Below are 113,081 nucleotides of genomic sequence, written 5' to 3' on the forward strand. Positions count from 1 at the left end.
TCATACATCCTTGCCCCTTTGCCTCCAGCTTCTCAAAGAGAGTGGGCATGCCATTCTAATAGTACAGATGACAGACTGTATGGAAGGGGTTATGCCTTCCTCGCTGCTCATCCATTTCAACATTCAACTGATCAGATATAAAAACTGGGCGCCTGCTAATAAACTAATAAATATTAAAATAATAATATAATAAACTAATAAAATAATGAACTAGATTTGAAAGGGGAAAGGGGTAAAACCAGGCTCTCTAGAGATAAGCCTGGGGGCAGCACGCCAATGGTTGAAGGACAGTGTGCTAGTGAGGTCCTTTGGTCTCCTCCACCACGTGCTGAGTACACTGGAGCACGTTTGAAATGTCCCCGTACTAATGTGCTCAGCACCTTAGCCACCTCAGTGGAGGTAAGGGATGGAGATCCATGTGGCAGCAAAGACGTAAGAGTTGTCAATGCGTTAGAAACCATGGAAGCACCTGAGAACAGTCACACAGGAATTAGGGCTTCTTCCCCCCAAAAAGGTGATGGAATCAATAGCCCAGCTGAAGTGCATCTATACCAATGCACGGAGCATCGGCAACAAACAGGAGGAGGTGGAAGCCACTGCGCAGCTGGAAAACTATGATATATTTGCAATCACAGAAACGTGGTGGGATGACTCGCACAACTGGAGTGCAGCACTGGATGGCTATAAAATCTGCAGAAGGGATAGGCAAGGAAGGAGAGGCAGTTTCTTATTATACAGTCAGTCTTTCTAGAATTTCCACATGGTGTTCAATAGACCTAAAGCAGAAGTAGTCAAATAATGGAAAAATGCACTGATAAGTTTTGTTCATGGTTGTGGGATGCCTGATATCCTTTGTCTCATTGTGTTATTTGATCTTGAGGCCTTAGACAATTACTTGTGAGAATATTAGCGAGACTACTTGTTTTCAAAGGCTCCCACTGCATGACTGAACAAATACCATGTGAATGGGTGGTGCCCAGTCAGATAATCCTGGTTAAAGAATTATTGAAGAAACTATTGCAAGTGATACAGAGGCTATATGTGAATAGTTGTTAAATGCATAATTGAAATGCTATGAATATCTTTGGTTTGTAACATTGAAAAGGGAAGCAGAAATTTCACTAAGATGGAGAAAACTCAGAGTCTAGGTCTATCTGATACTAATAAGTCACCCAAGTTCTTTACTTATTAGACTGGTTTTCTGTTGAGAAATCAATCAAATTCAAAACCTTTGAGTCTGACATTTGAAATCTTGGCATGGGACATGACCTTCTTGCAGTCACCCAAAGTTACAGCTAAACTCAGTATGTTCTGTGGAACATTCAACAATAGCTGAGACAACTAGCAAAAGACATTTTTGTGTTTCTTTGTGATTCTTGCATTAGAAATAAGAACTGCTTGCAACCAGAGTGTGAACTTCTTCTGACTGTCATGGATATTCAATAACACAGTTGCAAAATAACTCCATGTACATAGTAATGCAGAACAGATAGAAACAAAGACTGTTCTGTCTTCACTTTGATTTTGTAAGGCTCTCTGATACTAGCCTGGTATTAGGGGGAAATTATGTGCTGGCATAATTCCACTGATGTCAGTTAAATTCTTCCACCAGAAATTTTAGCCAATAAAGCAATAGACAATTTTTAATATAATTTTGATTCCTGTGATAGCGAAGTTGAAGAGTCACAGGAAATCATTCCACAGTTTCCAACAGCAACAACGATTCACGTTAAACACAAGTAGAATGTAGCAGAGATTGAAATGCAGAATGGCAAGCCAGAAAAAAAAAAAAAAAAAGAAAAAAACCTGTAGACCAATCTAAATTACATTTTATTGATTAATGATATGTTATGAATAAAATGGGTTATTGTGTACCATAGCAGCTGATTATAAATACATAAGGATTAGGAGAGGGCAAGTATAAGGTGATATAATAAATCTTTTAATCCTGTGCTACACCTTTGGGCTCTAGGCTTGTAAAACATACTCAGTAGGTTATAAAGAAATCATAGGCATGTATCCTGTATTCTATTTACAGAATACAATGCATACACCTGCAAACATCGATTACACTTATGTTTTAATTATCTTGCATTTACCTGGTGTTAACGGTGGGTCTTATAAGGCTGACTCCCATGGGAAGGATATAAGATGATATGGAAGGCGAGTGGGAAATTTAATCATGCTGTGCTCACTGAAACATTTACTTGGTAATTGGTCTGACTGAGCTTGAAGATTATTTTGTAAAGATATACCAGTAGTCACCCCTGGCAAAGTCCCAGATCCATTTACCTGTCTGCCTACCTAATTATTTTTTTAAGTAGTCAGTTGGTCTTCAGTAAAAGAGTACAATTATCCCCTCTTACTGTATAAGACAGACTGATTTGTCCATGAGAAAGGAGAGATGTTCAAACTAAGAATTTAATGGAGTACTTGGTTGTGCCAGGTCAGGACACAGTGCATATACTGCATGCAACTCTCACAGAATCCAGCCTGCTCTGCTGCCATGAGCAGTCACACAGATAGAAGTTGCCTCCGTTGGTCTGCACTTCTTCAAATTCGTTGTTTCTCATCACATTTAAAAGATTTTTCTCAGTGTGTGTTTCCAGTGTACAGGGTGATGTGGATATATTTGAGCTTTTTCATGCACTGGAAACAGGAGAGGTGTGATGGCGAGGTGTTCCCCCAGAGCTTGTCTCACCAAGCTGATGCAGCATGGACTTTCCCAGGGCCCCATGACCCCAGATTTCCAGCAACACAGTTGCCCATGTTGCCTGCCTGCTCTTGAAATGGCAGGCAAGTAGCAGGATGAACTGCCAGGTCTGAGGCTTTGGGGTCTGAAACTTAGCCTGAGGGAAATTTTCAGTGTAAGGGTGTGTGGCAGGGACCCAGAAAGCCCCAGTTTTCCAACAGCACTCTGGGCAAGTTTCCATGGGAGCCCTCCCTCTGATTGACCAGCACTGCCCCCTTTGCACGTCATCATTCAAAAGGAAGGATGTTTCACGGAGTGTGCTGCTATTCTTCATCAGATAAATTGCCCTTATTTCAGTTTATTCATAATCTTTAATAATGCAGATGTTTCTCAGCTAGCATTTTTCAGTCTAACATATTAACCCTGACAATCAGACCAATGGATGAATTTGTCTTGCTTAGTACAGAGACATAAAGGAAATGTTCTTACATGTCCTGCAAACTAATGATGCCCATGTCAAAGGATTAATGTTACTGCAAGAAAAATGTGAACAGGAAGAGACTGATAAGAAAAATTAAGAAGAAAACTACATTTAGAACTGGTTGTGACTAGGGTTTATAGCAACATAAATAAATCATCACAAATTTGTGTGCTTATTAAAATCTCTCTGAGGAAATCAGAACTACTTGTGCAGAATTTTCTATTTCTTAAATTTCAGAATTAAATAAAAATCTAAAAAAAGGGCAGCAATGAGCAGGGCAGTGGTGGATAACTTTAAAAATACTCCACAGGTAAACAGTACAATAAGTGAGAAAAACCCCATCAAATTTGGTAAATTGAATAAATCATTTAAAAACAGTTTGGGAGAATAAGCCACAGCTGTTGGTGTCATCCTGAGTCATATAACGGTGTATTACACAAGTTGCTAGGGCATAGCAGAATGGAGCAGATGTACTGGTAAGCCTTGATGTGCAGTGCAAGAAGACCGGAAGAAAGCGCTGGCAAGAGCGAGCTGCAGAGAAGCATTTCCACACGTAGGAGGAAGACTGAAAGCACTTGTGAAGGGAACATACATACCTTGATACTTAGATCTGCTTTTCCCACAGACCCTGCACTTAACTCTCCCTGCCCATGGTAGGTGCAGCTAGAGCAGGCAACTCTTTGCTGATAGCTACTAGGTCCATGATCATGTCCTGCAAACAGGAGGTCTGGAGGGAATAATAGTTAAGTCAGGAGTGCATCACCTTGGTTAAAGCACTGTTAGTGCTCATTAAGGAATGAGTAAGTTTCACCTACATGAGTTCAGAGATGCACTGCCCACTCTCAGTTCAACCTTCCTCACCCACTCCCGATGATGAGGGTCTTGTGCTTGGAAAGCTGTTTGAGTCCAAGAGATATTTGTGCACAGCCACATGCCTGACAGATTTGTGGAAGCTCACTCAGCCAGGCAGACAAGTCATCAAAAATCCTAAGAATGGTTATTTAAAAGATTTTTTAAAAAAATAAATAAATAACATTGCAGTAGAACCATGTTTCATTTTCTCATGAGCTCTTCTCCAACATCACTTTGCAGTAACAAATAAAAGAAGCCAAATCAGCTGTCAAAAGGCTATTTACTCCTACCTGCAAGTACGTCTTTCCATCTAATAAAATTATCACATAAGCCTCTGACCTTGTAAGCCTTGTCCTAGGCAGGAACACAGGGAATTTGTACTTAAATCATAAACTTCTATCTCTGAAACCTCTTTCCCATTCTGAAAGACCATTATTAAGGTCAGAAAGCTAGCATGGAAATATCATATGATTTAGGTTTGGAGAAGTTATAGATGAGTATAAATGGTGGCTTCTGTTATGAAGGCTCAGGTGTTGGTAAGGTTCAGTAATAACAAAAGGCACACCAGTTCTGCCTATGCTCCACTGCCAGCTGATTGCATTTCTAAGTACAGCTTCCCTTTCCTTAGGCAATGTAAGTGCTCCAGGCAAAAGCTCCATTTCTTGTCTCAATGAAACCATAAGCAATAAAAAGCAAAAATAATAAATAACAAAACTCTACTCTCTATCTTCCTGAAGGTATGCTTCTGGAAAGGAAACAAGTGTTAGTAATTCTATGATCAGCTTCATTGTATTTTTATTGTAAACCTTCCGCTAAAGGCTATGCTAAATTCTCTTGCAGTCTACATACAGGATGCACATAACCTTACAATCAGGACTTTCTGTTCCTGAAGTTATATGAGACTTGTCTACATAACACTTTTCTCATTACCACAGAGTAAATTAGAATGCAACTTACACCATATTAATAACTCAGCACCAAGTCCCTACGTGGATTGTTACCTAATGGTGTATGTATTATATATTAGCCTACAGTAAGAATTCTATCTCTTTTCCTACCATCAAGTGAGAACCAGATTCCCCTAATGCTGAAGCAATGATGTTGTAAGCTGCTGCTGAACCTTAGGAACATTAAGACTGCAGTGAGTAATAATTATAGAGCAGCTAGGAATTAGTTTGTTAAAATGTTTCTATAAGATATGCTTGTTGTGAAGATCTCATACCTCTGACAGCCAAGGACACTGATTGTATTCTTTGGGTTGGGTATTTAACATTTAGCAAGAATGGTAGAAAATGTATGTCAAGTATAAATGATACAGTCTTCAGTATATCTACTTGTCTTCACTAAGACTATTGCAGCTCCACAGCTCACCAAAAACTGTTTCTTGTCTTTAATTATGGTCTTAGTTATAATGAACAAACCGACCTTGGCAAATTTGGTCTTTCAAACTTCTATTTCTGTCAGAGATAATAGCCAATCGACACTCTGAGCACCGACCTTTTCAAGGTCTTTTACAAGGTATCCTAATAATGATGTCTTATAAGCTATATTGCTCCCTTAGAGACAGGATAATGCTTCCCTGCACTTGATGAGCACTTATGGTCCACACAATGAATCAGCACAAAGCAGCTATGGATCTGTAAGTTAACACCACAGCTTGTGCACTAAATTCTCCACAGTGACAAGCCCCACGATCCCAGGTGAGGTACACAGAACAACTGCAGCACAGCTGTAAAATGCAGAGGGATCCCTTTAAGCTACCCAACCTCAATGTCGTGATATGAAAGACATCTGTATATAGTGAAGAAGTGAAAACTTACCTTGTTTATGTGTCATATAAGCCTGGTTTGACTTCAGATGAATCATTCAGGGAGAGGAATATCCAAGAGATAGGCCAACACTTACAAGGGTAAGAATTGCTTAATGAAAGTGCATACTCAAAGTATATACTGCTAAAAGTCTACATATTATTTCTTTTACTGCCTTCCAGAGTGCTTTATCTTATAAAGTTCAATTATCTTTTCAGAACAAACCCATTCAGAAAGTGGAAATAAGCTAGCTATGCAACAGTTTATTTTGCCTCGTGTAGCTGACAGCACAAAAGGGTCCTTTGATGCTTAGACTGATTCTGTTTTAAAAAGAAAAGTCATGTTTACCACCCTCACACTTATTGGAGTTAAGGGAGGGGGGACATGACATATAATAAAGATAAGATGAAAGGGATTTACTGTAGAAGGTACCATATGCAGGGAAGTCTTTGCAGTGGAGAATGTTTGAGTACTCACAATGCCAGAGAAGTATTTAAATTAGTTCTGAACAAATTCAGCATTTCCATTGCAGAAACACAGGTTTCTAAAATATTAGCCGTTTACTAACCTCTTCTATCAAAATACAAATCCATTTTATGGCTTTGTTATATAGGGTTGCTTCTTCAACTCTTGATGTTAGAAGGGACATCATTCATTGAATATAAGGAAAAGCACAGTAAACAATAAGATCATGCTGAAGAATCTTACACAATACAGCTATCAGTAAGGTCAGCTCAATGTCAACAACTCAGAATGAAAAAATTGGTTGGATGAGGAGTTACAAGAAAATAATAGCAGAATAAATATTGTGCCATTGTCACGAAAATTATGTATTGTCTCTTCAGAGATGATGGGATATGATATTACATTTATTCCAAAGCCACTGTTGTACAACATGTACTTCCATCCTTCATTTTTGAAGGGGAATGAGCAACCAATTGCAAAGGCCCTCAGCATACCTGAAGTTGCCATGTGTTATGAGTAGAAGTTCAGCAAAGGAAAGTGAAATACAACTTTTGTATTTTAAGTATCTGCAGCAAGGAGATGTCTAATATCTGGGCTGCCAGAGTCAATGAAAGGATGATGAACTGAAACATCTTAATAAATGAGTCTAGGAGTTGCTTAGTCAAAACTGCACAGCCTGGCTTCATGCTGATGCTGCTGATGTCTGGCCTCTTTCTTCACAGAAAAGAAGGAAGGATCTCCTCCTTATTGTGTCTGTTGAACTCTTTCTGCTCTCTTCTTCCTCCTGGGGCAGACAGAAAGATCAGAGGTGTTGGTGAGCAGCACGCAGTGCCTTGCACGTCGGACCTCCAGCCAAGCAGGCAGCTTCCTGCATCAGCTCACCACCAGACCTCAACAGTGAGGCATCATCCCTAAGTCATATAAACAGAGGTGAAGGGATGCCTGTTTTCCCTGCTTCTCCAGGAAGATGAATACATGGGTACACTACCATGTACCTGGGAAGGGGCAATGCGAAAACGCATTTAAAAGGAAGGACAGAAACTAGGAACACCACTGCAGCCAGCAAGCCTTCTGGGGTGGGTGAGAGCAAACAATGGCAGGGTTATGTGGAAATCATTGTGCAAATGTAGGGTTCACCTGGTGTGGATAGGCAGTATTCCTGTCTGTACCTGTACTGTTGTACCCTGGACCCAGAGGCAGCCAGTTTTCCCAGAGATTCAAAGCCATGTTGTTGCAATGATGCCATTTACAGCTGGCAGGACAGGAAAACATCCAGCTGGTCTCCCCACTGCTTTCTTTACCTCCCAGGTGGTAGCTATGTTCTGTGTACAAGCTCAAAAGGACATTTCTATATTAAAAAGATTTTGTGAGTGAGCTAAGAGAGTTCAAGTAGCTCTGAGACATTTTCTGTGGATGGGAAAGCAGAGCTTTATGCAGTTATAGCATGGACGGGGAAGTTGCTTAGCGGTGCTGCTCCTTTATCGAGCAATAGCGTACGTCTCAAGAGGCCATGCTAATGAAGAGAGAGTATTCCCCTTAATCACAGAAATCTATTAGGTCTTTATAGCTTGACAAAGTCAGGAAAAAATGTATCTCATTCTGGGAGTGGGGAGAATTTATGATAATGCATCAAAATATCAGTGGTGATATTTGGATTATTTGGGGCTTTTGGAGTGAGTTTCTTCGATCATAAAACTACGGAGGGTGGTGAGGAACCTGGCTGAGATTTGACGGCAGGCATCAATGCTAAATGCTGATATGTGCTGTGGCAATGCAGATATCATTTGTTTTGTTCTCAAGTCTGCAACAGAAATAATACTGTACATAATTTCAAATGCTCTGGAGAGCTTACTAAATATTTATGGACAGTTTCACATATCAGTTTGGTTTAAATTTTCTGGAAAAGGTTGAATTGCTTGACAAAAACTTTTGATTTTTTTGTACCCAATAACTTTAAAAAGTCCTGGAAATTATTTTGGAGCTGGTGATACATTTCAAAAACTTACATATATGTATGTATAAAAGACTCCAGCATTAAATCTGTAAACAGCCCATAAAAGGAGGAAAATATTTAGACATTACTCACAATAGACTATTCTTGCCAAACATTTACTCTTAATAACTCCATAGACAGTTGCTTCTGACTGAACCTTCAAAGAATATTGGATATTCCACAAAAGAAAAGTAAAAAGACCTTGTTCGGCAAATGCAAAAAGAAGTATGATGCATAAAAGACACATTTTTGTGAAAATATGCAGCATTCCATTCCATATTTTTTCATCATGAAGGTATGTAAAATAAGACCAAAAATAGTGTGAAATATGCAACTACATGCCTAAACTGTTTTATATTTGCATTGCCTAAATAATGCTAAAACAAACTATTATGAAGTGGAGGAGTTTGTAGGAAAATGCTGTATGCTATAGAAAGGATGAGAAGAAGCTTGCTTTTCCTTTGAAATGGAAAATCTGTTTATTCAAATTTAATTCATCATCAGAGGCCAGCAGCAGAAACGAAACTCAACACTTGCACAATACAATTACGGTAAGAAGCAAGCACAGCTCAAAACCACCTCTCATTTCTAGCGAAGACCAGGTGGATTACAGCATTTCCTTGCTACCAGGTATATTCCTTCAACACCTAACCATCCCTGCTGTCAAGACACGTTGGCATTTGATCAATCTCTTGGTTAAAACCAGTGTTATTAGGAACCGTAGATAACACATTAGCTGCAGCTCACATGGATGACCCTCCTGGCTTTGTACCCTTTGGCTTTCTAACCTACATTTTGGCTGTTGGACCTCTTTGCCTAACTACAACGTGTTAATTATGCTTTATTTCTCAGCTCAGTGTTTCTGTTCTGGCAGAGGCTGACTTGCTGTGGGAACCGCCTTCCATGTTGCTGTTCCCTCAGAGGGGCAGGGGGCTCTGAGGCTGTGCCCACTCTGCTGGGGGGCGCGGGCTGGGGACGCCCTGAGACCAGCCCCGTGCACCCGCGTTGCCAGTTTGCAGCCCACCTCCCGCCCCAGGGAGCCCTGAAGGCACCTGCGCTGGGAAGGGCCCTGCTAGCTCAGCCCAGCGAGGGCTCGAGGACGAGCAGGGGGTAGTACGGAAAAGCCTCAACTGGTCACCTCCACAGCGGTGGAGAAGGGCTCTGGTGTATGCTTATGGCGTAACAGGGGCGACGACTTTTCCCATGTTGTGCTACAGTGCGGATTCAAGACTGAGGCCTCTTTCAAGCGTTTAATTTAGATGAGGTGTGTACTTGGGATAACATTGACAAATAGATCCTTCAGACGATCCTTGGACCGGTATGACCAGTTTCCTGCCAGCTGTAACATCTAGCTTATATAATTTCTTTCAGAAATACATCAGTTTCACTCTAACACTGCTTAGTTACCTTCCGAAGACTGCTCCAGGAACTTAACCCTCTGGTACGTGGAAACTCTCTTGTCATATCCGCGTTGGTTGTTTTTCTTTCCCGTGACTTAACTGTGCTGCATTATATTTATGTCAACTTTTTCCTTTGGCTTAAATAGGTCTCCATCCTCTGTGATGTACCATATTCACTTCCCTGGTCAGAGGAATACATGTCCCCACTGATACCAGCACTCTGTCTCTGCTGTCTCTCCTCCTGTCTTCATCCATTGCTATATCCCTTTCTACAAGATTTTCTTCTTCCTGTACTCCCATTCTCCAAGAATTCAAGTGGAGGTCATTTATGAGAAGAAGTTCTCTTCCCCTGGAACCTTTCCCTTGGAGAAACACACCCCAACCCCCACGCCATGAGTCTTTGAAACAGGGGGAAAATTTGAGGCCAGGGACGTGGGTGACGTGAGTGTGGGTCCGTCCATGGAAAGGCAGGCTACCCCTCCACAGACTGCAGCAGTGCAACAGGCTGGAGTCCAGCTGTGGGACAAGAGAATAAGGGTCACTCAACCTGCAGAATGAAGCCCCACAGAGGGAGGGGATGGTGGCAAGTGCGGGACAGCATCAGGTGCACAGGTAGCAGAGCACAGGCTTTCCATCATCGGGTCATTTTGGTGCCCTTAGCCATCTGCTTCTATGGTGACCATCTACTCTGCCTGAAACATCTCCTGACTACAGGCAGAAACTTCAGGAAAACAACTCTGACCCACAAAGAGCAAGGACTGACTGTCTTCTCATCAAGGACAAATTGTTTAGGACTTTCCTATTCTCTGCTCTCTGTTTACTGACCCTTCTGGTCACTATATCTTCTTTTTAATACCCACAATGACTACATTATTCATCATAACCCTGGATCCTTTCACGATGTCTAGCGCTACTTACATATCCCACAAAAGAGCTATCCCACAGATTTAACGTCAAGTGTTCTTTTAACTACCGCCATGTATAAGTCATACCTGATACTGGCAACATAGTTTTCCTTTCTCCTTGTAGCAGTACAATATTTTTATTAGGGAATGTAAATCTAGATGACACAGGGCCTTGATCTCCCATCCTACTAGTGTTCTTATACCATTAACGCTCTTACTTTTATTGGATATGCCAGAGTTCTCTTTTAGTATTTTTTATTGAGGCTGATTCAGTATTCACTGGGCAAGAGACAGCCTGATTTTACAACATATTCCCAGGGCAGCCAGACCTTTTGAACCTGTGCCATGTACTCAAGTCCTCACCTAGCAGACAACTATACAGTCATCTTCTGTTCTGCTTTCCTGCATCTTCCCAAATGAGGATACCAATTGTTCTGCTCTCAGCTTTTGATTATTCACCACCTCCTCAAAATCCTGGGATTTCCCATTTCCAAATTTTCAACTGCACCTTTACAGGGAAGCATAGATGCTGCTGACAAGTGAGTTCTTGTAGCTAACCATGCAGCCAAGCTGTCCTACACAGATTTGCCACATTTCAACTGGCACACGGTAGCTCACTTCCACCTGAGACAGCATGTTCCAGCTCCTCATGTGTGCCCACTTATTTCCATACATGTGGATTCAGAAGCCATGGCGATCTTCATTTTGAGGCATTAACACTGAAATCTGTGCACTCCAGAGAAAATACACACTGTTGATAAGAGGACAATACTAAATCATTTCTTTGCTAAAAAAAACCCTGCAAACAAAAAAACCCAAAGAAAAAAACCCAAAAGCCCAACCCTTCTCACATTTGTTTAACTTCTATTTAGTGGGATGCATAGCTATGCTGCGATACCACTGTTGTGACTGTGAAAATATCAACCTGTCACCCAGCTCCACTTTTAGCAAAGAGATCTTACAGCATTCCCACAACATAAGCAGCAACTTAGCACCTGCCAAGTCACAGCATCAGCCTCACTGTGACTGGCATCACCTGTTTTAAATAGTCAATAGGAGGGCCCCATGCAATTTCGCGAGCAATTTTCTGCTGAGTTACTCTTAAGCAAAGCTCCAAGGAATGGTGTGAGTACTTGTGAAAATGTGTTTCCATTTGTTTTGGGGTGGCAGAGATCCTTCTCCCAAACTTCTCTTTTGAAATCTGTGTTTAATTCAAACTTCTTGGTGAGCGATGTGTAATTTTGTTGCACACAGTGGCAACCAAGAGACCTCAGCAGATGACAAAGGTCATTCTGGAGGGCACTGTGACAGTCCAAGCATCAGGGCTATTCAAAGGACAGCACCCAAGTTCTGTTGGATATGTCGCTATTTCTTGCTATTCTCTGCATAGAGTCTTTCCTTCACTGCCACAAAAGGAAGACATATTTTCCAACACATTGATTAGCAGTCAGTTCATTGAACAGAGGATCTTCCTAGGCCAAAGAACAGTTTCATCTCCTCTGCAGAGACTTGAGTTCCCCTTGACACACAGAAAGAGAAGGGGTTTTTTAAGATAGAGGAGACCACACACTACTTCTTGGGGCTGTCCTTTCACTGCAGGGTTTTGGTGACAGGCTGAGGGCATCGTGTAGGGAAGGAATAGAGAAGTCAGGTCTACTACACCTGGTCTGGCAGTCCATAACCCGGGAGATTAAACTAGTGTTTTGCCTGCCCAGAATTAAAAATGTTTGGCAGAAATATGTAGAATTGCTGAAATCTAAAACCAATTCCTAGACCTTGATATTTGCATTGTTGCAAGGAAATTCTGATTTTGTAAGCCTCCACTGTCCAATAAAGTTCTCAATATACAGTATTTTTTAATTAATGTTAAAGGCAGGAGTGTAGGATAAGGTGAATATTCAGAGTAAACAGCAAGCTAGAAATGGTATTCATTTCAACTATGCTTATTTTATCCCCAAAGGAAAAAATTAGCGCCTGCCATATATTTACGTCACTTGCTAACTATGCGGTTGCTGGGATTGCGTTAACCCTGGCTCTGTTTCTGTTTCCAAGGGGAAATGGATGTCTAAATCTTAGGCATTTGTCTCGCCTTCTGCATTCTGAATGTTTCATAAAATGCACAGCTCTATCTCTATCTAACAAAATCCTCACTGCTTCTGATTTATCATGATTTGTCTTTTAGTTGGAAGAAGTTGCCAAAATTAATTATTATTTGTAGGATATTTGAAATAATTGATCCAGGTTTGTAACAAGCAGGAAAATGTCACCTGAATGTAAATCAAGATGTATTGCCTGAATTGCTGAATTTCTTTTCAGAACTGTTCAACGCTTTGATGATGACTGAATGTAATGGGCATTCTTGTCTAATTTTCCAAATGGAAAAGGGAAATATTTTTATATTTGTTAAGATATAAAAATTGTGATTTAAATGTAATAGTTTTTTAATAAGAAAGCAATCTAAAAAAAAAAAAACTGAGCCCAGATTTATACAAACTAGAACTAACATAGCTTGTTCCCATCAAAACAATTCTTTTTTTGCAGGTAAACTGACTGCATTTGGATTTGCAGAATGAATATGGAATTCTGTATCAGTCATCAATGTATGGTCTGGACCAGGCCTTTTTTGAGGAATAAATCTGATGTGGTTGGGTTAAAACAGGTAAAATGCTTTTTTCTTGATCATGGTCATGATTTTGCAAGTATATTCACATTGATTAAACAGCTGTGTTTAAAAGTCCAATGCTGCTTATTTGCATTTCTTTCAGGCATACAAATAGAAAAATTAAAGTTTCCTTCAGGTCAAGATGTGAAATGGCTTTCTGTGTGCCACCTTCATTGCCACCGTATAATGTAAAGACCAGGAACTCTATCAAAAAAACCTATAAATAAGTCATCAAGAAAGATAGGGCTTGCTTTGTCTATTTCCTTATAATATTGATTACAAGACAGTTGCTTTGTAAGCTTTATGGAAGGTTTTGTTTGTTTGGGGTTTTTTTTTTGCGTCTTGGCCAATGGTGATTCTTCATTACACAGGTTGGTGGGATTTCAGAAATTGCTCAGGAAGTGAAAGTACTCTTTTTAAAATGAAAATTCAGAACCTTTGCCTTCTCACTTCTAACCTGTATGCAGGAAGTGTATTTCACTGCTCCATTAGGATTTCGTTCCCTGGGTGCTGGGGTTGGTGCTTATCGGTGGGGAAAATGCCACCAAGGCACTTTGGGAAGCAGCAGACTCTGCCTTCTGCAACGTGCAGAATTCACTAAGAGCAGGAAGGCAGGAGTCTGCTGGTGAGCAATGGGCTTACTTGATATTTAAGCTTTAATGAAGTAAAGACAGATACAAGCGTTAAAAATCCCAGTGGTCTCCTCTTTTTGGAAAAAACATAATTTTCAGTTTTTTTCTTCTCACTGTTCCTTCAGCATCAAAAGAAATTGTCATGCATTATTTTGATAGCCCTTCTTTACTGCTTGAAGATTCTTCCTCTCTTCTTGGCAAGATGCTGGTTTTCAAATTCTTCCTGGTTTGGATATAAAAATCTTTCAATCTAGATATTTTTCAATTTTTATGAGTTAATACCCTATATATTTTTTAAATCTTCTTAAAATCTCTGTCATTGGATATTTTCTCAAAGCTTGTCTTTTCCTGATGTTTAATATGACTATGATTTTCTCCCCATGACAACTGCCAAGTCTCTGTGCCTAGCCATCTTAGATGCATAAGAGGTGACTGACAGCTTTGCTTCCTTAAATTTTTGTAAAGGATTCAAGGCAGGAGGTAATATGATAATTAAATTCCCTAATTTCAAGTTTCCCATTACTCTTTGTGGAATAATATATCTCGAATGATGGGCAAAGCTCGAAGGATGCAGCTGTTAATGACTTAGGCTTTTCAGTAGTGGGGAAGGGAGTTTTAATACCTCACTGCTGACAGATCTCCTGTGGTTCCCGAAAGTCAGTTCTCCTGAGGACTTAAAAAAAAAATCGGGGTGGATAAGCCATCTTTAGCCAGCCCTTCTGGAAAAAAAGAAATGGAAAACAGAAACCAGAAAATTAATATATTATTCATAATTTAAAATGTTTTTGTGGTGTAAATTCATAGAATCATAGAATGGTTTGGGTTGGAAAGGACCTTGAAGATCATCTAGTACCAACCCCCCTGCCATGGGCAGGGACACCTTCTGCTAGACCAGGTTGCTCAAAGCCCCATTGTACTATCACAGAGCTGTTGAGGTATCTCTGAGCAGAGGAGAGAGGAGTTTCCCAATACAGGACAGAAGGTTTCTTCTGCTACCACTTCAAGGATGAAATCTCAATTCTTTTGCAGTGAACACAAAGCAAAACCTGCATTGACTTCAGCAGAAGAAGGAATTCACATCCAGCTCAGCAGGTGTTCTAAAAACAATAATTAAGACTCATCCCTGTGAAATAAATGAGTGCTATCACTCTCATTTTACAGACGGGAAAACTAAGCCCCAGAGAAGCTGTAGGATTTGCTTAGTGTTGCATGCAAAGTTGAGTACAAACCAGGCACTTGGCTCATAATCTCTCCTTAATAACTGGACCACACATCCTTCCTAAATAGAGTGGAATGAAAAATGCTGTCCGGACTCTTTACAGAGATATATTTGCCCAGTAAGTCATATGCTGGTGAAAATTCTTCTATGGCATACATACCTTGAAACACTTCTGAAGTCATAGCAGAATTTATAATACAGATTTTTTTATCCACAGATTTTTAGTTTTTCAGGAAATAATTTTTTTTTTAAGAAGTAAAAAGTCAGATGTGAACGATGGAGGTGACTGGGAGAAAGGTGTTTGCCATTGGGAGCTCAGAGAAGATACATATAAACACACTTACAGTGTTTGAGGAAAAAATCCCTGCTTTTCATCGCCGCACAAAACAACATCGAGCGTAACATTGCTGTTTGTCAGACGCTGCTTCCCTGTTTGCTTTACACACCAAAAGTTACCATTTGCAGCCCATAGCCAGTAGTGACCACTCTAGAATTCAGCATCTATAAAACTGGCTATGAACTGACTGGCTCAAATGTCTCATCCCATGCAATTGTCTTCCAGCAAATATTCCTATTAGAGATTTGCTTTGAACCATGGTGCAGTCTGGCCTGTTGAACACAGATCCCTCTGCTGACTCTAACTTCTTAAGCAATTTCCAGGCCTATAATTTTCACTTCCTGAGCATGGCTACTGGGGTGGGATCAACCTGGCCACACTGTCAGCTGGTAATTCCTGATCCTCCTTGTTTGGATGCAGAGCATTTTCTGCAAATTTATAACCAACAGAGGAAAGTACGAACTTCTAGGTTGCAACCAATCTTACCCTAAAGACAATTAAAGACAATGATACTAAGTCAATTAATTAGGTCAAGTGAATCACACAATAGGATGCTTTTACTTCTCTCTCTTCACAGTTCAGGAAGCTGAGTGTGCATGGCTCACTTTTGTCAGGTGAGAGGGAACCCAGCCCTGGCAGCTTTGAAGAATTATGGCCATCCTTCTTTATGGGAATTAGGTTTCCAACATGGTTTTTATTCCTCACAAATGTCATAAAGTCCTGAGAAGCAGCTGCTCCTTTCCCTCTCCCATGTGGAGTACTGCCAGACTAGCTTTTGGAAATCTGTAACTCCCTCCTATGCCAACCACTAATGGCAGTCGCTACCCCAGTGACACGTTCCTGAATGCATCTTCTTTTTAAGCTCTCCCAGCAGGACAATTTCTTTGCACTTTCATCTGAAGAAAAGAGAGATAAGTAGTGAGTCAGAAAGATGAGGACAGGAGCATATAGAAAAAAGGAGTGATAGATAGATGAGAATCATCGTGCAAGCACTGAACTTCAGCAAGGCTGGTACAACTTTAGCGGGATGCATTTTGAGGAACTTAACCAGCAGTCGTGTCACTGTGTAGCACTCAACATCCAGGCAACGACAACCCCCGAGTGTGCCTTCCTCCTTCATCATACGGCAAGGAGACTCATCTCTGCTGATGACCTGGCTAAAGAAGCTGACGTATCTTTCATTTCCAAGATGGTGTCATCTCATTCATTCTGGTGACTCTTATCAAAGGTCGCTTGTCAGAGTACCACATCTGATTTTTCTAAGTTTTCTAAGTTTAGAACAAGTATTGCTTCCCACTTGACCAATTTCAGGTGTCTTTCTGATTAGAGCTGGCAGGAAAGCAAAGTTGCCAATCTGCAGGGAATGCCATTTAAAAAAGAACATAAAGAGAATATAAAGGTTTTTGAGCTCAATCAAGCCAAAGTCCTTATCTTTTTCTACTGTTTCTTACAAAAGCAGCAATTCTGAGAAAGCGTGATTTGAGAATCACTGAAACCGTGATCTTACCTAAGAGAGAGCTGCTCCCTGGACACCTGCACCCTGTAGCACTGGAGCCCCCGCGGCAGCTCTGCCTGGCAGCCTGCTGCAGGACCACTGACCTCAGGAGCCTGTTGCAGCACCTCTGGTCTCTCTCTTTGTGCTCTGCAATAGGCCATAGGAAGATCTGACAGCTGGACTGTTTAGATTGTTCAGCAGAGACCAAAGTTGTTGCTGAATGACCCTTAACTGTGCTTAATTAGCAGCTTAACAGGCTGCTGCTAGGGAAGTTGTTTTAATGATATATCTGTTTTGCCCACAAAAGTCTGCAGCACCTCTGGTACATGGTACAATAGCAGGATAACTGAAGAAATCAGAAAGAAATAAAAGTGCTTTGTACTTTTGGTCCAGTTTCCCTCTCCGCAATCAACAGGAGGTTTGTCATGACTTCAAAGGGAGCAGAAACAGGCCCTCTGTTTGAAGTTTAGTTTGCAAGCTTCTGAAGCATGCTACAATGGCTCAAATGCAAGATGAAAATTGAAGGGTTGAAACCTTTAATTAAAAAGAAAATCAACAACCAAAAAACCCCAACTTTAAAGCCATAAAGAAAAGCTTCAGCTCTAAAGAATATGATCTGAAAACCCTTCAGGGATAAATTATTGTAATTGTTAGCCTTGCACCGACAAGCAGTCACTTCCACTGGAGAGAAAAACAGAAAGCAAAACAAAAGGAAGGAATTTTCAGCTTGATTGTGTTGATTCATCATCATTTAACAATGAAAATAGAGAGGAAGGAAAGGAAAAAAAGAAACTTGCTAGCTACTATAACACAGATCTACTGCTGACTTCATCTTTAGATCAGTGCAAAGAAAGAAGAGACTTGTTTGAAGTGCGCTGGTGAGGCTTCCTCTGAAATAAGCAAGTGTCCCTGCAGGGAGAGAGGGAGAGAGAGAGAGAGAGAATTTCTTCTTGCTTTTTGTTATCACAATTCGATCAAAGAGGAAAAGAAAGGAAGGGAGCCGCTGCTCTGGCATGCTGTCCGGTGCTCCTCTAGCCGTCAGCCACATTTTCACACCAGCTTGCCCTGTCAGTACCGGCTCTCCGGCTCTCTGCCTGGGTTGGGCTGATGGCTAAGGGAGCACTAACTGGCTCCTTCAAGGTTTTCCTTCTCAGCTGTACCCAGCAGGAAAAGGATTCAGCAGAAAAGTGTGGCCTGAGCAAGGGATCTGACAACTGAAAAGTGTTGAAAAGATTTTAATACATTTTCACTGTCATTGTCTTCTTAGAGGTTACTGTATGGATTTTACACAGGGAAGACAGAAAAATTTGACTGGGATAAATGGCTTATTTTACCGAGGTACTTGCAGGCATTGGCTTTGACATCTCATAGAAGGTGTCTCTTCTGAAGGGTAAATCTGTTCATAATAACTAAGAGACAGCTGATAAATAGCAACCAAGGTGATAAAACAATTATTATAATAATTTCCATATCCTTTGTGTTTATTTAAAGGCACATTTAATCATTTTGTAAACTATTGGTGTGTCTGAGATAATAAATACTATATGGAGACAGATAAAGGGACAATGATGATACATATGTCAGCCTACAAAACATACAGCAGTCAGTGTATATGTTAATCAAAGAAAACACTGCTATGATGAATCTGAAAATACGCTCTTACAAATCATTTTTCACCATTCTTGAGAAATGTGTCACAGCTTCCAACATTCCAGCTTGTTAAGACATGACAGATGAAGTGTCACTGTATGATTAGTAATAGGGGAGGGCAATGGTTAAGTTAAATAAAGCCTGAACCACCATTCCTGACGCAAGCCCAATTACTGAGTATCTGAGAAAGACCAAGGACATACGAGACACCCATCTCCTGTCATTCCCTGTCACATCATCCTTCAGTGAACCAGTCTCCACCTACTCCCCACACTTTCATCATCTGCTTTTAGAGCTGATCCCCCTGCACTTACCTTTCCTTTTGGTGGGGGGCACGATGACCCTCAGGAAAAACCTCTGCTGGGTCCTGGCCCCCATCAGTTTGGAGTCAGGGTCGTGCAGGAGGCTCAAACAATATTATCCTAAAACTGCAGGACCCAGCTGCCCTGGGAATAGGCTTGTGCTGACAGCAGACAAGGTAGAGTGGCTGTGCCTGCGTGCCCTGGAGCGCACGTACTGTCTGCAACCACAGCTTTCCAAGCCTGTACATCTGCGTTTGCCCCCACGATGTGCTAAACAGCCCAGTATGGAGGTTTTCAGAGGTATTTGCTCAGAAGCTGTGGAGAAGCAAAAGGGAATTTGCTGCAGAAGATCAACAAGCACACCTGCTGAATGACCAGCTTACCAGCTGATACATACATAGATACATTGAGCAAACGCGAGACAAGGGAAGACTTGAGATTAACCTCTAATGACAACAAGTAAGGGTAGGGGCATATCTGCTTGCATTTATTTCTCCCTGGTGCAGTACATAGCATGGCCGAGAAAACAGTTCAACCAATGCTGCCATCCTTAGCAGATAACTATTATCTTAAGTTAATAAAAAATTAAAATTTATGTCCTTTTTACTCCTTTTCTTCAGAAAATATCTTTCTCTTCCTTTCCCATCATTATGAAAAAAAATCCAGCTCTCAAAGAATTCATTACCAGACTAATTTTTAATGCATTATTTCCATTTCTTATTCACTACCATCTTGTGGATTATGCCTGAGATTTTACCAGCTTCCTTTCAGAAATTAGTTCAGCTTCCCTTTGAGAATATCAGAGCGGAAGTGGAAGGTATGATTATCTTAGAAAATTTTTAGTTTATAAAGAGGGGACAGCTGGGCAAGGAATGTTTTAATAGGGAATAGAAGTATTATGCTATGAAGAAAAGAGAAATATGATGAGTTTCCGGGGGGGGGGGGGGGGGGGAGGAAAATGTGGAAAAACTTGTAAAATTGCACAAGTCTCATGCTTCTCTCCCCTTCAAATTTGATGAACACTTTCAAATGCTGTGGAGGTATACCTGGTTCTGGAAGTAGCTCCCAGCACACAAACACATTTTAAATGGTGTAACTGGGTAAGAGAGATCATACCTCACGTTATTAAAGGCATCTGCATCTTGCCCTAAGGATTTATAGTAATGGGAGTGGGTTTAAAGTGGAGTCTTGTCTCATCAATGCTAGTATTTGGAGCTATGTAAATAAGCAAACCTCAGTGCTTCAGGTGGAGGACAGCCATTTGAAGTGATGGGAGAATGCTGTATTGACTTAACTGTTTTCTTCAAACCCACTTTTTTAAATTTTGGGTCAGTAAATCTAATCCTATCTTTTTCTAGAGCACTTTATCTCTCTCTGGGTCAGACTAATAAATTTGTAACTGCTTCTACCCTGTAGTCACACTGGTAAATTTAAAATTGCTTTTATGGTGCTCCACTACAGCCATCTCCTGAGAGCATCCTGGTTTCTGCTGGTTTTGTGAGCTTCTTTAGTGCCATAAAACGTATGGCTTTTCTGGCAATCAATACCTAGGTTTCTCTTTTCAGAATAACTTAACCACAGAATTAAAGTTATCATCACAGTATAATTAGTGTTATGTGACCTTTTTTTTTCATCTGTGAAAAAGACAAACAGTTCTTGGCAGAAATATGCAGTGTTTTCAGGTATCTGGATGTCTATCTGGCAAAACAAGCACTTAACCACATTTTGATGCATCAAAATTATCCATATTAATAATGACTGTCACAAATGGTGACCTGAGTAGGGCAATGACTGGAAAGAATTTCTCCCAAATTATAACCTTTGTTTTATTTATTGTTGGCATTAGAGTGGTTTTTTATATAGCTGAGTTCCTATTCCAGTAAGATTACCACAAATAACATTTTCCCCTATGGAATATAAATATCTTTTTTTTGTCTGCCAGGGCTGAATGCTTTCTACACATAATTCTTACCTCCTCTAATCTTAGGACTTTGCTTCTGACAGATTGATAATGTCTGGTTTTGATGTCAACCTATCTTTTTTCCATTTCCATAAGCATTCAAGCTACTGTCTCCAAATACTACTGTCCTCCACCTGTGCTTGCAAAAGGCAGTAGGACCTGATAGGTCTGGTCAGAAATAGCTCATATGAAGGGATTGTGCCTTCGTACCCTACACAGTAACACAAAAGTCAGACTGCCTGTTTTTTATCCATTGAGTTTATCCTCTTTCATCCCTTTCAGATTTTTGTTTTGTGAGTGCTTGTTCCATTTCTGCACAGTCTTACAATGTATTCTTTACTCTCTCCACCATGCATAGGCCATCAGCCAATTTTGTCTTTCCTAGATTTAGGATAATTTCTAAATTATATTACACCTCAATTTATTATAACAAATCAATTATATACAGCATCATGTCAAAGAATCCCTTCTGTTGTTTCAGAGTTGTAGGCGGTTCATTCCTACTTGACTTTAATTGGTTCTACCCTTTCATCAGCTAAAATTAATGAAGCACACACCCTTTCTGCCCCCCTATAAAGCATTTTATTTTATTTTATTTTATTTCTCCTTGTTTTAACATAATAAGCTTTGTATTTTGCCCTTCAAGGCAATAGATCTCACAATATCTTGGGTGTCATTTGAAAGCAAAATGGCACTCACGATCTTCTCTAGCACAGCACTCCGACAGGAACAGAGATATTCAGCCTTTGTTTCTTACAACCCATTTAAATGAGTAATTTCATGCAATGGCATGCAACCTCACTGGAAAGCAAAGTCAGCACAGACCAGCATCCTGTTTTTACTAGCTAGCTCTTTACTGTTTCTGAAGGTGGTTGAATTTCTTCCAATAAACATTCATTTAAGAGGGGCTTATATTAAAGTAAAACTTTGTTTTTTAATGTCACATTTTTCCATGAAAATGAAAACATGAATATTGAATTTGTCATCTCACTCTCTTGCATCATATTTTTTCAGTAAAGTACTAGAGAAACAGGCAAACAAGGAGAAGGGCAGAAATGGGTGTGGAAAACAAAACAGTTTCTGTAAAATCACAGCTGAAAACTTTTGGCTGTATAAGCAGCCATTTTGCAGACCTGTGGAATGAGAGAGCTGAATATTCACAACCATTTTCCTCTATTTTTTTGCTAGATCTAAGAGCTTTCTCTGGACCTTAGGCAATAAAGACGCATGCTTTGTAATCCACTATATTAGTTAATTCTTGTTTGCGTATAAACAGTATCATTTATAATAAGGTGTATCCCTCAGCCTTTCTGAATGCAAATCATATTTGTTATATAAGAAAAACTCATGCTGCAGTCAAAATGGTCTGAAAGACAGGCCAGGTATAATTATAAAGTTACTCCATTTTCACTGGAAATGGTTATGCCTGGAGAGTCAAGAATAGATTTTGTCAAGAAAATCAGGCCATTCCTAGGTCTGTGACAAAGATATATATTTCCCTTTTTAAAAAACTTTTCTACTAAGTGGCATGTGACGTTGGTAAGAGATTTAGAAGAAAAACATCGTAAAGTCAAACCAAACTGTCAATTGCAGCACACTTGTGTGCCCTGAAAAGTGGAGAAGGGCACTGAGTTCCCCAAGTCAGCTGCTGGCCTGGAAGGAAGATAATGCTGTCAGTGAGACGTGCTGCCTAAACCAATAAGCTGTCCTGAGAAGTAGGGTGAATTAGCCCATGGTCAGCACTGTGCTAACTCTTCTACCCTTGGGACTGGTGCTGGCACCTGCAGAGCATTGTCCTGCAGAGTGTAGATGCACTACTTATCTTGCAGCTGGCTTGGAAATGCTAACACGATGCTTTTCTGGACTGAATAGGTATGTGCCAACCTACCTCTAGAGCTGTCCACCTTTTGAAATACATATATTCAGCCATCTCGTTTGAATCCCAGAACCTTGATGTGATACCACAGCTCTAGTCCTAGTTCACTTGAAATTATAGGAACATTTCTGATTCTTAACATACCTTTCAGCAAATGTATCACTTGAAAAATGGATGTTTAACCAGAAAGACACAGGCCAAAAAGTACAGATTTTATAGCTCAATGGAAATATTTCATCCAACTCTGTGTTCGTCCTGACAAATATGCACGTCTCAGCAATATTCATACCTTTTCTTAAATTTTATGTTTTGCTTAAGAAGGGGAATGTTACAGCATTTGTGTTTGGAAATCTGAGAATACATTTGACACAGGGAGCAGCAGCTCCAGCCCACCCAAGTGCTCCTTACACTTCTTAAGGATCCAGTCTCCCTTCCTTAACACAACCATGACAGGACCAAACAAGCAAAATAAATTTATATAAAGACATATTAACAGTAATGTCTACCAACTACTGCATCTGCAGCTTCTAGAAATAACTCATTCTCAATAGTGTTGTGAAACTCTGCAACTACAAAAATGTGAAAGCAGTTGTAATACATGTAATAAATGGAGGTACTCTGCCAGGTTCCTTGCGAGGTTTCACATGGGCCAGGCTGTTCTGCAACTGTCCTTAGCCAGGAGGACATTGTCCACTGTTGCACATAGGTTGTCAATAGGTGTCAAGTTTGTGATCGTCCCCTCGGCTTATTTACAGACTGTTATAGTGAGGGACTGCGGATGCACAAGCAATTTCTCTTCTGCAGCCGGTCTTCTTCACAAGCCAGAAGGACTGTAAGGAGTTTCTGGGGTAACTTGAGTGCCTCTGCAGTTACCTTTCATTTTTCTTTCAGTGAATCTGTATACCCACTCTTACATACTAATTGTTTTCCAGGCTCTGTGTAAAGTCCCTTCCAAAGAAGGAATGAGTCTAGGGTGGTTTTACCATCTACTTTTTCTACTTGCTAAGTTGTAGCAGCTCCTTATCCTGCAGGTTGACATAATTGTGCGTGATTCTGGTCTCATCCCTTGATACTCACAAATCCAGTTTTTCTTTTGTCCTGCTGTTTTCCTCAAGGCATCAAGACTCTCACTCACTGACCTTATTCATGTCTGAATTGGTTCTACATTCCAAAGGAAAAAAAGTCTGTAAATCAAGACAGTGTTTCTTGGGAAGAAGAGAAGTGGACAAGAGAGTGACAGCTGTCTAGAATAGTACATGCAAAAAGGTCTGATATAATGGCATGAAGAGAAAACACTGTGTTTTTTCTTTTCTCCCAAGCTGCCTGCACATTTCCCATACAACTAAAGTGCTTTGTGCCCCCTCCCACTAGCATGGCATAAAATCGAGTACAGGTCTGAGAGGTGGAGTTATTTAAAACCTCTGAGCCTGAAAGCTCAGTTTGTTCTTGTCTGTTTTGAAAACCATATTTTTCAGGAAAGACGGAGAATGTTCCATTCTTATGATAAAGACAGGAGTCAAGAGGAATATCTGTTTCAACCCTCTGAGCTTTGTTTGCCTGATGAAGAAGCACAAGCCACAGAGTGTATGAACAAATTCAGAAAGATAAACTATTCTTCACTCTTTTATAATAGACTATCCTCTGGCTTTAGCATATGGCCAGGATATCACACAGAACAACAGTTTCTTATTATAGACTAGGAACAGCACTGAGCCAACTGCAGTTTCAAATCCATCTGCCCATACAAAAATAGTTTCTCACTGGGATCTTCCTTCTAATGCTGAATTATTTCTGTCCACAAACCCTTCTTCCCAAATGACTTAGGAAACAATGCACTTTTTTCAAATCATATTTAAAAGGAACAGAGAGCTCCCCCTACCCAGTGTCCCTACAGTGGCCTGGCATTAAGCACGAGGCCCACAGTCCTCCCAGATCCTGTTGGGATAACTTTATAATGCGTATCGCCATTGTGTTGATTCAGTATTCTGTGAATATCTATATGCAGTCTTTTTCCTGCAATCGGATTTGTCAGAGCAGACTGTAGTATCTATGCAGAGCCCCTCTGTAGTCTGTGCGTTTGGCATCATTGCAAAGATCTGTGGCCTTCCCTGGATCTGCATCCACTGGGCCATTTCCTAGTTTTCCATTGTTCCCCATCCAAGACTTCTGTTTTTAAGGAAAAAAAAACACTTTGTATTACGTTTTTTTTAGTGCTGGGTTTTTCCCCCAATATGACTGCTTTTTGCTCCTGTGTATTTTACTGCCTATTATTTTTCCCAGCTTCCCAGTTATTCTTCCCAGCCAGCTGATTTTCCTACTCAAAATTCTTTTTTGCATAATAATAAAAATATAAATCCACCATCTTTTCAATCTTGTTTAATCCTTATCAGCTCACAACTAACTACATTTGCTTCCAACAGAAACAGGACTTCTGCAATTTGTCCTCAGTTGAAATGTTCCTTCCCCAAATTGCTTGATGAAAATATTACCCTTAGTGGAAAAGATGATGAGGGTGTGGGATTAGGCAGTTTAACAGGAGTGCTTTCTCTGTTGTATTTTGAATTCAACACTGCAGATCAGGCACTGTGCTGCAGCATGCTTCCCAAAACTCACAGGAGCGAGCTCTCATCTCCCTCGTCTTAGCTGTGTATTGGTTTATCTCCACGCAAGTCTATGAGATTACACCAACAAAAAATTGGGATGACAGATTGGAGAATCAGGTCTATATCAATTTTATTTTTGCAATGCCAAATCTTTTTCTAACTCAGTTCAAAGCATTCAGAATTGTTTCTAGCTATTCTCCTGAATTATTCTCTTCAATTTAGAGCCTGCCACTGAAGTACCAGAAACAGGATACCTTGTATACAGCTCAGCCACTTCTGTGTTCCTGCAGCATTTTTGTGAAATGCCTATGGTACATCACTCCCAGAATGGAGAAAAGCCTTTCGAACAGGCAGAAATGGAGCTGTATAAGATGAAGTGGCTGTGTGAAGTTTCTTACTCATAGGTAAGGAACTAGTGGGAAATTGAGATGGAAATCAAATACTACATTAACAGGTTAACAGCCTATGTAAATCACAGCTGATCATCACCCATTCACTCAAGAGTATCTATTAAAAAATCTTCAGACTTTCAAAAAAAGTTAGAAATTAATCAGAGGCTCAGAGTGGTTTTTGGTAATTAAATCATTGTCTAGATTCACATCACAGATACATCAAAAAGAAGGGTGTGATTTATGTTCTCCATTAGCTGTTGAAGTGGTTCTTGGTCACTGACAGGAAATCTTGTGAGTAAATAAAGGTAAATTGCTGCAAACTGTATCTCACTGTAACAGTGACTTACTTAAGGTTAAATTCTGCTGCTGTGCCAGGAACGATAAGTAAGTCTCAAAGCTGATCATGCTGACATTCCTTCAGGTAGAAGGCGGCTTCTGGACACCAAAGTGGTAGTGCACGTGCCCTATGTTGCTCCTCTCAAGAAAGATGCAAGCAATACATGGCTTCAGGAAGAAACCTGGAAGATGGAGAATTTGATCTATGTTCCTCCCTACTGAATACACTCAGGCCTTTCTGACTGCAGCCACATTCAACAAGGTCTACAGTCTTTTTCAGCTGTGGATAGTTTCACTAATCCAAAGGCAGCCAACTTCAGTATAGCCACTATAACTCCATTAAAACCTTCAGGTTTTTCTTTCTAGTTCGTTTTTTGTTTGGGTTTTTTTGTTGGTTTTTTTGGTTTGTTTTGTTTTTGGTTTTTTTTTTTAATCTAGGGCTCTTAACTAGTAACATTTTGCTGAAAAATTGTCAACTAAAAGAATTATTAAATTTTCTCCATGTTGGGAACACATCCTGAGACATTTGACAAAGTATCATGCAAAGTGCAAGACAGTGAATGCTGTAGAGGAGTTTCTATCTTCTCTGGGATAGTTCTTCTCCACTCAGATTTAATGTGTTGGTCTCAGCCTTTGTTGCATTGGCCTAAGTAATTAGCACACATCTTACAAAGACATGGCTCCTCTGAGATTGGAAGACATTTTCCTCTGGCTCCCACCCCTCTCTGTAAGAACTGAAATGTAGAGCGTTCATGGTGATTACCCAGATCTAAACTACTCTCCAAAAAAGGTAACAAACAAAAATGTCCCAGGCTTCCCAATTTCCCATCAAAACAGCTGAAAACATCATAATTTTAGCCTTACTTCCCAAAGAAATGAGGATAAACAATCATGTGGCCTGTGTGCTGCATGTCAGACCATCCTTTCCCCTAGTAACTACTGACTGCAGTTACCTATGTTAAAGAAAAGTGATTTAGGGGAAAAGGCCACAGAGATCTTTTATGCCTACAAATGTGAGAAAATACGTAGTCCTTAGATTGGCGCGAGTGATGTTCAGTGCATCACTATTGAGACATACGTTACTTAATTTATTCACTGTGAGGATTTATATAACATAACGAGTGGATTGGAGAAATTTGCCATTGAGAACCTTCCACAGTAAAACCAGTTGAAAATGTACTTAGACATGTACATGCATGGCAAATACCAGATTTAACTCAAGAACAAAGGTAGGTTCTGAGTTTGATGGACACAGCAAGGAAGAGATCTGGATCCCCTGCATGTAGGTGGTTAGCTGTATTGCCACTGGATTCAGCTGGGAGCAGCTTTCGGGAGGGTTCAGTCCCATGACTGATGGAGTGCTGTTGTCTCCCAGGCTGCACCTAGTGAGTTATAAAAGAGAGGTCAGGGGAGCCATATACTTAGGAAAAACAGGGTAAACCAAAGAGACAATAGGTAAATGTTCTCACCTCCAAACTTGTTAACATGGACCTTCCTATATTTCGCAGAATCACAGAACAGTTCAGGTCGGAAGGGACCTCTGGAGCTCACCTAGTCCAACCCCTCTGCTCAAGCAGAGCCACCTAGAGCAGGCTGCCCAGGACCATGTCCAGGCAGGTTTTGAATATCTGCAGGGATGAGGACTCCACAACCTCTCTGGGCAACCTGTTCAAGTGTGTGAACTAGAGGAGTTACTTTTTAGGTTATATATAGATTTTGAAAAGCATATCCAAGTTTTCTCCACAAGGATGATATAAGGAGGTTTGTGGTTTGTGTAGCAATAATTCAGAGCACACAGAACAATAATCTACAAACCCAGTTTACCCTGGCTGGCAATATTACAACCATTTTGACCAGCTTTTCAGTGTTTTCTATCAAATTCACTCAATTATACACCTTTTGGCACATATCTAGGCAACTAGTAATTTTTTAGACACTCATCTTTCTCCTTTGTGATTAAATCCAGCCATTAATGAAAGATTTACCAGAATAAGAAGTGAACAATTACTGGTCTGGACAAAAGCAAACAAGAACATTTCTTAAACAGCTAGAACAAAGTACAGGGGAACTGTAAATGTCAGTCTTCTGCAAAATGAAGATAATTCACATCCAGCAAGATATGTACTCTTGCCCATTTCTTTTAATGGGAGGTCTGAAAGAGCAATACAAAGCATATGTTTTTCGTCTAGGTTCTTACATCCCCTGTATGCTTTCTTTCCTGCATTTTCCTTCTTTTGGTGGACCTCCTCAGCACAAGGCAGCTGCCCCTCTGTCTCACCGGCTGCTGTGTTGGGGCTGTGTGAGGGGAGCCCTCCACTCCAGCATCTTCCCGGCCTGACTCCAGCTCTGTTTCATCTTTCTCTTCCTCTTTGTGTCTCCAAGCATTCAGAATACCTCTTATTCCTGGGGCTATCTACATGTTCTGGTTGCCTGGAAACCATTTTTGAATGGCTACATAGGATTTAGGAAAACTTCTCTTCGATAATTCTCCCACCTCCTTTCTCATAGTGGAGTACTGTTTTAAGTACTGCAAGTAATTCTTTTTTATTTTCATTGTCTTTATCTTTAATATGGTTCTTATGTTGTTCTCTGTTCTTACAAACACCACTCTTTTACATACTTTTTTTTTTGCTTTCATTTTCTTTCATCTTTATCCTCCAATGTAACTTTTAGTGCCACAATTCTGTAATGTCCTTCTAATGCAATGCAACTAAAAAGTCATCACAGCCAGAGCCCTGGAAGCAGGCTTTGTCTGGAGGTACAATGCAAAATCACAAAGAGGCTCTACTCCTGAAAATGTCACAAGAGCATAAATAAGACCTGCTCCCTTCATCTATGCTAGCTTGATACTGCTGTTGAATGAGAAGGAACTGCAGGGCCCTGCCCGGCTCTCCTGTGGCTGGGAAACAAGAAGCATGATGAGGTCTTACCTGATTAACACCTGTCTGTAGAAAGATCAAAGGTTAAAATAGGTAGCAGACCAATTGTGAGATCCAAAATGAGGGCAGAAAAAAGGCTCTTTGTCCTCCCAATAACCTAACTAACTGGCCAAAGTATAATTCACCAATAACTTCCTAGCTACACTTTGCTTTTTACGAACACCAGACGTTTTCTGTGTATTGATTATCAATATACTGATACGGAATAACCACACGTCCACTGTGGGATCTTGTAATATACCTTCTTAAATCCATGGACAGAATTAATATTTTCAAAAACACAACATACTTATTTCACTCTTTGGGACTCTTGAATCTGTACCCACATTTCCTATAATTCTCTGGGTCAAATATAAAATTCTTAATATTCTTTTACTCTACTAGTAGGTTTCTGAGTCTTAGGAATATTCTAGTTGATTGTCTAAAAAAAATTTTTGAAAAGAATTAAAGAATTCACTGCAGGTGATTGGATATTTCCATTGAAGTAACATGTCTTAGGTAACTTGGATCACAAATAAACTGATTGATAGCTGAGCACATAACTGCCCATTTAAAATGGATGTGAAAATGTTTCTGGGTAAGAAAGACCAAGATTAGTGACTATCACTGACTCTGTTGAAGGAGTCCCATATTCATTTGTCACTTGTGCTCCTTCCTTATCATCCTAGTCTGGATTCTGACCTTATCCTGCATCCTGGCACAGGTCATTCCCTGACACTCCATAATTACAACTGCTGAAGGGTCTGCAGAACAACAGACCTGCATGAAGGGGCATGAAAACATCTGGTTGTACTCTGTGTTAGTACAAGTCAGGGTTAGAACTCTGTCTCTTTAGTGAACACCAAATTAGAGCAACATGGTTAATATTATTCTTCTTACAGGTATTTTATAGTACTCCAGAAAAAAAACTGCTGCATCAGCTGAAGCTTCAAGATGCTCAGCAGTCAGCTTTAGATCGCTTAAAAAATTTAGTTTGAAAAATGAAGCTGCTTGTTAGTGCTAAAACCAGAAGTGTGTTTGAAGCCGCTCAGTATGACTATAGAGACCATATCCCTGCCTGGAGGTAGCTTTGGCTTCAAGTGAAGACACAGCACAAGGAACAGTCACAAAGGGTCTCCCAGACATCACTTACGCCACAACGTTTTCCATCCTGCAAGCTCTACTTCCACAACCCACAAGAAAATCAGAGAGGATGTGACTCTTCTGTCTTTTCCCTGGGAAGTCATATATGTCTTGCACTGCAGCTGAAGAACAGGGAACAGACTAGCCCTTGATACAGGAGGAAAGTCCTTCACCCTGCTATCTGAACTTTCAAATCTCAGAAGCTCTGAAGAGTCCTTATTTCTACCACTCTTCAAGTGATTTTATTGTCGCATCATACTCCTATCTTGAAAGTGATGTTTTTAATGTTAGATATATAATACAGTCAAAGTTTGCTAAGTGGCATAAATTCAGCCTTTTAAATTTGTACATAAGCACCAGTTTAGGAGTGGTGAACTCTTCAACAGATCTGAGAAGATTCAGTGGTCACTGTGTTATTTTTGCCTTGTCCTGTGATCCTCTTACTTCTGTTACTTGTCCACTAACATTTTAAAAAGCAGCCGAATGCTTACATATCAGTCCCCCATATGCTGGGGAAGGAGGGAGAGTGAGGGAGAACCATTTATTTCACTGCCTTTATTCCCATGAGAACAACTAATCACGTGGGAGTAGAACAACAAGTTCTGCTAGGCACACAGAATCTGCTTATGAGACATCTCTGCATACTCTCGAGGTTTCATTAGCTTTAAGTGGATTTTTTCCACTCCTCCAGATCATTGTTATTTCAAAACCAAATTTATTCAAACTAGGGAAAGACGCATCTCCTCAAGTATACCAACTTCAAGCTCAAGCACAAAATGTACTGTATGTATTTTTTTAAACAGTTCAGTGATTAAAATATGTATCAGTTACAAGAATGGATTTATGGTAAACTCTTTCTTTCCACACTGTAGGGAATGCTAATAATTAGTGTGATTTCTGTCATCCTTCTAAGACACTGTCGAACCTGAAATTATTATGGAGAAGTAATTTTTCTATACTGGCTGTCTTGCAAAAATAACCAGTTCTGTGTTATACGATCATCTAGGGAGACAGTAACACAATAGCTACACCCAATGGCAACTTCATTAACTGCTATTTTTCTGAAGAAAATTGCTAGGATTTTCTTACCAGGGACTTAACAATCAAGGTCAAACAAATACTTAGGCCAGTATTAACAGTTGCTTTTTCATGAAGATAAATTCATTTTTAAATGGTTTCGCATTGAGTAATCTTTCACTTTCATAATTCAAATTTTCCTTGTAATTAATCTTTTAATGCACAGCAGTGTTGTTCTTTTGACTGTTTTATTATGGTCTCCAAGGAGGGCACTTGGGCAAGCATAAAGAATTGAGCCACATATTCTCCTCCTTACTGACTTCTCAGGTTTGATATTTCTACTTCATTGTGGCGACAAAAGTAGCTTTCAGGTGATGAACACAGGAGGTGCTGCCATGTTACTTTCTGGGTTTGCAAAGAAAACTAGAAGTGATGCTTTAACATGACTAAAAGCTGTCTCCAGTTCTGTAGAATGCCATGTTAGCCTAGCCTCTGAGGCTATAGATGCCGATAAAAAGTAAAGAAAGGGGGGAAATCTTTTCTATCCATTTCTTTGCTTCTGAATTTTAGTAGGACAGTGATTTTTCTCATTGAGAAGTTAGAAAATTTTGATGGAAGTTTAAAATTTCCATTTTTCTTTAAGGAGAATGAAAAACCGTCTTACATACTTGCTCTATAGTTACAGGATTATACCTTGAATAGAAGTACATTTGGGAGCTTTGCTAATAATTGAACCAGGCTAAGAAAAAAATAAATAAAGGGAAGAAAAAGTAAATAATTTTCCGAAGTTTTAGAGGCTACAGTGCATGGGAAATAATTTTGACATGGCAAATTGAATGTTTAAGCAAGAACTAAGAAATAGGAAGAAATAAAGCAATGGAATTGCATCCAGTGATTCTGGTGAAAAGTGGAGGTCTTCGTTCTATGGCTTTTTTTGTTTTGTTTGCCTTGGCTGATTTAAGTTTGATGGATTAATTTTTGTCTCAGAAAAAGTGGCAAAATCTCAATTTTCAGTTAAGTTTCATTACTGGGAATTTAGGGGAAGTTCCTATAAAAATTAATAAATAAAGGGTAAGAATTTATAGATTTTCTTTTCTTTATGGTACCTGGACTTGGATTTTTATAGTGTATAGATGTATTTTCTCATCACATTCCCCACTGGTGTAAAGTAAGTGTGACTCATGAGCTGCAGCATGCTTTCAGAGTTACAATATACCGTGGGCCTCAGAGGGTAACTGCTTCCAGTCCCCTGCGGCCCTGAGCAGTTCTGTTGCATGACATGTTGCTTATACATTCACAAAAAACAACTGTGATGTTCCTTCTAGACACAGAAGAAGAGTTGATCCTCCTCTGGAGAAGCAAAGACCCCAAGGTTTTAAAAAACACAAAGGCAGAGAAAGTACAAGGGGATCTTTGGTATGGGATCAGTGATGAGAGAGGAGGGAAGAACTCTGTCTGTAAGAGCCATCTGCATCCATTGGAGCAAACTTCCATCCTCAGCACAAGGTCCAAATTTGGGTACTGCCTTCACTGTATAGCCATCACCCAAAACTCACAAATTGCTGTCCTACCACTTTTCAACATTAGCAGAAGGGGGAAAAGCCTACAAAAGCCAATTTGCTTCTCCCATTCCACTGCTCTAAGAAGAACCCAGTCAGATGCCAAGGAAACCAAAATGACACAGAATGAATGGTCACAAGTCATCAGTCAAATACACCAACAAGTTTTGTCAGCTTCACCTGGACAGGCTTAGAGGGGCAGCAAAGCCTCTGCTAAAATTATGTGGGTTTTTTTTCTCTGAGTGTCTAGCCTTCATCATTGTCTGTGGAAATGGGACACCCTCACCAATACAAGTCATTCACTCAAATCTGTCTCGCAGAGGATCTTTCCACACCCAGCCTACTATTTTTGCTCAAAGGCTGGCACTGCTCTTCAGTGTCACAGCTGGAAGTTCAACACAGCTGAAAATTCACCAGGTGGAAAACTAAAGTCCAAAGTTAATTGCTTATTAGCAAAAATGCCTTTAGTGAGAACCTTGTAGATTGTATTATCCAGCCATGTGTTAAGAGCCTCCCAGATCACATTTCTCAATCATAGTTCTGCTAAAACTAGTTATGCTGATTGCAATTTGCTTAAAGGACGGTTAAAGGTTGCTGGGAGGATGCCAGCGTATCTATTGCTGGAATACATGCATTAAACCATCCAATGACAGGTGAAAATGCAGCTGAAAGATCCCAAATATAAAAAGGTGTCATCAGAAATCCCTGTTGCAGCATGGAAACCATAGAGCAAACAGGGTTTTAATTTGCCTGCATACAGCAAAGCACTTGTTACACAGAAAGATCCCTGCAAAGGCAGGTTTTTCCTTGAGATTTATCACCAGAGTTAGCAGAAACCTTGCCATGGGTGGCTGCGTCTCACACAGCAAGGTTCTCATAAGGAAAACAAGCAACCTGGTTCTGCTGAGCACGTGTGTGTTCCTCATGTGGGGAACAGGTCTTCTTCACAGTGTTTGTCATTTCTCAATGTCCTGGTTTTCCTGGAAAAACAGGAAGAGGCTCTGATGAGATTGGTGACGTCTCTATGCCTCTGTCTTAAATTCAGAGCAGTCAGGGATTACCCTGTCACTGACCTGGCAAGCACAACTTGGCTTCAGGCTCTTTGAGATCCTTAATACTGGAACTCATGGGGGAAAAAAATAAGGAAAAAAAAAATTAAAAGCATGTTTTTGAAGGGGAGGTGGTAGAGATTTCATTTAAGCTTACCCATCCAAGCTGATACTTATCTTCCCAATAAAGATGCTGGTGCCTAAACAGCAAAATGACTTCAACATCCAAAAGAACAGAAAGGACTCTGAGCTCACCCTGTAAAGGTTTTCCCTTACAAAGCAAAGACACTGTAGTGCTAAGTCCATGTCAGTGGCCTTTTCCTACCGTGATGAATTAACCCACAGAAGCACTGCATTTAGGGAATTAGGTCTGACAAATCAGAATGTCCCATTTTTGCACTTACTGAAGGCAAGGGCAGAATTACAACTGTCTCTGAAACAAGAATCCTCTGACTCATCAAACTTAAATATCAGTTTATATATGCAGCTGTAGCATATTGACTGTGACTAGCCTATCTGCTGACACAGCTAACAAAGCAGCAACATGAGCAAATGGCAGTCCGTGGGCATGCCCTGGTTTTATCTTTTTTTCTGCCTTTACTTTCTTGCCCACCTCCAGGTTCATTCTAGAAATCAAAGGCATCTTGTTTCATTTTTTTGCAAGCCTTTCTATTTACAGTGTAAAGGTCTTCAGGACTTAGACTGTGCCCTTTTCACTGACACCTGCCCAACATATTTGAGGCATTAACTGCTGCAATACTAAGGCAGGCCATTGTGCCTAGGTAGGGAATCACAGGATTTGGGTCACACTGCGTGTGCCCTGACCACACCGGCTAGCCATGTCCTGAGACCAAACACTTTCTCTTGAGTCACAGCAACCCATGGGCATGCAGGGTGCTTTACAAGCACATGAAGTGACAGCTCGGTGCCCTGAATATCTGACAATTTAGAGCGGGCTTTACACAGCAAGGGTCACAACAGTGGCAGAGTTGGAAAGGGTGTAAGAGGACAGAATTTGCAAGCATGGAAGATGATACTGAAATAGGTTTGATGTTGTGTGTCCACTGTGGGAAGGAAGTGTTTGGGAGAGCTTGCAGGCACACATGTACAAGATTTCTTTTTTTTCCCAGGATATAACATAGGCTGATTTTGCAGTGTTCCTCATTCAAGGGTAAATTAACATTTCCTTGGTAAAAACTGTAGAGCATTCACATTTAGCCACTTAATTCATTCATTTAAAAGGGTAATTAATTCACAGATACCACCACTTCCTTCGGGCTACTTTTTAGCATGAAACTAATATTGCTGGTGCAGTCAAATAAGCAAAATCACCTCTCTGAACTGTTTTATTTTTAAGGTGGTGGTGGGGAAATCGACAAAGACCTGAGTCAGGCCCACATATCCCTGTTGGCTATTTGGTCAGCCTCATTTCATTATTTGCGTTCGTGCCTGGCTGCTGCAGGATGTAACACCTCGCTTTGTCTGGAAAGTGAGCAAGCATTCGGAACACATTACTCACAGGCTGCAGCTCCTGGCAAAGTCACCTTCATGCCACGTAACTTGCAGGTAGGGAACACTGCACAGTGACTGCAGCTTGCGAGGGCACTCTCCAAAACCACTTGCCCCAACTCCTGCAATATCCTGTAGATATCTACAGGGCCAGATCCTACTTGGCATAAGTGGCTCATGAACTGTGCCCTGTTACTTTTAAGGATAAGAAGGACCTTGTGATTTGATTTTGCACCTATCAATCACAAAATGTGACAAAAGGCTAACTTTTCCCTACTGAGGCTACTTTCTCCATGTGCTCCTCCTACAATCAAGGGAGAGGGAGGCTCCTGCAGATGGCTATAAGTGCAGACTCCTTCTGTACCTGATTCATTTGGTCTCCTCTGATTATAACGAGAACCCAGTGAGATTAGCCCCACAAAGCTAATAGCCTTTGCAAAGACTTCTTATGCATGCTTTGATGCCTATTACTGAGCTCAACAACTCACTGAACTGAACATTCATTTCAGAAAGGCATCTGTTCTTGAATTAAAGGCGCTACAGATAAGATCATCTGATGCCTCTGTCTCAGCCAGTCACCCTCACTTTGCTTTCTAGTCCCTGTAGGAAAATAGGACATGCAAAATATTTTGGAAAAATGGTACCCTGAAGTGCCTGGAACACAAGGGACCACTTTCAGAGGTTCAGATGAGAAGAGTCCACCTCAAACAATGCTGAATATACCACTGCTTCTCTGCTTTCATTATCTCTTAAATTTTCCTTTTTTTTTTTTTTTTTTTTTAACCTGGTAGGAGGTTTTCCCTGATAGCCAGGGAATCACAAGCAAGTAAAATCTCTTCTTTCATTAAAAGAGAGAGACAGAGAGGTTTCTAGCCTGTGTGTCTGTGAAGAGATGCTCATAAACATGAAAAACATGTCCCAGAGTCTCATAAATGTGAAAGCAAGTTAAAAATGACAATACACTTTTAAAATAAATCTCATGATTTGCAGGCCTTCCTAATCTTTGAGCACCTAAGGTTGACAACACTGTAAATAACAGCTTCTGGCCCAAAATGAAAGGCAAATTTTATACGTTTAATGCAGAATGACACAAAAGATAAATAAAGATGATGTGAAACCTCTGTCAAAAAGTTCATAAACAAGATAAGCCATTCAGGAGAAAGGTGTCACATTTGAAATGTCTGCTTACACCATAAAACAATCTTTCAGATCAAGCCTGCACCTTGAAGATTAGGAAAGAGTAGTACGACATTTCCACCATCTGCCCTGGTGGAAGGAAAGGAAAAATATAAGACTTCGTCAACATATCCAGAAGAAACTCCAACCTTGCAGTCTGCACATCAGCTGGAAAACAAGAACTTAAGTTTGGGCTGAGCCTTCAACAAAGTCATCAAGCCATTATCTAGACCAAAAACCTCTTGCAGGCAAGTTCTCTTTGCAGCTGATCATTCCTGTTGATAGCCCATTTCCAGCCCCACTCCACCTGGAGCTCTAGGCTTTCTTCCTCTCAACCCAAACCCTAACCCTAACCCAAACCCCAAAGGAACCATGTAGATTGGACTCTTTCAAACCCACACTTCCACTCCGTATCTCATTTTCACTCTGCCATGTCTGTGCAGACAGGATGTATGTACTTCCGTGAAAGAGTTGAGAAAGCAAACTGCAGCATGTCCAGGCTCAGCTCCGTATTTTAATTGCCCCATGATAGTCACTTGTCATACATCTGACATTGGTCTCCTCCCCGGTTCTTATACAGCCGTCTTCAGTAGATCTTGTGTGTCTCCTTCAGCAGTCTTCTTGTGTGGGGTCACTCTCCATGGTTCAAGCTCCAGGTGCGTAGGACCAGTTCTAGAAGCTCCCTGTTGTGCATCCAGGTGCTCAGAGAATTAGGTGCTTCAGTCAAGGTTTTAAGACAATGGGACTAGCTTAAAAGTGCATTTACATAAATATAAATATCTCATCCTGAGAAGGTAGGCACAGAAGAAGCTTTTCCAAACCGACACTTTGAAAGTCATTAATTAGATTCACCAAAAATCTTGCTTTAGAAGAATAAAAGATTTTTTCCTCTTTTATTTAGCATTGGTTTGTTATTCATTAGCATGTACATAGACTGTGTTTTCAGGACTTTTCCCTTGAATATGGGGATTAAAAGGTATTTCAAAATTAAGAAAAGTATTCTTAGACACCCACATCACTCCAGGAGCCTGAACTTTGACAAGGACATCATATATTCAGAATAAAACCATGACTTCCCAGAAGTGCACTCATCTACCACCTACGATGATGGATCAGCAATGAAAGAAAGTAAAGAAGGCATTTCCTTCTCAGATGTAAAGCACAGATCTTTCAGAAGTTTACTTTAGTTGGCAATACCAAATCATGACCTTGAATCCCAGCGGAATTTTCTTTTAAATTGGTGTACTGGATCTGTCTGGGATGGGGTTAATTTTCTTCATAGCAGCCCGTATCTTGTGGTATTTTGGTTTTGTGACTAAAACAGTGTTGACAACACACTAGTGTTTTAGCTATTTCTGAGCAGTGTTTGCACAGCCTCAAGGCCTTCTCTATTTCCCACTTTTCTCCCCCAGTGAGTAGGCTGGACAGCTGACCCAGACTGACCGAAGGGATATTGCATGACAGATAATATCATGCTCAGCAATAAAAACTGAGGGGTGGGTGGTTTGGGGAAGCTAGTCATTGCTTGGAGACTGGCCAGGAATCAATCTAGTTGTGGGAGGTGGTGAGTGACTGCTTTTGCATCACTTGTTTGTTTTCTTCTTCCTCTTCCCTTAGCTGATTAAACTGTCTTTATTGCAACTCGTGAGTTTTCTCATTTTTTCTCTTCATATTCCCTCCCCCGTCCCACTGTGGGGGCAAGTGAGCAAGCAGCTGCGTGGTGCTTAGCTGCTGGCCGAGGTCAAACCACCACAATTGGGAACAATTTGAGTCAGGGAAAAACATATTTCCTACACAGTCTCCACCTCCAATGATACTTTTTGCCTTCAAAAGACCTCAGAAATTTTACAAAAGTCAAAAAGTTCTGGTTTGTACCTGTTCACATGCTGCTGTTGAATGCAGGAACGTGACCTCAACTACTGCGGGTGACAAAGTTTAACAGACAAAGCATGGATATGTGCAGAACATGAATCCAAAGACATGAGCAAATGGTGTGCACTGTCTGCTCTTCACAGGTAAATGTGGGTACAGAAAGTTGGAGAAATACTTCTAAAAGATTCCAGTTGTATCACATGGGCCACTCTTTACACTAAATGAGTTGATGCTACAGTAGGGCAACTCTGGTAGGACTGGAACCACAGAAAAACTGATCGAGTATCATGGCTAGACCATGACGATGGCATGTACTAGTGGAGTCCCTCTAGTGACCAGTGTGCCAGCACACTCTTGGTGGGAGTCGGTCCCACTCTTGGCTTCACCCTGGACTTTGTGACGAACCCAAGCAGATCGCATTACCTGCCTTTGCTGCTTACGGCCACAAACCGTGGGCAGGCGTCACAGCCTCCATTGCATTTGATGCCTTTGCTGAAGTGCCCTGGGCATCGGTAACCCGTCTAGCAACAGCTGCCGTGCTTTTATGGCGGACGATGGGGCCCTGGCTGGCGGCGGTGCCGGCCGGGCAGACCCCGAGAAACTGCCGGAGCGGTGGCTGCGGTCACAGGGCGGCTGGTGAGGGAGGCCAGACCCCACGGAGGGGACGGGGCGGCAGGGCCTGGCGAGGCAGCCCCTCAGGGAGGCCGCCAGAGGCCCGCGGATCTCAGGAATGGTGCTGGAGGCGCCAAAGGCGGGTCCTGCGTGGCGGAGACGGGGCCGAGGGCCGCGAGGGCCGCGGGCGAGCAATTCACGCTGACGGCTGCCACGTGGCACCGTCAGGGCCTCCACGGGTCGCCGCTGCCAGGGCCCGGCGGTGGCCCACACCGGGACAGCACCCACGGCCAGGGAGAGCCGTCGGGGTCTCTCCGCGGCCGGTGTGGGGCACCGGGGAAACAGGGCGAGCACCCCGGGGTCCCCGTGCCGGGGCCTGGTCCCCGCCTGGCAGCACTGGCAGAGGGGCATCAATCCTGTGAAGTAACCCGGCTCTGCATTTGCAAGGGTGTTTTTACTCTCTGAGCAACAAGAAGAAATGACATGTAAGGCCGACATAACCGCAACGGCCGTCTTCCCCCGGTGCCGTAAAAGGGCTTTTACAGCCAAGCTCTGCTGGACCGGCACGACCTTTTGTGAAGAAGGGCCCTGCGCTCCGCGCCGTGGACGGACGGACGGACGGGTTCACGTCGTGGCCCTCACTGCACCTGAAGACGAAGGGTTTGCTCCTTCTTCCGCGCGTGGCTCCGGACCGAGCGCCGCGTGACAAAAACGGGTTTGCATTTGTTGAGAGCTGAATGCAGAGACTCTTTAACCACTTTTGTCTCGACCGCCAATATCTAAACTGTGTAATTTACATGGCACTTCAGCTGTGACCGCAAATGACCGTGTAGACGTTTTTGTTTTTTCCCGAAGCACGGCTGAGGCCATCTCCGCAGACAAGCGCAGCAACAGCAACATCTAGTGGCATGTGAGATGGTGGCTACACCAGAGCAGAAACCTACTCCAATTAATAGGATATAAACCAGACACAAATGTACAAGAAGAGGAAGTAGCAACAGAAACCTTTTTCTGTAATGATTTGTATTGAAAAGTTTTTTCATGTTTACACGCATATATAATATATAGAATATATATATCTCAAATATAAAGTAATCTTAACTCTTCCTTTGCTTCACATGACTAACACTGTGTCATTACTTCAAACACCAGTTGATTCGATGACAGTATGTTTGTATCCTATTTAGCACTCTTCTTACATTTTAAACATGCAGAAACATAACAGCAGAATTGCAAGGGAAACTGTATATGTAGTTATGGGTTTGCTAAGTACTCAGGCAGTGAACAGTATGATGCTTTAAGCATGAGAGAAACATTGGATGTATAATAAGATAGTTGGGATTCCTGCAAGGACAGGAGTGTACCTTGTCTTCTCTACGTAAGGTTCAAAAAAATTCAGTATTCTTTTTCCCTTCTGGCACTAGTCATGTGTCTAGTATGTCAGACACCATTATTCAAGACAGACGATTTTGTAGTTAAAACATGCATCTAACTTACATCTCCTCTTTACCATTGTACTTGGTCTGGCTGGGATGGAGTTAACTTTCTTCACAGCGGCACATACAGTGCTGTGTTTTAGATTTGTGACCAAAACAGTGTTGATAACACAGGGATGTTTCAGCTGTTGCTGAGTAGTGCTTGCACAGCATCAAGGCCTTCTCTGTCTCTCACTCTGCCCTCGCACAGAGTAGGCTGGGAGTCAGCAAGAGGCCGGGAGAGGACACAGCAATTACTGCTGACCCAAACTGACCAGAGGGATATCCCATACCATGAAACTTCGTGCTCAGTAGTAAAAACTGGGGGTAGTCTTTCCAAGGCAGCTGCTGCTCAGAGAATTGCTGGGCATCAGTCTGCTGGTGGGAGGTGGTGAGTGATTGCCTTTGCACCACTCGTTTTGGTTTTTTTTCCCACCTCTGTCTTTCACTTGTTAAACTGTCTTCATCATTATCCGCAAGCTCTTTCTTGCCTTCGCTCATTTAATTCTCTCTCCCACCCTGCTGGGGGCAGGGAGTGAGCGTGCAGCGGCTGGTTGCCTGATTGCTGGCCAGGGTTAACCCACCACAACCAAGCATACTTTACTTCATACCCTGTTTTAAATACGTACATTACATTGTGTCCAGAACTACGAAGTGTGATATTTCTCAGCTAGATCCTGGAAAAAAATGAAGGAAGGACTTTCCTTCACAATCAGGAAAATGTGTCAATTTAAAACTCATGAGGCAATATCTCTTACAGATAGATGCAGATGAATATATATGCAGTTAGACAGAGACAGCCATTCTAATACCTGTCTCTACATAGTCACACAAAATTGACAGACTGCTGTTATCATACTACCTTCCGGAGGACTCGGATTTCTCCTTGACCATCCCAAAATGTGCACTGCAGAAATGTTGCAAGACCCAGTTTCTGGTATCTATACCTTATTTGCAGCTGCATATAGGCATAACATTCTAAATACAGTATCAGATAATGCCCTATTCAACCAGACTTAAGTGATGGCTGAAATAAGAGCATCTGCATGCTGTGTATTGAGTCTTATTCCATCCAAAGACCCTGAGCTGAAAGGTGGCCAACACTTCTGAGAGATAGCTTGGAGAATAGTCTACATAGTCTGTATCTGGATAGTGCCATTCAACTGTCTCTGCACTTTGCAGCAATTCAGAAGAGACGGGTCTATTTGTCTCTTGGAGGCCTAATCCTTCCAGCTTTCCCTGTGCAGTCACAAGGGTTCACAGCTGCACTAAAATGTTAAAGCTAGGCACTGGCACACAATAACTTTATTCAAATGAAGCTACAGCTTTAACTGAGACAATATGTCGAAACACACAATTCTCGAGCTAAAGGAAAGCCTGATGAATGTTAACATTGCAGTGTCGCACACTGAGAAGTGTGGCATGTCAAAATTAAAGTAGTTTCTTCTTCTGGGACTTGGAGACCAGGCCTCGATAAGGAAAAAATCCCTATTTCTTATACTAGTTGTACAATTCTTATACTCTGCTAAGAAACTACAGCAGTTGCTGCAGCCTCAACTAGCATTCAAGCCACATGCACGGATACTCACTTCCCACCACCTCCTCCAAATCCTTCCTGTACCAGGCATCTGGCCTACCGCAAGCTGTACTTCATCAAATGATTTAAAGAAATAGCAGATGGCAAGTGGCAGAGAGATCCCTGATGGATAATTAGATCCTCCACTACTTCCCTCTGCCTCACAGCTGCTATTCCCTGGGCTCTCAAAAGTGTTACCAGTGCAGAGGCATCACTGTCCTCCCAATGGTCATCAGGGTAGGCTGTGAAGTTCTCTTTTTCACAAGTTAATCTGTATTCTAAAGGAAATGCAGCATCATTTTTCATACCAGCTTCCCCTGGACCTTTCTGGTGTCTTGGCTTCTCCATGGACCTGTCCCTGGACACTGCCCTACCCTTGAATTGATCACTTACCACCAAAGTTGCCATCTCCCCAAATTATCACAACAAAAGACAATCTGGGCTTGTGTTCCTCCAAGTCCATTTCCTCATCAATGAGACTCTTTCCATGAAGAACATTTTCCACAGATGAGATGATCCACAGCAAAGGCCACCTTGCGCCTCTGTCCAATTCCTGGTTAGAGAAAAACTGTCTTCAGGGGCAAGTTTCCCCCTGAAATCTTATATTAGTAGGCTATTCACATCCAGAAATCCAGTACTTAAATCCTAAGGCAGATATGAAGGAGTATGTTTATTCCTCTAATAACAAATCATACTGCTGACCCTGTAAGTGTCCAGGCCTTTTGTGAATACTGCTCTATACCCTGCACCAATGTGTGTCAAGACTGTAGCAAAGGAAGGAGAAATATTTCATTTGCCAGTTTTTTTTTTTAATTTCCCACCTCAACTATCAATGCCTGCCCCGTCATTTCTACCCTTTAGGACAGAATTACAGATTCAGAAATGACCAGTCATGAGGAGTTAGAATTTACTCTGTGCTGCATCAGTCCCCAGGGAACATGAGAAAAATGGAGCTCACTGTAGTGAACAGTTTTATTTTGCAGGAAGCAAAGGGAGTACTAATTAAAATTTGTCTTTGTCAGGTACCTTGTTAAACTTGGAAAGAATGGGGAAAAAACCTGAAGCAGAAACTGTGAGCAGATCAGTAAGTATAAGCTCTCTTTGGCACTTTTCTTTCATGGGTAATTTCTTGTGGAGCAGGTGTTAATTTATTTTCCCATACTCAGACATACAATCCATATGTGCTCAACAATCAGTGATTCTCCTGACAATGCATCAGCTTACAAAAAATGTTGGCTGCCTTAACTAAAAGCTAAGTTGATAGCTTGTCTCATTTCCCCACTTATGTACACAAGAGGGCAGAAGAAAGAAGAGAGAATTCTTTTTTTCCTAAAACAGCATCATAGAGTTTTCCAGTCTTCTTGACTTGAACCTCTCTGAAGCCAGCTGCCTCGAGGAGCTTGCCGTACTCTGCTGCTGTTCGCTCTTTTCCTTCTGTCTGGACCAACATATTCATCAAATACAGTTGGGTTTCTAAAGGCCCACTTTTATCTTCATTCAGAAGCGATTCAACCAGCAGCACTCCACCACCTGGTTGAATAAAGAGAAATAAAACACATGCTGAGCTCTGAGAAGACAAGGTATTTCTCAGCTGAGTTATTAGATCCTAACCTTTAGTTTCAGGAAGCAGAAGCCTCTATGTTAAGTCATATTTCTGCACCACAGAAGACAATGAAAGAGCAAAAGCATTGGAGCATGCCTCTGCTTGGCTACCTAGGTACTGATGTACCAGGGCTGAAGGGGATGCTATGGCTGGGATGGAAACTTCCCATTTCCCCCAGCTGAAATCCACAGGAGCTTACTGATTTTGCTGAGAACCCAACTCTGTAGGCAGTGTTTTCAAAGTTCCAAGGGTTCAATGTGATTGTCAATGGAGTTTTTACTATGATGTATACACTTGTCTAACAGGACAATGTTATGGTACATATCTGATGTTTCCTTCTGAGACTATTTTAAAACAAAATACCACAAAAAATTTAAGTGTTAATCCTTCCAAGAAAAATGCCTTTTAAAGAGCTCATGTAATTGTCTCATACAGAAAGCACAAACATCGGTAGATATTAGATAACCACTCTGTTAGATTTTATTATCTTAAAAAACAGAAGCTCAAAAAGATGCAGCATGAAGCCACCAAGGTCTCTTCACTTGGAGAAGGCTGAACCTCAGCAGATGTGCACAGGGAGCCCTCACAGCCAGACACACAGACACAGAGCTCGTGAGAGCAGAGACGAAGGCTAATGAGAGGTAAGTGAACCACATCACCTCCAGCCTAATGGTGACACTCTTAGTGGCCACGAGGAGCAAAACACTGGGAATCATGACTTGGGCATTTATACTGTGCAAGGGGCCACTGCAGACTAGCCTTCCTTGGCTTCCTCTTTCCACAGTTAGAAAGATGGGAAATGAAAACCAGAGCCGCTAAACCAGGTGCTGGGGAAGCAGAGATGGAGCCTGTGAGGGAGCCTGATGGCTCCCATGAATCCTGGCAGCACTCGGCAGCACGGGGACAGCAGTGTAAGAGGCTGCAGACAGTCTCTAAACCTAATGGCACTGACTGAAGGGAAGGAGGAAAGAGTCTGGCACAAGAAGAATGTATCAAGCCAGGCAAGAAAAAATGCCAGACCTGCCACATACACAAGGGGATAAGCCACTACTCACACGAATGAGACTCTGAGGAGAAAAGCATTGAGCTTCCTAATGCCCTCACCACTCTCACGTTTCTCTTTTTAACCCAACCAAGACAGTAAAACCCTCCCTTTATTGCTGAGCTATGTCCTCCTTTCCATTGTTTTGCCCATCATGTAACACAGCAGTTATTTTTCTCTTCAGAGCTTGTAAAAGAAGGCAGTTCAGAGGCTTGTTAAAGAAGATCTACTGACGCTCACCTCCCAGGTCACAGATCTGCCTGAAAGGGGAAAGGTCAAATGCAGCAAGAATATCTCTGCCACATATACTCCATACTGAGTTCTGGCCAGCCATGAATTTCAGCCTTTTTAGCATTTCAGCATTAGTTTAATTTGGACACATTAATTTTTATATCCTTCTTACATTGCGAAGCCCCAAACTGCACACAGTACTTGACATGAGGCTGCACCAATGCTGAGTATAGTGGGACAATCACTTTCAACAGGTTAGCTATACTGTGCTTAATACACCCCATGATAAGAGTTAGCTATTTTGGCCACCAGGGCAAATTGTTGACTCATATTGAGCTTACCATCAACCAAAACCCCCAGATCCCTTTCTGCAGGGCTGCACTCAAGCTTCTTGTACCCCAGTCTATAAGTACATCCAGGATTACACTGTCCCAGGTGCAGAATCTGGCATTTGTCCTTTTTAAATTTCATACAGTTGGTGATTGCATGGTGCTCTCTGTAACGCCTCTCCACCCTTGAGGGAATCAATGGTTCCTCCTAATTTAGTATCGTCAGCAACCTAATTTAGTATCGTTGGCAAATGATTTGGTAACATCCACAAGAGGGAAGACTCTTTCAGCTTCAGTAAGAACATGCTTGAGATTACTTCTCAAAAACATGACATGAATGGGAATTTTGAAAGCACTGTAGATTGTAAATGAGGAAAATTAAAACTGAAATTGAATAGAGGAATTTTATGCAAACACACATACACACAGGAAAACAGCATCAGCAAACATTAAGGAAATTGAAACTACTGCCTGTCTGCCTTAATGATATGCTGTCTGGAAGAGGGTCATTACAATGCACTCTGTATTCACAGTCCCTTCCATCTGAAGGGACATAATATACAAATGTTATCAAACTCACCCTACTGCATGGTAAATTTTGGGAGGGAAGAAGCTATTTGAAAAATCTTGTTCTTTGCATGGTATGACAGGGGGAGAAAAAGGCAATTTAAGTCAGGTCTCTGTTTCTCAAAGTCCAAAAATGAAAAGTGGAAAGAAATCCCACCAGTGAAGGAACCTTCCACATTTGAGGCAGTCAGACAGCAAGACCTCAGCTATAAATCCCTGTGTTTTTAAAACTTCATGAAGAGACAAGGTCTACTCATCCAAGCTTCCAAAGGTCAGAGGGGTCTCAATAAATGTTAGGTCCATCCTGAGGGCCAGGTCTGCCTTAGGGTTTTTTTCCTTTTAGACTTCTATCATGCCTATTCCAAGTTTAAAGTCAGTATAGTATTAGGATGCTTTATGATGAACTGTTTTCTTCTCAGATACATTAAGCAAGGCCCTTGAGCATTCCAGTCGTAGACATCTAAGACCGAGCTATATTTCTTACCTTTGAGACTGAAAAATCCACTGTTGTATTGCAAGATGACTTGAGGATAGTCAAGGTCTTCTGTGGAATTCATTTTCTTTCTGGACCGAGGCACAGATTCTCTGGTCCTCTTAATTGAAATAAGCTTCTTTCCACCAGGCACAGAGCACACCGGCTGATCCATTTAATCTTATTGCTTCTGAGAAACACACTGGTTACAAAACGTGTTAGCTAAGTTATTTGGCTTCAGTGCGGTTTTCTACCAGGTTCAGCTGTTTCTTTGGCTCTTCCATCATCAAGTACAAGGCTAAAGCAGCAGTGCGGATTAAAGCTTGTATTGTCAGTTCAGCAGTTTGTTAACACGCTGGTACTTCAGAAGCACTTGAAAGCTTGCAACAAGCAAAATAGAAATCAGTACAGAACAGCATCAAGAACCTGAAATCAGTGCGATGCACCAGAGTTCATAAGCCAAAGCAGAGTCTTACTTGGGGCTTGTTCAAAAGTAGCTCTTTTCCATTGGGCTGGCTTTTTGATGCTGGAAGACTTCCCAAAAGGAAACAGAAGGTAGCAGAGGATAGAGTTTAATAATAAGAAAAGACAATCTGTATTGATCAGGCACACGGATTGGCCAGAAAGGCACGCTGACCAGCAGCTTGCAAAACATGACCAGTACATTTTATCTCACCTCTTCTCCACTTCCCCAGGCTTGTTCTTCCCCTACCCGCTTTGATTCCTACCTTTTCCTGCCTGTGGCTCTTTCTCTAAATACAGTAAGTTTCCCACAAGCCCCACAGTAAGATTCCCACACTAATTCCCACAAGCCCACTTTAATTTCCTGTGATATTTGTCCTCTCTCGTAAGCCCCCCTGATAATCTTGTTTCTGCCCTTCTTCTCAGCTACAAAGATCTCACTGAACCTCTTCATGGCTTTAAGGGCATCCTCCAGTGTTCCCCCACTGAATGCCCAGGGAGTTCTGATGTTCGGCACTGTTCTCCTCAATGCCTGTTTGCTAGCATTTGTCTACCTAGGTGTGGTTTCTTACTGCTTCTGTCTCTTGCCTTTGTCTGTTAGGCTGAATAGCCCTTAACCAGCTACCTCAAAACTCAGGTTTCCTTACATTTTGGGTATCTATATATCCTTAACATTCAAAATGTCCTAATACATACAACTTAAACCCAGTACCTGTTTCCTACGTTCTAACACCACAGGGTCTCCTGTGTTACCAGAGTAATAGGTCTGAACATATAAAAGTTAGAGCAAACACCAACCTGTAGAAACACGTAGAGCTCCTCATTCTGGACAACATAGCCTGGAATCTGTGCAGCTTGCATTTAACAAGACACCATTTCTCTGAAGAAAAGCCTGGACAACAGGTTTCCAGAACACAGCTACATTCATAATGGACATCTTCCCCTGCTATCCCCACCTCAAGGAGAGCGCACAAGCTCAGTTTCTGTTTAGGAACTTCCATCTGCACATGGGCTAAGTGTGATTCTGCAGAGTTCATTCACTTGCCCAAATCTAGACCCACTCTCACTGATCACACTACAGCTTTTTCAGTTCCTCACATCTATTCCAAAGATAGTTCTATGGGAAACGAAAGCTCAAAACCTTTTCACTAAATCTCCATCTTTTACCAGTTAATGTAGAAAGCAATGGACATCACTAGCACTTTCTTTTACCAGGCTTTTCCTTGGGCCACTAGCTTTTACATGACAATGGTCATCCACAGAATTGCAGGGAAGATCTGATCTAAGAGTGAAAAATCCTTGATTAGGCACTTGGCTGGCAGGTGGAGATTGCTGGCGAGGGTAACTGTGGTGCTACCACACCATTATCCCTTCATGTTGAACTACAAATAGCCTAGTTTCAAGGACAGCACTCCTGAGCATCCCATCCAGAGCAGGTACAGTTCACTTTGCAGTTGCCACAGGGCATATGTGACTAGCTTAGCTAACGGTAAAATAGAGTTCCAACCGGGCAGCCTTAGTCCTGCAAAAGTTTTAACCTACACCTATGGTAAAGCATTTGGTTGAGCTTATCTACAAATTGATTGTGAGGCAGCAGGAGATGTATAGAGAGGATAAGGCGTGTGAGAGGATACCACATCAAATGGGTTTTCTGCACTGTGATTAAAGACAGAATGGTGCATGGTGCATACAATTTCAAAAATGCCTCAAGAGCACAGTACCAGACGAAGTACAAAAAATAGAGGTACACTTCCTTTTAACGATAATAAAAAATACTTACACGTGTAAGAATACAAGAATACATGTAAGGATCCAAAGCGATTCGTTCTGCACACCCAGTTCTGAACAAGTGCAAACAGTGAGTCGTTTGGGTTCATTGTTGCTTTATCTTCTTGCTACAGACATCTCTGCAATGTGATCAATCACGGGCAGCTGCACTAGTCTGTTACACAAGCCTACACGTTTTCAAATTCTGCTGTAAAATCGTTTCTACTCGCCTGTTGAAGTTGCGTTTATCTGTAACTGATCATCTGTGATTTCAGTTTATACCCCTGGGCCCTCTGGTATTATCCTGGGCTTGTACTTCAGGGGACTCTGACAAAATTGGAGCGGGGGTTCAGCAGCACTCAAGATGTGACTTCCTGATAACTAATGTTTCATTAGCAAAACTAGACAAGGATTTACCTCTGTTCTACAGCTGTTGAATAGTTTACACTCCAATAATAATGGTCCATTAGCAGACAGATGGATGAACAGATGCAGAGTTAAAGTCTTGGCAATCCCTTTCTACCAATATTGATAAATTGGGGCATAATGACTTGCACATCATCAAAATTGCTTTACTGCAATGGTATGCAGATGAAAGACATGCACAGACCTCACATTTGAGGGGTTGGCATTGCTGTCTCAGGAAAAAAGCTGCTTTCTAAGTTACCTGGTATGAATTTGGACTCATGGGACAAGCTTAATACTTCTGGAGGAATTACTTGCGCTTGAGGATTTCCTGTACTTTCAAGGATTTCTTTCCCCAGCTCTATCCTGTACCCCTGGGGCTGCCATGCCACGACATGTCAGGACAAATGGTGGCTCCGGCTTTTCAAATGCCAGGCTACCTGAAAGGAACAAAATGTATGGGCTGGGTAGGCAGAACACCCAATTATTTCTGGTAAAGTGTGGTTTCCAACTTGGTGCAGCCTTATCATTAAAACGTCACAAGATACAGTATACAAGATACATACTTTTTTCCACAATGACAAGGTACCTTTTGCATCAGAGTAATTCTTTAGAGCCATGAATAGCTGCAGACATTTTTCTAGAACAGAAACACTATGGTCACATGTTTCTGAAACTAACCATTTTGATCCATAATAACAAATGAACTTCTCTGTCAAACTGGTTTATGCTTACATGTGACACACTCACCCAGTGTTTTGCTTATTAATATATGCCCACAGTTCAGGAACCTCTGGTTTCCACCAGCTGATATTTCCTACCTATCTTGGAACCATTATTTTACAAAATGTTATTTTAAAATAATTGCTACAGAACACTGTGCAAAAGGTACAGTCTTCCTAATCACAATGTTGTAAAGCTATGCTTACTGGTATGCAATCTTCTAATGTACAGGTTAGCATAGAGGATATTTCCATACTTAATTAATTTGCATTTTTTTTCCTGGAAATAATAAAGTCTGCATATTAGCATACTACATGACGGAGGTAATATTCCAGACAGAATCTTCACGTTTGTATAACGTTTGACATTCATGGGGACACAGCCTTTGACAAGAAGTAATAATCCGCCTCAGTCTGTAGTAAAACTTGTACCATTTCATACCGCTGTGTGGAAGCTTTAACCAGATCATTAACCATGAGTGAGAATTTATTTCAAATGGGTTGTAGGTCTGTGCTATTCATGATACCCCTCACTATCCCTGAATTTCCATAAAGAACTTAAGCCACTGTCTCTCCCTTTCTTTACTCTAAAAGTGGAAGACTTTCCAACTCTCCATGGTGATTTTGAATAGCTGGGTTTATACCCCCATAATTAGACTTCCATCTAAAATTTTAATTGATAATTTTATTCCCTGAACTTCACTGAATCTATTAAAAGGTTGTAAATATCACATGGTTCACATCAAAATTGCTATCCTTCTTATAATACAGCAAATAAAGAAAATTTACACGGGGAATGGCTAGCTGTGGAGACCCCACTTTCATGAAGTTTAGATTGGCAACATCAGAGTAGTTCCAAAATTTTTATTTTACAGTACTCAGACTAAAGATTGACCACCCTGTAGGTCATTTTACATTCTGGTGAAGTTGGGGTTTTTTGTGGTATATTTGCTAATTTTTACACTCCATTTAGCACACAAGTCATTAATGTGAAACAATTCAGGATATTCCCACCCATACAAAGGTTGGGAATCACTTATACAAAAAAGATACTGGTATACTTATAATTCCAACATCGTAGCTAAACGACCTGGTCCTCTGTCTTGTCAGTCTTAAATTACAACCTCTTGTGCTGTAAATGCCCACCTTTTAGATGAAAAGGCTTTTTGAGGGATCTGGGTATTGGCAGGTGTCTGTGCTAAAACAAAATTATTCCATTTAGCTTCTATATTTCTTTTCTAAGGTGCTCTTCTACGCATGAGTAACCCAAATGGGGGCTTTCCGGGGCAAGACTATTTGGCCTGCTCTCCATGCCAGCTTTTTTTACATGCCTGCTTTCCTGTCTTGGATTGTAAAATCATTACAAAACCTGACTGTATCCCAGTTGTTTGCCATCCTCCATAGGAGTCATCCCAGCAGAGCCCACATGGGCCCTATTTGATTAGTTGTTGGCAATGCAATTTAGACAGCTCATAATTCTGCTGTTTGTGCCTCTGCAAAAGGCTGAACACTACAAGTAATGTAGGTACAACAATCTTCAAGTACACTGCTGCTCTTCCCTCGGGTACTCTTCCCGTTAGGGTGGGAACTTGATCAGCCCATGAACTTGCGTTGTCTGTTATCATAAAGCACCTCATTCTCTCTATAGTTGCAGTCAGTACCTCGGGCATCTTGGCTGCTATAGGAGCCATCTGTGGGGTCACGGTACTTAGGGTTGCCGCTGTTGCCCACCATCTGTGGGCTGTGTTTTGCCACCTGCTTTGAACACAGACCACGCTGGAGATTGCCATATACACTGGGTCACTGCACTCGCCTGTAGCTGAACTCAGCTTTCAAGGGGCGGCCACAACCCTTCCACAGCCTCCTTTAGCCAACTGCTCTGGTGTGGTGGGGCCAAAGCAAGGCCAGTAACCAGTACTTTGGCCTGAACTCTCCCTCTTTCTGATTTATCTTCAGCCCATACTTGGAGAGATGTCTTCCCCTAGGAATCATCTTGGTCTCTTTCTGGGTTGTGGAGCCTGGTTTGCCCAACACCAATAAACAGTTGAAATCTGATTTTTCCTACCACCATTCAAAACACTACATGAAACTGAATAGCTAAAGGTGAACACCAAGTTATTGTTCCTTAAAAATGAGCTGCCAGACACACCATGCCTTAAATCCATCCATATTTGGACACACAGAATCACAGAATGTTTGAGGTTGGAAGGGACCTCTGGGAGTCATCTGGTCCAGTCCCCCTGCTCAAGCAGGTCCACCTAGAGCTGGCTGCCCAGGACCATGTCTAGACAGCTTTTGAATATCTCCAAGGTGGGAGACTCTACTACCTCTCTGAGCAGCCTGTGCCAGTCACCCTCACAGTAAGAAAGTGTTTGCTGATGTTCAGAGGGAACCTCCTGTGTTTCAGTTTACGCCCGTTGCCTCTGGTCCTGCCACTGGCCACCACTGAAAAGAGCCTGGCTCCATCCTCTTTGCACCCCCCCTGCACACAAAGTACTCCTTGTTGCCCATTAGACATCCTTGCCCTCAGCAGCTCTAACACTGGTGCCTTAACATTTACTCCCACCCATATTAATGCCATCACTTTTATTGCCTTTTTAGCCTCCTTTAGTGTCCAAGGCTGTTGAATGCCATTTCTGACAACTAAAGGCCTGAAAGAAATGCTTGTAGAGTAGTATTAGATTATCTAGTCTCCAACTAAAAATTAAATCCTACCAATATTTCAGTGTTTTCATATGAGATTATTCATTTTTTTTAAAATGTTTTTAATAAGCATTAGGAGGTGAACAGTTTTGTCGCACTTTGGCATCATTAGCATTCATATCACAGCCTGGAACTGCAGTCTTCCTTTTGTACTATAAATGCTGAAAGAAGAAATCAGCAACGTGTGCTACTGGCACTGCTTCATTTATCACACCAAAGGTTTATTGATTGAAGACTGTATTCCATTTTGAAAAGCATTACCTGTTTTAAAGCTACAAGATACAGCACAGGATAAAGACTAAATATGTACCTTTCTAACAACATGAACCTTAAGTCATTCTCAAAACCCACCCTGAGATGTTGGAAAGAAATACTGAGTTTTATGTCCTTTTAGTCAGCTCCTGACAGTCTGATTGCACTAATGTGTAACACACAGACATATTTCCTGTATTAAGAAATCTCTTTCATCCTGTTAGGATCAAATCGCCTTCAGCAAACCTGGCTGCAAGGTGTGAGAACATCCAGTTCTTCAGAAACATGCTGACCTTCTGGAAGCCACTCTACTGGCAGCCTTGCAGAAGACATCGTGCTCAAGGAGCCAGCGGTCTTAGACAGGCCACGTCTGCTCTACTGGGCCTAGCAATTAGGGCTTGAGAAGCCTGTATGCTACTGCTGTAATCTGTAATTTCTAATATATTTGGGAAAGGTGAGCTGTATGCAGATGAAGGGGTGGAACGTATTGACCCTGACCGGGAGCCCGTTGCACATTTAGGAGGTAGTGATCCACGTCACAGCTAAGCTGCGCAGGCGCAAGCCCACGCTGCACGGTGCTGGGCACCCAGGGTGCTCTTCAGGCCCGTGCTGTGCTGCTCGCACCCCTCGGCTGTAGGACAAACTTGGCCAGTAATTAGAACAGAGGAGCCTGCAGGCAGCTCCCACTCGCTGCCGGCGATTACACCACCTGCGTGGCCTTGCCTTTATCTAACAGTGCAACAACAAGTTCTTGTGAGAACATCCTTTTTCTTGTAAGAAAATTATATAACTCAAATGACCCAAAATGAGGTGCGTTCCTCCATGGACAGGATCTGTACAATGCGCTGTGGGAAAATCCAGCAGGGCTCCATCCAATGCTGCGTGAACATGGGTGCCTGGCATCTGAAGGGATGTAAGATTTACTTGCTATCTATATTCCACTTCTTATTTTGAGCCTTCCTTACTGAGATCCAGAAAGCACCCCCCACCGTCTCTCTCTCACCTCACCTCCCCACCCCCAGTGTAGAATATTCTCCATAACGCTGCTGGAGCTTCATTCAAAATGTTGCTCTTGCCCCAAATTAAGTTAGTTTGCAGTAAGGCTTTTTTGAGGGGCTAGAGCATTAGAGGGGAGAAATCTGCAGAATTTGTGGGGAAAACCACACACACACTGAAAGCAGCACACGCAGTCCAGGACAACCGGTGGGCAGGTCCCAGGTCCCTCGCGGGGACTCCAGGAGCAGGCAGGGGAGGGACAGAGAGATGGACCCCGGAGCCAGCAGGGACCCTGGGGGCACGTGCCTGGTTCCCAGCATCCCGCGGCTCTTCTGCAACCGCAGCTCCCGTGGTGAGAATTCCCACCCTTCTCCCCTCTGTTTGAGGTCTCCTTTGGCAAGGTGTTTCTAGGCAGCGCTCAGCTCCCAGCCTCCGCCTGATCCAGCTGCATACCGGGCTGTTGTTTTTCTAGGCAGGGGTTCCTCACTCTGCTCCTCCGCTGTTTTTTCTTGCCTAGTTAGTGTTTCTTTTGTTTGTTATATTTGAGGCAGTTTTTTTCCCGGTGTTCAAGGTTGTGCTTCTTCAACGACCAATGACTGTCAGCAAGTTATCGACTGTGCTGGGGCACCTGCCTTCAGCCTGCACCCGTGCTTTCAAGGCCTTTGTTACGATAGGGATATCTAAGTGTGGAATGACAAACAGCAAGAGACACTTGCTATCAAGGTCTGCTTCCCACGGTAGTTTCTCAAAACAGTCAGATAACAAGCCCCATACGCCAGAGCTGGAGGCTTGTGAAGTCAACAAGAGGCAAAATCAGTATAAGTCCCGTGGCCCTCACCAGCAAAGGCAGTCCTCTTCTCACTGAGACACCAGGAATCACTCTGGGCAAGAGTAACACCTCTCCCATGCAAAGCCAGGAACCCACCTCACCCAGTCTAATGAAGTCTTGAGAACTGAATTATTATTAGGCTGGACATAATTACCACTGAAAAAGAAAAGACTGGTGTCACAGACAAAATGAAATTAAACCAACAAAAAAAATGATATATTTAATATTGCTATACACAGTTTCCATAGGACTATGGCTGGCCCAAGCACCTAGCAGACGATGGGGCCTTAGCCAGAGGTGCCACTGGCTGAGTAGAAGACCCACTTGATCTGGAAAACCAGAGGTGAGAGTCGGTGACCCGGTGAGGCACAGAGATCAGATAGAACTAGAGGCCATGGTCATATTCAAGGGACCCATGAATGCATACGTGCTCACTGGTACTGAGAGCAAGGCTGTGTGCACCTCTCACTGATGCACATCAGGAGACATAGAGCATTCTGGGCTTTGCTCCTTTGCAGGTTGTCGTGGTTTAACCCCAGCCGGCAGCTCAGCCCCACGCAGCCGCTCGCTCACTCCCCCCCGCTGGGATGGAGGAGAGAATCGAAAGGGTAAAAGTGAGAAAACTCCTGGGTTGAGATAAAGACAGTTTAATAGGGAAAGCAAAAGCTGCGCACGCAAGCAAAGCAAACCAAGGAATTCATTCCCCACTTCCCCTGGGCAGGCAGGTGTTCAGCCATCTCCAGGAAGGTGTAACGGTGACTTGGGAAGACAAACGCCATCACTCCGAACGTTCCCCCTTCCTTCTTCTTCCTTCAGCTTTATCTGCTGATCATGACGTCCTATGGTCTGGCATCTCCCTTGGGTCAGTTGGGGTCAGCTGTCCCAGCTGTGTCCCCTCCCAACTCCTTGTGCCCCCCCAGCCTGCTCGCTGGTGTGGTGGGGGGAGAAGCAGAAAAGCCCTTGGCTCTGTGTGAGCACTGCTCAGCAGCAACGAAAACATCCCTGTGTTATCAACACAGTTTCCATCACAAATCCAAATCATAGCCCCATACTAGCTACTATGAAGAAAATTAACTCTATCCCAGCCAAAACCAGCACACAGGTACATGGAAGGAAACTTCCCAAAGGGACCTGTAGGGTGGAGAAGCCTCCCTTTGAAAGGTAGCAGCCTTCAGCTTCCAGTCAGCACGTTAACAAGGCAAATTCCCTGGCTCCTCCTGCCCTCTGCTCTTTCATATAATTCCCAGGCCAAGGCCCTGCTGGAAGCTTCTGTCCTACCAGACAGAGCAGCCTTGGGGCAGCTGCACCCCCCCAGCCCAGCTGGGCACAGCCAGTCTCAGCTCATAGACTACGTTTCCTGCCTGGTGCATTCTTCTGCTCTTGGCCGATTCACCCAGCTATTGCCAGGTTTCATTCCTTACTCCTAAATCATATCAGGAGCTAGAAAATTTATCTCAGCCTATATGGCTTAAAAATTCCAGGAGAGGGGGAAAGAAGTCTGTTGACAAGGGCCACCTGCATCAAACAGAAAACCTCCCACCCCAGCACCATGAAAGGGCCTGAACTTGGGAACTGCTTTCATTACCCAAAACACAAGTAACTTGGAAACGTCCACCTTATTGCTTTGTTCCTATACAATCTTTTTTAACATTAAAATATCCAATGACAAGAAAAAACACAGCTGAAAGACCCCATATATAACAAGGTGTCATCAGAAATGCCTGTTGGAGCATGGAAACCATAAAGCAAACAGGGTTTTAATTTGCCTGCATACAGCAAAGCACTTGTTTCAGGTCTTCTTTAAAGACTATGTCATTTAGGGGGAAAAAAAAAAAAAAAAAAAGGAAGAGGCTTTGATGAGACCAGCTATGCCTCTGCTTTGTCAAGGCAGGTCTTAGAGCATTCTGGACTTACACTCTTACTCTGGCACTGACTTGTTCTGTGCTCACAGAGCAACCTTCTCTGTTTGGGTCAGGAAGGAAGGACTAAAGGACGGACAAAGGTCAAAGGCACATGGGAGAAAAGAGAGGATCTGAAAGAAAAGGAGGTTGAACACTGCAGAGGAAAGGGCAGGGGCGTAAAGAGGAAGAATAGGAAAATCAGAACCGAGTAGATGAATAAATGCAGTCTAATGGAAACAGCACAAGTCCTCTTATTCAATTATTTTGTGGTTTCAAAGGTCTGGTCTCTGAAGGTGAATAGAGAATTTTAGTATCATCCTTATGCATGCTCCAGTATTTCCTTGGTTTTCTAGCATAAGAGAGTAGCTTTAGCACCCCCCCCAGAAGCTGGATGCTCAAATGCCAACTAGCAGATAAGGAATGAGCAGCCAAAGCTATAGCCAGCTGGAGGTTCTGCTTCACACAGGCAGTGAAAGCACACTGTGATCACGCGTTGGTGTTTAACTGCTCTCAGATGCCATCACATATGACCCTTAAAAGTCATTTAAATACCAATGATCTTCAAATTCTGCAATCACCATTCTGCACTTGATTCATTTCCATCTGTATCGCAGGTAATGACGGGTCAATCTGTTGTTTAAAGACCCAGCATCTTTGAACACTGGTACAGCTAAAACGCATGTTAGAACCAGGTGTGCATCTTGCCTATTCAAGTCATGCCCAAGCCACTCGCTGGTAAGTTAATGACATGCAGGGCATGTCCTGAATCAACTCAGTGCAGAAGAACCGTATTTAAGGAATATGTTTTGACAAACCAAAACAGCCAGCTCACTTTTTTTTTTTTTTTTTAAAGTCAAGGGCAGAACTACCACTGACACCAGCCAAGACAGGAATTCTCTGACTCATCAAGGTTATATGATGTGTCAGTTTATATATGCAGCTGCAGCATGCTGACCATGACTGGCCTGTCTACTGGCTCAGGCAACAATGCAGCCACGTGAACAACCAGCAGTCCATGGGCATGCAACTTTTTGGGGGTAAAAAGCGTATCAGAGAAAGTCCAGATAGGAGTTTTGTATTTTTTCCCCCAGCATACTTCATTGGCTGCTTGGTACAGTCAAAGCAGTGAAATAATTTCTCTGAACATCTGGGTTTTTTGTGGTGTGGGGGGAATCAACAAAGACCTGGTCAGCCTCATTTCATTATTTGCGTTCATGCCTGGCTGCTGCAGGATGTAACACCTCGCTTTGTCTGGAAAGTGAGCAAGCATTCGGAACACATTTCTCACAGGCTGCAGCTCCTGGCAAAGTCACCTTCATGCCACGTAACTTGCAGGTAGGGAACACTGCACAGTGACTGCAGCTTGCGAGGGCACTCTCCAAAACCACTTGCCCCAACTCCTGCAATATCCTGTCGATATCTACAGGGCCAGATCCTACTTGGCATAAGTGGCTCATGAACTGTGCCCTGTTGCTTTTAAGAATGAGAAGGGCCATTATGGCCTTGCGATTTGATTTTGATATCACAAAACGTGACAAAAGGCTAACTTTTCCCTACTGAGGCTACTTTCTCCCTATGCTCCTCCTACAATCAAAGGAGCAGGAGGCTTCTGTAGATGGCTACTGAGAAGACCATCTCAGGCTCCTCTAGTATCCAGCTTAATGTGCAAATGCAATTAGTGTTCAAGCCACAACTACAGAGTGACCTTCTGGTGCCTTCTCCAAATGTTTCTCACTCCAGTAAGCTGTAATTCTGCTTCCATGAACTGGGTGGGTTATGGCAGGTTGTGCTTGATCAAATGATTTAAAGAAATAGCAGGAGGCGTGCAGTAAGGACTTCCCCAGTGTGTAACTGAATGACTCGGCTGCATCATTCTCCCTCTCAGCTGTCATCTCTGGGCCTGCCCTGTAAAGAGCATCCCCTGCGCTTCAGCCAGCCATCAAGCTACAAAATTCTTAACTTAAAATCTACAGGAAATAAAAAATGAATATAATTTTTCATGCCAAACTTTCCAAGGCTCAGACAGGATTTCTCCTGGAACTCTGAGAAGACTAACCACAAGGAGACATAATTTGGTCTGTTCTACTATATCAATTCCCCAGGAACAAAAATTCAGGTAACAGAGCTCAGTACTGTGATCAGTTTTATTTTGCAGGAATTCAAGTACAAATTCAGCTTTGCTTTTGTCAGATACAGCGTTAAAATTGGAAAGAATGAAAAAATCTGAAGCAGACACACTACACATTTCTTTCGTGGATCATTTCTTGTGGAACGTGTTGATTTCTTTCTTTCTGTTCCAGATCCAAAGGCAAGCCCTAGTCAGGCTCCCAGACTCACAATCCATGCACGCTCAAGATCTATCATTAGTGATTCTCCTGACAGTATATCAGCTCACAAAAATGTTGGCTGCCTTAACTAAAAGCTAAGTTGATGATTCCCCTCTTAGAAGAGAATATCATATTTATCCACTTATTCTATCTTGTTAGGTACATAAAAGAGGTACTATTACTTACTTCCTAAAACAGCATCATAGAGTTTTCCAGTCCTCTTGACTTGAACCTCTCTGAAGCCAGCTGCCTCGAGGAGCTTGCTGTACTCTGCTGCTGTTCGCTCTTTTCCTTCTGTCTGGACCAACATATTCATCGAATACAGTTGGGTTTCTAAAGGCCCACTTTTATCTTCATTCAGAAGCGATTCAACCAGCAGCACTCCACCACCTGGTTGAATAAAGAGAAATAAAACACATGCTGAGCTCTGAGAAGACAAGGTATTTCTCAGCTGAGTTATTAGATCCTAACCTTTAGTTTCAGGAAGCAGAAGCCTCTATGTTAAGTCATATTTCTGCACCACAGAAGACAATGAAAGAGCAAAAGCATTGGAGCATGCCTCTGCTTGGCTACCTAGGTACTGATGTACCAGGGCTGAAGGGGATGCTATGGCTGGGATGGAAACTTCCCATTTCCCCCAGCTGAAATCCACAGGAGCTTACTGATTTTGCTAAGAACCCAACTCTGTAGGCAGTGTTTTCAAAGCTCCAAGGGTTCAATGTGATGCTTAATGGGATTTTTACTATGATGTATACACTGGTCTGTCTAAACAATACCGAAAATCCCCAATCTTTACACCTAAATGCCTTGAAAGATGACTCCCTGTAGAGAAGGAGACTAAAACTGGAAGCCAGCTAAGGAGAACTTAGACCAGGCCCTATTTGGCTCAGCTGCACATGGCTGGCTTAGGAAAGCAAAAGACTAAACCAAGAAACCCCTGCACTGAAACTGCCACCCAAATTGAGCAGAGACTGGTATGCTTCATGTTACTGATAGGCAAGGGTCTCTCTGCTCTTCAAGAGCTCACACCTACCAGCTCTGCAAGCCTTGTAGACTTTTGCCAGCAGCTGCCTGCATTTGTCATCATCCCAGTCGTGCAGTATCTTGGATAAAATATATAGTTCAGCTTCTGGAATTGAATCATTAAAGAAGTCTCCTGTAAAGCAAGAATACGTGTATTACACAAAACCCTGAAAACACAGGGGGCTGGGTTAAGCAGATATTTTCAGTTCTGTCCAGTTCTAAAGACTCCATGTCCATCACCCACATCAGACAGCAACAGAGTTACCAGGTAAAAGTCCTCTGTGGCACTGCATAGGGGATTTTGTTCTTGGTCAGTCTCAAGAAGGTCTGAAATGTTTAAAAGCAGCAGTTCATCTGAAACAGCCTTTGATGCACAGGAAAGCATTTGAGTTTAAGTTTTCTTCAATGACAAGAATTCAGATTCATAAAGTGTTAAGAGGAGACAGTTTGTCATGGTTTCTGTCATGGAAAAAAGGAAAGAATTCTCCCTTATCTAAGCATATTTTCAAAGACCTTCAGTAACCACAGAGCTACATCATAAATCCATAAGGAAAAAATACACATCTCTCACCTCCTAGCACTAGCTTCATCACCATGCCTTTCGTTCAGCACTTGGTGTACTGCATTTGTTTTTTTTCTCTCTGCATCTTACTTTGTCATTTCCGCTCCCATTTCTTTGCACCACTGGCATACATAACATTTCCTCTGTTTCTCCATCTTTGTTTTTTATGTACTCCCTTCCTTCCTCAAGGCTTCTTTCCTCTCTCTGAGCTTCAAGCAGTATTAAGTCATTTCAACACTTTGAAGGCTTTTGTAAACATTAAAAACTAGATCTCCCTACATGCATTTTCATCATAGATGGTTCAAAGACCAAGCAAGATCTATGGACTGGGCAAGAGGAATATGGGCTAGCTCACCCACATTCAAAGCCTGAAGTATCTTAGGATCTGAAAGGCAATCAATCATGACCCGAGGAGGAATACCCCTTGCTCAGAGCAGGCCTGGCATCCCACACATCTGCCAGGAGGTCTGCACAGGAGAAAAGGGAGTGTTGGGAAGATTTATAACACAGCATGGCAGTTTTTCAAAATTGCAGGACCCTTTTTTTGTTAAAGTACCCTTGTTCTGAAGAAATCAAATAGTTCTCTTCAGGAGTAAAAAGCTTCTGGGCTGCTGAATACCCAAGTCCTGTCTCTGATAGTTGCGGATACACAACTGGGACAGCCCTGTGGTAGCAATAAACTGCAGACCCAGGCTGGGGTGGCTGCAGTCTGGGACACTCTGCCCACAGAAGGGGCAGCTGGAGACCTGACCCTCCAGTACGGTACCTCTGAGCAGAGACAAGGGGCTCAGGAGCAACAGCTGTGACAACACCACACCGCCGTCCGCACCTACCTTCATGGAAAGCGATCCGATGCTCCTCAGGGGGAACAAATTGCTCTTTGGCCAGTTGCACGACCTTTGGCAGGTCATAAATTGTGACCGTGGAATTTGGGTACAAAGAAACACACTCGCGGGCCAAAGCTCCTCCACCTCCTTTGGGGAAAGCAAAAGAAGGTCAGCGCTGACAGAAAACCAACCCGTTCAGCAACACCCCCGTGAAGCGATGCAGGCAACGATGCATTCAGCCTCGCGGAAGCTGGCAAGGTACATTTGCTCCCCACGTGTTGCTGAAAGGGAAGGGCAGGGACAGGAGAGGCCACCATCTCCGTTTGCTCTGCAGAAAGCTCCAGGGCCCCCAGCATCCATGCCTATGTGGTCAGCCCCAGCCCTTACAGCTCTTAGACACCCCTGGCCAGAGCCAGCTGTGGATGCTGGAAGGCACGAAACAAAAACCAGAGCCGCTAAACCAGGTGCTGGGGAAGCAGAGATGGAGCCCGCGAGGGAGCCCGACGGCTCCCATGAATCCTGGCAGCACTGGGACAGCAGGGTGCTGCAGGGTAAGAGGCTGCAGACAGTATCTCAACGACACTGACTGAAGGGGAGTAGGGAAAGAGTCTGGCACCAGGAGAATGTATCAAGCAAGGCAAGAAAAAATGCCAGACCTGCCACATACACAAGGGGATAAGCCACTACTCACACGAATGAGACTCTGAAGAGAAAAGCATTGAGCTTCCTAATGCCCTCACCACTCTCACGTTTCTCTTTTTAACCCAACCAAGACAGTAAAACCCTCCCTTTATTGCTGAGCTATGTCCTCCTTTCCATTGTTTTGCCCGTCATATAACACAGCAGTTATTTTTCTCTTCAGAGCTTGTAAAAGAAGGCAGTTCAGAGGCTTGTTAAAGAAGATCTACTGACGCTCACCTCCCAGGTCACAGATCTGCCTGAAAGGGGAAAGGTCAAATGCAGCAAGAACATCTCTGCCACATATACTCCATACTGAGTTCTGGCCAGCCATGAATTTCAGCATTTCTTCTTCTGATCTAGTAATGCAAACAGACACAGTGCGTAGAAAAGGTAACTTACAATATCCTTGGTGATTCCTATCATATAACTGTTATTACAAGTTTTAGCTTAAACACTAATGTCTGTTTTTATTGACACAGAATACAGTCTCTTTGCATATAAACCTCCCTTAAATCTTACTGTAGCAGAAGGGTACAGCTATGCATTCATGCATTTAAATAGGGAATTAAGATTAGTGAAGTCCAACAGTGTGTTACGCTGCTAATTCTCAGGCTTCCAAGGGATTTTTTTCTTCCTTCAACTGCTATTGCTTCTGTGCTAGAGACCTGTGATATGTTTTTCGGAATAGGAAATTATATACTTCTATTCAAAATATCAGACAGTGTCTCAGTAATGGATATTGTTGAGAAAGGAAAATGCTGCATGATGGTTCTGATGAGTGGGATTCTCACATCATATTTAATTGTCCTGAGCCATAATTAAAAACATTAATTTTATCTACAATACAAGAATAAATTTTCTATAAATATACTAATGATTACCTGTACATTGCTCCAAAAGGGTCTTTAGATAAAATGCCGAAAGCTCTTTCATATTGGTTTCTTCCCTCCCTAAAACAGCAGCCAAAAAAAGCATGAGTGTGGATTTCTTTTTCTTTTACCCCAAACACACCTCAGAGCTGTAGTTTCAGCTAGTTTATCACTGTGGAAGGTGCTCAGCTTTGTACAGAATATATGCCAGCCTGTTTGTAATGGCTGTAAAGGCACCCTCATTTGCCACCCCAAAATATGCTGATGTATTTCTCAACCTTTCACAAGAAGACTGGTTCTTTTCAAGGCCAGGTTGGATGGGGCTTTGAGCAACCTGGTCTAGTGGAAGGTGTCCCTGCCCATGGCAGGGGGGTTGGAACTACACGATCTTTAAGGTCCTTTCCAACCCAAACCATTCTATGATTCTATGATTTATGGGAACACATCTCAGGTAAAGGTACAAGACTGGTGCAATCATCACCATCAAACAGACCATGGTTGATCATCAGTTGCACGACGGGAACAAGTGAGACTCCTGCCCCATATTAAACTACTCCTATACACCTTTGCAACAGAACTATCCTTTGCATCGTCACTCATCCTTTACTTTATTGATGCCTCCTCAAGTGAGAGCCACTGTAATGATCAAGTGCTTTCCTGAAGGTCAAACACACAGAAATCAGATTTCTAGATCATCTCTACTATCAGAAGGAAAAGGAAAACAAGAACACACACAAATAGAAAACAAGAAAAAACAAGAACACATATTGGCTGTGTTATCAGCCAAAATGATCTGTTGTTTTTTCTTTCTGAGAACCAGCCAGCATCTTCACTGTGCCCTTCCCCAGAAACACACCACTCAGAGCAGCCACACAGATGCCGCAAAGCAGTCTGCAACAGACAGCACACAACACTCCTCCTTACCTCACAGCATCAGCCAGGTAGTGCCAGCACAAGTAGACTGTATTGGAATAATACATCATAATATGATACTGAGACTTGGGACTTGATTTTGTAAGGTAGATGTTGGAAATTTCTGTGTTTCTGTAGAGGGCTAAAGGGTGAAATAAATATATTTACTAACACGTATGATGTACCACCTTGCCAAGCCTATTGTTCAGCATGGCATTTATCACCAGAAGATGTCCGTATGATGAAAGATACAACCACATTGCTTCTACAATCAATCCTTCCACTGCAATAAGCAGTGGGTGAGGGCTGCTGAAATGTGTGTTGCTGGGTTCAATGTGAGTAAACACTATCTACCTACACTTACTCCAGCACCAAACATTTCTTTCAAGAACAGCAAGAGGAATGCCTTACGAGTGTCATCATTTACCTATAGGCTTCTGCTATCAGAGGAAGCTTTTAGTATGCTCTATTTAAATGAAAAGCCCTTGCAGACAAGTCTTTTTTTCCAATCAACAAGGTCAGCAAGTGGGAGACAAGTCCTCAAATCAGCATGCCAACCACACCTACGGTCTCTCAGTTCACTAGGGCAGGACCTACTGCAGACAGATGAATGCCTAAAGGACTTACAGAAATCTCCCCCGCTTCCTCCAACGCATCTGCATTGGCATCACTCACCCAAGGGACTGGCATACAAAAGGAATATAAAAGATATATCCTGCTCTCCCTAAACTCATTGGGCAACTACTGTAAGCCCTAAAATAGGGCAAGACAACACAAGCCAGAGCAGGGGACACAACTTGCAAGACTCTGGCTAGTCCTGACCAGCTGTCTGATGGCCACAGATCCCTTCTGACCACGTGGACTCAATGTGTCTGGTGCACAGGCAAACTTACGTCACCTCTCAGTTCAGATCAGCAACCTAACAAAATACTTCACACAGTGGTAAAACCCCAAAGACAAACAAAACATGTTTTTAAATCATGCTGTTGCCCATCCACCCTGACATTTTGTTTTAAGGTTTAAAATCATGCCCACACCTCAGAGGTTTCTTGAGACCAGCTCTGCAGAGACCCTGAATATCTTCTCCAAGGTCGCCCGAGGCTCTTGCACAAATAATTTTAGGAATATAGAGCCCTTCACCTGGGTTCTACTTTACAGATTGAATCATGCTGACATTTGCTGCTTCTCTTTCAGCTGAAGAAGGAACAGCATTCCCAAGTGATTCTCTCCTCCTTCCAGCTACGGTAACTGGCCTAACTCTAGATATCACCTCTCCCCACACACCTTGCCTCACTTTCAAAACCATCAGAGGTTTAAGTCTTTTAGTTTCTTCCCTTTCTTCTGCTTTTATTACCTCCTTCTTGTGTCAGCTCTACTGCCAAGAGCTTCAGTCCCACACAGGCATCCAGCAGTCTTTCCATCCCTGTGGTGCTGGTACCCAAGCGCGCAGCAATGGCATCTGAAGACAGAGGCTCTCCTGACTCCAGCAGAAGATCAAACACCCCCAACTCACAGGCAGTGAACATAACCTGGAGGTAAGGAAAGGTGGGAGCGAGGGATCAGGTGAAAGCACCAAAGCCTTCTGCATTTCTAAAGCCGCTATGTTGGAGAAAATATACACATAATAATATTTTTTTCATGTAAAATCATAATCTCATATAAACAAGTCCAATGATTAAACTGAAGTTTCTCTGAACACCGATAATACCATACAGTCCTTGTACTGCACCTTTTTTTATTTCTTTTCCTTTTCTGTCAAAGCCAGCCAATGTTTTTGGCTCACAAAGGTTCACATTTAGAGACCAGGTTTGGGGTGCAAATGTTCCTGCCTCTTCCTTAGTTTCAGATCATATTCTCACAGTCTCTCTTGCTTTTTGCCTGGAGAGCACAAAAGCAAGATTCGGTGGTGGTGGGTTTTTCTGTTGTTTTTGTTCTTTAACTAAGGATCTAACATATGCTCCAGTGAAGCCTGAAGACTCTCCTGTGGCTTGCAGCAGAGGGCAATATCCCACCCTATTTTCAGGGACGGACATGCATGACTACAGTGGTCTCCCTGAGGCAGGGTGGTTCCTCTCAGCCAAAAGGACTGCCTCATTCAGGCCAGCAGAATTGCCCTGTCTTTTCATAAAGAAGGTGTGTAACATCTCCAGGAACAACCCTCAACCTTCAGACAGACATACATAACCACACATAAGAAAAGCATCCTTCTTTAGCTGTACACGGTCAAGTTTACAAGTATTAGCCTATTTCTCTGGCCACACAAACACTCCTAAAGCAGTAACAAAGGCATCAACTCAATTGACTGCCTGTATCTACAATGATTTGATAAAGTCCATGGGAAGCTCATTTTACCCTCAGTAAGAATATGGTTTAACCTAAGTTGAGATCATTTCTCAAAAACATAGTACCACTGTTAATTTGGAAAGCATTGGGCACTCCTCTTTCTCACCAAGCAAAAGGATTTTTCATTATCCATTTTTCCTCTCTTTACTGTCAGCTCTGCCTTTCAGGAGCCTTAGGATGCAGCAGTATTTGCACAACCCAAAGAGCATTCCTTCCATTAGCATGTTGGCCAGAGGTGCAGCAAGGGACAATAGGAAAGGTAACTAAATTGTAAAAGGAAAAAATCTCCACTGCACTGGATATTATAATTTTATGCCCATGTGGTTACACACATAGAAAGGCAAATAACATCAATAAACAATAAGGAAAGTGGAACTGCTAGTTCTACCTTTGTGCCTTAGTCAAATGCTATCTGGAGAAACAGTCATTATACCAGACTCTTTCTTTCATTTGAAAAGAGGCAATACACAAAAGTTCTCAAGCTCAGCCTTCTATATAATACATACAGACAAGCCATGGGAAAGGGAAGGAAATTCTTTGAGAAAATACTTGAAAAATCCTGTTCTTTGCATGGTATGATGGGGGAAGGAAAAGGCAACTGAAGTCAGCTCTCCGTTTCTCAAAGTCCAAAAATGAAAAGTGGAAAGAAATCCCACCAGTGAAGGAACCTTCCACATTTGAGGCAGTCAGACAGTAAGACCTCAGTTAAAACTCCAGTGTTTTTTATAAAGCCTCATGCAGAGACAAGGTCTGCTCATCCAAGCCCCCAAAGGTCAGAGGGGTCTCAATAAATTCTAAGTCTATCCTGAGGGGTCAGGTCACATTCAAATCTTTTTTCTTTTCAAATTTCCTTCCTGCCTACATGAGCAGAGAGGATGCTTTTGTATGAGATGTTTTTCATTCCAAAGACTTACATTCAGGACCTAAAGTGAGATCCTTAAATATTTCTGTCTGCATACTCTCAGACATCTATCCAAAACCGAGTTATATTTCTTACCTTTGAAACTAAAAATCCACTGTTGTATTGCAAGATGACTTGAGGATAGTCAAGGTCTTCTGTGGAATTCATTTTCTTTCTGGACCGAGGCACAGATTCTCTGGTCCTCTTAATTGAAATAAGCTTCTTTCCACCAGGCACAGAGCACACCGGCTGATCCATTTAATCTTATTGCTTCTGAGAAACACACTGGTTACAAAACATGTTAGCTAAGTTATTTGGCTTCAGTGCGGTTTTCTACCAGGTTCAGCTGTTTCTTTGGCTCTTCCATCATCAAGTACAAGGCTAAAGCAGCAGTGCGGATTAAAGCTTGTATTGTCAGTTCAGCAGTTTGTTAACACGCTGGTACTTCAGAAGTACTTGAAAGCTTGCAACAAGCAAAACAGAAATCGGTACAGAACAGCATCAAGAACCTGAAATCAGTGCGATGCACCAGAGTTCATAAGCCAAAGCAGAGTCCTACTTGGGGCTTGTTCAAAAGTAGCTCTTTTCCATTGGGCTGGCTTTTTGATGCTGGAAGACTTCCCAAGAATAGAAATCCTTAGATACGTCAGTCAGCCCAATGACATGACCCCAGAGGAAAGACAACAATTTGGCAACACAATTCTTCAAGTGAGATGTGGACATTCCAAGGGGTTTGAGCATGAAGGAGTATCAGCTCAGCTCAAAGCGTTCAAGACATACTCCTGGCCAAGCCTGGTATCTTCCATGGCTCTAATTCCACTCACCCTTCACTCAGGTGTATGCACAGCACTTACCTTCACCATGCTGAAACCGAGACTTGTTCAGCCTCGGGCTCCAGGTCACGTACCCAGGGCTTCAGGCCTTACCCATGCAAGGAAAATGACTGGCGTAACTACTACATAGCAGGGAAGATCTGCCAAGGAAATAATCTGAGGGCAGAGTCCACACAAGGAGATGAAGGAGAAGAAAGCATTCCACCAGAGTCTATGCCTGGAATAATTTCCACCCAGCTGTGGAAAACCTGGGTGTGCTTCCCTGGCCTGGTTTGCAAGCCCTGCCCACGGAAAGGATAAAAGAAACACCGGGGAGCAGCCAGAGTGGAGATGAAACTTGCTGTGGTGGGCACAGGTCCAGGTGAGCCTGGGGCTGGCAGTGGGATACAGCCCATCCCTAAGTGCAGAAGCAACCAGTCTGAAGAGAAGCTGTAAGCGTCTGTTTGTTGTGCTGCTTTGTCGCAGTGACTGGTTTGCTCTGACAATGATCACTCAGGTGAAGTCTACAAGGAAAAAATCTACTCTTGTTTCTTCTCTGTATTTTGCAGGTCCCCGCACATACCGGCTTAGAAAGCAATGCCTGTTTGATAGCAGCACCACAGCATGGGTGTCCTACGTGTGCTTTGCCATGTTTTAGCAGAGCAGGGTGCTGAGAAATGACAAAATGTTCCACATTTTCCAGCTGGCTGCCACAGTCTTCCTCCCCTTCTCTGCAAAACTAAGCAGGGGCATGCAGAATATTCTTGGGAAGAAACAATGAAATGACTGCCAAGTGCCAGATGTGGCATGGATTTCAACTTTACGCAGAACATACTTCATAGGTCTTTCATCAGAAAATTAAAAACCTGGATTACTTTCCTGAAACCTCTCTGCCCCACTGTCTATTGCTCCAGCCTGTAAATGCCTGCCATCTTGCCTTTTGGGGCAGACACTGCAACTCTTAGGTGAGAAAAGGCCCTTTCCATCAAGGAAAGACTGACAGTTTTCGTATCACACATTTAGTGACCCTTCAGGTAACAACATTAAATGAGACCTGACTGAGGTAATACAGTAATGGCAAAATGTTACAAAATGGCATTTTTTTCAGTGGTAGCTTTCTCCATGCTTCAGCGATTAAGTTAATGGGCAAAACGGGAGCAATACAGTGATCAACATGCAGCTCAACTTTTTGTGTACCTTAGGTTGGCAGATGTTTAAAGACTGCACTTCACAACTTTGTCCCAACACAACGTTTTAATGTTCTCTTCCTTTCCTAGGAAGTAGGGTTATATTTATATGCTGCTGCTGAAGGTTAGTTCTGTGCTCCTCTTTAGAACCTGCCTCATTTTAGAAGAAACAGGCCAGTATAAGTTTTCCACATGTTCCTTCTGACCATTTTGTGGATGCAGTGAAACTTTCTCAACTGTAAGGTCCCACTGTATAATCCTTCTGTGAATCTGTATCTTGCATTCAGATCCTAACACTTCAGCCAAAAGATGCTGTATTTCTTCTAGCCAGAAGTGAAATAGCAACCTACTTTAAGAGTTAGTTGTTAAAGTTACTAAGCAGATGTCACAGTTATCAGCCTTTTTCCCCCTCTGTACACCAACCCAGAAACAGTACCTGTTTCCCATGTTCTAACACCACAGGGCCTCCTGTGTTACCAGATTACTAAGTCTGAACATACAAAAGTTACAGCAAACACCAAACTGTTGAAATACTTAGATCTCCTCATCCTGGCCAACATAGCCTGTAAATATAGTGCTATTGTCTTGCTAGTGCACCAGACTTCACTGTTCAGTACAGGTTAGACACTAATATTCTGTTTATTTTGTACTGTGGAAGCTGGAGGTCGTAACATACCTCTCCGCCAGAGTGACTGTGAATCTGTGCAGCTTGCATTTAACAAGACACCATTTCTCTGAAAGAAAAGCCTGGACAACAGGTTTCAAGAACACAGCTACATTTATAATGGACATCTTCCCCTGCTATCCCCACCTCATGGAGAGCGCACAAGCTCAGTTTCTATTTAGGAACTTCCATCTGCACATGGGCTAAGTGTGATTCTGCAGAGTTCGTTCACTTGCCCAAATCTAGACCCATTCTTAGTAAACATGCTACAGCTTTTTCAGTTCCTCAGATCCATTCCAAAAACAGTTCTATGGGAAAATAAAGCTCAAAACCTTCTCAATCTATCCATGTGGATAACCAGGTCAACTTTTTTCCCTCAATAGCTTTCCCTCTCCTCCGAATAAAATGGAGAAATAAACTGTACATAGATAAACATCACTAGCCAAGGATAAATATTGTTAGCCAAAAGATTAGAAAGGTTTAGGAACACAAAAATATTTCTCTGCTAAAGCCCAATTCTGTCCACCTGCTACTGAGAAACAAATTGGTGCAATTTTGTCCAAACAGATTTCCCATTCCTGGCATCCTAACAGCTATTCAGATCCAGGCCATCAGCCACACTGGAAGCAAATGCTTGCCACACTGAAGTATACGTTTCTCTTCCATCGAGCTAAACAAAACAACCCTAGGAAGAGCTAGCTGCTGCTCAACAGCTTACAGACCACTTTCCTCAAACAACTCAGCCACAGATTGGTAATCAGCTATTACAGTAACATTTAGTACAGTTGCATTAAAGATTCATGAGTATGAAAATGCTCAACCCTTGATTCTTGTAGTTTTGACTAAATAACAGACAGTTATGTGCACAACTGTAGACTAGCATGTCCTAACAGGCCATAAATTCACTTCACTTAATACAAAGATATAGGGTACAAGAGGCTCTGGTAATAAAATGACCACACAGTTAATCAAACCCACTCGAAGTACTTTTTCAATTACTATTAATCTGTGTATTGAGGACACCAGATGTGATTGTCTAATGGGATTACTACCAGTAGCAAGATGTAGGGGAGCAGGGTTGCAGATAACCCGCACCAGATCGATGCAAAGCCACACACACTGTGTTGCTGTTTCCAAGTAAATTGTTAGTGAGGCTTAACGTCTAAGCTCTTTTTAAGTTACAAATGCATTCATGAAGATGAAATTGCAATGGGTTGCTTTCTCTGAAAACCCCATCAAGGTTTTTGTCATAGCGCTCAGACCACACGCAGGCTAAAGCTGTTACTTTACCTCCACGGTTCTATTTTGGTGATGAATTTTTCTTTGCCAAAATGACTCGCTACAGAAAAATACTACACAAAAAATAATTATGTCATTTTTGCATAACATTTGAAACTAAGAAATTATCTATGAACAAAGCAGATTTAGTAGAATTAATGTGTCTGCCAGTAAGAAGTGGCAGATGACACCTTTCACACATGCAACCATCCTTATAAGCAACAACTATAAATCTCAGGGACGTGACTACAATAATGAGTTTCAGTAATGCCAGTACAGAAACAATTCTGCCTCACTATCATTATTAAGCCTCTAAGTATGTCCAGCTTATATCAGATGGCCTGGAAGTGCACCAAGATAAAACATTTTGTGCCCTATTTTTTAAGAATCCTAAAAAGCCAAGATAATCCATATCATACCTTTTCTTTGAAATAGAACATCCATTTTTAACAAAATGCTCATTTTCTTCTTTATAACTTCCAATTCTTCTCATGTGTTACAATAGATGCATTTCCCTAGTAACACGGCTATTGCTTCTGTCAGTTTTTGACACCAACTAATTTTTATCCTGTTTACATCACATATACTACTGGCGGACATTTGGAGTGGGCAGGAAATACTGTATACCCAGCTCATTCTCTAAGCAAACCCTCCCTTCTCCTCAATTTTCCTTCTAGTAAAAACTCTGAGAATGTCTTTTACAGTCCACCACAAGCAACCCAGAGTTGTTCTTGGTTTACCTTCCTGGCCTGCAAATAATCTCTCAACAAATAATTCAACCACATAATCATTAAGATCTCTGTCAGAGGAAGGTCCCAGCAGATAAGAAGCATATCTCCCTGAGGACAGACAGGTTCACTAGCTAAAAATGGTAGAGGCTGAAACGTTAAAGAGAGAGATGCAAAAAGAAAACCAAGACAGACAGCAGCTGAGGCAGGCTCTCAGGTCAGAATTGACTTGTGCTCTGTCAAGCATCACAAAGGCAATCAGTAGACACAAAACTGCCTTGCACAGGCCATTTTACACTTGCTAATCTGATAATCCTCTCCTCCACTTCTTCAAACAGGAAGCTTCAGAAAGAAGTGCTCCCGTGGCTTGGCATGGGCAAGTACCCCTGAAGTCCTCTTACCTGGTGGCTCACCTTGAATGTTTTTTACAGCCTTATGCTGTTTGCAAGTGTGCTGGTTTTGGCTGGGATAGAGTTCATTTTCTTCATAGTAACTAGTATGGGGCCATCATTTGGATTTGTGATGGAAACTGTTGATAACACAGGGATGTTTTCATTCCTGCTGAGCAGTGCTCACACAGAGCCAAGGGCTTTTCTGCTTCTCCCCCCACCCCACCAGCGAGCAGGCTGGGGGGGCACAAGGAGTTGGGAGGGGACACAGCCGGGACAGCTGACCCCAACTGACCCAAGGGATATCCCAGACCATAGGACGTCATGATCAGCAGATAAAGCTGAAGGAAGAAGAAGGAAGGGGGGACGTTCGGAGTGATGGCGTTTGTCTTCCCAAGTCACCGTTACGTGTGTTGGGGCCCTGCTTTCCTGGAGATGGCTGAACACCTGCCTGCCCAGGGGAAGTGGGGAATGAATTCCTTGGTTTGCTTTGCTTACGTGCGCAGCTTTTGCTTTCCCTATTAAACTGTCTTTATCTCAACCAAGGAGTTTTCTCACTTTTACCCTTCCGATTCTCTCCCCACCCCACCCAGGGGGAGTGAGCAAGCAGCTGCATGGGGCTTCAGTTGCCAGCTGGAGGTGAACCACGACAGCAAGCCATGTCAGGTGCAGCAAGCAGAAGAAAGACTTTGCCAGCCCTTCCCTTTTCCAGTTAAGGTAGAAAGTAACAGACACCACTAGGCAATTCCCCAGAGCACTTACAGACACACATCCAGGATCATATGCAAAAATTGCAGGGAAGACCTGGTCTGAGGGTGATCAATTCTTGTTCAGACACTTTGCTGGCAGGCTGAGCCTGCTATCCAGGAGTGACTGTGGTGCTACCACATCATTATCCCTTCATGTTGTCCTACAAACAGTCCAGTTTCAAGGACAGCACTGCTGCGGATGCCATCCAGAGCAGGTAGAGCTCCCCTCGCAGGTGCCACAGTGCACATGTGACTAGATGAGGTATCAATTAGAAAACAATTCCAATCAGCCTTAGTCCTTCAAAAGTTTTATATTCTACGACTATGGCAAAACATTTGTTTGAGCTAATCTATAATTTTTTTTTGTGAGGCAGCAGGAGATGTATTCAGGGGATGCAGCATGTGAGGGGGAACCAGACCAAATTCATTTTCTGTGCTGTGATTAAAGAAGAAAGGATGGTGGTGCATACCATTTCAAACAAGCCTCAAGAGCCTGGTATCAGATTAAGTATTAAAAAAAGAAAGAGGTACACTTTTAACAACAATAATACTTACACATGTAGGAGTGTAAGACAGTAGAGGAATCCATTCTGCACAGCCAGTTCTGAAGGATCAACTGCAACTAGATTGCTGCTTCATACAAACACTAGAGACAACCTTGCAAATTTATTGTGAGGCAGCTCACATGTAAAGAGTACATAGAATGTATTAGAATGTAAAGACACATTCTGCAAATAACACATCTATTGGGCTGGGGAAGGGCCAGATCAACAGAATGCAACATAAGCTTAATGCAGTAGGTGTTGTATCCAGATCATAACCAAACTTCAAAGGTAGGATACCAGATCAAAACACAGGCAATACATATATTTCCTCTTCATTATAATAAAAACCCCTTAACTTGTATAGCAATACAAGATATCAGTGGTCAAGTTTGCTCACTCATTTATGAATTAAGGCATCTGCCAAACTAGTTGGTTTAATTGCTGTCTTACATAGAATCTAACAACATCTCTACCTGTGCTATGAAACATGAGCAGCTGCAATAGTCTGTAACACAATCCTATACATGTTTAAGAAATGCCCTAAAGCTGATACTGGTGTGATGTCCAGGTAGCATGGATCAGTGATCAACTCTCACTGGTTTGTGTTTATAGCCTTGCAGTCCCTGGTACAGTCCTGCGCTCACAATTTTGGGAGCCACTGCAAAAATTCCCATTTTCTCTAACAGTTTTCAAGATGATGCTTCCAGATAACATATCAAATGTTTTTTATATGCATACATAATCATGCATATGCCCTTTTTCTAGGTCATTGACTAGATTACTCTACAAAGGTAGAGTCAATTAGAAAAAAACACGGATATAGTCACAGCTTTGGTAACCACTTCTTACTAATATCAATTACTTCTGGCAATATGATTTATACATTATCAAAATTACTTTACCACAGCAGGCAGTAAGTAGATGGAAAGCACAACAATCATATAGAAGGGCTTGGCCTTGCCCTTGTGGAGATGCTGTTGTTTCTGTTGAATAAGCTGCTTCCTGAGCCACCTCGTGCAGGCTGAGGCCAGGAGATAAAAAGGAAATTGCAGGCCAAAAGGCTGGTAAGTGCAGAGGCTCATCAGCCCTCAGATAGAAAGAGGAGACATTCTTCTTTAATGATCAGAATGGGACTATGTGGTAACACTGTCCATAGCAACAGAACTTGGATTTCTTATCCTTTTGAGGCTCATGTTCTTTGCTTACCAAGGGCTGCAGGAAAACTACTCCTGGCTGCCCGTGCCTTGGTGAGGCAACAGCACGCGCAGGGACAGCATGCACCAGCTCCTGTACAGCACAGGGAGGCTCAGGGGCTTTGGCCCACAATCTTCCCACCCCCTTCAGCTCAGACCTTGCTGCAAGCAGTCTGTGATAAGCAGGGCCCTCATCCTCAAAGGGGAAGAGGTCACACGCTGCCTTGTATCATTAGATGATTAATGCAATTCTGAACCCTACACATCCTCAAGAGGAACGTGGGCTCCCACTGGCTCGATCCTATCCTCCTGGCACCTCTATGAGGACAAAAGGGAGACATTGTGTTCTGTGGTGACACATGTGAAATCTCTCCTGGAGCTGAGTGCAAGAAGAGAGGTGCATCCTCACAACTGAGAAAACTCTCTTCCTGTCTCATCGTGTGACTTAACAGAGCTACAATATCAGAAGAAACCCTAAGCATCTCTTGAGACTCAGTAAGCGAAATAGGGCTCAGAAGTCTCTCACTGCTGCCAAGGCTTTCCAGCAGGTACGAACACAGTGCTGTACTGTGGAGCTGCCTGATCCACGGCTTGATGGGATTTACACCCCGTAGTTACACCACACCAGTCCTGCTCACCGAGGAAATTTTTCCACTGCTGAAGGAAAAAAAAAACATACCAGTAAAAAGTGAACCTGAGCTTTCCCCAGCAACAAAGGCTGATCTTAAAGTAAGCTTAAAATTGACAAGTATGGCTGCCTGACACAGAGCAATAAGTTGGGAACTATCTGAGTTCTTGGCTTTGCAATGGCATAGGAAGAGCTCCAGAGTTTGAAAGCAGGACAGAAAAATGAAGTCAAATGCATTGGATAAGCTCAACACTTCTGGAGGAATTACTTGTACTGACGTCTTCCATCATCTTCAAGGATTTCTTTCCCCCTCTCTACCCTATACCCCTGGGGCTGCCATGCATTCAGTCAAGATGAAAGCTGACATCCAGGCTCCAACTTTTCAAACGGTAGTCTAATGGAGAAGAAACAAAGACTTACAGTCTTGCTCACCCAGATCCTTGACGTTCTGATAAGAACAGTGAATAAATCTATATTCCTGCTTACAACCCAGGGGAACGAAGCCACCAAAACAAAACCAAACCCTGAATATTGACAGACAAATGGAGTAAGATATGTAACTTTGACACAATGGGACATAAGTAACATGCAACTCATGACAAGCCCAGGCAAGGAGAGTCAGGTTACCACTGGTACATAATCCTCACTGATCAGTTTCAGAAGTAAACAGGCAGATAACTTTGCAGACATTCTCATTGGATTGGATTTGTAGCAGCTAAGGGTCTGAAAGTAGAGACAGCATAGTAGCTAAGTCAGACTCTATCCAATATTCAGCCATACCAACATAAATCCAATGTTTCAGAAGTATTTATTAGTTTGGTATGTCTTTGATAAGTATTAGTTGCTAAATCCTATACTCTTCAGTTTCCTTAACATTTATATCAGAGCTTGTGACTACAGTGTGATTTAAGCACTGTGAATTTAATAATTAAACAAGAACAGGAGTGTGGATTATTGGAACTCCTTCATTAATTAGGCCAAAGTTTGTTGATCAAAGTTTGAAGTCCATCCAAAAAGACATTGCTTTAAAGCAGCTAAAACAGCAAAGGATAGACATTAAATACTTATCTTTTCATATGAATTCAAGGTCACGCAACAGACATACACTGAAATAGAAGAAAAAAGACCAGCTAATTTTATCTGCTTTTAGACAGCTCCTGCTCCAGTCTTGCAAATCCAAGCAATCAGGTAAGATTTAAGCAATCAGCATCACAACATTCTTCCAGAGTAGGGAAAAATACCAGTAACTTTGGTACTTCAGCTTCTAGAAGCCATTATAAAGCCTGCTGGTATCCTAGATTCTTTCATTTGAAACACTAAGACCCCTAAAAGACACTTGGTAGAAACGTACTGACTTTATAAACAATACAGAAGAAAGAGCAATTGTTTACTATCAGAAGTTATATTCTTTAAGTTATTGCACCAGCGAGGTTTTTGCAGTAGTAGAAGCACATACCTCAGCCATAATAAAAACCTGAATAAATGGTATTGGGCATGGCATAATTTATATTTGTGACGTTATTAAAAGATTACAGTTTCAACTCTTTTCAGGTTTCCTTGCAGTTCAAAGCCCATCATCAATGAAGACCACAAGCAAACTGATGCCCAGCCAGTCTTGGAGCAATGGCTACCTTGGAAAGACAAAAGCCCCCATTTTTATTGTTGAGCATGATGTTATATGGCACAGGACATCCCTTTGATCAGCTGGGGTCAGCTGTCCCAACTGTGTCCCCTCCCAACCTCAGCTTACCCATTCAGGAGGGCGTGCACAAAATGGGAAATGGAGAAGGCCTTGATGCTGTACAAGCACTGCTCTGCAATAGGTAAAGCACTGGTGTGTTATCAATGCCATTTGTCACAAATCCAAAACACAGCACCATATCAGCAGCTATGAACAAAATTAACTCCATCACAGCCAGACCTAGTACAAAGACACATGACGAAATACCCATTTCAGAGGATTCAGCACTGAAAACATTCCGGAGAGCTTTGGTGCAAAACACATACCTGAAGCAACAATACTGCTAAGTGTTAGACTAGATTGAACTCTGCACCGAGCAGTTACTGGGCAACTTTAGGTACTTGGAGTTTTAAGAAGTTTTGATTGGGTTCAGCTGGCTGACTGAAAGAGGACTTCTTCCACATTCCCTCTGCATTTTGGAAAGTAAGCATTTGCAAGTAGCATCAAAAGCACTTTCAGGCTTTTCTTCCTGAAGCTGCTGTGAAAAGAGGAAATAATACAAGCACTATAAACAACTGAGTTACTTCACACTACTGCACTTCTAGGACATTGTATGAAGCCAGTGCTGGATAGGTGTGTTAAGCTCACTGATTATCAAAGCCTTACAGCTGAACATCCTTCTAACAATTATCTTCTCTGGCCTCTGAAATTGCCCTAAACATCAGGGGAGCTTATGGAATTTAATAATTTCAGGGTGGGATATGAAACCTGCTCTTGGCACCTTCTCTGGAGAAAACAACCCTATCAAGCACAGTCTTTTTTTGTACCAACTAACAGTATCTGTTGGATTCTTCTAGTATGACTCCAACACTTTTTGGTGACTGCCACTGCTTTAACTGCTTCCACTCTTGGCAATTACACTGCATTCATAGCTTGATGACTTCCTGAAAGTAGCATTATAAACTAGCAACTCTCCAATTACTTACATAGTACATCATCAAGACCCCCATTCAACATATCAATCCCAGTGGAAATCCACAGTAGAAATATACTGCAGAGATACTAGTAAGAATCTAATCCTGAGCTTAAAGACATTGGTGCTGACAGCCATTAGTTAAACTTCTCACAGAACTGCAGACAGAATACACTTTTTTTTAAAAAATGATGTTACCATGAACAGTGTGTCAGTATTTAAGAGCGGGCTAAGCAGAATTGCATGCATTTAGAAACAGGCATCCCACCAGCCTTATCAAATACTTGCAACCAACATTAGACTGGATTTTAGCTAAATCATTACTAAAGATGAACTCATCTTCAGGTAGATAGGCTTTTAACATTTTAACAAAGATAGTAGAAAAATGAACTCTCCACAGAAAGCAACTGCTCTGAATTCAAGAGAGTGGTGGTGTTGAGGTGATTAGATAAATGAGCCTAGCTCTCAGCCCCCAGGACAGTGGTGAAACTCACAAGAGAAGTCACAAAAACTTGAGAAGTAACATAATTAATTGGAGATCTTTGAAAACATGAACTGCCAGGAATATAAAAGAATGTCTACCTTTTCCTTCCACAGCTAGTTACTACAAAGATTTCAGCAGCATGGTCTAGTAAGAAACAAACCCCACATAGATTCACTGAAAGCAATGCAGACAAACTCAGCCAGCCAGGGATCCAGCTGAGCTGCAGTACCAATGTGCTCCTCAGGCACTTCAGGAAAGGGATGCCCTTTGATTTGATGCATCAGTGTGAGGAAAATGGCACCTGAAGGCTGTAGATAAAGAGCATGCGTCCTGCTGAATTAACAGTTGACACAGCTGTACGTAACAGGACCATCAAGAAGAGTGGCTGAACTTCGTTATTCAAATGTGTTGAGTGATTTTTTTCCAACAAATGGGTTCTCATACAACACTTCTGCAGATTTTAATACACTGACATACGAAAACAGCAACTTCAGTTCACTGGAAACAGTTTTCTTTTTAATTTTACCATAAAAAGGCAAAATAAACTCTTTCACTGTAATGTTATAGCTTTTAATATTCCTGAGCTGCATTTTAGAAGCAAAAGTATTCTTAAATGAATTTAACAAGAGACACTGCAGCCTTACGTTCCAACACCACAAGTAAAAATAATTTAGCAAGAAGGCCCCTTTTTCAAAAGACAATGGCTAGCTCTGTATGTACCTGAAAAAATGCTTCAAGTGGCTCTATGCCACCTGAAGTAATTACAAAGCCAAATATGTCAACAAAATAACAGAACAACTCCTCAACCATTTTACCACTGCTTCTTACTTCCTGCGTCAGTGTGCCTCTCTTACATGGAAAGTAGTATTATGCAAACGGCATTACAAGTCAGAATAATTTGGGCCACAAAGTTTGGCACCATACAGACATTTGAAGGAATCATAGCAGTTTAAAAGATATCCTGCATATCTTTATAGTCAGTTTTAAGAACTATATGAAAGCCCTGCTATCCATCTCAATCAGCAAAAACTCTACTTTGTCAAGTGTGATTTCATTGAATGCACCAGAAAGCATTTTAAATCAAATCTGTATGTAATAGCTTGTCATGTCTGGAGTTCCTGTAACTGGCACCCATGTACTTCTCAAGCCAAATTTGGTGATACAGAGATAAAAACTAAATCGACTAAAATTAAGGTTTAGAAAACTGAAAATCAAGAAAACAGGTTGGCTTTTAGCACTGTAGGAACTCGAGCACAAGCACAGGTGGGTTATACCTACATTGTGGTAGAAACCTAGAAAGAGACAAGCACGAAGGAACGTCAAAAAAATCAGGCAGCTATTTTCTTGATTTCAGGGACTAGATGCAAGTTAAGCATTGGTTGAAACAAACATGTTTTCTATAGCAGTCACACCGATGAGGTCTCGTTTACAACTTTCTGGCCCTTTTGTCCAACCACAGCCTTTCCAAGGAGCCAAGGCCTCCACTACCCACTCCAAGTACTCCTTTGCTTACTCAGTGATCTCCTCCGGTGCCTTCGTCTCCTGCTCACACTTCTGCGACTATGACTTCTTTCTCTTCTGTCTCGTTTACGTTCACTACTGCGAGTTCTTCTGTAACGTGAGCGTCTGGGGCTTACACTTCTTCGACGAGGACTATGGCTTCGTCGAGGACTGTAACTTCTGCTAGAGTGTCTATAATATCTCCTTTCTTTCCTGCGCTTTTCATCCTGATAACTCACATCTCTTCTGTGTCTGCTCCTCTCCCGTTTACCCTTACTCTCATCAGTGTTTATGCTGCTACATGAACGGCTCTTTCTTCTCCTTGGCTCTGTGCTACGTTTGCCCTGCTCACAGTGTGAGTCCTTTCTACAGGTATTCTGGTCGTAGCTGGAGAGGCTCTTCTGCTGCTGGTTATTGGTGGGAACACATGAGAGTACCCCTGAATTTTTTTTCTCAGAACACCTCTCAGAGTTTGTCGTATGAAGTTTCTGACCTTCTTTGACATGCACTTTGTCATGAATGTTACCATTCAAGTACTTGCATTGAGTGTTTACGTTCTCAGTGGATGCTACTTCTCTTTGAGAGCTGGGAGCCAGTTTGCCTGTAACAGCCTGTCCCGAGGTAGAAGTGATGCAGCTGGATGACACGGTGTGTGGAACACCACTAGGGGTTTTCAGCACATCAGACTGAGATGCTTCAGTTTCTTCTTTGTTTTGATTAACTGCATCCATTTTCTTACTCAGAAGATTGTTCAGTAGTTTCTCCCTCAGTTCCTTTTCTTTTCTCTGCAACCCTAGTGCTCTCTCTTTTTCCTCTTCCACACGTTTGAGTTCAGCCTCCTGGAGCCTTCGTCTCTCCTCTAGCTGCTGAAGACGAATCTTTTCTTCATTATGTTCTTGCTCCAAAAGCTTTACTGTCTGAAAGATAGTCAAAGGGAATGTAAGAGTAAACAAAAAACATTTATAGACCTGCTCATGCTTCCAAGCTATACCATAACACAAAAGCAAGAAAATAAACTCTAACAAACAGAAGTTAACCATCCCAAAATAAAACAGTTGTCTCCCTCTTAAAGAGAAAAAAATCAAAACCAAACAAAAAACCCCACTAACACACAACTGTTGTAAGGGGAAACATTAGTATTAGTCCACAAACTCTTCTGAGTGTTAATTTTTCCTAACTGTTTCACAAGGCAAAACCAAAGCTTGGTCTTTATGGCTCCTTAATATGATGAGCATTAACACACAAGCTAGAACAACATGTGAAATTTGAAGTATTAAAATACATTTATCAGGGTCATCATTTGAAGGTTTCAGTCAAATTTAAAACATTAATTTCTCTTTGTGGTTCATAGATGACTTTACAATGAGTCCAAAAAAAAAAGGGCAAATAAACACACATATATTATGTAGAAACTGATTCTCATTTTGTCAACCACTGTAGAAACTCATGATACTGAAAAAGAAAGTTCAAACTTCTTTTTTTTATTCTGACCCAGACAAACAGCTTAGTGTAGACCTCAGAATTCTGGGAGTGAAAGAAACGCACTGCTCTGTTTTATCAGACAACCCTTCTATTGCACAGCTGCAAAGTTATAAAGCCTGCAAGAAGTATTTCTCCCTTCTCCTAGCATGTAACTGACCACATAGCACTGTATGAGTTCAAAAACACTCCTGAGGTACACTGGCATCAAGGAAAAAAAAACAAAAACAAACCCACAAACTATGCTTTGCCACACAGTTTTTCATTTCTACAGAAAATACTTAACATACATTACATTACACCCTAACATGACTTTATCCAAGTCTTAAGCAAATGACATCCTGTTCCAGTGAAAAATAACAATACTGTTAGAGAGACAGGCTCTAACATTCAAAACCTTAGCTGACAGTACCTCTCCTAAACAAAAATCATTCTGCACATTTTCAAACATCAAATAATGAAAGCCCATTCTCTGAAACTGCAAAGAATAGTTAACGGAACTGCTGAAAGCCAAATGGGAAACAGCATCAAAACTGGAATTAGAAATTAGGAGTCTTGCACCTTATCCTCTGTATTTAGTTCACTTTATCATGCTTACATGTTCTTTTACTGGACTTAAGAGCAAGCCTGCCAATTAGTTTACAGGTAAAAAATGCTATTCAGGACTACAGGTTCAAGTTCACTCTTCCATATATCTACATGTGCATATTTTACCAAGGGAGAAATACTGTTTCATTGCACTTTTTTGAATTTTTGGTCTAAGGAATAGAATCTGGAGAGGTATTAAATCTGTTGTTTAATGAACAGTGCTCCCCACCCCCTCTCAAGTCAGTAAAAGGCTTTGTCTTCTGTGCTCTTCATTAGCTTCTGAAATAAATATTGAGGTTACCTTTGCCCTGCTTAGCAGTTCTGCAATTAGTCTAATGGACTGAAGATTTCTCTGAGCTAACAGGAGCTTCCTTTCTTCTAACTTTATCTTCTCTTGCAGTTTCTTCTGTTCTTCAGCTTGAAGCTTTTCAAGTTGCTTTTTGTTTCGTCGAACTTCACGATCTTTCTGCTTCTGTTCTCTCTTGCGCAACTTTTCTTCTCTTTTTCTCTCTCTCTCATATTCTTCAAGCTCTCTCTGCTTCCTAAAACAGAGTTTAATATTTTTACCTTATCTAGGGCAGGTACAATTTTAGACTCCTGCCCTATGTCAAAATATGTTTTGTATTTTGAGTAATTTTTTTTCTAAGTAAGTCTTGTTGATTACTAAAAAACAGAAGTAGAAAACAGTGAACATTTTAACCGTTACTTGTGATAGCAAACAATCATCTGCCTGTCAATATTTAAAACCAAGTTGGAATCCAAACATAAAACAAAAATTTATTTTTTTAAAAACAATTCGACCAGAGACAATAACAATGAGTCAGGCAGCTGGGCAGTCAAACATCATAGTGAGAAGAAAAGTACCAGGCCAATTAATGTGTGCAGGGGCTGGTGGTTTTTATTTCAGTCATTAGGACAAAATGGTAGCTTATGTAAAAGTCTAAGGGTTTCCGAGATCAGGTGTCTAATGGCACAATTTTTAGGAAATTAAGTAATTTGCAGATTTAGTATTTTGAACAGAACATAAGCATTAGTGATAATCTAAATAACCTTACAGTTTCAGAAACTGTTTAATATCTAAACATTAAGCAATGAGAATTTATACACATCAAGGCAAATGGACACCATACAACCTCGGAAACAATTTGCTCCATTTGTGTTTATATTCTGAAGAGCTGTCTTATGATATTTGCACCCCTATACATTTTCTTAAAATGTCACTCTTAAGATATGCTTGTATCCCATGCCTTTCCTGGAAAAATACTGATGTTAAGAACAAATGAGCTTTATAATACCAAAGTTACTTAGTAGTACAACTAGTGCGTTATTTTCTATTCTCCATTTACGATACACTTTTTTCCATCAGAATGACTACACATCATGTAAGTTCCCAGCTCTTGAAATCACAGTTCAAGGAAAAAAAAAAGGGGGGGGGGGGGCAGGGAGTAAAATACTCTTCTCCAAATCTCATAATCCCTGAACCTTATTTCCTCAAAAGGACAACAATATTTTCACTCAGTTTTAAGTGCTTCACTTTAGCTACAGGAGTAGAACTTTGAAAGGAAACTTGTGTTCAGTTACTTTCTATCTATGGATGCTGATATGAAGGAGCAACTACTGTTTTGTTATGCCTGATTGTTAAAAAATATAACTAAGAAGTGATAAATACCTTTCTTCCTCTTTTTGTTTTTCCTCAGCTTCTTTCTCTTTACGTTTTTGTTCTTCTCTCTGTTTTTCAAGCTCCTGAAGCTTTTGCCTTTCAAGCTGACGTTTCTTAATTGATGCATCACTGAGGTGTTTTGTCGAGTCAAAAGAAACCTTTACAGGATACAATTGAAAACAGTTTTAAGTAGACATAAATAAAAAAAAAAAATCCCCTACAACCTACATAATCCCCAACAATTTTATCCTAGCACAAAGGTATCCAAACCGCAGTGTAAGTACGATAAAAATTATAAAACCTTTTTCAAAACAAAGGGAACCTCTCTATGTGCCCAGAGCAAGCACCAGAGTGCTATAACCAGTTAACTAGGAACTAAATGCCTGCACATTAGCACAATCAGGCACCAGTTTACACTTTTGTGTGTGTCTGACATCCAAAAGTAAAGCCTAGTATGGTTTAGGCCCTGGCTGTCCAGTGTCTTCAACCTGTCAGAACAGGAACATACAGAACTCCTTCAACTCACATGCACTATTAGAGACTGTACAGCACTAAGTAGAAATGGGCCTAAATAAAGGCCTCCCTTTCTGTCTAAAACCGTGATCGTTAACTTTAGCAGAAGAAACAGTTCTACAATATTCAGCACCTGGTTTAAGCAAGTGCCTCCCCACCAACACCAAGATTCCCAAATTGAGGTATACTGGGCTGAAGCTCCAAGTTTGAGACTCGGAACAGAAGAGAAAAGGAAGTTACACACATCTGAGCAATGAGATCTGGGAAAACACTCAGCTTCCAGGACATATGAGCACACCTTGGCCATATCCAGCTGCACGCCAGGAACAAGACAGTAGCAGACATCACACCCCTGGTGTCCTAATCTCCCACTCTAAATACAACCTGTGTGCAGGCAGGCAAGGGTCTGTAATACATTCCCACAGGCCCATCCTCATGAGCCGTGGGGCAGAGAACAAGGTGCACATACTCTGCAGTTTAATTCACCCAGGCTCTATGTAAAATGATGGTTCACTAACAGGCTAAAAGGACAGACAGGTAGAAACAGACAAGGCGTTGTGACCTTGTATGAAAGAGATCTGTCCTGACAGCACAGTCACAAACACGGTCCTCTCTCTTCCTATCAATCCCCAAGGCAGCTGCCAGGAAGGCATGATACCTCTTGCACAGCCAAACTAAATTTGGGAACCCTGATCCCCGCATGTAAGTGACAGTTTGAATTTCACATCCCCTTGAAAACCTTGAGGGTCAAGGTACAAACAGTTTCTATGCTCCAGCTGACAAACTCTCATAACAGGATAAAAGATTACAGTATTTTACTTACACTGACTAAACTACAACTTGAAAAAATATTTGTGTGTTCCCACATTACACAAATGAATACTCAAGCTTTTTTCCTGAACTACACTTTCTGATTTGATGAATTGAGCATACTGAAATCCATCCGCAAACATTTCACTCAACTGATATGTAAATGCACAGACCACCTCCAAACACACCAGAGCAAGTTTTCTTCTGGCAATGCTTTCATGGATACTACATCTGAACAGACTGATGACTTCTCTCCTGTCATACCTGTATTTTCTAAGACAATGAGGTTACAGAAAAAAAGATCTGGAAAACTCAGTATGTAAATATTATGAATTAAGCATCCTGCATTCAGAGGAAACTGTGCTACAGATTAACATTATCGTTTAAATTTTTGTGGGGCCTTTCTGTATGTGAAGTACACCAATGATTAACTGCAGATTCCCCAGGCCGTACAGGCCACATGCTATCAAACTTCACAGTTCTGACAGTTGTCTGGTAGACGTCATTATCAATGCCAGGACCAAATACAGAGGCTGTGAAATTCTCCCCCCAAATTTCTATTTGTAGTGAACACAAGAGAGAACAATGCACTTTAAGGTCAGCCTTCTGGTGAAATACGTCTGAATTAGAATTTTAAGTGAAATGACAAGATTTATAAATACATATTACTTTCTAAACTATTTAGCAGGCCATGTTCATATACTTGGTCCTTCCATCAAGCAGTTCTCATTTCTAGAACTGCCTTGTTAAAAAAAAAAAAAAAGCAAAACCCCACTCACTTTGTTCACGTAGTCTAACAACACATTTTTCTTCCATCATTTTCCTTTAAAAATTCTATCATGGCTGTTCCATAAAACTACATTAGTGCTGTTAATGTCACCTGTTGTCATCACAAGAGCATACAGATGTAGGTTTTAAGCACAAGGGAAATAACATTTAGTTGTACTTGGCCTTTCACACAGGTTCCCATAAAAAAGCCTGCAGTTTCTCACCTTTATGTTGCAAGCCACTGCTTTGCCGTCATCGCCTTTATACATCAGCTTCATCCCTCGCAGAGCGTTCATAGCCTTGATGAAACCTGCGTACTCTCGATATTGAACGTAAGCTTCAAAATTTAAATGGCCTCCAAAACTGAAAGTGTGAAAATTTCTGCCAGTCATTTCTTCTCTGTAAGGGTCCAGCATGGGTATGTCCACATTACGTATTTCTCCAAATTTCTTGAACACTTTTATAAGGACTTCTTCGCTTGGCTTTTCCGAGCCAGACTCCTTTGCTGCAAACCACTTACAAGGTAAGCCCTCTAAGTGAATAGTATCTGGCCTTTCACCTGGCAAAGTTTCATTCATATCTTTTGCATCACGGAAAAACGAGTCCCAGTCATGTCTGGTGGGAAAGTCAATCTTATATTCCGCAGCACGGACTTTCAAAATGTCAGAGAAGCCACTCAGCTTTATTGTTTTGCCATCAAGGCATGCCAGAAAAGATTTAACCAAACTTTTGTTTTCAACCTCTCCTTCAAACCGGATGAAATCCATTGTGCTTTTAGAAATCCGCAGAGTGGAAAACTGATGAGTTTGCACCATCCCTTTCAATCTTTCCATCACCTCCCAGTTCGAAATGGATTTTCCCGGTTGTTTCAGCTGAGGAAGTGCCACACTGATGGTCATTTTTGTAATGGGTTTAAGGTATAACCCACAGGGAGCACAGAGCTCTACAGCTTCTGATGTATCATGAACTATTGTTGCAGCAGCCATAACACAGAAAAAGCATAGGATAAAAAAAAATAAAAGATGCAAGTTTAAGTTGCAGGCCAACAGTAGTCACATAAAATAGCCCTTATCCGTAAATAATTGAATTCTTTGGCCATTTAACCATTCCCAAGTTAAAACAATGTCTCTTAATACAAGAGTCAATTAGAGAGTTAAAACAGAGTAGTACAAACATCTTAAATTACTTTATAACCACTACAGCCTATAAATAATTAAACCTCAGTAAGGCCTCAGAAAAAAACCCAAGCAGCTGATGACAATCTTAGGAATACATGAAGTTGGTATGTGATGGCTCAGAAAGCAGCTACCCTTTCTCAGGAAGGAAGGGACTGGCGCAGCGATGTCACACCGCTTTGAAGTCTACTTAACAACCAGTAAACCCCAGCAGGCTAGCGCCGAGGCGGATCCCACGCTCTCCAGCAGAAAGACTTGGAAGGTGCCTGCAACGAGACAAAAACGTCCCTTTTATTTAACAGCCCGAAGCTTCCCCCCCTCCCCCGCCCTCCCTCCGAGCAGCGCGGAACAGCCTCAGCAGCACAAGGCGGGGGAGCGCCGTGAGCCACACCGGAGCCGGCAACCGTCCCCGACGGGACGAGCCCAGGCGGCGGGGCGAGACCCCGGGAAGAGGCCTCCCGACCGGACCGGGCCGGGCCGGGTTACCCGCACCCTCCGCCGCCACCTCACCTCCGCCTTCCCCGGCCGCCAGAGCCCAGCGGCGCCCCGCCGGCCTCCCCCCCAGCCCCAGAAGGATCCTGCCGGCGCCCTCCTCACCCGCAGCCGGCGGGGGGGGTCAGTCCCACAGGCAACGGCCGCCGGCCCCGCGTCCGCCGCCGCCCCCGGCCCGCACCGGACCCTGCCCCTCCGCGCGCCACCGGGGCCGCTTCCGCTTCCGCCTGGCGCAACGCTCCCCGGCCGGCAAGGAGGCGGGCGGGCGGGCTCTCTATGGTAGGCGTCTCTATGGCCGCAGTGCGACAGCGGCGCCTGGCGGCGTGGCGGGAGAGAGGGGGCTTAAGAGCAACATGGCGGCGGGCGCTGTGTGGAACGTGGGGCCTTGTTCCCTGCTTTCCCGCAAAGACGTGCCCTGTGTAGTGTGGTTAGCGAGCGTACCCCCGCTACGTACCGACAGGTGTGTTTCCCAGCAAGGTAGCTTTCACCGTTTCCTTCTAACGGGCCGGGGCACGGAGACCCTGCCAAAGCCCAGCCTGCCGAGGGGAGAACAGCGCTGTCGTGTCTGAGGTCACCAACGACCACGGAAGATAGCCTCCAGCCTGCTGCTGACACGCATTTCCAATGGTGTCTGCCGTTTTTGAAAACAACCCCAAACTCTGTAATTGTGAGAGAATGGCAGGAATCAACAAGACACAATTTAGTTGCATAAACATTATGCCACGTGACCTGCAGGAAACCTGACTGGGCTGTCAGCTGGAGGTTCTGCTGGAGACCCTGCAGCATCCCAAATGGCTGTACGCATGTGAGTTGGACAACTGAATTGAGCCCTTGGTGTCATCTTAGGGCTGTGGGGTCTGGGTCCCGCCTGGCTTTCAGCTGCTGCTTTAGGAGCGGGTGAGTCTTCTTAAATCCCAGGTTGAAACTACTGCACCTTAGCTGACACCTCCAATACCCTAGAGCATCTCGATAGACTTTAAGTCCCTATGCCAGGAAGCTGAATCCCGTTTCTAGTTTACAAGTAACTATCTGCATGCAGACACATGAATTCAGAGGTCTGAGTCTTTAACTGGATGATATTCTTGGTGTTCTCAATATCCAGGAATTGTTTAATCAACTGGCATCTGAATGGGAAAAGATTTCCCTTTCTTCTCCCCATCTGCATGGGGAAAAGAAATGGAAATATGGAAAGTATTGATGTGTCTTTACATAATTGTTCACCAATAAATATTTAAGGCATACATAAGCACATCTCTTGAATATGCTCTCATCCTGCAGTGGTCCTCAGTTTACAGCAGTGAAAAAAACGTGTTTAAGTTGCAGTGGTGGGCACAGGAGGCAGTTGTCCATTTTGCTTGTTTGCTTTTTATGTCTGCTTTAGTCACTGTACAAATGAGGAAAACTATTTAATAGGCCAGCAGATCCTCAAGTACAGGTCTTAAATGATCTTATACTGTTTTGCAGATAACACATCAGAGCTTCTCACTGTAGCTTTACCATCAGCAGATTCCTCATGGGTTCACTGCAAGTGAAGGATGCAGAAGCCGCCACATATGCACAGGAGAAGGCCTGTCTCTGTTCCCTGCACCACCACCCTCCAGACGTGTGCTCCCACGTTCTCAGAGATCCCCAGTTTCAGCACTGGGACTGTAGTTGCATGCCCTCGCCTACCTCTCTCAGTTTCCTGCTGCTCATCCCTAGCCCACAAGCTGTTCCTGCTGCTGCTGCCAACCTCCTGCCCTCATCCAGTGACTCACCCACTACAGCATCTTCCTGCCCCTGCTCCAGCGTTTAAAAACAGGCACCAGGTCCCACCTTGGATAAACTCCCACCACTTGAGAAACTGGGACTGCAGTAACCTTCAGCGGCAGGCTGATGCTAACCACCCTGTGGAAATGATGACTTTGAAGCATCAATGAAAACACCCGGCGCAGGAGGTCACCATCAATCCAGGAGCTGCAGCGAGACCATAGCTGTTGTGCAGAGGTGCTATTTCACATCACAGATGCTGGTAACTGCTGGTCCTCCTCTGTTTCTTTTATGGTTTAGTTAACTACTAGTGTAAAGGCAGAATTGGGAACTACTGCTACCATACAACAGTTTGAAATAGTTCATGCTTGATAGTCTGAGAGCCCCTGCATAGTATGCCACACCTTCTCCTGCAAACTTGCACTTGGGAGCACACAAAGCAGATCTAGTTACGTTCCAGAGAGTTTCAGTAGCAGCACAGTGAGACACTGCGTATGGCAAAAATTTTGAATCCTGTGCATAATGACAGCCCCACCCCCTGAACTGTGCCAGAAATAAATATTCTGTTTTTTGAACTAAAAGAGTAAATCAATGCTCTGAAAAGTTACAAAATGCCAGAATTGAGGTTACCCGTGCCATGACATCAGCCACAATCGTGACAGCTTTCATAAACTATTTTTCTGATAAAAGAACTGTTACAAGCATTACATTTAATAATATTGTAAAACATACAGGCAAGAAGTAGTGATAACGTACGTAACTTTTAAAAGCTGTAATCAAGCTTCAGTACTGCAGTGTGGCAAGAGTAAACAGTGCCTCTGCTCAAATGCAGTCCTCTGTGTTGGGCAGATGTGTCATTTTTATTACTATTTTTTCACTGTCGTGAGATACCTAAATGAGTAAATGAAATGTCTCCCTTCGGGTTTCAGAGTCTGACGTCAAGGTCAGTAAAGCAAGGGTATCACACCTACCAGGAAGAGGAAGGATGAACAGGCATAGTAAACATCAGTAAGGGACAGTATCCAAGTGCCACAGTGTATTTAAATCTGGTTTTTACTGTAAGACATTGTCTCTCCCCAAATCTGACAAATACATTGCGCTACTGACCTTAAAAAACATCTAGCATGTCAAAAAGCTTGTATTTGTTTTCTGACTTCAACAGATAGTCTAGTAGAAGATACCACTTCTGCCTATAAACTTTCTCATCTGTACCTTCAGTAGTTACAACACTGAATCCCACAAAAATTCACTAGAGGGAGCACTTGTTATTTACATATATATAATAAATCTATTCATAAACACAATTAAAATAGGCTATAAACAGCAGATAATAGGTTTTGTATTCATGCCAGAATACAGACCATTCTTCCTTTCTTGAAAGAGGATATAATTCTCCCAACTACGCATAGTCTTATCTGTGTACTTCTTCTGCTCTTCCTGAAATGCACCATTTTCTTGACCTTAATGGTCATTTGTGGTAATGCATGCAAGATGTTACATGGGTGTTTACATAAAATAAAACAACCCAGTATAATTGCATTTCCTTTCCTTCCATCTTCCTTCCTCTCCAAAACAAAGAAGAAGAAAACCTCTTTTTAGTTTAAAACTTAGCTGTATCTGTTGGAGAATGATTTATCTCCCATGCTCATCTAAATCTTTTCTACTCTATAATATCCAGAAATACTCCTAATACATATCTTTTAAGAAACAGTTAGTGTATGTGGCACCCTGTGGTTACTTTCAATGTGATTTCTGTTTTCTCTTGTCACTGAACAGGGGACATCTCTTTATTGTCTCTCACACTGAGGGAAAACAAAATGATTCACTGTGCAGTTGAATAGTTTATGAATGGTATTTGGAGGTGGAGGCAGCAGCACAGAAGAATCTCTTGGATGAAGAGATTGCATAACTGTTGAAGAGCCATTACAATGTTGTTTTCAGACTCTAAATAGCCTCTCCCCACAAAGCAAAATTAATCCCTGAAGTGGTTTTTTAATCTAACTGAATGCTGTGTGTCAATGAAGTGTGTGAGTGTGATGGATTGTCTACCTTGGAAAGAATACATAACATTAGAAGTAATACATGTGCTGATGTGGGGCAATTTCAATTAGCTGGAATTAATCATCACTTCTGTGGCTGGTTCTCCATGGGCCTAATTGTTGTATTGTTTAAAGCAATACAATATGACAACATACAGAGACAGTTTCAATCTCCCTAACTCATCTTTATGGCAGAGAACTGGTCTCGTTAGCACAGATTAGGAGCACGCAGGGCAGAGCAGGCCCTTTCTACTAATTTATCTAGGTGCACTGTCCCCACTGCCATCTATTTTACACTAAACATAAGTGGCAAAATTTCTGCTTTTGCTTTCAGCAAGGAGGATTTAGCACATCTGCTGGTACTGGTTTCTGAACTGTCTGGTCAAACGATAGTGTGCTGTGACCTATAAAAAATAAAAATTAGATTTAAGTTGCAAAGACACATTGTACTGTGCTGGCTAGCAAGATGTATGTTTTAAATAGTTGTAGTACCATGCTGTCAGATGCATTACTGATTATTTCAGTTTTTATACAGGCATCCATGAGATGCTTTCACATACTGACAGATTTCAATAGCTATCACTTAAAATAAATCCAAATCTAAAAGATCAGGAGTTTTTTCTACTTTTTTTCCATTAACCATTTAGGGGGAAATATTTGAATGTGATTCAAATTAACACTTGAAAATTAAGCATTTCCTCCACAATATGATATGTTACAGATTGATACCAATCATAAAAGCATCTAATGTTTTTATGTACACTTTTAAAATCCAAAATTACTCTTAGCAATTTATGAGGTGAAATGCAAGATCTGTTGGCCTATCTCTTCATCTATTTCTGAAGCAGAGAAGAGCAACAGGTTAATACTGGTAACCTTCCTCAGTAATATATTTCTCTTTTGACAAAGGGAAGAATTCCACAAGATTCAGTACTAGTGCAAGTGTTGACACCCCAAAGACTTTTTTTAAAATAAGTGAAACTGCATTATTACAATTGGAGAACTATGAATTTCTGAAGAGCTTTTAAACAGACAAGATCCCCTCTGTAGGTTCAGCCTGCCCTCCCCACTTACGTTTCACCTAATCCAGAAAGACCAGAGATATTTTGGTAGATCTGGCATAAGTATAAGTGATGATGGCATCAATTCCGTGTTTCAGCAGCAATGCCTGTAGCCCAGCCTTGCTTCTCAACATACACATCGTGGAAGTCAGCGGAATCAGTGGCAGAATGCCATGCTGAGTTTTCACTATTGCTTTTTGCTCCTGGCAATCCTTCTTCCTCATTTTCCAGGGTCTGACTGTGAAATCTGAAGAGCTAAACAAAGGGAGGATGACCAAGCCAGAACATATTTGATTTCCTCATAACACTGCTCTTTTCATGCTGACAGATACTGTCAATATGTCTCAGAATGTGCTTCCAGGGCTCATTCATTTTAAGCTTTACATCTTAAAAAATGTCTTATAGTCATTTCTGTTGACCAGGTAGTGGGTTTATACTAAGATGCAGAATAAGACAGCTGAAATAGTCATCAGGTGGCCCAAACCACTGCCAAAGTTTTATCAAAGTTTGTTTCTGGCCCATAATATGTATACTCTTCTAGATCTATTTCTATATATCTATCTCTGTACAGACACACACACAGATGTATACAAACTATACTATGCAAACTGATTGCCCCTTAAGCTCCCCCTGCAGCCAGCAGAGACACAGAAGTTTGTGTAGGGAAAGCCCTCAGGTGTTCTGGTGATTCTGTGCTAGGGGATGACAAGCCACCCTAGGATGAATTCGTAAATACTCGCCTCCCTTCTCTCTCCAGATATGTCAGTATGTAGAGAGACCACTTCTGAAGTGTTTAGGTATTAAAAAAGCCTTGGTAGTCAGAACGAAACTCTTAAGTTATGTGGGTACCACATATGGCTAATATTGGACAGCAATCAACTTCCAGCCAGACTGAAAGCTCCCCAAAAGATTAGGCTATTGAACTTGCCACAAACGAGCAGATATTGAGGTACAGTTGCTTGAACACATCTCAGTGGATAGCAGGCAGCCTAAATTGCCTACACCTGAAAAGCCTCCATCACACTCCTGGATTGAGTTAAGACCATGTGTTTCAGCAGCAGTCTTCTAATTGTGGGTTAATTCAGGACATTTATCCCATGATAGCTATTTGATACAGTTTTCTGTCTCCACTTCCTTTGATTTAGCAACTGCCAGAGCAGGCTGCTAAATGTGATGCTGGAAGTGTGGATCTACACGGGACCATGCTCAAAGTCGCATGAAAGTTCAGTCTGCCACCAGGATATGAGAACTTGCAAAGATCCTCGTGCACCTTCCTGTTCCAGGTCTTCCCATTAAATAAGTGATAACTGAGGCTACATGCACTGAGACTGTGCAGACCTTTGGGGAAGGCAGCTACAACATTCTCACCTACTTTGCAGGAGGATAATCGGGACTTGTGACTGACAATACGTACAAGTGGCAGTCTCTGTGCGAGTTCTCTTTGTAAGGAATTTACAGGGGTTAGGATAAACTCAGTCAAGGGTTATAGGAGAACTGGGAGATTCAATTTAAGGCAAAGCTTCTTGCACATTTTTTGGTCTGTGTAATAGTTGTATTTTCTCATGAGAAGCCATCAGCAATGCCGACTATACAAAAGGCTGCTGTGAAGACTCTGAAGAAGTGTGATGCAGCTTTGGCCATCAAGCAAAAAGCCTTACACAGGAATTTACAAAATTCAGATGGTCTTTTTCAAGGGCCTGGAGTGTGCCAGCAGGCCTTAACTGCCCTGACCAGCATCACCAGGGTCCCCCACTGGTGGACCCTCTGCCCAAGGGTGCCCTCTGAGTCATGGTGTAGGTAGTCCTGACTTGCTGACTGGATTTCTGGATTGACCTTGGACTGGACTTGGCACCTTGCCCTGTATGATGATCACCAGGCAGTCAGAGGAGCCTGTCCCTGTCACCAGCCTGGCCCTGCTTGGGCACTGTGTGACAGTCCCCTGACTGGTGAAGGTGCTGCCCCATCAGCGCTGCAGATACCTGTGGTTCCTCTTGCTTCATGGAAGAACCCTAATCTTGCTGTTCCTTGACAGCTGGCTCAAGCCTTATGTTTGAGATAAATAAAGATTCTGGTAAGTGTCTGCAAAATAAGCTGTGACAGAAAAGGTGGGCATTGGGTAAATTTCACAACTGCTGATAATCTTCTATTCAAGCTCTACAGAGAACTGGATGAAAATTGTGAGCTGAAGATGTCTTCTGAGCCTTCAATTTATTGAGAAGAGCATGAAGCAATGACTTCTGCTAAATGCTTATTTGTGATAACAAATTCATAGACTACTGTGTCTTCAGCTCTCATTAGGATCTTTATTTCCCACATATAGGTGATTCCCCATAAGAAGTAAATTAAAACAGGATTCAGCAGTTTTCTAAAGTGCCAGTGTAACTATCTGGTGGTCAAAGCTGCTGCTGAGGAGTGGTGGCATCTTCTCAAAGAAGGAGAAGGATCCACAGTGGTGCTGACCATCTACCAGAACCTGAGATGCTGGGAAGGGGGGAAGTGCCTCTCCCTGCCTCCACCTTTCCTGCTGGGACTTTTCTTTTTCACACTTCGCTTTCACATACAGAAAGGCAAGCTAAATGCCTTCTCATGAAGGACAACTTGGATTCAGAGGCTCACCTCCTATGTGCAACACTTCTCTCTTTTCTGGGATGCTTGACTGCATTCACAGCAGAGGATGAGCTGACTGTAGAAGTTCACCAGGCTGTTGAGTAACCTACATTTGGCACAGCATCGTGCTGGCACAGCCTCCATCAGCCTGGAAGAACATTCCCGTGGAACTACTGCAAGCATTGATACTGTGATCAACCTGCAGCTGGACATGGATGCTGCTGGAAGACGCAGCACCTAATTAGCCAGAACTGCTGGTGGCCCATAGTATGGACAGATGTGGCCAAGTTCATCTGGGCGTGTGACTCCAGTGCTTGTACCAAACAGCCTCCTCAAATGCCGCAGTGTTTCTTGCAGCCCCTCCCCAATCCCAACTGTCCTTGGTAGCTTGTGTGTCGACGGATCCCACAGCAGATCTGTACCTCTTGCAGGAAGTCATCCTGTCTCACCAAGGTGGGTCACTTCACCCTCCCACCCCACCCAAGAAGTTGCTGTGAACTGTCTGATTCTTCCTACACACTTTTATCTGATGCTGTGGCCACTCAGGATCTTACAGAGCATTTCCCAGCCACATTTTAGAAGGATGTCATGGGCCTCCTCCGAGTGCAAAACCACTTTGAAACACCCAGAGATGAATAGACGATGGAGAGAGGAATTGCTGGATTTATCTCAGATTTGGTTTGTCACTGTGTCTTGTCTGATGATCACTCAACAGTTGAAGGAACCTGTCCCCAACCTGGCCCTGATCAAGTGCTACAGGACAGTGAGGGCTCTGCCTGCCTGTGAGGTCTGAGTTAACATTGGCCACCTCAACTTCAGAAAGAAAGAACTGCAGGCTCTTCATTCTGAGTCAGTTTGTGGCATTTTTGAAAGATTTCAAAGTAAGACACTGGCACCATGCATCATGTAAGTACATTTACAAAAATGGCAAATGATTCTGAAAATTTTAGGTACTAATCTACCAAACCTCTGTACGTGAAATAGTTCTTATACATGCCACTAAATCCAATGACTAAAATATAGTTATCATCTGGGTTTTGGGTTGTTTTTTTGTTATTTTTTATTTGATTTTTAACAGTAGTAGTATTCCTTCTGCAACATCAGGCAACATAATTTTCTGCAAGAAGAAAAGCTTATCTTCCTTTTCCTTTCCATGTTTCCAATTTCACTCCTTTCTGTGGCCAATGTTCAATGAAGACTGTGGAAAAAATAGCTCGTATTCCAAATCTAGTGTAAAAGCTATCACTGATGTGCTTAAAAAGCACATTTGTGCTGGTTTTGGCTGGGATGGAGTTCATTTTCTTCATAGTAGCTAGTATGGGGCTATGGTTTGGATTTGTGCTGGAAACTGTGTTGATAATACAGGGATGTTTTCATTCCTGCTGAGCAGTGCTTACACACGGTCAAGGTCTTCTGCTTCTCCCCCCACCCCACCAGCGAGCAGGCTGGGGGGGCACAAGGAGCTCGAGGGGACACAGCCGGGACAGCTGACCCCAACTGACCCAAGGGATATCCCAGACCATAGGACGTCATGATCAGCAGATAAAGCTGAAGGAAGAAGAAGGAAGGGGGGAATGTTCGAAGTGATGGCGTTTGTCTTCCCAAGTCACCATTAGGCGTGCTGGAGCCCTGCTTTCCTGGAGATGGCTGAACACCTGCCTGCCCAGGGGAAGTGGGGAATGAATTCCTTGTTTTGCTTTGCTTGTGTGCATGGCTTTTGCTTTCCCTATTAACCTGTCTTTATCTCAACCCACGAGTTTTCTCACTTTTACCCTTTCGATTCTCTCCCCCACCCCACTGTGGGGGAATGAGCGAGTGGCTGCATGGGGCTGAGCTGCCGGCTGGGGTTAAACCACAATATTATGGGATATATTGCATGTAAGTACAGTGGTCCTTGGTACCCTTTGTATGAGCTGTTTCTTTGTTGAGATCTTTTAAAGGCTCTCCCTTTCAATTTCTTCTGTACTACGGTTGCTGATTCAAATCTCTTCAGTTTCACTTATGGCTTTCTGTAACAAGTCCAAAGAACACAGAAACTGTAGCTGGGGTTTTTCTAAATTGCTTATTTCTATGGTTAAAGCAGCAGCTTTGATTTTGTTCCTTGTTTTGCAACTGATTCTCACATGACTTTGGGCAAAATGCTTGCCTATCTGAGCACTGTTTCTTACTGACTTTATCAACCAGAGTAGACCTGAAAGATGCTAGGTAGAGGCATGTATTTTCATTTTGCAGCTTACTTTGAAGTGTATCATCAATGTGAAAAATAAAATGGTTATCTAACATTTTTTAAAAATGCTGGTCCCTGTGACAAATAAATGAAGGCATTTCTGCAGGATTTGTATGATAGAGCATGAGAAATCAGCCGTTGCATGTCCAAGCAACAATTCCTGCAGCAGTCAGTAATATATTGAAGCCTATCAATCATTAATTGCTAGCCATCTTTATCATGGGACACAACTATGAAGAAAGATATGAGTGCTGTAAAAACTAACCTGAGTAAGAAATTATGTATTACCAGGAAGTGGCAGAAAATGTAAAAGTAAGGAGAAACAAGGCTAATAACTCCATTCTAGTGACATCAGCTTCAGGTATATTGTAGTTTGTCTTGACTTGCACCACAGGAAAATCTGACACATCATCTCTGTGCCAGTAAATAAGGATTTACTTATTCTGCCAACGTCTAGATACTCACATAAATCCTCGGAGTTTCCAGTATTCTGGCTGCAAGACTCACAACATCACTGCAGGTGAGCTATTTTTCTGAACTGGTGATTCGGCAACAACTGAATGGAATAAAACTTTTTTCGTTAGTTTTCTATTTAACCTGCACTTCCCTATTCTGTTTGCAGTAATATTATAGGCATGATGGGAAGAGGAGCCAGAAGAAGGAAGTTATTATATGTTGCCTTATATTTCATATCTTTGGGCAGTAATAATCTCTGATATAATGATAGCCCCATTTGAAGGATAAAGTGACAGTTTTCTGCAAGTGGGGAGAGAATAAAAGGATTCTTATGAAGTAATTTTAATTATAAAAGAAGTAATGAATTCTAACTTAACAGTGTATTTTCATCTACATATGCTACAGTCTAATTGTTGGCTCTCTTCTAATTTGGTATGAAATAACCACATGAAGCAAGCCTTGCACCAAAGGAAGAGAAAAGTTATTTAGGTTAGTGCAAGGGGACCTAATTATGAGTCATAGGACATGATTTAGAAAGGGAAAATGTCACGATTGCAAGATCCTTTGACCTATAAAAAGGGGAAGTCATGATAACAACCAGATTGTTTTGTTTAAAACATTTTGTAGGAAATAAATCTGTCTGGGCAAAGCTGCAAAGCCTAAGAACTTTTTGTCTGTAGCTTCAATTGCCCACTTTACTGTTTGCTGGTAAACATAGGTGGTATAATAAATTGTTATCCCCACTAGATTTCAGTGATATTTCTCTGGCTTCACAAACTTGCTAGCATTCCAGAGCACTTGTTACCTCTTAGAAAACATTTGCTTATTGAGCTAAGGGCTGGATTTTTTCATGTTTCTTTCCTTCTGATTATGTGTTTAAATATTTTACATGTATATGTCTCATTGTATATTGTGGATTATGGAATTGTAAGAGGACTTGAAGAATTTAAATTCTACATCAGTGATTATCTACAACTTTATCATCCTTCCCTACAGAGCTGGGCTACCCCAATTTTCTTTATAAAGATGGATGTTATTCCTGTAATCTCAACTATTTTATCAGGGACCATGACTCTTTTTAAGCAAATTCTGCTGATCACAAGCTTGCAGAAAAGTATAAACTTTTAGGCGAACCTTTACAGTTGCCCTGTCTCTCAGCTCAGCACCCCTTTTTTGTGCTCTGCATGTCTTTTACTGACATTCTCACATGTTCTTACTAAAACAGAGAGTTTAGAGATACGGCACATCAGCTTGAGAGTAAAGCAGCATCCTTGTAAGAATAAACTCGAGGCCTGCCAAGTCCAAGTGCATGACAGCTGATAGTAACTCTCCGCAGTACGCAGAAGAAAGCAATTAGATAGTTGAAATGCTTGTCCAAGAGACTGAAACTGAATTTCCCTCCCTGTCAAAGCTTCTGTATAAGGCCTTTCCAGCTAAAGGAGTTAAGCACAGTGATGCTTAAAATTTAAGTCTGAAGCCATTGCTCCATATGGGCACGCTTGCATACAGTGCAAGTCAAACACCTTAGGTGAGGTTCTAAAAAGCCAGTTGGAAGGAGCCTAAATTAGTCAAAACTGAAGTCAGGTATGGATTTTGGGTCTTCAGCTCAGCTCTCTGCAGGAGGCAAGTGCTGAAGCTCTCTTTCCCAAGGATCAAGCAGTTGTTTTTTTCCTTAGGATCCTTCTGGTGGGAGGATCACAGGACCTTCACAATTCATAGGCTCCCCCAGGTGAGGTGGGAAGCCTAAGCTCATTTCCCATCTCATCCCAGAGGGAAACAAGCCCACAACCAAAATTGTCAGGGTACATTTTTACAACATAGTTAAAACAGAATATTCTTAACACAGAAGCAACTGTTCACTGTTATGAACCTCAGGTGTTTGGTTTCTAGCAAGCTCTATCTTTCAGTCCAGGCTGTGGGCACCAGAAATGTGACAGTGTTTACTGCTGTTCAAACTGATGAGTTTAAAAGATACAGGAAATTGGTTTTAGCACCTAAATTGCCTAGTATGCAAAATTTCTTGTGAATGCCTCTCTCAAAGGTCTGTTGTTCAGCCAGTGGTTACTGACCTCAAGGCACGAATCAGTGGGTGATATTCTACAGCCTGTGTGATGCTGAGGTCAAAGTCCATGTGACACTACTTGTAAGAAGTACTTGGGGAAATTTTCATTTGCATACACAGTGGTTTTCAATTATTTTCACATTGGCTTCATCTCTTTTTCAGGTATTTTATTTTAGACCGGGTCCAGGCATCCTCTGCTGAATTCAGTGATGCTGGTCCAAGACAACCATGTTCGCTGATCTGTCAGCAAAGCAGCTCCTGTGAGCGCTCTCCCGCGCAGAAGGCAAATGCCAGTCAGCCAGCTCCTGCCCAGCTGACCCAACTGATTTTATCTGTGGTAATGGGGAGTCTTGCCCCATGCCTTCTCCTTCCCCCAGCTGCTGGCTGGCAGCGGGCAGATGGTAACTAATTCCCCAGCCAGAGTCGGGCAGAAGTCGCTACCTCAGTTTAAGATGTTATCAGCTGCACCTATCTGTTTGGCTTCTCTGCTGGGCATTAAATACCACAAGCAGAGGCAGGAAAAAATCAGCATTTGTTTACACCTCTGCTGCCCTCATGCACAGCCGAATTTATTTAACTATGCAGGAGCTGGGAGCAAATGCCACATTTTAGCCTGCTGCAGCCAACGCTAAAAGAGGTCTTGACACAAAAAGTGCTCTAAACTATGGAGCAATTGAGGTCAATGCTTCTGTACGTGACTTTGGGTTCTGCACTGCTGCCAGATTCAGAATCACTTTAATTAAATTGCACACTAGTTTAAAGTAGATCTGAGAAACAGCAGAAAGACAAAACTTACCCGGTTCTTTCTCCATCTCCCTCTCACTACTTCTCTGTGCAGGAAACTGGCTGCAAATTTTGATGTTGCACCAAAGCAAAGCAAATTGCATGTATAGAGCAGTGTCTTTTAGAAAGGCTTCTGTACATAGAGTGTGTTGCTCTCTTTCTTGTCCTCCATTTATAATCTAAAACCCACAAGAGTTCAAGCAGTGTGCCCTAGAGTAACTAGGCTCTCACAGCAACAGATGAAAAGAGCTGTATCTGACTTATGATAAAACAAGAAAGTGAAGAGTAATGAGATACAGGCAATACACAAAGAATTCATAGATAACAATAGTATAAAATTTAGCTTATATCGATAATGACCAAGGAATAAAACAAATATTAATATTCAAACCTGAAGTTTCACCTTGAAGGTCACTAACAGGAGAACAGCCTAATAGAGGAAAAATCGAATGTAACTTAAACTGCGAGTCTAAACTTCAAGGTGGGTCTTGAGGAGTGCTGGGCATGGGCACTGTAGCATAGACACTAGCCCAATGAAAGGGAGAGGGGCATATCTCCATGCAAAGCACCTCTTTTACTAAATCAGAATTGTATTAATTAGGGCAAATTATTATTATTACCACTATTTTTACCAAGTATTCCTAATTGTTATCAGGAGTAATATACCTAAAACTAACATGGAGGTTTCTATTTTAAATAAAGAATCCTGAATATCTACTGGTTTTAATCATCACACTTTCTGACTTCTACTTCTTGGAAAGCCCCAGATTACTTCTCACTTCTGAATCTTCTCACCTCTGATGCTTTCAGGTTGTTTTATTTCCTATTAGCATGAACAAAGCCAAGCTGGATGTATGTAATTTTTTTCATTTTTACTGATGTTGTGAAAGCTATGTATATTACTACCCCAATCTATTTTGCTGCTATCTTCTACTGCTTAATATATTAAGTTCTCTTAGAGGAACTCATGTTAAACAATCGATCTGCTAAGGAACAAATGAATAGCTGAGGTAATAATTTCTTTCAGCATCCCAGCTAGACCTTGAAGAGGACATCCTGTTCCCAATCTCAGACTTACCTGATGTGATTAGCATGGGGCACTACTGCTAATGCAGACAAGTTCTCTGGTTTAACGAAAAAGGAAAAAAAAATGCAAAAGCTATCTGTTAGGAAAAAGCCTTAGCATAGGAATGGACTTCACAGGGACAACAGAGGTCTGCTAAGGATTCTGTAGCCACTGTTGTCATTACCTAATGTGATGTCTATGTCAGTTGTCTCCAAAGCAGGGTGCACACACCCCAAGGAGTGTGCAAGACAATGCACTGGGGTGCAGGAAGAAAATCTTTTTGTACCGTTAATAAATAAAATAAAAATATATCATTTTAAAATAGTGTTTATTTAATCTTTACCTCATCCTTTTTAATTTCTATTTTTTGTAGGTTTTATAATGTACATAGTATATTAATACAGTAGTACATGTATATAACTTATTTATAAATAAACACACATATATTGGGGGAGGAGGTGCTCAAAAATTTTTTAAGGTTAGGGGTGCATGATCAAAGAAGTTTGGAGACCACTGCTCTGTGTCATATTGGAGCCACCTTGCACTGGACATCTGTGTGACCAGCTGCAGAGTATGAGTCTCAGTACAGTTTAGGACATCTTCATGTGGCTAATCTCAAATAAGTAGCACTATTGAAACAGGTTACCTATTTTTCCCACTATGGAAAATTAATCTTATGGGTGAATGACAGAGACAGATCAGGCTGGTAACATGGAGACAAACATATTGCTTCCCTCGTACTTGTGTTCATCTTCTACTTGGATCACACTCAATATTTTAAGAAATTCTTTGCAGCTCTCCTTGCTTTAAAGAGAAGGTGGATATACATTGCAATGTCAGCGTTGCAAAACCATGTGTCCATTCTGGAAAAATACCTCTGGCGGTGACTCCAGCATTTGTGATGCAAGGTGAGTGAAACAGCCATACAGTGCTCCATGAGTAATGGATGCATCTTCCAAAAATAGATTTTTGAATTAGGGAAAAAACATGTATCCTTTTAGCAAATATTCTAAAATAGCTTTGTCAGTGATTAAAAGAAATTAAAAGAGGAAGTAGGTGTTACAGTATAACACGTGTTTTTACGGCATCCTACAGCTGAAATGCATTCAGTGAGAAAAGACTGAAGAAATTAAATGTGTGTTAAAAAATCAGGTAAGAAAATAATTTATGTATTAAGAATTTATAAAGACATTAGGAGCAGAGGTAACTCTTTTCACAGTTTGTTTGACTGACAGGCGTGTTTGATTTGTGGTAGTATTTGTTCAGTCTGTAGTTTGAAGAGATTCAGTTTGTCTAGCCTGGAGAAGAAGAGTGTTCAGAGGGCTTATGTGGGAAGGAGCTCATTCTCTGTGTTCAGGGTGGGTACGACAGGAGTCCCAGGCTCCAGAGTGAGTGAAGAAGAGTCACATCTGGAAGATTTTTTCGTTTTTCTAATTTAAAGGTGGCACTTGAACAAATTGCCTGAGGAAATTATACTCCTCATCATTCTTTCTAAGAATGTTGAGTAAACATTTTATGTCAGAAATTGAAGTGATTCTGCCATAGGGAAATTATATGAACAAATAAGACCCCTAACAGCCCTACTTATTTGTTTTGTGAAACTGTGATTGCTATTTCTTATATCGTATTTTGAGTTATACAAGGCTAACTCCAGGTTTTGGTCTACCTTTACTTTGTCTGTCAGTGACACAAACTCCAGAAGACTAAAAACCCCCAGACAAATATTTGGTTTATAAATTCCCCAAAGTCCCATGGATTATAAGTGATGTGCTTTTATTTTGCTATATTAATTGTATAATTATGTTAAACTGTGTTGCGCTGAGTACTACAACAAGCTACATTTTATTGAAAATGTCTGTATGGAATTCAGGCCTGACCAAGGTTAAATAAAGGTGGGAAAAACTTCCCTGTTTAAGGCAACAGCTCTTTTCTGAAAAGAGGGGTTCAGTGTTATAACTACTGATCTAGTTAATTTATTTAGCTAACTATGTATTTAGCTCTTGCTCAGTTGTAGATTTCCACTCGTGTTTTATGATGCCACATACTTTACAAACATATATCCATCTCAGGAAAAGGCTGAAGTTTTCAGAACTGCTTATGTAATTTAAGAGCCCAAGTCAGATTTTGCCTTCTGAAGTCACTTAGGCTTCATAAAGAAACATATTACTCAGCATTCCTTTCCAAAGACCTGCTAGTATGAAACGTGGGCAAGGTGCCGACGACAGCAGAAGTGAGTAGGATGGGGACTGTGTAACAACGAAAACCAAAAGTCAGATAGCTGCTCAGTTTATTTTACTTGTGCTTCACGGGTTTACTGCAGGGAGAGGGACTGTTCTTGTCCATCTGCATGCACGTGCATTCCAGGAGCTGCCCGAGAGGGGAAGTGAAAATGGTGTGGTGAGAGTGAGGGAAGGTGGGTGAGCTGTGGACACTGGAGGGCCAGTGGAGTGGAGCAAGGTGACCTGGTGTCGACGCACCGCAGCCAGCTGGTAAATGTGGGGAGAAAATGGACTTTTCTGGAGAAAGCTTTCACTGTCCTGGACAGACATCTGTGACTTTAGACACTGTGAAGAGGCATCTGCCCATTTGTGCAAAGCTGGTGAAGATGTTATTGATGTTAGTGCATTCAGAGCTTATCAATACTCAGGTTGACAATATACAGAGCTTTTCAAGTACTTCAGGTAAAGCCAATCAATTATAATTAGGCAAAAGGTTCTTTCCACAGAGAAAAGCTATTACAGAAGTGGGTGTTTTGGTGGTTTTTTTTTTCCTGTGGAACAGTTACTGTGAAAAAGTCTGGTTTCTGTCTTCCCTCCACTGTTTTCCTCACAGGGCAATTACTTGACAGCTTAGGATAAACCCCAGGGAGCCACTGGAAAATTACAATGGTTTTCACCAGTTTCTATATGACTTTTTTTGAGAAGGATGACGTGTTATGTAAGGGAATTGGTATCTTCTGTAGAAAGTCCCATTAAAGGATTAAAGCAGAGCCTGAAGTCTTACGGCTTTTCCTCTCTACTTCTGTTTGATATGACGCCATAGCCAGGGAGTTCAACATCATAGCCTGACACCTGTACTTCTCTACTGAAAGGATAACTCCTAATGAGAAATGTCTAAAATACTTCCTTTTCTGTTCGGTTGTGCTCTTTTGATCAAGTGCTTGCATCTTCACACACACACACAGTAGCTGTATTCTGATTTTTTTCTCAGTTTTGTGCCCTGACTTTTATTTAGGAAATTACTGGAGCCTGTAAAACCAAGTATGTACGCCAATTCGAGTCACTGAGAAGTGAGCAGAAGAGCACCCTTTTTGCTTTCACTCTCCTGTAAGGATGTCACAGGAGCTATGAGGGTGGACTGCCCCGCGGGAGGCAGCCGGGAGCCAAGCGTGGCCGTGAGGCCGGCAGGACCGTGCCCTCCCCGACCAGCGCCCATCCAGCAGCACCCAGCGAGGGAGCAGGGGTGGGATGGGGATGGTGACCAGGGCCAGCCCAGAGCCCTGCAACTGCCCAGCCCGGCCCCAGCGATGGGGCCGGTGCAAAGTGCCGCGGGGTGCGGTGGGTGATGGCCGGCAGGTACGAGGCTGGGCGCAGACTGCCGCGTAGCTCAGGAAGGACCGAGGCTGAGGATCTGGTCACAAAGGCGGTTCCCAAGAAAACGGGAGAGGCAAAGCCGCCGCGGCGAGACTCCCGGCTCTTTCCCAGCGGCGTGATCCCGGGTCACCCAGCCGGGCTGCAGCAGGGCTGGCCTGAGCAGCGGCAGCCCGACCCCGAGGAGCGGGGAAGGGCGGCAGAGCCGGCGGCCGCGCTCGGGGCCTTGGAGAATGGGCGCTCAGCAGCAGAGCTGGTCTGAATTTTTCCTGCAAGTATCACTGAGAAATGCTGTTGCTTTACCTGAAGTGTTTTCTTGGAAACATCGCATTATCAACAAAGTCACTGGGTCCCAACCGGAGCTCTCAGGGTCCTGGAGCATGGGGCCAGCAGTGTGGAAAAGCCTTAGGGTCTGGCAGAGGCCACCGTGGCCATGGCCTGAGGAGCCCGTGCTGGGAGCGGAGCCTTCAATGTATTTGTGCGGCAGGCAATGAGCATACTCAGTAAGTCAGTAAAATCCTTGAGGGTTCGCTGCACCAAATAAACATGAAACTTTCAGAAGCATCAACCTCCTGGAACAGGGGCAGCACCCAAGGTGTGTTTCATCTGAGGAAACACCATAATTTCTTGGAATCTTTTGTTTGTGAGAAATTTGGAAAAAAAAAAAAAAGTCTGTGTGTGTATAGTTTTGTTCTGACTCAGACCAAACCCAAATCTCAAAAGTGCCTGAACTTCCCAGAAACCTCAGAACTCTTTCTGATCATCTATGGAAGGAAGCTCATTCTGCCACTCACCATTTTGTTCCTTAGAACAAAAAAAGTTGATTTCTGCACAAGTCTTTTTCAGGAAGAACATTGTTCTCTTGTGGCTGTGGCTGAACTTTTCAGAACAGAACATAAAGAAAAGACTTTCAAAGTAGATGAGAGAGAGGAGTCTGCAGCTGTAATGAGGTAGGATAGATTGGAGCAGGTGGAAGCCTTGAACGTTGATAACATCACCCTTATTTGCATTTACTTCATACAGCCACAAAGATAATGACTTTTTGTAGTGTGGTGTGGACTTACTGCTCTCAGGAGAGGACAAAGGCAGATAATTTTGAAATATCTCTCTCTACAGGCAGCGGTTAGACCATAACAGAAATGTTAGTTGATAACAACGGGGCTTATTTGTGTTTCAATACGAAGTTTCAATGCACTACTTGATACTTCTGCGCACTAAAAATATTGCTAAGGATATTACTGACATGAGCATGCAAATGAGCTTCATATCACTTGTTTTAGGTATTAAAGTGTCTTTCCAGGCAGTGATGTAGCTCAAGTTACACACAGGTAAAAGGTCTAATGTCGTGGTTTAACCCCAGCCAGCAACTAAACACCACGCAGCCGCTCACTCACTCCCCCCCCACCCAGTGGGATGGGGGAGAAAATCGGGAAAAGAAGCAAAACCCGTGGGTTGAGATAAGAACGGTTTAATAGAACAGAAAAGAAGGAACTAATAATGATAATGATAACACTAATAAAATGACAACAGTAGTAATGAAAGGATTGGAATGTACAAATGACGCGCAGTGCAATTGCTCACCACCCGCCGACCGACACCCAGCCAGTCCCCGAGCGGCGATTCCCCCGCCCCCACTTCCCAGTTCCTATACTGGATGGGACGTCCCATGGTATGGAATACCCTGTTGGCCAGTTTGGGTCAGGTGCCCTGGCTGTGTCCTGTGCCAACTTCTTGTGCCCCTCCAGCTTTCTCGCTGGCTGGGCATGAGAAGCTGAAAAATCCTTGACATTAGTCTAAACACTACTTAGCAACAACTGAAAACATCAGTGTTATCAACATTCTTCGCACACTGAACTCAAAACATAGCACTGTACCAGCTACTAGGAAGACAGTTAACTCTATCCCAGCTGAAACCAGGACATCTAATCTGAACAATGTAGAACTTTTCCACTTCTCACCAGAGGAGATTTTTTCTTCTTTATTTATTTATCACTACCTCACCATTCACAGACAAGTGTAGGAATGTGATCTGGACTAAATCTTCTGTGCAGTAACAGCTGCTTTGCCAAAACCATCTCAATATAAGTCTTAATGGAGTCAAGGAACTGGTCTGTATAGTCTCGCTGACTCCCTTTAAATGGCTTTTACTTTTGGCAGCTCTGTGTAGGGAAATGGGTTTAGATTCAGCTGGGCACAACAAAGTAGAAATTAACAGTGTCTGGTTTCTGGTGAGATCCTATGGGGAGAAAACAGAGCTTTGTTGATAGCGTAAGTGCAGTTTCATTTATGGATTGAGAATGTGACCCAGCCATGCCATAAAATAAAAGCAAATAAACTTGGCTTTCTATTGCCTCGTGTATGTACGTGTGGTGGAAACCACCTCTTCTATGTACGTGGTAGGAAATAAGTCCTTCCTTAAATAAATTGATTGAACATTCAGCTTGTCAAATTGTTACGTGTCCTTGCTTGAAACAGCTTGAAACTTGTTCTGTGCCAGTGAAGCTGCTCAGAGATAAGGATGGCTTGAAGTTTTTGACTATTGGATGTTGAACCGACTTGATAGTAAGGTCTGGGCTGTAATTTACAGACAAGTTTTGAGCTAGCTGTAGAAGTCAAGGACCCCATTGCTAAAACACCAGGAAGGGAAAAGGAAAGCGATGAATAATTTGCAATTCAATGCTTCTTTTTTTTTCTGCCTTCTCGTGCAGGTGATGCAAAGTCAATTTTTCAAAATCTCTTTGTGAAACAGCTGAAAAACTGCTCGTGGTCCTTACTAGTGAGGAACAGCTAGCAAAAGGAAATACAAAAGCTATTTTTTGCCTTATGTCGTATTTATGAGGTTAAAGTTCAACATAAAATCAGCATGAAGCTATGGCATTAAGATGAAAAGACTTATGGCACCTGGTCTGAGTCAGAGCAAAAAAGTGCCTTTCTTCAGAGGTGTTTCAGGTGCTTTATTACTGTCACAAGAACAGTAATATGGGAATGAGCTTTCAGTTACAACCCTCCATTTGGGGGTCAGAAACTTATCATTTCAGTCATACATCAAAGCCATGGCATTAAACATGTTCTTCCTGCCCTTTTTCGGCAGCAATTCCCTGGAAATGAACAACGGGGGTTTTCAGCAGGTGCCACTGCCCCAGCCTCGGGAATCCAAAACTGACTCAACAGCGTCTCTCTTGCTATAACCCCGCTCAACCCGAGGCAGCTCTCCATCCAGCTGAGAGGAGGGCACTTGCCCCTCTGTCCTCAAGTCTCAGGCACCTTCATCCAAGGATCTCCTCTGACGTGAACCCAAGCCGTCTGCACTGAGCCCCAGGTCTGGGAGCGTGTCCCAGGAGCTCTGAGGCAGGTGCAGGTGTTTTGCTTCCAACATCTGGAAACCCTGTCACCCCTAAGCTGGGCATTTTAGGATCCTACTTTGAAATGGCTATATTCATGTTATCCCAATGCCTTGCATGAGGACTGACTCCTTGTAGCATTTGCAGACAGGACCGGCTCACTTTGAAGTTGTTCATTGGACAGTACTGAACTTGGATAACTGTATTGTGGGCCATTGCTTCTTGGGCTTTAAGATTTTTCATATAATTTTTTAAAGCTTTTTGAATTATACTTCAGGGCTATCTGGGCAAAGCTATCAGGACTCAGCAATTTTTTTCCAACTCTCTTCCTCTCACTTGCATCAAAGCACCAAACAGCCCAAAGAGCCTCCCAAAAGTGGGATGTATGGAGAATCCCTTCTCACTTTCTGCCTATACCGCATTATTCATCTCCTGCCTCCAAAAGTGCCAGATTTTCCTGCTGCTTGCAGCTGCTCAGCCCTGCGGATGAGCTCTATCCAGAAGGGGAAGTCAGACACAGTAGATTCCTTGGCAGGAATGAGTCAAATGGAAAAGGGACAAAAGGAAGTCAAATGCTCAATATAGATGAGTAAACTGTCCTTAGGGAGTTCAGGAAGGAGATGGAAGGCCAAGGGAATAAGTTAACCTTTTCAGTTTCTTACTGTCTAAAAAATTTTGTTGATATGTGTGTGGGAAAGGGCATGCTAGTAAAAGTAACTGTGAGGACAACTGGACGAAAGAGAGAGTATTACTGGATGTCAGAGCTCACCTCCCACCCTAGGACAGCAGATATACGTATTTCTATCCCAAGCTGTGTGCTGTCAGTCTTGATATCTGCTGACCAAAATCCAAAACTTTTTCATTATTATAATACCGGTTTTCCTGCTCATTGCTGATAAGCACAACCTTTTCAGCACTGAAACATCAACTGAAACTTTTATCTCAGGACTGAATACATGCTCTTCAACACTGAGGGACAGAAAAGTCAATGGAGATAGTGTCAAAAAATTTATTAATTGTATCAATAATTTCTTTCTTGTTCTTTCCTTCATGTTTCATTGTTTCTTGAAAAATAGAATACAACTCCAAAGAACAGGGTAGCAACACGGTTGCAAGAATTATCTCCTAGGGTTGATTGATACTACAACAAAACCAGAGTGCTTATATGTGGAATAACTTAGATTTCTACAGAGTTTGGAGGAGTGCAAGGTCGTTGCTGGAAGTACCACTAAACCAGTGATGGTAACTCCTATGCTTGCATGGCACCACCTGGTGGGTAGCTACGCATCACTACAGCTTCCAAATCCTACATGAGTGATGGCAATTTCTGGACAAGTTTTTCCATTTTGTCTACAGTTGGACTTGCGTTTGAGCCCAGATGCACCCACACCCCACCCAGCCCATGGTCAGGCACAGCCATAGCCGAGTCTCCAAACCTTTATGCCAGTGTCCGTCCTTCTCTGGGTTTCAGAAGGATGGGGCACAGGTGAGGTCAAGTGTACTCCAGGCTCACCCCCTTGCAAATGTTTAAGTCTGGTTATCCATAAATACTGAGCCAGAACTGTGGCTAGGCTAACACACAGATACAAAAGAAACAGGGTTGTGGGGCTGGGAGTGCATAAACCCAGCTCCTGCTTCGATGAGCAGTAGCAACAAAACCTGGTTTTATAGCATGCATGGTTGACATTAGTAGTTCTTTACATCCATACAGGCAAGTAAAGCTGAGGTAGCCTAGCAATAGCCACCTTCTGACTGAGACAAATGCACAAGGGAAAAGGGGGAGTTTGGTTATGTAGTCAAAGACCAAACTTTCTCACAACGTTTGTGCAGAGGGAGAGTGATTTTCATGCTATTATCTCCTAGTTTCCACAAGTGTGACATTGTAAACTATTTTTTAAAATGTCATTTAATAAATGCTCACCTTCCTTTTGGCTTTTCCTGTCAATCTGGAAACATTTAGCTATCAGCCTGTATCTCCATGCTGCAGCTACAACAATATCTTTCAGAGAAGGATTCACCTACGTCTTGCACCAGCAGCGGCATGACTCCTTCTGTGTCAGTGCAGCTGCCTGGGATTCTTCCAGCTGGTCATATTTGAAATAGCTGACGATGCTGGATTTCTCTCTTTTCCCTGGTGGGATTTTTTTTGAGGATAAATGGAACTGGTTTAGGTTCAACTCCAGATCACCTCAGATCCTTTTTAAACTGCATTAATTGGTTCCTTTTAATTATAGTTTGAACTTTCTTCTTCCCCTTTTTTTGCTCTCAAGAGAAAATTTTTCATCCCCATAGTTGCAGAAAAAGGTTTGAAGATATGAATCTCAGTGAGTGACAACCCATAAAGCAAGTATTTAAGAAATAATCTGATTTTTAAAACAATGATGTCTCAGTATTTCTCACATTTAGGATTTCTAGATGCATGAGGCTGGCAGTAGGACCTCCAGGTAAAAGTGTTAAGGAGTAAAAATTCAGTGTTACTTTCTGGTACCATGCTCTAATTCTGCCACATTTAATTTGAAAGATCTGTAGGCATAGCTAGCAATACCCTAGACTTAATCTGCTAGAGCATCAGTTGCACCAACTGCTACTAACTCGAACTCATGTTTTCAATTGTTCTAACCTGTACACCCACAGAAACGAAATAGTTATATCTCTTTATGAGAAATGGGGTGGGGATGGGGGGAATCACTTTTATACTCATCTGTTATCAAGTTTCATCTAAGCTTCATTCTAAAATAATTTAGTTTCATATACTGAGTATACCAAGGCCAGTTTTTGGAAGCTACATGCTGAATATATGCTCAGCAATGACAGTAATGAGTTTAACTCATTAAAATATCCATGAGTTAAGACTTGCCTTTCTGGAGTAAGCCACAAAGGATGGGATTCAGCTCATGTAAATTAAAAAGTCTAAAATGTAATTGTCTGGGTTAATCTTGTCAACTGGGGAGAGACAGGCACTTCTAGAAAGAGATTTCATTTTATTCCAGGACATATGTGTTTCAGAGAGATGGGACAGACCACCCTCCGGGCAATGCCTCTCTCTTCAAGGACAGAAATCTAGCCAACAAGGGTTGGCAGCTTTTACACAGCTAATGTGATTCTTATCCACAAAACTGTCGCAGTATCAGTTGACTAACACTTGAGCTTTCAGTTCACACTTATCTGGCCTGACAGGGTAGAGGAAGATGAAAAGGAAATGGTATTTTAGCTAACAAGGCAAGAGTGAAGGTAGCTACAAGCTATAGCTGAGCTTAAGAGAAGTTGTTCATCGCTCATCTGACCATTTTGTACAACTGGCCAAGTCCGAGTCAAGTAAAGTAACGGTGGCAGTGAAGAGGGGGCTGAGGGAAGTGTTTGGGTTGCCATTGCTTCTGCGCATCCGCAGCTCAGTGCCAGCCTGTGGCTGGGCTTTGGCCAAGAGGTGGCAGGTCCCTGCTGGTGGTCAAACTCCCTAGTTTCTCTTGCATCGGACAGTCAAAACAGAGGCTGGACAGGTCCCTGAAAACCTCTCAGGCTCCCTGAGTCGCAGTCTCGGCTGCCCTGGGAGCGGCACGCTTCAGTTTTGCACCGGGGCAGTGGGGCAGTGCGCGCCCTGCAGCAGTTCGAAAATGTATTTTGGGAGACAGAGCCCCGCGTTGCATGCAGCCAGAGCCTGCTGAAGGGGAAGAGGCTGGGGAGAGGGGGGATAAGGAACAAAGACTTTGAAATCAGCAAATTTGATTTTCCTGAAGCTGACCTGGCATAAATTACAACAGAGGAGCGTTGCAGACACTTGGAATAGGAGCCGGGTTGGCCGTCCCTCCTGCTGCTTCTCTTCCCTTCCCTGGGACAGCAGTTGTTTGCTCCTGCCTTGTTCTGGCAGGAGCAGGAGGACGTTTGTGGTGCCAGCTGTTGCTGTTAGGGGAGGGACAGCACAGCTCGTCTCAAAAAGGGGGAGCCGGGGACTTTTGCAGTGAAGGAGGGTCTTGCTGCATGTGGGAGCAAGGTTTCGGGGTTTCATGCTCATGAAGGTGCATGCCTTCATATGGGGAAGGAAGGTGGTGTCAGTCGAGGCTTCTACATGTGTGATGAAGACAATGGGCCTACCGAGCAATTAAATTTAAATGCATTCAATGTAGCTCAATGAGCTGCAATTACTGACGTAGTAGCCTTAATTTTTATCCTGTTTGCTCAGATTCTTTCTCCTTTATAAGTTTTGGTGTTCCCTAGTGCTTCCTCATTAGCGAATGCAAACTAACTGTGTCATAAAATTGCTGATTTAGAAAACACATTTCATTTTTCCCCATTGTTACAAAAAACAATAGATGGAGTTGAAACCTGCAGGAAGTATCCCTTATCATCCCCAGCCACGGGCTCGTTAAACACTCAGCCTCTCACATTTGCAGCTATGTTTCTAGAATCAGAAATTACAAACAGGTCACTACCTATCAATAAAAGCTGAGGCTGCCCCTCATCTCTGTGTGTGGGAGTCAACAAGGAAGGTGAATAATATCCCCCGTGTGGAGCAGGAGGAATCTGCGGGATAGGAAATCCAGTACAAATTAGTTCATGCTGTGGGAACCAGGGAAACACAAACTATTTTGATCTTCTGGAGGCTTACATGTGCTCAGAGACTTGAAAATCTACCTGCTGCCTAGCTGCCACTGTAAGTTCAAAATCAAAATCCTTAAATTTCCCACCAAGGCCTTAAAGTTCAGATCAAAGATGCTTCAACATTAGATGGGGAAAAAGAAATCAAACCCAGAGAAAAGTTTGCTTCAGGACCTAGCAGGGGCCTTTTCTTTCCAAAAAGCCATAGTGCCAGACTACATAGGAAACAAAGAATTCCTGGAAATTAACTACTTTTTTTTTTTTTTTTTAATTTTCCCTTTTCTCATTTGGCTTCTAGCTGCTTCTTAGGAGTTTGTTCAGTGTTGAATTGGTCAGTGAGGACCAAGGAAAATGCTGCTGCAGATGCATTTGGACTGAATTTTTACTCTCAGTCAGCCAAACAGGCTTGTTTCTCTGCCACTGGATCAAGCTTTCCCAAAGGAGTCCAGGTCACGTTGGAGAAGAAGTGGCTCATCGCGGTCCAGCAGGTCGGCCACCTCAACTGGGACAGCTGTTGCT

At 42.3% G+C, this 113,081-nt stretch overlaps 3 protein-coding genes across 16 annotated transcripts; all 3 read right to left on the minus strand.

Moving 5' to 3' along the window:
• Positions 1-40,019: 40,019 nt before the first annotated feature.
• LOC128135324 (acetylserotonin O-methyltransferase-like) lies at positions 40,020-45,270 on the minus strand. Its single transcript, XM_052774143.1, has 2 exons — positions 44,852-45,270; positions 40,020-43,496 (listed from the first exon to the last, which is right to left on the minus strand). The coding sequence occupies exons 1-2, from the start codon at positions 44,964-44,966 to the stop codon at positions 43,249-43,251; spliced, it is 363 nt and encodes a 120-aa protein (XP_052630103.1). The 5' UTR covers positions 44,967-45,270; the 3' UTR covers positions 40,020-43,248.
• Positions 45,271-58,377: 13,107 nt separating this feature from the next.
• LOC128135116 (acetylserotonin O-methyltransferase) lies at positions 58,378-71,888 on the minus strand. Its single transcript, XM_052773670.1, has 8 exons — positions 66,789-71,888; positions 64,803-64,977; positions 63,461-63,590; positions 62,549-62,617; positions 61,905-62,023; positions 60,993-61,133; positions 59,608-59,730; positions 58,378-58,964 (listed from the first exon to the last, which is right to left on the minus strand). Exons 1-8 carry the CDS (start codon positions 66,948-66,950, stop codon positions 58,753-58,755), a joined length of 1,131 nt encoding a protein of 376 aa, XP_052629630.1. The 5' UTR covers positions 66,951-71,888; the 3' UTR covers positions 58,378-58,752.
• Positions 71,889-73,130: 1,242 nt separating this feature from the next.
• Positions 73,131-87,204, minus strand: AKAP17A (A-kinase anchoring protein 17A). 14 transcript variants are annotated; one of them, XR_008232945.1, is made up of 8 exons: positions 87,094-87,204; positions 85,546-86,762; positions 83,240-83,388; positions 81,872-82,112; positions 79,517-80,420; positions 75,493-77,084; positions 75,134-75,259; positions 73,131-74,891 (listed from the first exon to the last, which is right to left on the minus strand). XR_008232945.1 is itself a non-coding variant. In XM_052773658.1 (6 exons), exons 2-6 carry the CDS (start codon positions 86,305-86,307, stop codon positions 77,062-77,064), a joined length of 2,076 nt encoding a protein of 691 aa, XP_052629618.1. In that variant the 5' UTR covers positions 86,308-86,762; positions 87,094-87,204; the 3' UTR covers positions 73,131-77,061. The 14 variants fall into 14 exon arrangements, 5 of the variants coding, with proteins under 5 accessions (XP_052629618.1, XP_052629617.1, XP_052629619.1 ...); XR_008232944.1 differs by having other exon boundaries at positions 73,131-75,971; positions 76,873-77,084; XR_008232937.1 differs by having other exon boundaries at positions 73,131-76,786; positions 76,873-77,084.
• Between the last annotated feature and the right edge of the window lie 25,877 nt (positions 87,205-113,081).

This window comes from Harpia harpyja, chromosome 22 (assembly GCF_026419915.1).
Source record: "Harpia harpyja isolate bHarHar1 chromosome 22, bHarHar1 primary haplotype, whole genome shotgun sequence".
NCBI classification, from domain to species: Eukaryota; Metazoa; Chordata; class Aves; order Accipitriformes; family Accipitridae; genus Harpia; species Harpia harpyja.

What these genes read in the sequence shown, in the direction of transcription:
- LOC128135116 (XM_052773670.1), bottom strand. Translation starts at nt 66,950, where the DNA reads ATGGATCAGCCGGTGTGCTCTGTGCCTGGTGGAAAGAAGCTTATTTCA. An exon ending in GTGGATTTTTAGTTTCAAAG is followed by an intron (nt 64,978 to 66,788) that starts GTAAGAAATATA and finishes CCTTACCTCCAG; the next exon opens with GTTATGTTCACTGCCTGTGA. An exon ending in TACCTGGCTGATGCTGTGAG is followed by an intron (nt 62,618 to 63,460) that starts GTAAGGAGGAGT and finishes CTGCTGTTTTAG; the next exon opens with GGAGGGAAGAAACCAATATG.
- LOC128135324 (XM_052774143.1), bottom strand. Translation starts at nt 44,966, where the DNA reads ATGCTAAAAAGGCTGAAATTCATGGCTGGCCAGAACTCAGTATGGAGT. An exon ending in GCAGATCTGTGACCTGGGAG is followed by an intron (nt 43,497 to 44,851) that starts GTGAGCGTCAGT and finishes TTATTCAACCAG; the next exon opens with GTGGTGGAGTGCTGCTGGTT.
- AKAP17A (XM_052773655.1), bottom strand. Translation starts at nt 86,307, where the DNA reads ATGGCTGCTGCAACAATAGTTCATGATACATCAGAAGCTGTAGAGCTC. An exon ending in CAGTGGCTTGCAACATAAAG is followed by an intron (nt 83,389 to 85,545) that starts GTGAGAAACTGC and finishes TATCCTGTAAAG; the next exon opens with GTTTCTTTTGACTCGACAAA. An exon ending in AACTGCTAAGCAGGGCAAAG is followed by an intron (nt 80,421 to 81,871) that starts GTAACCTCAATA and finishes ACTATCTTTCAG; the next exon opens with ACAGTAAAGCTTTTGGAGCA.